The sequence below is a fragment of the Cetorhinus maximus genome, chromosome 22 (assembly GCF_964194155.1).
Source record: "Cetorhinus maximus chromosome 22, sCetMax3.hap1.1, whole genome shotgun sequence".
NCBI lineage: Eukaryota > Metazoa > Chordata > Chondrichthyes > Lamniformes > Cetorhinidae > Cetorhinus > Cetorhinus maximus.
Window position 1 is genome coordinate 32,175,925 of NC_135900.1, and position 144,179 is coordinate 32,320,103.

At 45.4% G+C, this 144,179-nt stretch overlaps 2 protein-coding genes and 2 long non-coding RNA genes across 4 annotated transcripts in view; 1 reads left to right on the plus strand and 3 right to left on the minus strand.

The window, feature by feature from the left end:
* cav1 (caveolin 1) overlaps nucleotides 1-3,880 on the minus strand; it is a 13,778-nt gene extending 9,898 nt beyond the window's left edge. The window contains exons 1-2 of the mRNA XM_078568042.1: nucleotides 3,563-3,880; nucleotides 806-970 (exon numbers count right to left, since the gene is read on the minus strand). Coding sequence (XP_078424168.1) covers nucleotides 806-970; nucleotides 3,563-3,592 — 195 coding nt within the window. The 5' untranslated portion in view covers nucleotides 3,593-3,880. The remainder of the gene's footprint in view (nucleotides 1-805; nucleotides 971-3,562) is intronic.
* Nucleotides 3,881-15,164: 11,284 nt separating this feature from the next.
* On the minus strand, nucleotides 15,165-22,779 carry LOC144696585 (caveolin-2-like). Its single transcript, XM_078568046.1, has 3 exons — nucleotides 22,270-22,779; nucleotides 20,541-20,728; nucleotides 15,165-17,342 (listed from the first exon to the last, which is right to left on the minus strand). The coding sequence occupies exons 1-3, from the start codon at nucleotides 22,423-22,425 to the stop codon at nucleotides 17,192-17,194; spliced, it is 495 nt and encodes a 164-aa protein (XP_078424172.1). The 5' UTR covers nucleotides 22,426-22,779; the 3' UTR covers nucleotides 15,165-17,191.
* On the plus strand, nucleotides 20,896-75,222 carry LOC144696588 (uncharacterized). Its single transcript, XR_013580207.1, has 3 exons — nucleotides 20,896-20,938; nucleotides 32,441-32,555; nucleotides 74,961-75,222. It is a non-coding gene; the product is annotated as an uncharacterized LOC144696588 (long non-coding RNA).
* Nucleotides 75,223-93,773: 18,551 nt separating this feature from the next.
* LOC144696586 (uncharacterized) lies at nucleotides 93,774-122,350 on the minus strand. Its single transcript, XR_013580205.1, has 3 exons — nucleotides 122,315-122,350; nucleotides 95,551-95,706; nucleotides 93,774-95,310 (listed from the first exon to the last, which is right to left on the minus strand). It is a non-coding gene; the product is annotated as an uncharacterized LOC144696586 (long non-coding RNA).
* Nucleotides 122,351-144,179: the final 21,829 nt, after the last annotated feature.

Below are 144,179 nucleotides of genomic sequence, written 5' to 3' on the forward strand. Positions count from 1 at the left end.
GTGGGTGCAGTGGGTTGAGGGGAGTGGGTACAGTGGGTTGAGGGGAGTGGGTGCAGTGGGTTGAGGGGAGTGGGTACAGTGGGTTGAGGGGAGTGGGTACAGTGGGTTGAGGGGAGTGGGTACAGTGGGGTTGAGGGGAGTGGGTGCAGTGGGTTGAGGGGAGTGGGTGCAGTGGGTTGGGGGGAGTGGGTACAGTGGGTTGGGGGGAGTGGGTACAGTGGGTTGGGGGAGTGGGTACAGTAGGTTGGGGGAGTGGGTACAGTGGGTTGGGGGGAGTGGGTACAGTGGGTTGGGGGGAGTGGGTACAGTAGGTTGGGGGGAGTGGGTACAGTGGGTTGGGGGGAGTGGGTACAGTGGGGTTGAGGGGTGGCAAATACCTCATCTGAGTTCAGCGATGGCCACACGGGTTTTCTGAACAGACTGGAGGAACCCTGCGTACAAGCGCAAATTCTAGTCGGAATCTGGAATCACTGAGCATTTCACGGCTGATTTGTCATTTAACCAATTCCATGTTTACCTTCCCAGCTCTGTGACGGCTTCTCACTAGGAATCCCTCCCCAGTGCCTGTAAAGCCAAGTTAAACTCAGACCGGCAGGGGGTAAAACACCAAACTCCCACACAGGGGGAACACAACCTGCAGGGAAACAGTAACAATGACACTTGGAGCTGTTTGTCAATAGAGAGTTTGGACTTGTACTAGAAATGACCCTGTCCCTGCAAAGCTGTGACTGCCTTCTGTAGAAATGTTTAACTTGAGTTCCTGCATAAGGTGCAACTTTGACAAACTTTTTCCCCTCTTCCTTACCTTAACCACATCATCATTCAGATGTTTTGGATCTCTGTTGATCAAGTCGATCTCTTTGGTGTGAACATCAGTCACGTATTTCTCGTTCATCTTCTCATCTTCCATTTTATTATTGGGTTTGTAGATATTCCCGTAGTCTCTGATCGGCGATGGGTATAAAAGTCCCTGGGAAGGAAGAAAACAATTTCTTTTCAAAACAACCTTAGAGCCGCCCCGACATAAAACGCCGGAGGTAGCCGCCGCCTGATGCCTAAGAGGAACTTATTGGAGCCTGATCGCATTTAAAGGGAAAAGTCCAGCGGCACCACACCCCTGCAAAACGGAGCTGGCGGCACCGGCGCCAGTGCCAAGTCTGCAGCAGGGGGCGGCAGAGGGAATCGCAGGAACAGAGTGAGGCAGTCCAGCAGAGCACTGAGCCATCTGCTGGGAAATCTCTCACTCAGAGACACAGTGAGGCAGTCCAGCAGAGCACTGAGCCATCTGCTGGGAAATCTCTCACTCAGAGACACAGTGAGGCAGTCCAGCAGAGCACTGAGCCATCTGCTGGGAAATATCTCACTCAGAGACACAGTGAGGCAGTCCAGCAGAGCACTGAGCCATCTGCTGGGAAATCTCTCACTCAGAGACACAGTGAGGCAGTCCAGCAGAGCACTGAGCCATCTGCTGGGAAATCTCTCACTCAAAGACACAGTGAGGCAGTCCAGCAGAGCACTGAGCCATCTGCTGGGAAATCTCTCACTCAGAGACACAGTGAGGCAGTCCAGCAGAGCCCTGAGCCATCTGCTGGGAAATCTCTCACTCAGAGGCACAGTGAGGCAGTCCAGCAGAGCACTGAGCCATCTGCTGGGAAATCTCTCACTCAGAGACACAGTGAGGCAGTCCAGCAGAACACTGAGCCATCTGCTGGGAAATCTCTCACTCAGAGGCACAGTGAGGCAGTCCAGCAGAGCACTGAGCCATCTGCTGGGAAATCTCTCACTCAGAGGCACAGTGAGGCAGTCCAGCAGAGCACTGAGCCATCTGCTGGGAAATCTCTCACTCAGAGACACAGTGAGGCAGTCCAGCAGAGCACTGAGCCATCTGCTGGGAAATCTCTCACTGCAGGGATACAGTGAGGCAGTCCAGCAGAGCACTGAGCCATCTGCTGGGAAATCTCTCACTGCAGGGATACAGTGAGGCAGTCCAGCAGATCACTGAGCCATCTGCTGGGAAATCTCTCACTGCAGGGATACAGTGAGGCAGTCCAGCAGAGCACTGCAACTATCTACTAGGAAATCTCTCACTGCAGGCATACAGTGAGGGACTCCAACACAGCACTGCAACCATGTACTGGAAAAACTCTCGCTGAGGGATACAGTGAGTCAGTCCAGCACAGCACAGGCAACAATCTGCTGGGAAGTTCTCCACCAAAAGGTCCAAGGAGCGAATCCAGGCTTCCCATTCCCAGTAAAACACCGGAATAATCTACTGGGTAATCTTCCACTACGGGAAAGCAAATGAGTCCAGGAGCCGCACTCTAAACACAGCACTGGAACGATCTGCCGGGGATTCTCCCAGTACAGTCTCACTCCCCCTGGCACAACTGCCGTCACAGGCTGGTAGGCAGAGTTGGCTCCAACATGCCAACGTCCAGCCTTACACCGGCATCTCGCATTCCCTTCCTCCCAAAAGTTCTTAAAAAAAACAGAAAACGCAGGATGAATAAATCAGAAGGAGCCTGGGAACACAAGGAGTGAGAGCGGGAATCAGATGTTAACAGGAAAGGATTGTTTGGGGAGCTTCCAGTCGCAGGGACCGCTTAGCTTCGCTAGCCAGTGCAATGCAGGATGGCTTCAACGGCCTGAGTTCAATCCCTGTGCCGGCTGAGGTAGTTCATGGAGAGTCCCATGCTTGATGCAGACTGGTGCTTTATATAACCACTTGTCTGTCTGAGAGATGCTGTGAATCTCTGATTTTAACGGGTAGATGGATAGGTAAAGTCAACTTAATTAATGCCATAAAATAGTGAAATACAAAATTCTTGAGAAGTTAGACTTTTCCCAAGAGGAGGGATGATCTAGAACACAGGGTCACAGTGCTAGTCTCACAGGAGAAAGGGGTCCGCAAGTTAGGACTGAGGTGAGGAGACATTTCTGCATTCAAAGTATTGTGAACTTTAGGAATTTTCTGCCCTGAATGCTCAGTCTTTGAGTCTATTCGAGAGACATGGGTGTAATTTGTATACCAAGGGATATGGGGACAAATTGGGGATGTTGAGGGTGGAGCTGAGGTAACATGATCATAATGACTGAATCATATTGAAGGGCCGAATGGCCAACTCCCATTTCTTAAGTTCTCATGTCCTGATAAAAGTTGGTATTCTCTCCCAGATGTCATTCCTGCTCACTAACTTCCAAGCAGTTTGGTGTTCCATTGATTTGCAAGATTTTTTTAAAGTATTTGTATTTTTAAAAAAAAAACCCTCTCGTGTATTTTTGAAATGTTTTTTTATTAGCACGTGCCAGAATATTTTGCTTCTAACCACCATGGGGTTGAGTTATTCTGCAGCGTCTGCCCGTTATCACTACACCACCTTGCCTGCATTTTTCCCCAGTGGATAAGAGGCGCAATTCGCACAACCAACCAACTCCCCGCCTGCGCTGACCCGTCGCTGTTATTCTGGGCGCGTTCACTACAGTCTGAAATCTTCCGAAGTTGCAAATCCAGTTTGATAACCCTTCTAAATATGCGTTACCAGGCGGCTGCACCCTTCCTTACCTCAAAGTCCCCGCTCTTGTCACCAGACATAGTTCCCCAAAGAACCGGAAGGTTTCAATAAGTCCGCTGCAGCTTTCCTGCGATGTATTAGTACCCTGCGGAAGGTAGGTAGTGATCGCTGGGCTTTGTGGCAGATGGCCAGTTCCCCAGGGCTGCGTTGGGATTTTGAAGAGCACACTGCTCCTTAATGCAAAAAAACACCAAGTTCCGAGTGACAGCTGGAAGTGGGGAATGCATACATATGCAGTGAATCATAGCAAATCTAGGGCTGCAGGACCGGGCACAGGCTAATGACACAGTGGAGAAAAATCTGCGTCAGGGCAGGAGAGCAACACATGGAATAGGAGGAGAGAGATGGGAATGTGCGAGAGGAGCCTGAGGGCGTGTATACACAAACAGGAGGGGGTGTAGAAAGGGCAGGAATAATTCCCACAAAGTAGGGACGGAAGTTCGAAGGATGCTCGCATGTAAATGGAAGTGCAGTTGGGAAAAGGCTTAGCCAGACTTGGTAACAGTGAGCGGTGAAATCTGTTTCACAGCAAAGAGGAACAACCCTGTGGGAGAAAGGGACAGGGAGGCGGAATTTGTTTACAATGTATTTACCAAGGATACGTTCACACGGAGTAAACAAACAAGCGAACCTCGCGCTGTTTTAATTGTATTATTAATAATAGGGCTCCATAAAAGTCTCCTCTAACTGCACCTCATTTGTCGTGGTTTGTCCTGTTTTGTACTAAAGAGGCAAAGCTAAGGGGACCAAAATAAAGTCAAAACACGTCTCTGTGCCTAATTCAAGAACCGCTCTACCAATCCAATCAAAGCTCCCCTACAAGCTTACATTCCTCCCAAAATCACTGATTTCTGGCACGCTCTCTGTGATTGTGAATCACTGTGTTGGTGCTCCTCAACATCTACAGCCTTTGACATAGTGGAAAACACCATCTTCAGCAGTGTCTCTTGACACCATCGTGCACAAACATGGGGTCACCGTCCGCAGTACACGGAAACACCCAATACTCTTAACCCCTCCACTGCCACTAACATTCTCCAACATTCAGTCTTAACTTCCTGCACCTACATACTGGCAAGGCTACAGCCGTTTTCATTATACCACCCCGCCCCCATCTCAAATGCTATGATTCCATCCACTTCCCCAGCCAGTGATCTAGACTGTTCGCAACTTTAGTGTCCCATTCAATCCCATTGGCATTGCTAAGACATGACATCATTCACCCATCCCCATTTGCAGCTGAAATCTTCATCCAAACCTTTGCAACCTCTGGATCTGACTAGCCTCATGTTCCACTGGTCAACCTCCCATCCTGCCCCAGCTCTGGAATCTTGTGTATCCATTTCGCTGTTGGAGCTGCCGTCATTCAGATGACATGTTAAACCAAGACCTTGTCCTCTCTTTCTCTCAAATGTAATTCAAAGACCCTGTGACATGATTCAATGAGAAGCAGGGGAACTCTCCTTGGTGTCCTAGCCAATATAGTTCCTCAGGGTAATGTCCTCGGCCCCACCATCTTCAGCTGCTTCATCAATGAGCCCCCTTCCGTCATAAGGTCAAAAGTGGGGATGATTGCACAATGTTCAGCACCGTTCGTGACTCCTCAGATACTGAAGCAGTCCATGTCCAAATGCAGCAAGGCCTGGACAATATCCAGGCTTGGACTGACAAGTGGCAAGTAACAATCATGCCACGTAAGTGCCAGGCAATGACCATCTCCAACAAGAGAGAATCTAACCATCGCCCCTTGAAATATAATGGCATCACCATTGCTGAATCCCCCACTATCAACATCCTGGGGTTGCCATTGACTAGAAACTGAACTGGACGAGCCATATAAGTACTGTGGCTACAAGAGCAGGTCAGGGGCTAGGAATCCGGCGGCGAGGGGCTAGGAATCTGGCGGCGAGTAACTCACCTCCTGACTCCCCAAAGCCTGTCCACCATCCACAAGGCTCAAGTCAGGAGTGTGATGGAATGCTCCCCACTTGCCTGGATGAGTGCAGCTCCCACAACACTCAAGAAGCTGGACACCATCCAGGACAAAGCAGCCCGCTTGATTGGCATCCCATCCACAAACATTCATTCCCTCCACCACCAACACACAGTGGCAGCTGTGTGTACCATCTACAAAATGTTGGACTGCAAGTGTGGCAGGAACTCACCTAGCCTCTTTAGACAGCACCTTCCACAAACACGACCACTACCATCTCGAGGACAAGGGCAGCAAACATATGGGAACATCATCACCTGGAATTTCCCCACCAAGTCATTCACCGCCCTGACTTGGAAATATATTGCCATTCCTTCACTGTCACTGGGTCAAAATCCTGGAACTCGCTAACATCACTGTAGGTGTACCTACATCACATGGACAGCAGTGGTTCAAGAAGGCAGCTCACCACCACCTTCTCAAAGGCAATTAGTGATGGGCAATAAATGCTGGTCCAGGTAGTGACTCTCACATCCCATGAATCAATAATAAAAAAAATCTTCCTCACACATCACTAAGCAGATCATCTGGCCATTATCACTTTGCTGTTTTTAGGTACTTGCAGTCCGACATTTTTTTTTGCATTGTAACAGTGACTATATGAAGTACTTAATTGTTTGTGAAGTATTTTGGGATGTCCTGAGGTAATGAAAGGTGCTATATACATTCAGTTTTGGGCTGTATGAATAGAGGATTAGAGTCCGAAAGCCAGGAAGTTATGCTAAACCAAATGAAATCCCAATTTGACCCCAGATGGAGTATTGCGCCAAATTCTGGGCATCACACTTTAGGAGGTTTGTAAAGTCTTTGGACAGCATGCAAAGAGATTTACTAGAATATAACTCTGGTGTTGAGGGATTGCAGTTATTTAGACAGACTAGAGAAGCTGGAGATGCTTTCCTTAGAGCAGAGAAGGCGAAGAAGAGATTTGATAGAGACGTTTTAAATCATGGAAGTGCTCAGAATGAGTAAATCAAGAAAAAGAACACTTCCAGTGGCTGAAGAGTCAACAACCAGGGGGCACAGATTTCAGGTGATTGATATAATACTAGAGGTGATATGAGGAAAAGCTTTTATACACAACGTGCGGTAATGATTTGGAATAAGGTGCTGGATACAGATTCAGTAGTGGTCTTCAAATGGAAATTGGATAAACAATTGAAGCAGAAAAATTGCAGGCCAATGAGGGAAGAATGGGTGAGTGGTACTAACTGGATTGCTTTTCAAAAGAGCTGTTGAAGACTCAATGTGTCAAAAGGCCATCTTCTGTGCTGTACTATTCTATAAGTCCTTTGCACATGTAACCTAGCTCATATCTATGATATGTTTCTAAGGTTTATAATGAAAGCTCCGAGGAATACTCTGGTACAAAATTTCAACACTCGGAGTCCAGATGCAATATTCAAGTGGTTCCTTTATTACGCATGCGGGAGTAAACACTGGGCACTCCAGGTGCTTCTCCACCGAGGTTTCAAATGAGCAGAGTTTATATATCTTTTACTATCAGTTACAACTTAATGGTATTCGTTAGACAAAGGCCACAGCACAATGACACCCCCCCCACCCCCCCCCCCCCCCCACCCCCCCAACACCCAGTGGGCTGATAATTGTGTTCCTGTACAGTAATTGCAGTGCAGAGACTGGGCAATGTCTTTTTTGAAGATAGCTATCAGACGGGGCGAAATGGCTTTCCCCATCTCTTGATTGAGTTATTCCGTGTCCCCACCCGTGTGTATCCCATTTCTTAATTGCAAATTTACAGCTGAGCCCTTTGTACAAGTTTTTAGCTTTCAAGTAAGGCTGCAACTGTTTGTGTATGCTTTGGTGCCTTAGCTGCTGGTCCTGGCTAGTACTTTAAAATAAATCCAAATTTTCTGCATCTTCAGTCCCCCCTTTTGGGTGCGTAACCGTTAGGTTAAGCTAACCAATTAATCTGCGTCCGATGATCTTCCTAATGTCTGAGACTCCTGTCTTTCCGGTGGTGCGCGGCCACCAAGATGGGAGGCTGGAGTACATTAATATTGTGTCCTGTCCCAGCAGCCATTGTTGCTCTTTTAACATTATTTTTACCTTATGTCTAAGGGCTTTCTTCTTACAAGTGCGACATGCTGCAATTCCCCACGCCAATGCTAACACTAGCTGCACAGCGACGTGTATATGAGAGATTATTCTTATCCAGGGGTGTATATCCACATTCAGCCCCCAGTCCCACACTTGCTCCCACCACGTCGGATCTCTCAATTGTTCTTCCGTATCATTGATTCGCCTTTTAAACACTGCCTGTAACACGTAATACTGTTTCGTCACCTTTCGTAAGTCACCTTTAATCTTTGTCAAACTTTCGGGAAGGTGGGGAATTTGGGCCTGCTTATGTTCCTCATACTGTTCCAGGGGATTATGGAGTGTGTCAGAGGCGTTGACTGAGACCTGACCCCTTTGTTGGACATACACCATTTGCGTGTGTCCGATAGTAACTGGGAGTCGGGGTTTACAGCAGAAGTTGGTGGTGGTGATGTTGCAATGTAGGCTCCCGTACATGTATGACTGCTCAGTAGTTGTCACACAGTATTCCCCCTTTCCCTTGTATCCTGAGCGGGTATGATGGTTTTCTCTGTGGGTAATTTCTAACATACAACCCTCCGTTCGGTTGTACCCGCATTTGTCCAGCCCCCTCAGTTCTGACTGGATGGGGGAGAATCGTGAGGCTACCTTTCCTCCTGCACCCACTCAGTGATACCCCATGTATGCCCTCATTCTTGTGTATGGCATGCATGTCTATGGGGTAGTTCCGGAGGGAGTCGTTGTTTTGGATTAACCCAATGTTGGTACTGAGGGTGCGGGCCTGTGTCTGCTGTGACTGAGGGGATTGCCCATACCATGCCTATCATGTTCATTTGGTTTGTGGTGCACTTCTGAATCACCGGATACACCCTGGTCATTCCTTTCAATGTACAGGTATCAATGACGCTTGGGTTCTTGGCCATGCCCTGCAACCGGGCACTGTTGATCCAGCCCGGTACCTCCCCACTTTGGATCTGGGCCAGATTATGTCTTAATTGCCCAATCATCCACTGGCCGTAAGCGTGGCACAGCTGGCTTTTTTGGGTGCTCTCCTCTTGTCTTTCCTCCATTTCTATTAATTGATTGGTGGTTTTGGCATGGGTCTCTATAACGTGTACGCTTTCCAATAGAGATGCCACACTCTTGCCCCCTAGGGCTGCTGCTGTTTCTCCGCCCTTCGCTGCTCTTATGAGCAGCTGCCACATGATCCCTTTAAGATTCATGACCTTGGAGTTGATTCCTTGAATGTCGAGAGAGTTTACCTGTGTTCACCCCTGTCGGTACATTGTTAACTAACCCTCTCTTCTGGCGGTGGAAAGCAGCATGTCCCCTGAATCTATTGGCGCCCGTGGCATCGGCCGTCTGATTAATCACAGCCTTACTCAGTCATTTGTATAGTTTTCATAGGGGCGCTTGGTTACTGCAATACTCAGGCAGCTGTATACCTGCCAGGTTCACAAATACTGGTACAATTTCATGTTTAACGTTATCATACAATAGTTCACTGTCCGCATACAGTACCAGTCTATTCTGTGGCCCAGGGGTCATGTCTGGGCAAGATAGTCTCTGTGGTGTCATCGTGTCCTGTGATAGCGGGGTGATGTCGGTCCGGGGTCCGCCGTTTTAGTCAACTCTGCGTGTTTGGGCCTCAAGATCCAATGCCAGGTATCTGTCATTCCCAAGTCGTCCTCCCTGGGACAGTGACCCCACTTGTTGTTGTCCCAGGGTGTGAAGGTAAATTGCGAAAAATCTCTCACACATTGTATCTGGACCTGTGCCCCCTTCGCACATGTCCAGGGTCTGTCCGAACCATCGCTGATCTGGAAGCATACTGGGCCCTCATTTTTCCATCGGAGTTCCATTCCCATATGCGAGCTCTGCCCTAGGCTCTCTCCATCGCTCATTCCAACGGATAGTTGCATAAGCCCCGGTGCCACACTTGAAGAGCATTGACCTTTCCGTTGTGACATTCACATCTCCTTTCACGCAATATCCGTTGCTGACATTCTTGTACTTTAAGCCCATACCGGCTGCTGCTTCACGGTTTACGATTTGTATGCTGGTGGCTGTGATAGCCAGGGCCCTGGTAATGATCATCGACACCCAGCTTTTTTTCATCTTGGCGTGAAGGTTACCCGGTTATTGTTATTTCTGTAATGAAGCATGCTGCTGGTGATCACCAGTGGTTAGGTCGTATATAAGAGGCAGCTTTCTCCTTTTCACCCCTCCTTGTGCACAGCCCACGGTGACCCTCCCTGTATTTGAGGATTCCCCCTTTGTCTTTCGGATGGCCAGTCCTCCAGATTGGGAATGAATCCTAAACCACTTGGCTAACACAGTATGGACTGCTCGTTGCCCGTTTTCCCCCCACTGCCCGGTAATTCAGTCTTTCTTACTTGCATCATGCCTTTTCAGTTGCGACCAGTGTTTCCACCTACCTTTTCCCTTCATATCGACGCAGGCACAAGAATCGCTGGTCAAAATAATTTCGTACGGTCCAGTCCATTTAGGGGCAAAACCTGGTTGGCTAGGGGTGATTTGAACAAACACCGTGTCTCCAACCTCAGCCTGTGGTGACAGGGGCCCCCCTTTTGTCCTCTCTGCTAAATCCCTGATAGCCTGTTGGTCCTTCATTTCCTGTTGTAATTCCTTTAGCTGTCCATCCAATTGCTTAATATAGTTTTTAATTTTATCTCTGATGGGTCCCATATCCTCGCTTCTGGTGGCTATGTCCTCTGGCAAGCGCATAGCCCTCCCGGTCATCAACTCATAAGGGGTTACCCCAGTTGTCCTGTTAGGGGTAGCCCTCAGTCACATCAATATGCAGGGTAGCACAACCACCCTTCCCCTACCAGTTGCTGCGATTGCCTTTCCAATAGCGTTTTTTAATGTGCGGTTCATACGTTCTACCACTCCTGAGCTTTGTGGATGTTAAGGTACATGAAATTTGTTTTACCCCTAGCAGCTCACACGTCCTTTTCATAATACTGCCCGTAAAATGCGTTCCTTGATCCAAATCTATCTGTAAAGGGATTCCCCACCTTGGTACTACTTCAAAAGCAAGGGTCTTTGCGACCATGGTGGTGCTGCAGCCCCTGGTGGGGAAAGCCCCCACCCACCTAGTGAACTGGTCGGTTATGACCAGGCAGTATTTCTTTCCCCTGCTGTCGGGAAGGGGTCCCGTAAAATCTATCTGTAGGTTTTCCCATGGGCCCTTGGGGCGCGGCTGGTGTGATAGATAGCCTTACTTTGCTCGGTTTGCCAGGGTTGTGCTGGGCGCAAATGATGCATCTCTGACAATACTTGGCTATATCCCTGCCAATGCCAGTCCACCACCAGTTCTGAAGCAGTCTACTAAGCATACTGCCCCGTCCGCTGTGGTCTGGTTTGTGATACAGTTTCAACAGGGTGTATTGTATACAATTCGGGGCCATTGCTAACAACCCTTACCTCCAAATTCTGTCTTTTCCCCTGGTGGCCCCTGCCCTTCCCCATTTTTCCTTCTCCTCGGGATCTGTATCTGCCTGTAATTTCTGCACATTCATCTCCTCTGGGCTATATGCAGCCAACCGGACTATGCGCGGTTCCTCTTCCTCGTCTGCCTCTTTGGCCGCTGCGTCTGCCAGCATTACCCCTTTGTTGCTGGTTTTCCACCTTCCTATGCGCCTGTATTTGAATAACTGCCGCTTCTGCGGGCGCCCGAGCTGCTTCCACTAACTCTCGTACTACATTCTCGTGCCTTATGTGCCCCCCTGCTGAGGTAATGAATCTCCTCCTATTCCATGCTACCATGTAGTCGTGGACTACCCCAAATGCATACCAGCTGTCAGTATACACGTTCACCCTCTTGCCTGTAGCTGCTTTGAGGGCCTCCGTAAGGGCAATCAGTTCAGCTACCTGAACTGACAGTGTCCCTTCTAATCCCCCTTTTAGGATAGCCTCTTCATTCTGGTCTACGACTGCCCACCCAGTCCGAAATTGCCCGTTTATTTATCTTCTAGATCCATCCACATAGAAGATCAAATCTGGGTTCCCAAGTGGTTCATCTGAGATGCCCCCCCTCCAGCTCTTGGTCTAATCTCATCTGACACTGGTGCGGTTCCCCTTCGGATATCTGCTGGATTAAGTGTCCCTTATGATCTGTACTGCCTTATCTTTTGGTAGTAACACAGCTTCCCATGCTGCCCGTCTGGAGTCTGACACTGCTTTCAGTTTCTCAGTGTTTAACAACTCCACTAAAGTATGCTGGGTGTGACATGGTGACAGGTCCACACACCCGGACTGCCCACGCGGCACAGTCTAACGCTGCCACGCACCTGGCCAGTCCCTTCACTACAGGGGACTGCTGTGTGGAATAATATGCTACGGATCTCATACTTACTCCTCACTGTTGTGTCACTGCTGCGTTGTAAAAATCCCCATCTATACTGCTGTAAACGTGGAATGGTCGGGACATGTCCGGTAGCTTGAGGGCCGGTGCTGACATGAGACCAGCCTTCAACTCTATAAACGCTGTCTCTTGCTCTGGTCCCCATTTGATCTTTTCTGCCCCGGGCTTTCCTCCCTTTACTAAGCTCTGTCTTGGCGCGGTCGTTGCTGCAAACTGGGGTAGGAAGCTGCGGCCTTGGTTGAACAGCCCCGTGACCTTTCGGACCCCCCTTATTGTGATGGGGCGAGGCATGTCCGTGATGGCCATTTTCCTGTCCTGTGGTAGGATCTTGTTTCCCTGACTGATCTCATGTCCTAAGTACCTAACCAGTGTTTGCCCTACTTACGGCTTTTTGGGATTTATCTTGAATCCAGTATTTTTCAGTGTCCTTAAGACTACGAAGAGGGCTCCGATGTGGCCACTTTCTGATTCTGACGCTATTAGGATATCATCTACATATTGTAAGACTCTACGTCGCACTGACTCAGCTTCTCACTCGTGACCTGATGGAAGATGTTTGGGCTGTTGTGGAATCCCTGTGGGAGCCTCACCCAGGTATACTGTCTCCCTCCCACTGTGAAAGTGAATTTATCTTGGGATTCCTGGTCCAGTGGTATCAACCAAAATCTATTGGCTACATCTAAAACTGTAAATATTTTATGTTCGGGTTTTTACAATTAAAGCACACCTCGGGTTTAGGGACGGGTATCACAGTGGCCACTGTTTCAGTGGGGTCTGTAATCTCCACTGCCGACACCTTTATCCTAGTTTTCCCTATGTGGTTATCTACCCCGGTGGCCCATCTTTCTAGCTCACCATATGTGTTTTTATCCACTAGCCCGGTGTTTAGGATTGCCTGGTGGGCCAGGCTAAGGCCATCTTTGTACAACTGCATAAACTGTACATCGTCTTGGTTCGGTGCAGCACCTACACCCCCGTAGTTACAATATGCCTCAAACTTCCAATTGCCATATTCATGGGCACCCTCGCCCTTTTCTTGTTTTACTCCAGTCACTATATTCCAATTAACTGGGGCTTGCCCTAAGACTTGTGCTATTTCTGCTCGAAAGGCTCAGAAATTGGCTTGTTGCTGTGCCTGGTCTGCCTGGTTGTCCGGGCACCAGGGGCACATACTCTATCTTAATTGGGGCCACGGGATATGGGGGTGCTGATTCCCAACTCGCTTCCCGTTGTTCCTCATATCCTGCTGCCTGTTCCACCAGCCCGTTCTAATCTACATTATCTGCGTATTGTGGAGCTGCTGGTGGCTGTGTTAAAGCTGGTGAAACTGACATGAGATTTTTTTTGGCTGTACTCGCTCTTCATTTTGGGATTTGTTGGCCAACATTCTGTTTACTTGCTTACTTAACTCTACGTGTTGTCTTAACATTAAGATCCATGCTTTATCATCTTTGTCTTTTTTTTAGATTATCCCACCATTTTCTCTGATCAGTGGGTGAGTCAAATGAGTTCCAATTGTTCTTTATCATTTTGCCTATCAATTTCTTATTTTGTCAGCTAAATGCTGCGTCAGGGATCCCTCTAGTCCCTACTCGAGTTTGTCACTACTGGCCTTATCTGGGTAAGACGGACAGGGTGTAGTTGTCGTCAGCGGTACGGTTCTTACCTGGGTCCTTTCTGACCGAACTCGTTACTTGCGACTAATACTGGATGTAATTATAACAATCTATAATACAAGCGTTTCTACCCCACCCTTACCACCCCTTGAACTATTGCCTGGAGCCTTGGTTTCGGATACGCGGGGTGCCTGACACTTCCTGGGTCGGGGTGGAGTCGGGTTTAGTATGAATAAAAATGTACTCACACTGTGACTCGTCCCGGTTCCCATTCGGTGTCCTGCGTCCTTTGTACCCTGCTTGCAGCGCCAATTGAAAGGTCCGAGGAATACTCTGGTACAAAATTTCAACACTCGGAGTCCAGATGCAATATTCAAGTGTTTCCTTTATTACGCATGAGGACTCCAGGTGCTTCTCCACCAAGGTTGCAAATGAGCAGAGTTTATATATCAAAACAAAAAAAAAAATAAAAATACCTGGAAAAACTCAGCAGGTCTGGCAGCATCTGCAGAGAGGAACACAGTTAACGTTTCGAGTCCGTATGACTCTTCAACATTTACTTAATTCTGTTGAAGAGTCATACGGACTCGAAACGTTAACTGTATTCCTCTCCGCAGATGCTGCCAGACCTGCTGAGTTTTTCCAGGTATTTTTATTTTTGTTTTTCCTTTGTACAAGTTTTTAGCTTTCAAGTAAGGCTGCGACTGTTTGTGTACGCTTTGGTGCCTTAGCTGCTGGTCCTAGCTAGTACTTTAAAATAAATCCAAATTTTCTGCATCTTCAATAAGATATTCAATTTAGTTTGCCATAAGGTCAAGAATTGAGATTACATCTGGCATTTAGGTTATGTACTGAGGTTGATAATTTAGTTAGGCTTTGAGATTACAATTGGAATTTAGGTTTAGGTGGTGAGATTATAAATAGTACTTTAATTATGCATTGAAGTTAAAATCAGCATTTGAAACAGTGGCTATTAATCAGCAGAGTATAAATCATTACAGGTTTGAAGACAAGAGTGCAGTATCTCAACCGTAACTGGGTTCTCTTGGTTACAGTACAGTAAGTTCAAAGTCCAAGATTGCCATAGTTTAACAAGGCTACATTTACAGTTTGCACTCAATGTGACAACTTTATAGCAGCTGGCCCTTCCAGAAGGCTGACTTTACAGTTCCGCCTGCAAGCTTCCTCTTGGTACTTTGTGGTGAGCTTTCCATAGCCAAAGAATATTGAATCAGTTTTGGTACTTCAATTGTTGCCCTGGCTGTGGTCAGTTAACTCAGCACAGAACAGAATCTGTTCTGTTTTGGTTTGTAAGATAATACAATTTAGACAATGCTACAGGCCAGGCACAGAAGTCAGAGTGCAATCTTTTTTTAAAAGATAAACCTAAAAGATAAACTGCATTCAGTAATCATACAGTCTACATGATAAACTGACTCTAAATGTAATATTTAAGCTCTTATTAAAATTGATTCTGGTTTCAAGCTAATATTGGACCACATCTTGTAGGGGTAATAAATAGAAAAGCTTGATGCCACTGAACTGTTTTAATTTATAACTTTATAATGGTACCTCAAAATAAATCTTAACTGGGTACAATCTGTGCACAGGGCTCAGCCTTTTTAAACACAGGTGTAGCTATTCCACTGATGTACAAACATTACGCAGTAGATTTATACAAACAGTTGATTACATAAGTGCAGTGCACACAATCTTTTAAAGAACTGCAAAATACAATGTGTAAAAGATGACCAACATTTCACTATTGTACATTGTTACAATAGCATAATTTTGGCCAATGAAGTCACAAAATTCAGCATCATAAAGGTGTGTATACATTTTGAATAATTTTACCATATTAAGTGGACATGAAAAAAGTAAAACCTAATCATTTAAACAGAAACAAATGAGATTGTTCTGAATCTCATATCTCAATTAAAGCATTGGGTACACAACCACACCTGTGATGACTTACATAAGATCATAAGAAACAGAATCGGAAGTAAGTCATTCGTCCTCTCGAGCCTGCTCCATCATTCAATAGGGCCATGGCTGCTTTGATTGTGGCTTTAACTCCACTTTCCTGCCTGTCCCCATCCCCTCCCCGCCCCCCTCCCCCCCATAACCCATGACTCCCTTGTGACTCCAAAAAACTGTCTAACTGAGCCTTGAGTATATTCAATGACCCAGCCACCACTGACCTCTGCGGAAGAAAATTCCAAACACTAATGACCCCCTGAGAAAAGAAATTCATCCTCATCTCCATCTTAAACGTGCGACCCCTTATTTTGAAACTGTGCCCCCTAATTTTAAATTCCCCCACAAGAGGAAACATTCAGCATTTACTGTTGAACCCCTCAGAATTTTGTGCTGTACTTTTCAATAGGATCACCTCTCATTCTTCTAAACTGCAATGAGTATAGGCCCAAACTGCTCAACCTGACTTGCATTTAAATACTGTCCTTAGCATAGAGAACATCGCAATGTGCTTTACAGTGAAAGAGTGGGAAAGAAGAATAGGTAAGTAAATGGATGTCGAGACATGGATGAGGGCATTAGGAGCAGTGACTGAAAGCTTGGATTTTAAGAAGGATTTGAAAGTTATAAAGAGCAGAGGCAGAGGGTTTCAGGGAAGGCTATCCATAAAATAGTGAGACGGTGATTAAAAGCTGCCAATACTGGTCTGGCAAAGGAATGAGGGGATGGAGAAAAAGCCAGAGTTGGAAGAGATAAGATAGGGGGAAGGCAATAGCAGGATTTAAAGATGAAGGTAAGAATTTTAAACTTAATGTACCACAGAACTGGAAGCCAATGTAGTTCAGTAAAGAAAACTGATGGATGAGCATTTTGGACCAGCTGGAAATTAGGGTGGATGAAGTCATAAGGCCAGTGAGGAAGACATAAGAGAATATGTTAATAAGAGCAACACAAGTCCCTAGCCATAAAAATTAAGTCTATGGGAGTTGGAGATCATATTTTGAAAATGTGCTATGTACTACAAATTGTTTTGTTTGAGTATTATTTATATCGTTACTTTTGCAAATACACCCTCTGCATGGTTGCTGCTTATTGATCAGCCTGAAGCAGGTGAAATGAATTCTATTTCTTCAGCTTTGCCTTCTAACATTTCCAAATAACAGAATAATTACTAAAACTAATCTATTTCCAACTCTCAAAACTTAAAAAAAATTATAGCTGTTTCTTCTCAAATGATTGGATTTTGCTTTAACCATATGGTATTAAGTGGATATGAGCATTTCTTGACATATAATACAAGATTTAATTATTGCATGGCAATATCTTTGTAAAATCTTCCTTAATTACCAGACAGTGTGCATCCTGGCTTATAATAGAAAATATCAATTATAAGCGTACATACTTAAATGAACTTTATGCAAAAGTGCGTATATACTTAAAAAGATGTCAGATACTTTCTGAAAGTGCATTTGGAATGAAAAATATAAGAAAGATAATGTTAGTCTTTTGTCATAAGATCTGGAAAAAAATCCTTTTAGGTACTGGTTGTCCTCGGATCACCAACCATCTTTTTCTTGCTTCTTTAAGTTCGAGTGAAGCGGAAATTGACTGCAGAGCAGCAGTGTCCTATACTCTGACACAGAGGAGAAATGAAATTGTCCATAATAGTTTTCCAGATGATTTTAACAGAGGGCAGCATCATCAAAAAGGACTTCACAATGGGCATAAGAAACCTGAAGTTAAGACATGGACTCAGTTATTCACAATCATCTTACAGATTCATAATGATATAAGTCAACATATGGAAAACTCAGCATTTCAATCTGTGCATTATCAATCCACTAAGAGCTGCATCAACATCCTACCTTAAATCAATTCCCTACTGTCACTGGTATATGCCTGGAACAGATTGATTGTGTGTGTGCTGGTATGATAGCGAATATCCCATAAAATGAATTTGTTTAACATCCACAGTAATAAGCTTATTTGAACTCTGGACATCTACCTGTTGCTTTCCCCTCCCCCTTTAATCTCTGTAAAAGGGACTTCTCCTACATCATCATGCCTATTCTGATGAGGAATTCCACCCGAAATATTAAACTTCCTCTTTCAGAAGCTAACTGTCCTGTGTACCTTCAGTATTTTCTCATTTCAATTTTCCACACTTTTCCATTTTGTAACGTTCAAATGTCCTATCAAACTGAAAATATCCTAATAGCCAAATATAATGTTTTATTCTATTTTAATGTTTTAAACATTAAGAACGTGAGTATATTTTAATTATCTTTAAAAGTTAGAAAGATTTGGAATCAACATACAATAATTCATTAATACAACATTGATTTTACATTGCATTTGTTGCCAAAATATACAGTCCTTGCGCTAGAATTTCCTGCATATTTGCAGCCAGTAACAAGTGCTTTCTGGCTATCAAATACATGGCCTAAAGGATCAAGGAACTATGGGCTTAAATGAGTTATGAGCACAATAAGAATATGTCCAAATCTCTGATCTTTTATGCTGTTTATTAATCTCTCCACCCAAGCACATCTCTTCCCATTAAACAGGCTACATCCCCAAGTAATAAAGCCTTATACATGAATTCTCTGCAACTGTGCTTGCTCAGAGGTTCTCTGAAAATTACAACCAAATTTTCAGGTGTTGCAGCAAATGAAACCATGTTTATATTTTCGGTTACAATGTTTTCAGCATTTTTTCCACCCTCATTAAGACATGCTCTGTATCTTCTGTCTGCTTTAACGCATTTTTATGGAATTAGCATAAGTCACATTAAAAGTTTAAAGACTTCCCTGATTTCAGGTACTTAACCATTTGTGATTAATGAAACAAAATTTACAATGTGGAAACAGATAGTTCAGCCCAAATGGCCTGTGCTGGTGTTTATGCTCCACTCGCGCCTCCTCCTACCATACATTGTCTAAACCCTAACAGCATACCCTTCTATTCATTTCTCCCTCGTATGTTTATCTAGCTTCTCCTTAAAAGCATCTATGCTGTTCAACTCAACTACTCCACGTAACAGCAAGTTCCAATCTCTGGGTAAAGAAGTTTCTCCTGAATTCCTTTTGGATTGATGAGTGACTATCCTATACTTGAGAAAAAGAGCTTTCTCTCTCTTTTTGCTCAGCCTTTTTGGTTCACTCTGTCATCTTCTGTCGCTTTCTTTCTAGATTTCCTCTTCTGATTCTATCTTCCTTCGCTAACAGTAAGTGGCCTCTAATTTTGCTCAGAAATATATGAACATAGGGTCAGGCATAGGCCCTTTGAGCCTGTTCCGCTATTCAATTAGATCATACCTGATTTGCATCTCAACTCCATCTACCTGCCAATCTGCATGAATGATGGTTGAATAATGAAAACAAGTTTCAATTCAGAAATATTAGTCCAGAAGTTGCTGCCAAAATAATTTAATTTAATGGTGTTGCTGCTATTAATGTGCAAGTATTAAATGTGGTGAGGAAGAAATACTTTACTTCTCGCCTCATGGAAATGACTTCTCTCTCTCAGCCATCCTTTAAGTGTCATGAATTTGCTGCATTTGCACATTAAATGACCATTAACCTCACCACAAGAAGTTAGGGCGCAAGTACTTTCTTCCCCCCGCCAAAATGAGATTTATATTGCTATAATATCTCTGCAACCCGGAAAAGGCACAATTTAAACTGTAGAGTCTCAATCCTACAGGTAGTAAATTGTTGAGGCAGTCTTGTGGCACAGTGGGATGTGTCCTAAAGTGAGGAGCATAACGCCTGAAGCTCAGGGTTTGAACCCCATTCCAGCAAAGGAAAATATGTTCATAATGCGGCCAAACAGGTTGTACGTCCGCTTGTAAATCCTTTCAACATATCCCTCTGGGGAGGCGGTGGCACAGTGGTATTGTCACAGACTGGTAATCCAGAGACCCACGGTAATGCTCCCACCACAGCAGATGATGAAATTTTAATTCATTTAAAAAACCTGGAATTAAAAGCCTGATGATGACCATGAAACCATTGCTGATTGTCGTAAAAACCCATCTTGTTCATTAATGCCCTTTAGGGAAGGAAATCTGTTGTCCTTACATGTGACTCCAGCTCCATAGCAATGTGGTTGACTCTTAAATGCCTCCGAACGAGGGCAATTAGGGATGGGCAATAAATGCTGGCCCAGCACATCCCTTGAATGAATAAAATAATATGGCGGTAAGAGCAGCAGAGATTGCTGGTCAGCCATGTGATTGAAAGAAAATTGGAGCCTCTACCATCACTATCCACTGCTCTGGACTACAAAAATCCCATTTTTCCTTCCTGCATTTTATTCCTTGCTTTCTCTTAATTTAGTCTTGCTTTCTCTCTCCCTATATTTCATTTGACTACAATTCTTCCTGTGTAGTTCTTATTTCTTTTTCAATCCTTCACTCTCACTGGTTAAGGAAATAGACTGATGGTTCTGTTGTTCATTTAGTTGCCAGTTATCTGGTCACACTTCCAGCAACTTACAGGGGAAAACAGTTTTGGGCTGAAGGATGAGGGGAGAAGTCAAACTAACTAATCACACCATGAGATGCTCCACTCTGACAAGCAGCTCAAAGCTTTCCTTAGGCTCTGATTGTTTATTCTGATTTACACTCATTTTTATATGCAGGCTATTAGATTGACAGGGAATTTTGAGATTGGGAGAATGGGTGTGGGAATGACATCCATGCAGGAATTTCAAGACCATGCAAAGCTGAATGTTTAGTTTGTGTTGGCAAACTGAGCCTCTTATTAGCAGGGAAGACATTTCCATATTAGCACAATAAGACTTCATCTCTAAGATGAAATAAATGTTGCCTTATCCATTACAAATAATTTATAACTGCCTATCAATTGGAGCAGGAAAGCTGCAAAACAGAACACCGCTCCCTGGATTTAGGGAAGAGGCACGCTTACCAAATGTGGATATAACTTAAGACGGCAAAGAGAATGCCAATGATGAAGGCCAGGGGAATGGCGAGGATCAGAGTGAACACTTTATACAGCAAAAATTTACTGAACTCAAACGAGACGTGGCTGCAAATCCAGATTCCGTCGAAACTTTGCGTACCAGCAGGTTCTGCAAGCACATCTTCGAAAGAGACCTGGAGGGAGGGAGGGAGGGAGAGACAGAGTGTAGGGTACATCAGTCAGCACAGGCACCATGTCCAGCACGCCTTTTAAAACATCGAATAAGCTGAGCGACTTCACCAGAATAGCTGAGTTGATGATCGTGTACAAATTTACACGTTTTAATCTTTTCTACATTATCTCTACTTCGTGACTGATGCGCCTCTGCGCAATACGAAAAGGGGGTCTGGGTGACACTAACCTTGCACACAGCAGGACACAAACTTCTTGCCTCTCGTCCTTCAGAGTCTAGGGTCGTGTCTGTTTGAACTCAACCCCGCTGCCGGTCACAATCACATTATAGGGTGGGTGGGCACTTACAATAAATCTGTACCTGCCGCCTCCCACAAGCTGCTATTCGACCAAGTGAGGAGCACATACGGTTTAAGGTCGGTCGGGGGTAGAGGACTGGCAGTTCCCGGGGTAGAGGACTGGCAGTTTCCCGGGGTAGAGGGCTGGCAGTTCCCGGGGGTAGAGGACTGGCAGTTTCCCGGGGTAGAGGACTGGCAGTTTCCCGGGGGTAGAGGACTGGCAGTTCCCGGGGGTAGAGAACTGGCAGTTCCCGGGGGTAGAGGACTGGCAGTTCCCGGGGGTAGAGAACTGGCAGTTCCCGGGGGTAGAGGGCTGGCAGTTCCCAGGGTAGAGGGCTGGCAGTTCCCCAGGGTAGAGGGCTGGCAGTTCCCGGGGTAGAGGACTGGCAGTTCCCGGGGTAGAGGGCTGGCAGTTCCCGGGGTAAGAGGGCTGGCAGTTCCCGGGGTAAGAGGGCTGGCAGTTCCCGGGGTAAGAGGGCTGGCAGTTCCCAGGGTAGAGGGCTGGCAGTTCCCGAGGGTAGAGGACTGGCAGTTCCCAGGGTAGAGGGCTGGCAGTTCCCAGGGTAGAGGGCTGGCAGTTCCCGAGGGTAGAGGGCTGGCAGTTCCCAGGGTAGAGGGCTGGCAGTTCCCAGGGTAGAGGGCTGGCAGTTCCCAGGGTAGAGGGCTGGCAGTTCCCAGGGTAGAGGGCTGGCAGTTCCCGAGGGTAGAGGACTGGCAGTTCCCAGGGTAGAGGACTGGCAGTTCCCAGGGTAGAGGGCTGGCAGTTCCCGAGGGTAGAGGGCTGGCAGTTCCCAGGGTAGAGGGCTGGCAGTTCCCAGGGTAGAGGGCTGGCAGTTCCCAGGGTAGAGGGCTGGCAGTTCCCAGGGTAGAGGGCTGGCAGTTCCCGAGGGTAGAGGGCTGGCAGTTCCCAGGGTAGAGGGCTGGCAGTTCCCAGGGTAGAGGGCTGGCAGTTCCCAGGGTAGAGGGCTGGCAGTTCCCAGGGTAAGAGGGCTGGCAGTTCCCAGGGTAGAAGGCTGGCAGTTCCCGGGGGTAGAGGGCTGGCAGTTCCCGGGGTAGAGGACTGGCAGTTCCCGGGGGTAGAGGGCTGGCAGTTCCCGGGGTAGAGGGCTGGCAGTTCCCGGGGTAGAGGGCTGGCAGTTCCGGGGGTAGAGGACTGGCAGTTCCCGGGGTAGAGGACTGGCAGTTCCCCGGGTCCGAGCTCTCACCTTGACATGGGTGTTTATTCCGTGAGGGTCTCGCTTGTGATGCTCTGTCTCTTCTGGCGGCGTTTCCTCTCGGTGAGAAAGCAATCTGCTCGATTTTAAAAACTCCTCATCTTCAAACTTCACCCCGCTCTCCATTGTACCCGTTTCCTTTCCCATTTCTCTCTCTCTCTCTCTCCACCAACCCCCCTCCTCTTCTGGTTCAATTTCCTTTCCCTGGTTCAGGCTCTCCCTGCAGTCAGTCTCCCCCGATCCAGCAGCAACTCCTCGGCGAATGTGGGTCAGAGCCACGCCCTTGGGGCGCTGTCAGCTGCAAACCAGCCGAGCCTCAGGGCCGGCAGCAACAGGCAGGCAGCTAGCTACCCCCGCCGAACACACATGCCCATACACACACCGTCCCTTCACTGGGGAGGTCCGGCTGGCCGGAGGGACAGTAACGGGGTGTGCAAATTCACTGGCAAAACGGGCACGCTTCATCTTTTAGTGTCTGCCTGTTTCTACTAATAGCGAATTAAAATCTGTAGCTTTAGTCAGCCGATTGTGAAGTTAGCGTGGAACAGATCAAAACAAATCGTTTCCCACTGGTTATGCATTCCTTCTGCCTTCCCAGATCCTAATGCAGCTCGCTTTAAAGCAAATGCAAACTCTTACACTTTTTTTCTCGGGGGTGGGATGCGGTGTAAACTACAAATGACATTGATACTTCACTGGTGCTATTTTCAAACAAATTGATTTTTTTTTGTTATTCATTCATGAGTGGTGGGCGTCACTGGCATGGCTGGCATTTGTTGCCCTTGTGGAGGTGGAGGTCAGCTGCGGTCTTGAACCATTGCAGTCTTTTAGGTGAAGGTAGTCTCACAGTGCTGTTAGGGAGTTCCGGTAATATTGACCCCGTGACATTGAAGGAATGTCTATATTATTCTAAGTCATGTGTGACTTGGAGGATAGCTTGCAAGTGGTGGTGTTCCCATGTGCCTGTTGCCTTTGTCCTTCTAGGTGGTAGAGGTGGTGGGTTTGAGGGATGCTATTGAGGAAGCCTTTGCAACTTTCTACAGTGCATCTTGTAGATGGTACACACTGTGGAAACTGTGTACTAGTGGTGGAAGGGGTGAATGTTGAAGGTGCCAACCAAGCAGGCTACTTTGTCCTGGATGGTGTTAAGCTTCTTGAGTATTTTTGGAGCTGCAGTCATTCAGGTGAGTGGAGAGTATTCCATCACACTCCTGACCTGTGCCTTGTAGATGATGGACAGGCTTTGGGAGATCAGGAGGTGGGTTACTCACTGCAAAACTCCCACCATAAGATCTGCCCTTGTAGCCACAGTAGTTATATGGCTAGTCCAGTTTAGTTCCTGGTCAGTGGTGATCCCCAGAATGTTGCTGATAGGAATTTGATTTCTCTTGTTGGAGATGATCATGGCCTGGCACTTGTACGGCACAAATGTTACTTGCCACTTATTAACCCAAGCCTGAATGTTTTCCAGACCTTGCTGCATTTAGGTATGGGTTGTTTTAGTATTTGAAGAGTTGCAAATAAAACTCAACATTGTGCAATCACCAGTGAACATCCTGCTTCTGACCTTATGATGGAGGAAAAGTCATCAATTCAGCAGCTGATAATGGCTGGGCCTAAGACTGTGCCGTGAGGAATTCCTGCAGTGATATACTGGGCTAGATGATTGACCTCCAACAAGCACAGTCAATGTTCACTTTAGTTATTTTGTTGTGGGAAATCTGTTCATTTCAATGTGTGGAACCTTTAGTTTTTTGTGTGACAGCTGTGCACATGTGTTATCCTAAATGGGACAACTTTTGATTGGCCCTTGCAGTACTTTCTGGGTTACTGCGCGTCCATGCACTTATGCATCACCTGGCCATAGTCATCTTCTTTTATGCTAGTATTGACTGCAACCTGTGGAGAGAGGTTCCCTCTGATTCCTATTGACTTTAATTTTACTAGGCCTTTTACTTTGATGCCATACTTAGTCAAATGTCACCTTGATGTCACTGTCTTCTCCCCTCTGGAATTCCACTCTTTTGTCCATGTTTGGACCAAGGCTGTAATTAAGCCTGGAGCTGAGTGAAGCTGGTGGAACCCAAACTGAGCATCAGTGAGCAGGTTTTCGCTGTGTAAGTGCCTGTTGCTTAGCACTGTTGACGACACCTTCCATCACTTTGCTGATGCTTGAGAGTAGACTGGTGGGGTGGTAATTGCCACATTGAACTTGTTCTTCCTACTTGGGGCAAATTTCCACTTTGTCGGGTAGATGCCAGTGGTGTTGTAGCTGTGCTGGAACAGCTTTTTACAAGAGGCACTGTTAATCCTGGAGTACAAGTCTTCAGCACTTCAGCTGGAATATTATTGGGGTGTATAGCCTTTACTGTATATAGTGTGCTCAGCAAATTCTTGGTATCTTCCAGAGCAAATCAAATTAGCTGAAGGCTGGTTTCTGTTAAGAATGACTCAGGAGGAGGCCAAGATGGATCATTCACTTGGCACTTTGGTTGAAGATGATGGCAGACACTTCAAGTTCCATCTGAAAGATCTCCTCCAAGCCATGCACCATCCTGACTTGTAACTATATTGCTATTCCTTCACTGTCAACCAAAGCTGGAACTCCCTTCCAAACAGCACTGTGGGTGTACCTACACCACATGGACTGCAGCAGTTCAAGAAGGTGACTCACCATCACCTTCTCAAGGGCAATTAGGGTTGGGCAATTAATGCTGGCCTAGCCAGCGATGCCCACACTCCATGAAAGAATATTTAAAAAAAACTCCAGCCTTGTCTTTTGCACTCACATGCTGTGCTGCCCCATCATTGAGGATGGGGATGTTCCTCTTTTAAAAGAGTTTGTTGGTTCGGCCAGTTATCAAGAGCAGCTATTTCAACCCAGCCATGATGGCTGCAAATGCAAAAGTGGGTGTTGGTTTTGACTGGCACCTTTTAAAAAGGCTAAAGTATTCAGAACTCCCATACCTGGGGCACTTGCCAAGTGAGAAGAGAAAGCAGGATACGTTAATATTTAAACTAAACTAAATTCTGTGAAAAATATATGGAATGTCTTAGTTTCAGGGTGAATGCTCATCTACTCAAGCAATATTTTTTAGCCACAGATGTGAAAGAGTTATACTGAAAAACTCCATATTAATATCAGCATTCCCTGACTGAGGTATGACAAAAATGAAATGCTTTTTCTTGCTTTGGCTTGATGGCAGACGCTTTAAGTCAGTTGCAATATATAAGGGATGTGAAATTCAATTGTGTAGTGCTGCCTTTAATGGTGCTACAGGGGCCTAGGGCTGCTTTTGTGAGGTGCCCTTCACCCTCAGCTACTTCTTGTATGGTCCTTACGCTGTGAGGAGAAGGACATAAGTGGGGGACACCCCTGCGTGCATGAGAAGTCCTTGGCACTATCCTTATGCCAGGATACCAAATTTGGCAACTAATTCTTGGATTACTATGCAAGTAATAAGCGTTCTGCTATGAAGTAGGTCCTGCATTTCTGTTATTTAAAGGGCCAAGCAACCAAATTGCGGGTAGTGTAAAGTGATTTTTGAGAAAATTTTCTATTGCAATTTTTCAATTGGAAGTAGCCTGGAGTGTTTTTGGAGGTACTTGGGTGAGGCTTGGCCAGGTGTAGGGGGAAGAGTAGGTGGCCTGTATACACAAAGGTTACACTGGTGTGAGGCAGCAGTGACAGTGATTCTGGATCAGCAACATGCCAGGGAGATGAAGCGGATGTTGCAGAGAAGGCAAGATCTGTGCCATGCCTTCTGTCAACTTGGAGCTGGATTCCTCCAGGAGGCTGCACAGCAGGCCAGCCCATGCACCCAGAACCTTGGTGTTCAATGCCCATCAGTGCTCTCCTGTATGCTGCCACATGGATGTCCTCACCTGAGTCATTTGCAGCAGCACATATCTGTGACCTTGACCTCCAGTGAGCTGGCAAATAAACCATCCTTTACTCTTGAACAGGTTGCAGGTCTCTCATGCCAGCATAACGAACCACATGCTGATCCCAACTCTCTATTCTAGCTTCCAAGTAAGTGTAGTGTCAGTATCTGTGCTGGTGGCTGCAAGTACCGATAAAGTCCAGGGGAGCCCAGCACATCAGTGCAAAAAATAAGGCTGAAGTATTTGAAACCATCTTCAGCCAGAAGTGCTGAGTGGACGATCCATCTCAGCCTCCTCCAGAGGTCCCCACCATCACAGATGCCAGTCTTCAGCCAATTTGATTCACTCCACGTGATATCAAGAAACAGCTGAAAGCACTGGGTACTGCAAAAGCTATGGGCCCTGACAATATTCCAGCAATAGTACTGAAGATTTGTGCTGCAGAACTTGCTGTGCCCCTAGCCAAGCTGTTCCAGTACAACTACGACTCTAGCATTTACCCAGAAATGTGGAAAATTGCCCAGGTATGTCCTCTACACAAAAAGTAGGACAAATCCAACTTGGCCAATTACCACCTCATCAGTCTACTCTCGATCATCAGTGAAGTGATGGAAGGAGTCATCAATAGTACTATCAAGTGGCACTTGCTTAGCAATAACCTGCTCACTGACACTCAGCTTGGGTTTCGCCAGGGTCACTCACCTCCTGATCTCATTACAACCTTTGTTGGACAAAAGAGCTGAACTCCAGAGGTGAGGTGAGAGTGACTGGCCTTGACTTCAAGGCAGCAATTGACCAAGTGTGGCATCAAGGAGCCCTGGCAAAACTGGAGTAAATGGGAATCAGGGGGAAAATTCTCTGCTGGTTGGAGCCATACCTAGCACAAGGGGATATGATTGTGGTTGTTGGAGGTCAATCATCTCAGTTCAAGGACATCACTGCAGGAGTTCCTCAGGGTAGTGTCCTAGGCCCAACCATCTTCAGCTGCTTCATCAGTGACCTTCCTTCCATCATAAGGTCAGAAGTGGGGATATTTGGGGATTGCACAATGTTCAGCACCATTCCCGACTCCTCAGATACTGAAGCAGTCCATGTCCAAATGCAGTATGACCTGGACAATATCCAGGCTTGGGCTGACAAATGGCAAGTAACATTTGTGCTACACGAGCTCCAGGCAATGACCATCTCCAACAAGAGAGAATCTAACCACCTCCCCATGACACTCAATGGCAGTACTATTGCTGAATTCCCCACTATCAACATCATGGGGGGGTTACCATTGACCAGAAATTGAACTGGACTAGCTATATAAATACTGTGGCTGCAAGAGTAGGTCAGAGGTTAGGAATCCTGCAGCAAGTAACTCACTTCTGACTCCCAAAGCCTGTCCACCATCTACAAGGCACAAGTCAGGAGTGTGATGGAATACTCTCCACTGGCTTGGATCAGTGCAGCTCCAAAAACACTCAAGGAGGTTATACCACCCAGGACAAAGCAGCCTGTTTGATTGGCAACCCATCTACAAACATTCACTCCCTCCACCACTGACGCACAGTAGCAGCAGTGTGTACCATATACAAGATGCACTGCAGGAACTCACCAAGGCTCCTTAGACAGCACCTTCCAAACCCATGACCCTACCATCTAGAAGGACAAGGACAGCAGACAATTGGGAACACCACCACCTTGAAGTTCCCCTCCAAGCCACTAACCATCTTGACTTGGAACCATAATGCTGTTCCTTCACTATTGCTGGAACTCCCTCCCTAACAACACTATGGGAATACCTACACCACATGGGCTGCAGCGGTTCAAGAAGGCAGTTCCTTCTCAAGGGGGCAATTAGGGATGTGCATTAAACCTTGGCCCAGCCAGCGACGCCCACATCCCATGAATGAATAAAAGAAAAGCTCCTTGTCCCTGCTCTGCTGCTGCTCTCTCCTTTTCTCCTTCGGCTGCTGTGACTGCGGAGGCAGCAGTTCTTGGGTATCTAAAACCAAGAACTTAGAAGAGGAAGGTTGGTGTGGGAAGCAAGAGGTCCATGGTCACACCATCAGCAGCTTACTTATCATGCCAAATAGCAGGATGAAAGTGAGCTGGGAGTTGAGGGGCATAAGGTAGGAATATACTGTCATCTTTAATGTTCTTAGTGACACTGGATGCCACAAGCCCTGTCACAGTCAAGTCCATGGCATGGAGCACCATCTCCTCCAAAGAGCTTAGGAGATACCAGGGACATCCTTGTCCCTGGCTGGTTCTGTTATTCTTTCTCCTATTGTGTGCCACCTTGTCCTACATGAGAGAGAGGCAGAATGTCATTGATTGTATTTGTGTGATGTGCCTGCCACAGCTGAATAGCTGGAGGTATGTGGAGGCGGTGAGAGGTGGGTGTGAGGCTGGCAGCACTGGAAGGTGTGTGAGAGGTGTGGTGGAGTGTCTGGATGTTAGGCGTGCATCGTGAGTGTTAGGGAGTGGTGCTGTGTAAGGTGTGGTGCATTGAGCAGCATGAGAAGCTGGTATTGTGGTATGTATGAGATGTCATGCGAAGGTGCGTTTACTGACCTTGAACATTGCATGAGGCCATTAGACTTTCCGTGGCACTGCTGCCAGGTCCTCAGGCCCAGACTCAGGGAGTTGACTTCCCTGGCCACCTGCTCCCCATCCCTTCTGAGGGTGTTCCTTCAGGGCCTCTTGGCAACCCCCCCACCAACCACACCCCACCCTCTTGCCATGGAACCAAGGCATCTCTCCTACTTCTCACCTCCAGCAATAAGTGCCACATTCTTCACCCTGGAATCCTCTGTCTGCCATCATTTAAATTGCACGATATTCTTCAATGCTACTTCCCTTTAAGAGGGACATCCTGTTTTTAAGATGAGCAGGTTGCACCGTATGGTTTCAGAGCAATGCTACTGGGCTCCCTTGTTGAGCGCAGAGGCAGCCGACAATGTAATGAGGATAGTGGTGTAGGTCCACTTGGTCAGATGCTACAATCACGCTGATGATTTGGGTGCACCATACGTCTGTGCTGCCCAGCTTGATGTAAAAGGGCAGGGTCAGGTTGTGAAATGCGACCCCGCAAAATCAGGGTAGCTCAATTTCTAGCCCAAAGAACTTTAAAGCCGCCTGCAGTTAATTTCCAAGTGCTCAGCAAAGAATGATATGAATATTGTGAAATTTGGTTATTTATTTTTATATGATGTTACATAATTAAAACACAGACTGTGCTGTGATTGAATGATAGCTCCTTTTTCAATTGAGTTGTGATTCAATTATTTTAAGTATTTAAGTAAGTTGAATGGTTCAAGCACAAGAAATCTGTTGGGAACTTTCAAAAGCTAGGACAGACTTGTGTCGCTTTCATTATCTAAATTAAATAAAAGAAATACAGTGTAAAGAAAATGTTAATTTGAACGAAACAGTAATTTAGTGTAGAGGTCATAATGGTATGTTGTTTCTCTTCCAAGCAGTTAGATTCTATAATTTCTATTGTAGATGTAACAAGTTGATCTCTGTGGAATTGCACATATGGAATTAAGACAGAGCCACATACAGAAATATTAGGACCAGTGACTAAAAACATGGTCAAATGTTAGGTTTTAAGGAACGTCTTAAAGGAGGAAAGGTTTAGGGAGGGAATTCCAGAACTTGGGGCCTAGGTGGCTGAAGGAAATTGGAGATCATAAGAAGCCAGAGTTGGTGGAGCATAGGGATATTGGAAGGTTGTAGGCATATAGGAAGACTACAGAGAGGCTATAGAGGGAATTGAACATAAGAATGAAAATTTTAAAATTGTGGCATTGCTGGATCAGGAGCACGTGGGGTTCGACAACATGAAATCAATTAGACCAAGATCATAAGATCATAACAAATGGAAATAGGAGAAAAAGAATGCAAACATAAATCAATCCTTATTTTAATATAATATTTGTTGTTCTTATCTGCAACAATCTACAATGTTGTGTTCTACATCACACCAATTTTGACATATGGAAGCGAGTGTTGGATGATCAGTGAAGCAATGCAGCAAAGAATTGAGGCTGCAGATTAGTGGTTTTTGAGGTGAATAATGAAGATATCTTGGAGAAGTCACACTACCAATGAAGAGGTGCTAGTAAGATCTGAGACCAAAAGAACTCTGCTGATCAAGATCAGGAAGACGCAGTTTGATTTTCTTGGGCATGTAATAAGAAATCATGGTTTAGAAAGTCTGATATTGATGGGAAAGATCAATGGTAAAAGAGATCGAGATGGACAAAGCACAATCTTTTTAAAGAGCCTTGCAAACTGGATGAACGAAATACCAACGAAGATGATCCACATCTCTAGAGCAAGGTTAACATGGAAGTCCATGATTGCCAACACCCTCTTAGGGCATGGTATCTGAAGAGAGAGAGAGTGTTTTTATTTGTTTATAATACTTTGATATTTTTGTGGAGTATAGATTGAGCAGCTGGGAGTTGCAAAATTGAGGGGCTGCAGTGAAAAACTGGAAGAATATAATTACAGCATGACAATCACATGCACTTTCTCCTATTCCTTTTGTTCTCCTCCCTCAATGACCCTTTGATGCACCATTTTGACCTTTTTCAAAAAAAAATACCATCATTCTCTTTTGTTCTTGCTAAGCCCCACTCTGCGTTTCTCACCAAGATATCCTCCCTCAGCCTTTGCACTGAACAACTCCTTAAAAAGTGCAAAGTGCTGGTGTTCATTTCTGGAGGAATAGAATACAAAAGCAGGGAGGTAATATAGCACCTTGATTAGACCATACCTGGAGTACTGTGTGCAGTGCTGATCATCATAGTACAAATATATAGCAGCATTGAAGAAAATGCAGAGTAGATTTACATGGAGATTATCAGAATTGATAGCGGAAACTACCATCTCTTATTCGTATTTGAATTCCAACCCCCTTAAAATAAGGGCTAACATAGCCTCTCCTCCTTTGCCTAAACATTTGGGTAGGATTAGTATACTGTATCACACCTAGTCCACTCACTCATTGGCTGTCTGGACAGTAAAATCACTGAATACAATTGGCAAATGGTGTACTGCCATGCCACATGCCTCTTATTTTGCCAAAGCCAGTGAGACTCCTGCACAGAATTATACTGGTTCTCTGTTCAAAGGGTGGGGGCAGGGGAGGGTGGGGGTTAGAGAGAAGCTCAAAACTATGCCATGTTGTTTGTGACATCTATAGGTGACAGTATTGAATTAATGAAATCTAGCCTCATTTTAAATACTGGTTTGACCATAACCCCTTCTACCTCACTGCCCATCAAAGCTTGAATGATGTAGTTGACAATACCCCCACAATCTTCCCAGCCCTGTGTCATGACATGATGCCCATTTAATTTCCAAAATATGATTTTCAAACTTTCAACTGACTGGAAATTTTTCAATTTGAAATGAGACAGAACAAACTACTTAAAAATGCACGGCTCCTTCCAAGGTGAAGGTGAAAAACAAACGGGTCACCCCCAGGGGAGTGTGAAGAGAGAGACATTTCCTGAAATTCAGAGACTCATCAAAATTCATCACTGTCTAAGGAAAAGGCATTAAAATGCATAGTGCTGGATATTGAAGCAATGGCTGCCACAGGCAGAACCACCCAAAACCCCTTGGAAATACAAATGGATGAAGTAGAATAGGCAAGGCTATAGCCACTGAGGAGAGATTGTAAGAAAGTTTTAAGCAAAGGAAACAGGCTGAAAGCTGAGCCCTCTCTCTCTCTCCATTTTAGAACAAATGGGTTACCCAATTCAGAAGTCAACTTTACTAGAGATCTACCAGTGAAATGAGATCTTGTAATAATTGCAACATCTTCTACATCTATCTGCATCCAAGAAACCAGTTAGCCCAAATTGGTTGCGACATTTAAAAATCTACACCTCAAGGACAAGCAAAGACACAACTGTATATTCTTTTAACTTTTTTTATTGGGCTCTAACATCCCATATTTTTGATACCTGTGTGTGTGTGTAACATTGCATTTTTATTATTTTTTTTCTCGGGTTAATAAACTTTCTCTTTCTTTGACTCAAAAAAACCCTGTTTGATTGGATTCTAATTGCTCACAGCTTAAATAGTTAAATGCTCTTGGATTTGGAAAAGGCATATCCTTGTGAAAAAAAACATTTAAACCTTTGTTGTGACCAACCATGGAGGCTAAATAGAAGGGAGCCCATTCATTCCTTCTCGCCTGGTCATAACACTTATATAAGTGAGATGTTTGATCCAAACTCTGACCACATGCTTCTCTGTTGTTCCCCAGAATTCCCAAATGCTAGCAGCTCTGCCCTTCTCAAGCTGATAATCCTATACCAGATGTGGATGTGGGATTGTGAAGGAATGCCCTTTTGTCTGTGTACTATTCACACTGAATGGAAGTAAGTAATGAGAGGTCCTGTCTTCAGCTCTGGTCACCACACAACTAACATTCTCACATATTACTGCTTCATCATCCTGTTGTAAAGTCAGGTGTGGTTTGTTCACTGATGGTTCAGTTCCATTCAGTTTCTTACAAGGAAGCAGTCCATGCCATCCTACAACAGAATCTGGACAACTGGCAGGCAACCTTTGTGGTAAATAAGTGCCATGCACTAATTATATTCAACAAAAGGTGAAACCAACTTCTTCTGACCTGTCACAGCACAACTATCACTGAGTTATTAACCATCAACACCCTGAGGTCACTATTGACCCAAAGTTTATCTGGACCAGGCATTTCAACACAATGGAGATAAAAGCAGAGCAGAGGATGATTCACCCCTCAATGCCTCTCCACCATTTATAAGGCTAAAGACAAGAATGTGATGAAATATTCCTATTTCTTCTGGTGAAAGAATAAACTTGTTATTGTCACCAATTAGCCGCATTTGAATTGGTCAGTGACTGTACATCATCAGCCCAACTAACATGACTTACCATTTCGACCTTTGTTGAAGACTGAACACCTTCTTGTTTTAAACATGGAATCCCTTGCATAGATAGTACAGCCTATGTCTCAACAGGACAGGAAGTCAATCGACAATGTGAGTAAGGGTCATTGCGGATAATTTTGGATATCTGGCAAATAATTTTTACAATGAGAATAGTTATTGTAAACTATTGAAGCAATTCTTCTGATAGCAATCCTGTAGATATGTATATTAGGCCATCTGTATGACCTAACATTGCGACTTCTTGGCTTTCAAATAAATGAAAAAGATTTATTTTGCAGTTAGTTACTTACTCAAATGACCTTTTAATTTGTCCGTCCTTGGCTTGCTGCATTGTTCCAGCGAAGCTCAACGCAAACTGGAGAAACAGCACCTCATCTTCCGACTAGGCACTTTACAGCCTTCCGGACTGAATATTGAGTTCAACAATTTTAGATCATGAACTCTCTCCTCCATCCCCACCCCCTTTCCAAATTTCCCCCTCCTTTTTGTTTTTTCCAATAATTTATATAGATTTTTCTTTTCCCACCTATTTCCATTATTTTTAAATGTATTTCCATCCATTGTTTTATCTCTACCTTTTAGCCTTTTTCGATTCCTTCACCCCACCCCACCCCCACTAGGGCTATCTGTACCTTGCTCATCCTGCTTTCTACCCTTAATTAGCACATTCCTTTAGATAATATCACCACCTTCAACACCTCTTTGTCCTTTTGTCTGTGACATCTTTTGGTTATCTCCACCTTTCACTGGCCCTTTACCTAGCTCTCCATGTCCCAACTCCCCCCTTAAACCAGCTTATATTTCACCCCTTTTCTATTTTTCCTTAGTTCTGTTGTGGACTCGAAACATTAACTGTGCTCCACTCCGCAGATGCTGCCAGACCTGCTGAGTTTTTCCAGGTATTTTTGTTTTTGTTTTGGATTTCCAGCATCCGCAGTTTTTTGCTTTTATCTTAGCGTTTAATTGACTGCCACTTCTCTTCAGGAATGCCTACCTTGAAGAAGTATTGCTCTTCTCTCCGTCAGGATTTCTGCCTGTCTCTTTTGCCTTGTTCACCTTCATTGCTTTCCATTTCTCTCTTGGTGTTTGACAAGGTGTTTACTAAAACCCGCTTTCACAGCCATATTTCCTTCTTCAGTGACTGTCTCCGTCTCCGACTTACCCCTCGTGGATTTCAACTGAAGTTCCATCCCTCATGTTTCGAACCCACCCAGGATTACAGGTATCTCCGGGACATAAAACATTTCTCGGACTGCTGTTCCCGTCGCATTCTGAGATCCACACTCTGTGCCATGCGCCGCCATATGAACACACTCGACCTCTCCCTCCAGCAGCACTGCCGCACCCTTTTTCAAAGCTGCGCGTGCCCCCAGTTGCATTTTATTCTTCGTCTCATCTGACACCTCAACAAGAAACTTTGTCTCTTTATTTCAGGTGCAAAGGAACGCAAGCTCCAACAACTCATCGACACCAATGCCCATCCAGGACCCTCCACCCCTGCCTGTTCCTCCGTCCCCACCTCATCTTCCAATCCCAGCCCCGGCCATGTATTCACTATGCCCCCTGACCTTCCCCTCTCCGACGATGAACGTTCAGTGCTCAGCAAAGGACTTAGTTTCATACCCTTACGCCCTCATCTCAATGAATTTTGGGCTCGGCACGATGCTGAACTTTTCTTCCGCCGTCTTCGTCTCTGTGCTCACTTCTTTGGGCAGGAGTCCTCTCCCCGTTCAACGGATCCTTTTACCCACCTCCAATATTCTCCCTCCACCTGGACCCCTCCCTCTGGATTCTTATCTTCTCTTGATCTTTTCATTGAGAACTGTCGGTGTGACATTAGTCGTCTCAATTTCTCTGCTCCTCTCACCCATTCTAATCTGTCTCTCTCTGAACTTGCTGCACTCCATTCTCTCAGGTCTAACCCTGACATTGTCATCAAACCCGCTGACAAGGGTGGTGCTGTTGTTGTCTGGCGCACTGACCTCCACCTCGCAGAGGCTGAGCGTCAACTCGCAGACACTTCCTCCTACCTCTCCCTGGACCATGACCCCACCACTGAACATCAAGCTATTGTTTCCAGGACTGTTACTGACCTCATCTCCTCTGGAGATCTTCTTCCCACAGCTTCCAACCTGATAGTCTCCCAAACTTGGACGGCCCGCTTCTACCTCCTACCCAAAATCCACAAACAGGACTGTCCCGGCAGACCGATCGTGTCAGCCTGTTCCTGCCCCACGGAACTAATTTCTTCCTATCTTGACTCCATTCTCTCTCCCTTTGTCCAGTCTCTTCCCACCTACATCCGTGATTCCTTTGACATCCTACGTCATATCAACAATTTCCAGTTCCCTGGCCCCAACTGCCTCCTCTTCACCATGGACGTCCAATCCCTCTACACCTCCATCCCCCACTGGGATGGTCTGATGGCTCTCCGCTTCTTCCTCAAACAGAGGCCTGAACAATCCCCATCCACCACTACTCTCCTGCGTCTGGCTGAACTTGTTCTCACACTGAACAATTTCTCCTTAAACTCCTCTCACTTCCTCCAAATAAAAGGTGTGGCTATGGGTACCCACATGGGCCCCAGCTATGCCTGTCTCTTTATGGGGCATGTGGAACATTCCTTGTTCCAGTCCTACACCGGCCCCCTCCCACAACTCTTTCTCCGGCACATCGATGATTACTTCGGTGCTGCTTCTTGCTCTCATCTGGACCTGGAAAAATTTATTAATTTTGCTTTCAATTTCCACCCCTCCATCATTTTCACATGGTCCATCTCTGACACTTCCCTTCCCTTCCTTGACCTCTCTGTCTCAATTTCTGGAGATAGACTGTCCACCAATATCCATTACAAGCCTACCGACTCCCACAGCTACCTCGACTACAGCTCCTCACACCCCACTTCCTGTAAGGACTCCATCCCATTCTCTCAGTTCCTTCGCCTCCGTCGCATCTGTTCTGATGATGCCATTTTCAAAAACAGTTCCTCTGACATGTCCTCCTTCTTCCTTAACCGAGGTTTTCCACCCACGGTGGTTGACAGGGCCCTCAACCGTGTCCGGCCCATCTCCCGCGCATCCGCCCTCACACCTTCTTCTTCCTCCCAGAAACATGATAGGGTCCCCCTTGTCCTCACTTATCACCCCACTAGCCTCTGCATTCAAAGGATCATCCTCCGCCATTTCCGCCAACTCCAGCATGATGCCACCACCAAACACATCTTCCCTTCACCCCTCCTGGCAGCATTCCATAGGGATTGTTCCCTCCGTGACACCCTGGTCCACTCCTCCATCACCCCCTACACCTCAACCCCCTCCCACGGCACCTTCCCATGCAACCACAGAAGATGCAACACCTGCCCCTTTACTTCCCTTCTTCTCACCGTCCAAGGGCCCAAACACTCCTTTCAAGTGAAGCAGCATTTCACTTGCACTTCCCTCAACTTAGTCAACTGCATTCGTTGCTCCCAATGCGGTTTCCTCTACATTGGAGAGACCAAACGCAGACTAGGTGACCGCTTTGCAGAACACCTGCGGTTTGTCCGCAAGCATTACCCAGACATCCCTGTCGCTTGCCATTTCAACACTCCACCCTGCTCTCATGCCCACATGTCCATCCTTGGCTTGTTGCATTGTTCCAGTGTAGCTCAACGCAAACTGGAGGAACTGCATCTCAACTTCCGACTAGGCACTTTACAGCCTTCCGGACTGAATATTGAGTTCAACAATTTTAGATCATGAACTCTCTCCTCCATCCCCACCCCCTTTCCGAATTTCCCCCTCCTTTTTGTTTTTTCCAATAATTTATATAGATTTTTCTTTTCCCATTATTTTCCATTATTTTAAAATGTATTTCCATCCATTGTTTTATCTCTACCTTTTAGCCTTTTTCGATTCCTTCACCCCACCCCACCCCCACTAGGGCTATCTGTACCTTGCTGGTCCTGCTTTCTACCCTTGTTTAGCACATTCCTTTAGATAATATCACCACCTTCAACACCTCTTTGTCCTTTTGTCTGTGACATCTTTTGGTTATCTCCACCTATCACTAGCCCTCTATCCGGCTCTTCTTGTCCCACCCCCACCCCCTTAAACCAGCTTATATTTCACCCCTTTTCTATTTTTCCTTAGTTCTGTTGAAGAGTCATGCGGACTCGAAACTTTAACTGTGCTCCTCTCCGCAGATGCTGCCAGACCTGCTGAGTTTTTCCAGGTATTTTTGTTTTTGTTTTGGATTTCCAGCATCCACTGTTTTTTGCTTTTAGCTTTGACCTTTTAATATAATTTTAATTCAATTAATGTGTTACTTTCTCCAGATAGACATGGTGCATTTTCCACTCATAGCAAGATAATGAAAGTATGAGAAAAACTTCTGAAGACCACCATTTTCAAAGAAGGATGGTTTTAGAATCACTTAGTGATTGAATATCAGTGAAAATGAACCTTTGAAAGTAATTGGTTACTTGATGGTAACAGCAATTGGTAATCGTTACTTAAAAGGAACTCTAATTGATTATACACACTTAAAAGGTTCCTTACAATTTTTGTTTGTAATCAATTAGACAATGTACTGATGTCAAAATCTGCACGTTAGTTGCTAAGTGTTTTGAAAACTAACTTGTTTCCATTGTACTTTTTGAAGGACAATGATATAATTGAAGCAGGGAGTTCCTATTATAAGCACTTCCTGCGAGAGGTTGAAACCCTTGTTGCACCCATTTTCCTGCAGTTGTTTTCCTAATTAATATGTGTAGTAATGTGTGGAAAAAATTAAAAGTTTCAAAAATTCCACAGTTTTTAACACAGGAAACACTTACAACTAGAATGTCCTGTTGTGTATTGTATTGTGGAAAAATACTTCCATAGTTTATAGCCTCATTTGTTTATTATGCATAGTTAAGATTATAGTCTTTAAAAAATGATAAAGTATGAATTATAATGAATGATTTGGCTGGTTATGATATATAGAAGGTTCCAAAGGCGAACAAATTCTGTATATTGAAAAGCAAACTGTAACCAACTCATCTGGGACAGCTGCAGCTGCAGGCTGTGTGCAAAACCTGGCTGGGTGATGACTTTCTCTTGTCTGAGCAGGAATCAGTAAGGTAGTGAAGGATAAACTGCAGGTAGATCTATATCTTTTCTCAAAATTTTTAAGCAGAAAAATAACTGTCCAGACATGCTTCATTCATACATACCTAACAAGTAAAGCAATCCACAACATTCATCTTTGCACCAGTCACTAATTTGGAATTCTGTACTAAGTGTAGCTTATGTTTGGCTGCAGAAACTGGCCTGTAGTGATGCAAAACATTCCTTATATCCAGAATATAGTTCAAATGGCCATCTCAGTTCCCATGCGATAGAAAGCAATGCAAAATCCATTGAACAGATTCAATTATTATTTGTTTTCTATAGCCCTAAATGTACACATGGAATGGTACGTAATAAAGCATTCAATGAAGGCAGATATAATAATCAGATCTAGTTTTACATTATGATTTCTCAATCATTATGCACTGATTCATCCGCACAAGCTATTTTTTCAAGAATGTACCGAACCACTTTTAAAATGCTTTAAGCAGAAATTCGTTTTTTTTTTATAGCCAGTAAAACACCCATAATTCGGGAGGAGGTTGGGGAGGAGGTAATGGAGATGCAAACAAGTCTTTGAATTGTGAATCATGTCAGATAGTTGGAAATATTATCCCTGTTTAACAAAAATGGCAGAGGTAAGTCAGGGTATTATTAGCTTTACATCCATTGTGCGTAAATTCCTCGCTAAGGATTTTCCTTCTTGTTGTAATGGTGGTAGATCTTGGGTGAAGCAGGAAATCCTCCATGCCTGCACCCCGACCTTGGTCAGTATCCAGTGGCTGGGGTAATTTGAATAACTTGACTATTTTTCTGCCGCTGTCTGCTTCAGGTGGGGGTAAGGAAGTTGCTCTGACTCTTAATACAATGTACCGCTCAGTGGAGCCTACAGAAGGTGTAACATCATTTACAAACCATTTAACTTTAAATTCTGCCCCTTAGCTTACTGCAATAAATCTCTTGATTGATTGATAGGCAAGGTAGGCATTTCATTTTAAATCCTTTTCTTGTGCCCGTTGTAACCCTGGATGTCAGGAATGCATTGGTGTTCTTATTGCCCACATTGCTAAGGTTAGATGATGGGAAGGATATTTTATGACATATTTTTGCCATTTGTCTTATTATAATATACTCACCCATAGGTGGGTGCACATACCAGGATTGGCATTGGGTCGCAGGGAGCTACCATTCTTGGCTCACTTCCATCCCTGCCTTCCCAGGTTTACCAGTGTAATATTGGAGGAAAGTAATTCTGCAATCCATAGTATGGGAAGAAATTAGGGAGCACTTTGAAAGGCATGAGCTAATCAGTGATAATCAATGGGGATTTGTAAAGCTCATACATAAGAAACTATTTGAAAGTTTTAAGAAATCACAGATATTGGAATGAATTATGCACCTCAGTCAGTTTTCATATTTTTAATTCTATTGATTACTTTGGAAATGAAAATTGTTGAGGTGTAAAATGAGAACCTGAAACACATCCATACATTTTCACCTGGTGATGAAATGAAAATTCACCTGGAGGCGATAGATACAGGAGATGCAGTAGGTGTTATATACAGGAGGTGTTGTATATAAGGAATTTCAGAGGACATTTGAGAAGAGACTGGTTGTAAGAAACATGTCAAAGATAAAAATACAATGGTAGAAAGAGCTTAATGATCTCAGCAGCAGAGGGAAAGTAAACAAGAACCTCTATACTGTCATAAAATTGTTTGTGAAACTTATGGCTACACTCTAGTTTTCCTATCACTCTCAAAGGTCATTGTGCAATGATATAACATTTTGTTACTCTGGTAGAGTCTCATGCTCACCTAGTAAACACTCCCAGTTACAACCTATAGAAACTCAACAGAACTCCATGCAAGGGTGCAATGCCGGAAAGAGCAGTAACTTAGCACCACACTTACAACCGCTCATGCAAAGGAAAAAGAATATACAAATATTATGGGATTCTGTAATACGGTAGATAATTTTGAAAGTGCAATATTTTTCTGCAGGAAAATGAAGCATTTTAGAAAAGGCATGACACTGACAAAGACATAGAAGAACAAATCTACAGCGAAATTGCAGAGAGGTGCAAGCATTATAGAGTAGTTATAATGGATAACTTTAATTACCCGAATGTAGACTGGGACAGTGGTAGTGTAAAGGGTGGAGAGGGGCAAAAGTCCCTAAATTGTGCTCAGGAAAATTTTCTACAGCAGTATGTGTCCAATCCAACAGGAAAAGACGCACCGTTGGACCTGGTTCTTGGAAATGAGGTGGGCCAAGTCAACCAAGTGTCAGTAGGGGATCATTTAGGAGACATTGATCATTGTATTGTATGTTTTAGGATGATGATAGAAAAGGACGATAGGCAATCCAGAGTAAGAATAATTAACTGGACGAGAGCCGACTTCGATGGGGCAAGAACGGAACTGGGCCAAATAGACTGGAATGAAAGATTGGCGGGAAAAACTGTAACTGAACAATGGGTTACCTTCAAAAAAGAATTGGTTCGGGCACAGTCAAGGTATATTCCATTGAAAGGGAAAGGTAGTGCAAACAAATCCAGAGCTCCATGGATGAAAAAGGAGATAGAAATTAAGATAATGAAGAAAAAGTGTGCTTATAACAGGCATCAGGTAGAAAATATAATTGAGAACCAAGAGGGATACAGAAGGTTCAGAGGGGAGGTGAAAAAGCATATTAGAGAAGCAAAGAGGAGTTATGAGAAAAGACTGGCAGTCAACATAAGGGGGAAATCCCAAAGTCTTCTATAGGTATATAGATAGTAAAAGGGTGGTAAAAGGAGGAGTAGGGCCGATTAGGGACCTAAAAGGGAATTTACACATGGATGAAGGGGCCACGGCTGAGGTATTAAATGGATACTTTGCATCCGTCTTTACCAAGGAGGAAGATGCTATCCAGGCCATGGTGACAGATGAAGAAACTCTGTCACTAGAAGGGTTCAAAATTGATAAGGTGGAAGTGTTGAATAGACCGTCGGTACTTAAAGTTGACAAGGCACTGGGACCTGACGAGATGCATCCAAGAATATTGAAGGAAGTGAGAATAGAAATTGTAGGGGCACTGACCGTAATTTTTCAGTCCTCCCTAGACTCAGGGAAGGTGCCAGAGGACTGGAGAATTGCAAACATTATGCCCTTGTTCAAAAAAGGTTGTAAGGTTAAGCCCAGCAATTACAGACCAGTCAGTTTAACTTCAGTGGTGTGGAAGCTTCTAGAAACAATTGTTCAGGATAGAATTAGTAGTCACATGGAAAAATACAGGTTGATAAGGAAGAGCCAGCATCGGATTTCCAAAGGGGGAATCGTGTTTAATTAACTTGCTGGGGTCTTTTGAAGAGGTAACAGAAAAGGTCGATGAGGGTAATGCTGTTGATGTGGCATACATGGACTTTCAAAAGGCATTTGATACAGTGCCACACAACAGACTGGTGAGAAAAGTTATTGCTCATAGAATAAAAGGGACAGTAGCAACGTGGATACAAAATTGGCTGAAAAATAAGAAGCAGAGAGTAATGGTCAATGGATATTTTTTGGGCTGGAGGAAGGTTTGTAGTGGAGTTCCCCAGGGATCGATATTGGGACCCTTGCTTTTCCTGATATATATTAATCACAATCACACAGAATCACAGAATCACAGTGCAGAAGAGGCCCTTTGGCTCATTGAGTCTGCACCTTATGATCTAGATCTTGGTGTGCAGAGCACAATTTCAATTTGTGGATGATATGAAGCTTGGGAGTGTTGTAAACTGCGAGGAAGACAGTGTAGAACTTCAAAAGGACATAGACAAGTTGGTGGAGTGGGCAGATAGGAGGCAGATGAAGTTCAATGTGGAGAAGTGTGAGGTGATGCATTTTGATAGGAAGAATATGGACAGTCAATATAAAATAAGGGTTGAAATTTTGAAGGGGGTGCAGGAGCAGAAAGACCTGGGTGTATATGTGCATAGATTATTGAAGGTGGCAGGACAGGTGGAGAGAGCAGTTAATAAGGTATATAGTATCCTTGGCTTTATTAATAGGGGCATAGAGTCCAACAGCAAGGAGGTTATGCTGAATTGATATGATACTCGTTAGACCTCAGCTGGAGTATTGTATACAGTTCTGGGCGCCACATTACAGGAAGGATGTGAACAAGTTGGAGAGAGTGCAGAAGAGGTTTACAAGAATGGTTCCAGGGATGAGAAACTTCAGTTATGAAGATAGATTGGAGAGACTGGGACTGTTCTTCTTGGAGAGAAGATGGCTAAGAGGAGATTTGATAGAGGTGTTCAAAATCATGATGGGGCTGGACAGAGTAAATGGGGAGAAGCTGTTCTGTGCGTAAAAGGATCGAGGATGCGAGGGCACAGGTTTAAAGTGACTTTCAGAAGAAGACGTGAGAAAAAACTTTTTCACACGAGTGGTTCGGGTCTGGAATGCACTGCCTGGAAGTGTGGTGGTGGAAGGTTCAATCGAGGCATTCAAGAGGGTATTAGATGATTATTTGAATAGAAACAATGTGCAGGGGTATGGGGAAAAGGCAGGGCAATGGCACTAGGCCAGAATGCTCAATTGAAGAGCTGGCGCAGGCACAATGGGCCGAATGGCCTACTCTGTGCCATTAAAATTCTGTGATTCTTTGACTCACTGTTATGGCAGAGGACTTATTATAGGTCAGGAAGTAATCCCTGTTGAGGGAAGGGCTCCAGCAAAACAAAATGAAAGAGGTGGCAAAGAAAGTAAAATTGATGAGCATGCCCCATTGAGGTTTCATGTTTCACTTTCCTCCCTCTCAGGCCTGGTTGATGTGTTGGAAAGCTTCAGTCTCCAGGACACTCCCACGTATATAACACACAAAACAAATTAACCTAATTGTTAATGTGAATTATTGTTTGACAACCTCTATGTCTTCAAAGGACTGACAAAGTAAATGACTGGGCTCCCCACACTTGAATAGTAACCTGTCATAATTCAAAGATTTAGTCCTGAGCAGCCCAGTTTAGGAGGCTACAGTTAGAGAGTTGAGGGGAGCACTGGACAGCAGGAACAGAAAGCGTGGGAGGAGGATGATAGGGAAGGCCTAGAGCCTCCTCTACTTTCTGCATCAGAAATGGGCCTAGACCACAGTCACTCTGTCCTCAATATAAGAATGCTTTCAGAGAATGATAGATTTTGTCAATCATTGAGTGGTGTTCTCACCAGTTTCTACACCATAGTAACAAATATGGAGGCATCCACATGCATATGCACAGTATTGAAAGCGTGCAGATATCCTCAATGGCATCTCTGGACAATCTGGAACCCAGCTCATCATAGCTGAGACCTTGGGCAGAATCATCCCAGATTTGCACTAAGTGTGGTAGCAGGTGGGATGAAAGACGTTTTACTTGCCAGCCGCAATGGCGGAAGTGTTCAGTGACCCGTCACTGGAATGCCTTTTGGAGGCCCGCTGAGATGTCCTCCACCCCTGCTCTGGCTGCAGGAGGTCCAGCAATTTCACCACTCTGGCTTGGGAAGCGGTGGCAGTGGTGGTCAGTGCCAATGTTGCACAGAAGAGGTTGGCCATCCAGTGCAGAAAGAGGATGAATGATCTCATCCATGCCACCAGGGTAAGGCAACCATCTCATCACTCTAAACTCACACTCACAAGGCCATCACACATTCACTGGCATCTCACTCACTGCCAGCTCAAGTGACATCACCACTCACTCTCTCACACTCACATTTCCATCTGGCCTTATCTCCTCTGGAGACTGGCTCCTCAGCCCGCACCATCTTCAGGCCACTTGCACATGTGCCCCCACACACACCCTGGGATACACCAAATAAGCCCTAGCCCTGCAACCATTGAAAAGCCGCCCCCGCCTTTTGGCTGGTGTGATAGATAGAGATCTGCCCGCAAGCCCCCCTAAAAGCGATGTGGTGCTGTCTGCAAAGCCTGCCACTGATAACCACGAGTGCTGCCCGAAGCAAGGTAGGGAAACAAACCTCAAAGTCCCAAATGAAGTGCAGTTCGCCAGGTGCATATCACTGACATACGGTTGTGAAACATGTTGTCCAGATGATCCATTGTGGGAGGATGATTCCGGCGGCAGGGCTTATAATGATATGCAGCTGTATGAAAATGAAGTTCCCGATGTCCGGCAACGGGGAACGCGGCCCACCATTGATGGGTGGAGCGGACGATTGCAAACTGGTTTCAAGACGGCATGAAACCAATTTTTCGCCTTCCTGCCATATTGTCTGCTCATGCCCGCCATGATGCCAATGGGCATGGAAAATTCTGCACCTTGTTGCCAGTCATAGGTTCCTTTATGAATGCTCTGGCTGCTGTGGTGCAGGTGCTTGGCCACAGTCTGCATGGACAAACTCACAGGTTACTCAAACAAGGGGAAGTGGTCACCATATTGCATACTGTTATTCCACTTATGGGAATTGAGAACCCTCAGATCTATGGGCAGCGTGATACAGAGGCAGGGGATAGGAAGGTTTGGATCAGACTGGATGATGGTGCTTTCCCCCTTGGGAAAGGCGCCATAAAAATCAAGTTATTTCTTAGATGAAGGACCAGCCTAGTTAGCTCAGTACAAAAGATGGTCACTTTTAGAAGGGGGAAATGTGGGTGGAATTAATTAAATAGATAGCAAGATTCTGAATAGATTACGCACATGATGAAAAAAATCCATAATTCTGACCAGGCTAGTTGCAATCCTTGATCTGATTTCATTTATGAGGACTGCAGCATTCAAACCTGATGGTTGGAGATAAAACCCTGGAGGCTTTTCAAGCTTGTACAAACTTGTTATAATCTCTCCACATTTCATATTTGTGGCTTCACTCTTCTTGATAAAAACAGTAGAAAATAGTTAACTATTTTCCTTCAGTTTCCTGATTCTTCCACATTTTAAGCATTTTTGCCATACTCAGGAACCTCCCAAGTAGGAACATTACCAACCATGTGTCAGAATAACTGATTGTTCTAAAGGCAGTTGCTTGGTTTGTTGATAACGTTACCACAACAACCATTTAATATTGCATTTTGCGTAAACTGACTAAGTCCCATCTCTGAATGACTATACTGTGGAGTTAATGTTTTCTGCTATTTGGATAACATCACTACTTTAACAATTATATTATTGTCATTATTGTGGAAATTCACACAAGTGGCTCAATTGTTATTACATTTTTCTATTGATTCATTTTATCTCTTTCACAATCATTGTAACTATTGTACACCTCATCCAGGAATAGCACAGGTTACAAGCTTGAACATTAGTAAGATCTCTAAATTCAAAGCTGAGAGTGAGCTAACTGTCACTATTATGTCAAGTCTCAGGTGACCGACTTGGTGGAGTGTCTCACATTAATAGAAAATAGCAACTCTCGGAGGGAAAAATTAATTGCTACTGTGGCCAACTGTGGCATCAAGGAGCCCTAGAAACTTGAAGTCAATGGGAATCGGAGCAAACTCTGCATTGGTTGGAGTCATACCTAGCACCGAAGGAAGATGGTTGTGGTTGTTGGAGGCAAATCATTTCAACCCCAGGTCATTGCAACAAGAATTCCTCAGGGTAGAGTACTGGGCCTAACCACCTTTAGCTGCTTCATCAATGATCTTCCCTCCATCATAAGTTCAGAGTGGGGATATTGGCTGATGATTGCACCATTCCTTACTCCTCAGCTGCTGAAGGAGTTTATGCCCGCCTCCAGCAGACCTGGACAACATTCAGGCTTGGGCTGATAAATGGCAAGTAACATTCACGCCTCAAAAGCACCAAGCAATGACCATATCCAACAACAGTGAATCTAACCATCTCCTCTTGATGTTCAATGGCATTACCTTGGCTGAATCCCCATAATAAACATCCTGGGGGTTACCATCGACCAGAAACTTAACTGGACCAACCATATAAATACTGTGGCTATGAGAACAGGTCAGAGGCTGGAAATTCTGCCATTGCTAATTCACCTCTTGACTCCCCAAAGCATGTCCACCATCTACAAGGCACAAGTCAGGAGTATGATGGAATACTCACCACTTGCCTGAATGAGTCTAGCTCCCAGAATACTCAAGAAGCTTGACATCATCCAGGACAAAACAACTTGCTTGACTGGCACCCTATTCACCACCCTAAACATCCATTGCATCCACCATAAACGCACAGTGGCAGCAGTGTATCCCATCTACAAGATGCACTGCAGCAACTCGCCAAATCTCCTTGCAAACTGGCAACCTCTATAACCCATAAGGCCAGATGGGCACCAGACACACCTGCAAGTTCCCCTCCAAGACACACGCCATCCTGACTTGGAACTATATCGCTGTTCCTTCACTGTTGCTGGGTCAAAATCTTGGAACTCCCTCCCTAACAGCACTGTGGGTACACCTATACCACATGGACTGCAGCGGCTTAAGAAGTGGTCACCGCTACCTTCTCAAGGGCAATTAGTGTAGGGCAACAAATGCTGAACTTGCCAGTGACACTCACATCCTATGAAAGAATAAAAAAAATTGAAGAAATAAATAACATTGCCAGCAATAAAGCAAAAATACAACCTTTGTTTGGAAACAAAAACACAAACCTCCGTTGTAGCTCTGTTAATATGCCTTCACTGTAATTAAAATTCTTTGTTGTTGGTTACCCTGAATTTCTAAATGCATAGAAATCCATCACCATGTATACCAATCTCCAAGCCAAGATACTGATAAACCTACACATGTAGAATTTCAGTTTGTCTGATATAGAGTGCATTGTCTCTCCCAGAAAGGACACAGCCTACTTACCAGAGAGTCTGCCAGAGCCAATTGTAAAGGAACACCTAAGTGTACACATGAGTGGAGCTTAACCAGCTTAAGCTGCAGAGTTTAGGAAGCACTGGTTAGCCTCCTGCTGCTTGCTGAGCAAGAACCACCTTACCCGCTAACATTGTAGAGTAACCTGGAGCCAAGAGGGAAGAATTCCAGTACCTGTTGACAAATCCACTTCTCCAGGTTGCATTTGAGTCAGACTGAGCTTGTCAATCATGAACAGTGATATAAAGTACTGTGGATCTGCCTGCTTTAGATACTTACAATTGAGTCTGCCATGTAGGGGCAATTTAGTTTCAACCTTCATTCATGGAGTGAAATAATCCCAAAGAGACACACTACCTCCCTACCAAGAAGAATAGTCACTAGTTGGCCAATAGATAACTAAAACGTCCAGGCTTGAGTCTTCACTAGGTAGATGGCTCAATATACAAAATAATAACAGAAAATGCTGGAAAATCTCAGCAGCCCTGGCACCTTCTGTGGAGAGAGAAACAGTTAATGTTTCGAGTTTGTACGACTCTTCTTCAGAGCTGAAGAAAAGCAGAAATGTGATGGATTTTATACTGTATAAGAGGGGGTGGAGCAGGTGGAGCAAAATAGAAGGTCAGGGATAGGTGGGAGCTCAGGAGAGATTTGACAATATTGTATGACCGTTTAAGAAATGGCTTCACCCCATCTTAAACAGTATAAAATCCATCACATTTCTGCCTCTCTTTAGCTCTGAATAAGAGCCATACAGACTTGAAACGTTAACTCTGTTTCTCTCTCCACGGATGCTGCCAGACCTGCTGTGTTTTTCCAGCATTTTCTGTTATTATGTCAGATTTCAAGCATCTGCAGTATTTTGCATTTAGCTAATTATATAAATGCTTGCAAGCAATCGTTGGCGTCATCCTCAGCATGGAGAGACACACTATGCCATGAAATGGTGGTTTCACCAGTTGGAGATGGAGCGCGTTATATCAGCAGCTGCTTACTTCTCCACAATCCAACAATGGTAGGAGCTGAGTCTTCCTTCACTCATCATTGGAATCCAATCTGGATATTTAAAGAAAGATCCCGCTTCCTTCCTGTCAGGGTGTCCTGTTTACTTGCTCAGAGCAAGTTAACATGGGAAAACAGCAAGAAAGTAGCAGGATGAAATGGGTTAAGTGACTGATTTCACTTTGATTGCCTCCCTTGCCAGGATTCTGCCAGGATTATCAATTAAAATGAAATATTGTATTTAAGTGTTATATTCTAGTTTTCCATGCATAATTTAAAAAAATAATAATTATGAACAGTAGCTTTGTAGTACAGAACTTAAATATTGCTGAAAAGAGAGGCATGGTGCCAAAACTTTTCATTTTGCACTCATCAGGACAAACGCAAGAATGACAAATTTCAAACGATCACAACAATTTATACTTCAGGAGAAAAGGGCACTGATTAGTTGGCAAGTTGATTCTGATTGGCCGAGGTGTTGCCATGGCAAAAAGAATGGGGAAGTATAGGCTCCCCAAGACCCAGGGTAATTCAAAAAAAGTGCAAGGCTTGAACATGTTCCATTTGTTTGCAGAGAACAGGTCCGTGCATGTGAATGTATATCGCATCTAGCAAGCATAAATGAGCTAGTTATGAGCTTGACTGGTTATCTTAAATTGGTTGTTAATGTAGGTATTAGCGCACTCAGGATTGTTCAGCAAGTGCTGCCCAATTGCAGAATCACTTCTAACAGTAGGTGCTTTGTTTTGGGATTTGCAAACATAGGCTGGTTGAGTATGGTCTGTACTCTGCCTAATACGAACAACTGAAAGAGCATGCTGTTTGATTCGATCATCCAGTCGCGGGGACGTATGGCCTATGTACCTGACATTGCACTGGCACTGAAATTTGTATACAACGTTGCTCAATTGTGTGGTAGGCAGTGTCTTTATAAATAATAAATAATACATAATAATAAATAATATGCCTTAGGTGTACAACATGTGGAGCAGAAAAAAAATACACTGCACTACACATATAAAGAAATAATCTACTGTTGAATTTGAACAGGTGCTCTAGTGCTAGAAATACCTCTTTAATTACTAGCATACATCAGTATTCTCACCGGAGTGTGTCATGTCCCAGTTACTCACTAAACCTACATTTTCATTGACTCTCAGATAGATGTTTTAAGTGGAAACTTCCTATTGTTTATTTGTGCAGCCTTGGCTCAGTGGTAGCACTCTTGCCTCTGAATCAGATGATGAATGATCAAGCCCTACTACAGAGTTGAGAATATAATACAGGCTAGCATTTCAATGCAGTACTGAGAAACTGCTGCACTGTTCCAAGCGCTAACTTTCAGGTGAAATATTAAACTGAGGCCCTGTTTGCTGTCTCAGGTGGATGTAAACAATCCCATGACACTATGTGAAAAGCAGGGGAATTCTGTTGGTGATTTGCCCCACATTTTATTCTTCAGCCAACATCACTGGAAAAGATTGTCAGGTCATTTGATTGTTATTTATGTGACCTTGCTGAGCACAAATCAGCCACCGATTTTTCTCATTGCAACAATGATTGCACTTCAGAAATAATTGGCTGTGAAGTGCTCTGGACTGTCCTGAGGACATGAAAGGTGCATTATACAAGCAAGTTCTTTCTTTTGATTACCAAGGATTAGCTTCCCCCTCATTAAAATGTATTCAGAGCAGCTGGCAACCTTGCATGAGTACTCAATTGAATATAGTTATATTGAAAAGTAAGTGTGAAAACCAACTTGCTTTCAAGGGTTCTAATTTTAAAAAAAAGTCTTTTTCCAGTTCCCCTTTCCATCCACACGATTTACTTTCTCTATCATCACTAATTCACTACATAACTTTCTTTGTCTAGCTTTGCATTGATCATCACATGCAGCATGCCTGAGTGCTGAATCAGAAAGCCTGGACACTATAGTTCCAGATGTGAAAAAATAGAAAGACCTGCATTTAAATAGCACTTTTCACAGTCACCTGATGTTATAAAGCACTTTACAGCTGATGAAATATTTTTGAAGCCTAGGAATTGTGGCAACCACACAGCAAACTCCCACAGGCAGCAATGTGATAATAAGCAGTTAATCTGTTTTTGTTGATTGAGGGATAAACACTTACCAGGACACCAGGGATAACTCCCCTGCTCTTCTTTGAAATAATGCCATGGGATCCTTTACATCCACCCAAGCAGGCAGATGGTGCCTTGGTTTAATATCTCATTTGAAAGGCTGCACCTTCAACAGTGCAGAATTAGCTTTGATTTTTATACTCCAAACCCTGAAGTGGGGCTTGAACCTGGAATCTTGCCCCTCAGAGGGTAAAGTGCTACCAACTGAGCCAAGGCTGACACTCTGAGACCATGTTCATCTTCTCAATGTAGCAATTACTACTAATTCCTTGTAACCTTCCCATTCACATCTCAAAATATGCTTAGATAACAAAGACCATTTTCTCCCTTTGTTCCCACAAGGGCTTCCTTGCCTGACACAATAACATGCACCAAACTACTTCTTGCTTTGTACGTGAGTGTATGAAGCATAAATACTAACATTATCAGTGGCTGATCCTGGCTAAGAGTACATGTTGAAGTACAGAGTTGTCTGAGATAGTCACAATGTTAAAAGTTAGATGTGCCAAGGATAGCATACAGTACAATACTTTTTTATTCTCACATTTTAGACGTGTATACATCCTATCACTCAGCAAACATTCCAACATGTGCCTGCAGATCGAGTGCCTGTAACTGCTCAAAGTCATCACTTTTAAAGAATTCTTGTGGAGTACCTGCATTAAGATCAATTTTATTAGGAAGCACCTAGTTGTTGAACCTGAATGGCTGTATTCTTTATAAAGAATTTACCAATTATATTCTTCAGCATTCTTCTCAATTCTTCTAATTTAGTGTAAAGAGTCTTGATCCTCAGCATCATGCTTGAAGCGTGCCTTAAGGAAAAAAATAGTGTGTGGATAATAAAAAGCTTACTCTAGAGTTACTGGAGAATACTGCTATAAAAAAACACCAGTGTGGTAGAGTCTAACAGGAAAAAATGCATGAGTAATCTAATCATAAAATCTAGTAGAAATATATACTTATGTGGAAGATTGTACAGTATGATAAAGTAAAAAGTAGGATGATTTACCTTCTATATCAGTGGTTTCAGAAGTGCCTCTCCCTGCTCTTTGATGAAACATTTCAAATTTACTGGTGAACCTTGGGTGAACTTGCATCTTTGGTACTATGGTGCCATTGAGCTGTTCACAAAAAAACATAAGCACAGTGAGTTATATAACAGATGATGCCTCTATTGTTTGATTAAATAATGCAACGCTTCCCATGATCAGTAAACCAGTGTTCCACAGTGAATCGTGATGTATGAGTTCTATTTTTTTTTTTGTAAAAATATACTTTATTCATAAAATATCTTCAATCACATTCCAAACCATTTCAAAAACAACATTACAAGGGTACAATCCAGGTTAAACTTTTACAAAATGTATCAGCAGGTGCATCAGTACAAACAATATTACAATCATTTACAGCCTTTCATTTTGATCTGTACAGCCCGAGGGGCTCTAAACAGTTCCCAGTCTCTCGGTGCGCTGTGGTAGAAAGGTCTTAGACAGCGACCCTTCCCCATTGCGCCTTTGCGGCAGCTGCCCCAAGCTTTAGTGCGTCCCTCAGCACGTAGTCCTGGACTTTGGATTGTGCCAGTCCGCAACAATCGGTCGGGGACAACTCTTTGTGCTGGAAGACCAACAAGTTTCGGGCAGACCAAAGCGCGTCTTTCACCGAGTTGATGATCCTCCAGCTGCAGTTGATGTTTGTCTCGGTGTGTGTCCCTGGGAACAGCCCGTAGAGCACAGAGTCCTGTGTCACAGAACTGCTCGGGATGAACCTCGACAGCAACCACTGCATCTCTCTCCAGACTTTCTTTGCAAAGGCACAATCCACAAGGAGGTGAACAACGGTCTCTTCCCCACCACAGCCACCTCGAGGGCAACGTGCAGAGGGGGTGAGCCTCCTGGCGTGTAGGAAGGATCTGACGGGGAGGGCCTTTCTCACCACCAGCCAAGCTACGTCTTGGTGCTTGTTGGAAAGTTCTGGCGATGAGGCATTCTGCCAAATGACTTTGACAGTCTGCTCGGGGAACCATCCCACAGGGTCCACCCTCTCCTTTTCCCTCAGGGCCTCTAGGACGTTACGTGCTGACCACTGCCTGATGGACTTGTGGTCAAAGGTGTTTTTCTGCATAAATTTTTCCACCAGGGACAGGTGGTACGGCACGGTCCAACTACTTGGAGCGTTCTGCGGCAGCGTGGCCAGACCCATCCTTCGCAACACCGGGGACAGGTAGAACCTCAGCATGTAGTGACACTTGGTGTTTGCGTACTGAGGGTCTACGCACCGCTTGATGCAGCCACACACAAAGGTGGCCATCAGTATGAGGGCGATGTTGGGCACGTTTTTTCCCCCTTTATCTAGAGGCTTGTACATCGCGTCCCTGCGGACACGATCCATTTTCGACCTCCAGATAAAGCGGAAGATGGCTCGAGTGATCGCCATCGCGCAGGAGTCTGGAATGGGCCAGACCTGCGCCACGTACAGCAACAGCGAGAGTACCTCACACCTGATGACCAGGTTCTTTCCCGCAATGGAGAGGGAGCGTCGCTCCCACATGCCCAGTTTCCTTTTCACCATAGCCACTCGCTCCTTCCAGTTTCTAACGCATGGCCCGGTCCCTCCGAACCATATCCCCAGCACCTTCAGGCCGTCAGCCCTGACAGTGAAGGGGACAAAGGATCGGTCAGCCCAGTTCCCAAAGAACATGGCCTCGCTCTTCCCACGATTTACCTTGGCTCCCGAGGCCAGTTCGAACTGGTCGCAGATGTGCATCAGTCTGCGCACCGACAGCGGATCCGAGCAGAAGACGGCGACGTCGTCCATGTACAGGGAGGCTTTTACCTGAGTGCCTCCACTGCCTGGGATCGTCACTCCTCTTATGCCCGGATCCTTCCTGATGGACTCGGCAAAGTGTTCTATGCAACACACGAAAAGGACAGGCGAGAGAGGACAGCCCTGCCTGACTCCAGATTTAATCGGAAAGCTATCTGTTTCCCACCCATTGATTGAGACTGCGCTACTGATGTTAGTGTAGAGCAGTTGGATCCAATTTCGAATTCCCTCCCCAAACCCCATTTTGGAGAGCACATCCCCCATGTAGGTGTGCGATATTCTGTCAAAGGCCTTCTCCTGATCCAAGCTGATGAGGCAGGTATCCACACCCCTGTCCTGTACATAGGCAATCGTATCCCTGAGCAGCGCCAGGCTGTCAGAGATCTTCCTGCCTGGCACAGAGCAGGTCTGGTCAGGGTGAATCACCAATTCCAGAGCGGATTTGACCCGGTTGGCGATGACCTTGGACAGAATCTTATAGTCCACATTCAACAGTGAAATGGGTCACCAATTTCTAATTTCCTCCCTTTCCCCCTTGTGCTTGTAGATGAGGGTGATGATGCCTTTCCTCATGGATTCTGACATACTACCGGCCAGGAGCATACTCTCGTACACTCCTAGCAGGTCCGGGCCGATCAAGTCCCACAGAGCCCAATACAACTCCGCCGGCAAGCCGTCGCTTCCGGGAGTTTTACTCTTCTCGAAGGACTCGAGGGCCTTAGTCAGTTCATCAGGAGTTAGCGGTTTGTCCAGGCTCTCCCGCGTACTGTGGTCTAAGACCTCCGTGATAGAGGACAGGAAGGACTGGGAGGCCGTGCTGTCCGTGGGCTTCACGTCATACAGTCCGGCATAAAAGGATTTGCTGATCCTCAGAATGTCGGACCGTGATGACTTTACTGAGCCGTCTTCTTCCTTCAGGTTGCTGATCACAGAGCGCTCTCTGTGTACCTTTTGGAAGAAGAAACGTGAGCACGTCTCATCCTGCTCCACGGAGCGGACCCTGGAACGGAAGATGATCTTGGAGGCCTCCGAGGCAAAGTGCGAGGCTTGCTGGCCCTTCACCTCTTGGAGCTCCTCCTTGACATCGACCCCCATCGACTGCAGCCGGAGCAGATTCTGCATCTTTTTCTGGAGTCGGGACATTTCCCTCTGTTCCTTTCTAGCTTTCTGGGTGCCTTTGAGGATGAAAAACCTCTTGATGCTTCCCTTGATCACTTCCCACCAGTGTGTCAGGGACTCAAAGAGGGGTTTCACGGTTCTCCAACCTTTGTAATCCCTCTTGAGCTCCTCAATGTTCTCTGGGGTCAGCAGTTGCACATTTAGCTTCCATGCCCCCCTGCCCACCCTCAGGTCCTTCTCCAAGTGGCAGTCCGCCAGTAGGAGGCAGTGGTCAGAGAAGAACACCGGCTTGACCTCGGTGGATCTGACTGTGAATGCACGGGACACAAACAGGAAGTCTATCCTGGAACGAATGGACCCGTCTGGCCGCGACCAGGTGTATCTACGCTGCGCTCCGTCTGCAGGGTTGCTGAAGACGTCGTGCAGCTTGGCATCCTTAACTGTTTCCATCAGGGATCTGGACGTAGCGTCCAATCTGCTTCCGGCCCTGCCGGATCGTCCAGCCGCATCGATGATGCAGTTGAAGTCCCCGCCCAGAATGACCGGCCTGGAGGTCGCCAGCAGCAGTGGGAGCTGCTGAAAAACCTCCAGCCGCTCAGCCCCTTGTGCCGGGCCATACACGTTAATTAACCGGAGTGGAGCGTTCTTGTACATTACGTCTGCTACGAGGAGTCGCCCGCCCACCACCTCCACCTTGAGTTCTATTTTTTTTTTTGTAAAAATATACTTTATTCATAAAATATCTTCAATCACATTCCAAATCATTTCAAAAACAACATTACAAGGGTACAATCCAGGTTAAACTTTTACAAAATGTATCAGCAGGTGCGTCAGTACAAACAATATTACAATCATTTACAGCCTTTCATTTTGATCTGTACAGCCCGAGGGGCTCTAAACAGTTCCCAGTCTCTCGGTGCGCTGTGGTAGAAAGGTCTTAGACAGCGACCCTTCCCCATTGCGCCTTTGCGGCAGCTGCCCCAAGCTTTAGTGCGTCCCTCAGCACGTAGTCCTGGACTTTGGATTGTGCCAGTCCGCAACAATCGGTCGGGGACAACTCTTTGTGCTGGAAGACCAACAAGTTTCGGGCAGACCAAAGCGCCTCTTTCACCGAGTTGATGATCCTCCAGCTGCAGTCGATGTTTGTCTCGGTGTGTGTCCCTGGGAACAGCCCGTAGAGCACAGAGTCCTGTGTCACAGAACTGCTCGGGATAAACCTCGACAGCAACCACTGCATCTCTCTCCAGACTTTCTTTGCAAAGGCACAATCCACAAGGAGGTGAACAACGGTCTCTTCCCCACCGCAGCCACCTCGAGGGCATCGTGCAGAGGGGGTGAGCCTCCTGGCGTGTAGGAAGGATCTGACGGGGAGGGCCTTTCTCACCACCAGCCAAGCTACGTCTTGGTGCTTGTTGGAAAGTTCTGGCGATGAGGCATTCTGCCAAATGACTTTGACAGTCTGCTCGGGGAACCATCCCACAGGGTCCACCCTCTCCTTATCCCTCAGGGCCTCTAGGACGTTACGTGCTGACCACTGCCTGATGGACTTGTGGTCAAAGGTGTTTTTCTGCATAAATTTTTCCACCAGGGACAGGTGGTACGGCACGGTCCAACTACTTGGAGCGTTCCGCGGCAGCGTGGCCAGACCCATCCTTCGCAACACCGGGGACAGGTAGAACCTCAGCACGTAGTGACACTTGGTGTTTGCGTACTGAGGGTCTACGCACCGCTTGATGCAGCCACACACAAAGGTGGCCATCAGTATGAGGGCGATGTTGGGCACGTTTTTTCCCCCTTTATCTAGAGGCTTGTACATCGCGTCCCTGTGGACACGATCCATTTTCGACCTCCAGATAAAGCGGAAGATGGCTCGAGTGATCGCCATCGCGCAGGAGTGTGGAATGGGCCAGACCTGCGCCACGTACAGCAACAGCGAGAGTACCTCACACCTGATGACCAGGTTCTTACCCGCAATGGAGAGGGAGCGTCGCTCCCACATGCCCAGTTTCCTTTTCACCATAGCCACTCGCTCCTTCCAGTTTCTAACGCATGGCCCGGTCCCTCCGAACCATATCCCCAGCACCTTCAGGCCGTCAGCCCTGACAGTGAAGGGGACAAAGGATCGGTCAGCCCAGTTCCCAAAGAACATGGCCTCGCTCTTCCCACGATTTACCTTGGCTCCCGAGGCCAGTTCGAACTGGTCGCAGATGTGCATCAGTCTGCGCACCGACAGCGGATCCGAGCAGAAGACGGCGACGTCGTCCATGTACAGGGAGGCTTTTACCTGAGTGCCTCCACTGCCTGGGATCGTCACTCCTCTTATGCCCGGATCCTTCCTGATGGACTCGGCAAAGGGTTCTATGCAGCACACGAAAAGGACAGGCGAGAGAGGACAGCCCTGCCTGACTCCAGATTTAATCGGAAAGCTATCTGTTTCCCACCCATTGATTGAGACTGCGCTACTGATGTTAGTGTAGAGCAGTTGGATCCAATTTCGAATTCCCTCCCCAAACCCCATTTTGGAGAGCACATCCCCCATGTAGGTGTGCGATATTCTGTCAAAGGCCTTCTCCTGATCCAAGCTGATGAGGCAGGTATCCACACCCCTGTCCTGTACATAGGCAATCGTATCCCTGAGCAGCGCCAGGCTGTCAGAGATCTTCCTGCCTGGCACAGAGCAGGTCTGGTCAGGGTGAATCACCAATTCCAGAGCGGATTTGACCCGATTGGCGATGACCTTGGACAGAATCTTATAGTCCATATTCAACAGTGAAATGGGTCGCCAATTTCTAATTTCCTCCCTTTCCCCCTTGTGCTTGTAGATGAGGGTGATGATGCCTTTCCTCATGGATTCTGACATACTACCGGCCAGGAGCATACTCTCGTACACTCCTAGCAGGTCTGGGCCGATCAAGTCCCACAGAGCCGAATACAACTCCGCCGGCAAGCCGTCGCTTCCGGGAGTTTTACTCTTCTCGAAGGACTCAAGGGCCTTAGTCAGTTCATCAGGAGTTAGCGGTTTGTCTAGGCTCTCCCGCGTACTGTGGTCTAAGACCTCCGTGATAGAGGACAGGAAGGACTGGGAGGCCGTGCTGTCCGTGGGCTTCACGTCATACAGTCCGGCATAAAAGGATTTGCTGATCCTCAGAATGTCGGACCGTGATGACTTTACTGAGCCGTCTTCTTCCTTCAGGCTGCTGATCACAGAGCGCTCTCTGTGTACCTTTTGGAAGAAGAAACGTGAGCACGTCTCATCCTGCTCCACGGAGCGGACCCTGGAACGGAAGATGATCTTGGAGGCCTCCGAGGCAAAGTGCGAGGCTTGCTGGCCCTTCACCTCTTGGAGCTCCTCCTTGACATCGACCCCCATCGACTGCAGCCGGAGCAGATTCTGCATCTTTTTCTGGAGTCAGGACATTTCCCTCTGTTCCTTTCTAGCTTTCTGGGTGCCTTTGCGGATGAAAAACCTCTTGATGCTTCCCTTGATCACTTCCCACCAGTGTGTCAGGGACTCAAAGAGGGGTTTCACAGTTCTCCAACCTTTGTAATCCCTCTTGAGCTCCTCAATGTTCTCTGGGGTCAGCAGTTGCACATTTAGCTTCCATGCCCCCCTGCCCACCCTCAGGTCCTTCTCCAAGTGGCAGTCCGCCAGTAGGAGGCAGTGGTCAGAGAAGAACACCGGCTTGACCTCGGTGGATCTGACTGTGAATGCACGGGACACAAACAGGAAGTCTATCCTGGAACGAATGGACCCGTCTGGCCGCGACCAGGTGTATCTACGCTGCGCTCCGTCTGCAGGGTTGCTGAAGACGTCGTGCAGCTTGGCATCCTTAACTGTTTCCATCAGGGATCTGGACGTAGCGTCCAATCTGCTTCCGGCCCTGCCGGATCGTCCAGCCGCATCGATGATGCAGTTGAAGTCCCCGCCCAGAATGACCGGCCTGGAGGTCGCCAGCAGCAGTGGGAGCTGCTGAAAAACCTCCAGCCGCTCAGCCCCTTGTGCCGGGCCATACACGTTAATTAACCGGAGTGGAGCGTTCTTGTACATTACGTCTGCTACGAGGAGTCGCCCGCCCACCACCTCCTTGACCTCGGAGACGGTGAAGTTGCCTCCCCGCAGCAGAATACCCAGGCCGGAGGAACGAGAGTCGTTTCCGCCCGACCAGATCGATGGCCCGTGGGACCACCATCGTGACCATTGCCTGTAGGAGCTGAGGTGCGGTATCGCACACTCCTGCAGAAACAACAGGTCAGCTTTGACCTTGGCTAGGTAGTCCAAGGTCGCAACACATCGCGTAGTAGATTTAATGCTACGCACATTTATGGATACAATCTTTAAACCCATTTTAAAGCATTTATTCTCCTACCAAACCCACTGTCTCTGAGAGTCCCAGACCTTTAGTCTGCTCCTTCATACCCGTAGTGAGCTCAAATTCCTTCACTTTGGATGGGCTGAGGTAGATCTCCTTGGCCGTGTTCTGCTCCGGTGGCATCTGGAGGTTCACGTAGAGAGCGGGTTTTGAGATGACCTTTGCTGGAGAAGCTTCTCCAAAACTCACCCCCTCTGGGGTGTTGCTGTTCCCGGCTTCCTGGAGCTGGGGTGCGATGATTTCCTCACTGCTCCCAGATTCCAGGGGCTGTGGTGCACTGGCCTCCTCAGGTTGCAGGCAAAGTTGGGGTGCGCTGGTCTCCTTGTTGTCTCCAATTTTCTGGAGCTCGGGTGTCTCGTCCTCCAACGCCCTGGAGCTTTGCCGCCTCTTCTGTCGGTGCCGCTCTGGCACTTCATCATCCGAAGAGCTGCTGCCCTTGTCATCCGTGTCGGATGGGAGACGCCTCTTGCCGCTTCTCTGGGAAACGCCTTTGCTTCTTCTTCGCTCCTTCTTACTTTTCTTGTTCTTCACCGTCCGCCACTCCCCCTGCTGCTTTTCCACTGCTGCCTCCTCCTCCATTGATTCGCTGTCCTGAGGACTGGGAGGTTCAGGGGGTAGTGCTGTTGATTGGCTCTCTGTTGCCTCAATCTCTTTCTCCACCTTGTCTCTCTCTGTGTCCTCCTTTGTCCCGTTGAGCTCCCTGGGGGCCTTGGTGGTTGGAGTGACACGAAACATTTCTTCTGCTTCCCCCTGGTCGGCTTTGGCTGCCTGTGCGTAAGTACGGCAGCGTTTGGGGCAGGTCCTGTAGAGGTGACTTGCCTCGCCACACAGGTTGCAGCACTTGGCCTGTTTGCAGTCTTTTGTCTGGTGCCCTTCCTGTTTGCAGATCATGCAGAGGGAGGCGCTGCAGTTGGCCGCCACATGACCAGCCTTGCCGCATGAGCGACAATTCTTGGGTTGCCCAGCGTAGACCAGGTAGCCCCGGTTTCCCCCGATAGCGAAACTGGAGGGAGGGTGGAAAATGGCTCCCTTACCATCGGTCTTTAGCGTGACCTTAAACAGGCGTTTGCCTGTCCAGATCCCCAAGTCGTCTCGAATCTCGGTGCCGCTCCCCACCTTATCGAAGTACCTGGTGAGGAAGGTGACCACGTCGGCGACAGGGACGAAGGGGTTGTACACAGTTCTATTTTTTTTTTTTTTTTGTAAAAATATACTTTATTCATAAAAATCTTCAATCACATTCAAAACCATTTCAAAAACAACATTACAAGGGTACAATCCAGGTTAAACTTTTACAAAATGTATCACCAGGTGCATCAGTACAAACAATATTACAATCATTTACACCCTTTCATTTTGATCTGTACAGCCCGAGGGGCTCTAAACAGTTCCCAGTCTCTCGGTGCGCTGTGGTAGAAAGGTCTTAGACAGCGACCCTTCCCCATTGCGCCTTTGCGGCAGCTGCCCCAAGCTTTAGTGCGTCCCTCAGCACGTAGTCCTGGACTTTGGATTGTGCCAGTCCGCAACAATCGGTCGGGGACAACTCTTTGTGCTGGAAGACCAACAAGTTTCGGGCAGACCAAAGCGCCTCTTTCACCGAGTTGATGATCCTCCAGCTGCAGTTGATGTTTGTCTCGGTGTGTGTCCCTGGGAACAGCCCGTAGAGCACAGAGTCCTGTGTCACAGAACTGCTCGGGATGAACCTCGACAGCAACCACTGCATCTCTCTCCAGACTTTCTTTGCAAAGGCACAATCCACAAGGAGGTGAACAACGGTCTCTTCCCCACCACAGCCACCTCGAGGGCATCGTGCAGAGGGGGTGAGACTCCTGGCGTGTAGGAAGGATCTGACGGGGAGGGCCTTTCTCACCACCAGCCAAGCTACGTCTTGGTGCTTGTTGGAAAGTTCTGGCGATGAGGCATTCTGCCAAATGACTTTGACAGTCTGCTCGGGGAACCATCCCACAGGGTCCACCCTCTCCTTATCCCTCAGGGCCTCTAGGACGTTACGTGCTGACCACTGCCTGATGGACTTGTGGTCAAAGGTGTTTTTCTGCATAAATTTTTCCACCAGGGACAGGTGGTACGGCACGGTCCAACTACTTGGAGCGTTCCGCGGCAGCGTGGCCAGACCCATCCTTCGCAACACCGGGGACAGGTAGAACCTCAGCACGTAGTGACACTTGGTGTTTGCGTACTGAGGGTCTACGCACCGCTTGATGCAGCCGCACACAAAGGTGGCCATCAGTATGAGGGCGATGTTGGGCACGTTTTTTCCCCCTTTATCTAGAGGCTTGTACATCGCGTCCCTGCAGACACGATCCATTTTCGACCTCCAGATAAAGCGGAAGATGGCTCGAGTGATCGCCATCGCGCAGGAGTGTGGAATGGGCCAGACCTGCGCCACGTACAGCAACAGCGAGAGTACCTCACACCTGATGACCAGGTTCTTACCCGCAATGGAGAGGGAGCGTCGCTCCCACATGCCCAGTTTCCTTTTCACCATAGCCACTCGCTCCTTCCAGTTTCTAACGCATGCCCCGGTTGTACACAGTTCTATTCAATAAGTGACTGTGACCTTACTGGTTGGATGCTGGATCCAGTGCCCTTGGTTTGTTGGAGCTAACGGATTCGGGTTGCACGCTTTGTTCAGGGTGACTGAGTCGGTACAAAGACAGGGAACATCAGGAGGTCCTTGTTAGAATAAACTCATGCTGTTTATTTACAAACTACACTCTACTTGTGTGCTCACAACATAAAACTCTGTCTTTACTCATCTGTGACTAACTCAAGACTCTCTCGCATTGAGGTAGCCCACGCTACTCTGCTATTGGACAATAAGGTCAGGTGACCTTACATTACAATACTTGCCTTAAAGGTATGTTACATCTCAGATTACTACATTGGGTTAATAATTCTAGCAAAGAGGAAGATGCAGGTTTCTCCATAGACCTTGTGGAAGTCCATTCCACTCTTCACATTTACAGAGTTTATCTTCGCCTTACATCTAGCAAAAAAAGCACAATGCAATTAAATTAAGCATTCATTCCCAAAAGCTGCTTATAGACAGGAATGAGTTTAGTTTTTAAGGCCCTGCTGCTGTGTTCAGCTGCCTCCTAATATTCACCGTTTCCACTCACACAAGGAGAATGGCCATTTAGGTTTCAGAGGCTGCTGTTACTCATGGAACATGGCACAGTCTGAGTTAATGAGAGCAAGGGGAGAAGAATAAAAGCTACACTAGACACATTACTTATAGAACAGTAAGAGCACTATTCATAATTTTCAAAAATAGCTGAGTGTGAAGGGGAATTGAATTCATATAACGTCATTAAAAACAATAGTGTCATCACCCTGATTATAGTGTTGGGTGTTCCTGCCTGATTGGGCACCCTGTGCCCCAGAAGAAGCCCCATGGACAGCCCCCACTCCCTGGTACAAAGGCTGCCCCTGCTTAAAGACCCTGCCTGGCCTCTCGATTGATACTACATTCCTTGCCAGAGACTGACTGACTGTTCTTGCTGAGCCTACCTCACTTACCTCTCTTCCGGCCCGTAAGCGACTTTTCTGGTCCGGGGCCTCCTGCAGTCCCAGCAGTGGCCACTGCTCCCAGTGGTGCTGCTGGGACTGAAGAGCTGCCAGCCCTTTGATTGGTCAAGAGGCAGGACATTCTGCCTCAGAAGGATGGAAGACACATTTTCAAGCAACTAATTGCCTGAGTCATGTAAAATTCAGCTATGGCTTCCAAGGCCGACAGACGCGAGCTTGTCTCTGACTTTCTACCGGTGGTCAGAGTCACCGTCTCCGCATTCAGTCAAAGCCACCGTGTGCAGATCTGACACTATACTGCCCTCTAAGATACATGCAGTGTCAGTACCTGAGCTGGTGTCTGCGAGCAGGTCAGACTAAGTGACAATGCTTCTTCATCAGACATCAGCTGTAGCTATGCTCTTCCTCATGAGGCTGCATTGGCTGGCCAGGCCAAAATTCACAGGTATCTTGGCCAACATGCAGAAGGGAGGGTTTGGGAGGGAGAGACAAGGGGCTGGGGTGTAAAGCAAGAGGTGCATGGTCACATCATCTGCAACTTGTACTTCATGCTAGAGAGCAGGATGAGTGTGAGGTGGGATTTGAGAAGGGGCGTAAGGGAGGAAGGTACCATCATCATGAATGTTCTCATGATGTTGGATGCTAAAGCCTCAGTTACAGCCATCCCCATGAGAACACTGTCTTCTCCAGAAAGCTCAGGTGATGCAGGCATGTCTGCACCCCTCTGGTCCGCTCTGATCCTTTTTGTTATTGGCCAACTTGTCTTGCAAGAGAGATGGAAGAGTATCAGTATTTGTGTTGCCTTGATGTGCCTGCTGTGTAGCTGGAGGAATGTGAAAACAATTGGAGATGAGTATGAGGGAGAGGTGGAGTATCTGAATGTGAGGCATAAGTATTGATTAATTGGACCTGATGGATATTAAAGGAAATAACTAGAGAGATAGTGGATGCACTGGTAGTAATCTTCCAAGAATTCTTAGATTCGGGAAAAGTCTCAGAGGATTGGAAAACTGTCAATGTAACACCCTTATTCAAAAAGGGAGCAAGACAAAAAACAGGTAACTCTAGGCCAGTTAGCTTAACATCTATCATTGAGAAAATGTTAAGAGTCTATTATAAAGGATGTAATAGCAGAGCATTTAGAAATACATAATATAATCAAGCAGAGTCAGCATGGCTTCATGAAAGGGAAATCATGCCTGACAAATTTATTAGAACTCTTTGAGGGGGTAACAAGCAGGATAGATAAAGAAGAACCAGTAGATGTAACATATTTGGATTTTGAAAAGATGTTCGATAATGCAGCGCACATAAGGCTACTTAATAAGATAATAGCCCATGATATTGGGGGTAGTATATTAGGGATAGAGGATTGGCTAACTAATAGAAGACAGAGAGTTGGGACAAGGGGGGAGCATTTTCAGGATGGCAACCTGTAACTAGTAGAGTGTCACAGGGATCAGTGCTGGGGCCACAATTATTTACAATATATATCAGTGACTTGGATGAGGGGAGTGAATGTACTGTTGCCAAGTTTGCAGATGACACAAAAATAGGTGGGAAGGCAAGTAGTGAGGATGACACAAAGAGTCTACAGAGGGACATAGATAGGTTAAGTGAATGGGTAAAAACTTGGCAAATGGAATATAATGTGGGAAAATTTGAAATTATGCACTATGGCAGGAAGAATAGAGGAGCTGAATATTATTTAAATGGAAAAAGGCTGCAGAAAGCTGCAGCACAGATTTGGGGGTCCTTGTGCATGAATCACAAAAAGCTAGCATACAAGTTCAGCAGGTATAGGGAAGGCAAATGGAATGTTGGTCTTTATTTCAAAGGGAATGGAGTATAAAAATAGAGAAGTCTTGCTAAAACTATACAAGGCGCTAGTTAGACCATACCTAGAATACCGTGAACAGTTTTAGTCCCCTTATCTAAGGAAAGATGTACTGGCATTGAAGGCAGTCCAGAGAAGGTTCACTAGGTTGATCCTGGGTATAGAGGGATTTTCTTATGAGGAGAGGTTGATTAAGTTGGGCCTGTACTCATTGGAGTTTAGAAGAATGAGAGGCGACCTTATTGAAATTTATAAGATTCCTAGGGGGCTTGACAGGGCAGATACTGAGAGGTTGTTTCCCCTTGTGGGAGAGTCTAGGACCAGACGGCATAATCTCAGAGTAAGGGGTCACCCATTTAAGACAGAGATGAGGAGGAATTTCTTTTCTCAGAGGCTAGTGAATCTGTGGAATTCTTTACCGCCGAGGGCTGTAGAGGCTGGGCCGTTAAATATATTCAAGGCTGAGATAGACAGATTTTTTAATCAGTAAAGGAACCAAGGGATACGGGGAAAAGGTAGGGAAGTGGATTTGAGGATTATCACATCAGCCATGAGCTCATTGAATGGTGGAGCAGCCTCGATGGGCTGAATGGCCTACTTCTACTCCTACACTTTATGGTCTTATGGAGAATGCTGATGGCGAGTGATGGTGCATTGAGCAGCGTGAGAGCTTGGTGATGCAATGGGTATTAGATGTCATGTGAAGATGCATTCAGTGGTTTTGACCACTTGTTTAAGGTCATTGAAGTTCTCCCAGAACTGTTGCAAGGTCTCTGGGTATTGACCTCCTTGGCCACCTGTTCCCACTTCCTTCTCAGATTTGCTTATTTTGAGGGCCTCGTTGGTCCCTGAAGAAACATTGCTTTTCATGTCCTGGACTTATGCCTCCAGCAGATCAGATCAGGAAATCTCGGTGGCCTCTGTCCTGACTGTTGCACTAGGTTCTGTGCTGTGCCTTCTAAATCTTCCAATAGACAGTCTGCCACAGGTTCTGTACAATGAGTCCAGCTCCCCTTTACGAGGGGCCGATTGCCTTTCGGACGTGCAAGCAGCTGAAACATGCACACTGCTGGGCCTTCTGTCAAGCATGCAGTCAGTCAGCAGCACATTCCATGCTGGGCTCTGCACTTAAATAATTTACTGTAAATTGAAACGATTTCAGATTATCACTGTAGACCCAGAGGCTGCTTTCTCATTAGGGAGAGACAACTGGTGCTGAGTTTACCCTGAGGGTCACCACACTGCAATAATACAGTCAGAAGGCAATAATAAGCCTTCAGGGCGAGATTCACAACAGGTAGGAAATCTGTGTTTTTAAGAGCAAGCTTGTTTGGGCAGGTTTTAAAACTGCAGCTGAGACCAGAGTATCATCTTTGCAGTTCAAACTCCATTGGCTGCAGGGACTGCTCATGTGAATGAGCAGAGGAACCTTTTGGATATTTTTTCATGAGGAGGACTCTCCTCTGATTCAGAGGGCTCTTTTGATTGAATATTTTCCTGTCCATCACCGAGGGGTGAGGGGTGAAATGTGTCTGAGACAGATGGGGATTGTTGTCTCATTTGCAGACACAATCTCCAGCGAGGAGGAGGAGGAGGAGAAGGGTGAGAGTAAGAAGGGAACAAAGGGAGGCTCAGGATGCTGTGGTTCCTCAGGAAGGGGACAGAGCAGTGCTGGACCCTGAGGGCCAAGAGGAACCCAGGAACTCTCAGAGGAGGTGCAGATTCTGCCCCAAGGGGCAGGCAGAGATTTAGCTAACTGCAACTGACCTCATGAGGTCCTTGAGCCTTTTGTGGCACTGGGACCTGGTTCTCCTCACACATTAACACTATTGACCTCATCAGTCACCTCCTCCTATGCAGCACGAATCTGCCTGGTCTTCCTCTTTTGCCCAGCGCTCTGCATGAGCTGATCACATCTACCATGTACTGCATGCAGGAGGGGACCAAAGGCAGTCTCACTGAACCTGGAGGCAGCTTCACCCCTTCTAAAATGTTTCTCTCCTCCCTCCAATGGCACAGCCATCTATGCATGGCAATACGTAATACATGTACAACACCTCAATTCCGAAAGGTGGGAGACCTGCTGAATTTTAAACATTGAGCCACCAATGAAGATTGACATGGTTGGCAGAGATTAGCTCGATTTTAAAATGACTTACCTGGCTAGACTGGAAAATTCACAGATCTTCACTGTGTATAGTTTCTGCTCTCCAGTGATCATCTGATTGGTTGCCTGACACTGTCCCGTGCCAGAGGGCCCTTTAATGTGCTGGCCGTGACCTTGTTCCAGGTCATGCCCTGTAGCCTCTGAAACCAGACACCCCGCCCTCCAGCACTCGTTGGGTGGGATGACAGTCTGTAACCCGCCCTTGCCGCTAATTGGAGGCAATTAGCATATTATTGGGCGCGCAGCGACAGTGGGTCCAGAAGTTGGAATCTCACCGACTGTTTGATGCGGAACTCACCAGCAGGGCATGAGCGTATTATTCAGCCCCCTGACACTGTGAAAGATGCTAAAGGGGATAGGCAAAGTAGACATGGAGCAGATGTTTCCCCTTGTGGGACATTCTAGAATGAGAGGCCATAGTTTTAGGCTAAGGGGTGGTAGATTTAAATCAGAGATGAGGAGGAATTACTTTTCTCAAAGGGCCGTGAATCTGTGGAATTCACTACCTCAGAGTGCAGTGGATGCCGGGACGCTGAATAAATTTAAGAAGGAGATAGACAGATTTTTAATTAGTAATGGGTTGAAAGGTTATGGAGAGAGGGCAGGAAATTGGAATTGAGGCCAAAATGAGATCAGCCATGATCGTAATGAATGGCGGGGCAGGCTCGAGGGGCTGAATTGCCTACTCCTGCTCCTAGATCTTATGTTTTTATATTATAAGAATGCAAGTTTGTTCTTCTTAAACCTCTGAAATTACTGAAACTCTTTTTTCACCAGAAGCACACATTCGAACAAATGGAAATTCTCCCAAACCCTTCCAGAAGTCACGCAGGGCAGTAAAGGATTTTTGTATTGTATGCGTTACCAAAAACAATTGCAGAATTTCCAGATATTGTGTCAATAGGATGCAAAGTCTTTCCCCTCACGCATTCTTGGCAAACGATGCCTGAGTCTTGCTGCTACAGTAGCAAATGGTCACTGTTCGGGATTTGTTTTGCTGTTCATGTTAGACAGCATTAAAATTAATTTGCATTGTCAGCAGCAGCATTGTCAACTCTTTGATGACTGGTCATCACAACAGCTTTCAACCTCTGAATGTCCCAGCATATCCTGTATTCAGAATTATATTCTAAATGTTTCTCAAACTGAGTTGGAGATGTTAGTGGAATCACAAAAATGTAATGTTAATGTACCTTATAAATTGGTGTACAGGCTACACCCTCATTTGAGCTTTTAATAGCCTATAAAACTGAGGTTGATCTTTACACTGGGTTTATTTATGATTTATTCTGGTTGGGCAACATAGCAAAGTAACAATTGTGTTTGCAAATCACCTTGTTCTGCCTCGAGCAGGAATATTATTGTTGAGATCCAGTTCCTCCACTTCTGCTGCTCTCTCCAGTTTTGTTAATATTAATTACACAAAATTCTTCAAAGGTTGGCCTCAACAGTCAAGTTAGAGGACTTGGAAGCCAGCCAATCCTGTCGCCTTTTACATTTGTCTCACTCACAATCTTTCAGCAAATTCGGCATTCGTGTCCTGGGAACAGGGTCTGCATTGAATTAGTGAACTGGGTTAGCACGTTCCTACCTGTCATAACCACTTCACACTGCTGGAATGGAAATTTTCTATCTACCAGCTATGATGGTTAAATGCGTTTGATCAGTAATTGGGATAAAATGAGCTCAATTATGTAATGGGCTGTGCTGTACCTGTGTGTGACATTGACAATGCAGGCTGACAATGGATAAATGTTCAATTTTACAGCACAGGTGAGAACAGAAATTCACAAGTGATGTAAATACTGTAGTAAAATACCATCAGTTTTAAAGTTGCTTTCAGATCACAAATATCATAACCTGATTATAACAAATAGTTAAAAAGATGTAAACAGATGCCAAAAATGGGTAGAATTTTCCGCTTGGCGTATAGGCGCACGCCCGACCTGCTCGAGCGTACAATGGCGCGCGATGATGTTGGGCGAGCGCGTCCGACAGCATCGCGCACTTGCGCGCTGTTTCAGTCGGCTGGTGCGCGCAAGAGTCGGCAGCGTGCCCGCCGACCATTAAGAGGCCTATTAAGGCCATTAAAGTAGTAATTGACGGCCATTTTGTTTTTCCACGGCCAACGTTATGGTTGGCGGGCGGGCGAATTGGCCAGGCGGCCTTTGCCTTTGTGAGGAAACCTCATCTAAAGGTGGGATGAGGTCTCTGTGATTAACTAAAAAAAAGATTTAAATGATTTGAAAACATTTTCATCATCTGTATGTTGAGGTGTCTCATTCTGCCGTGTGGACAGTTTTTCCCGATCTTACACCCTGGTTATATTGATTTTAAACTCCTTAGCTCCCTGAGGCAGCTCCCTGCCTTCAGAGAGCTTTCCTCTCCTGCTGCACCGTGCCCACACTGACTTTGGCGCTCGCCCTCCTCCCACCCCAACCCCGGCAGCGCTGAGCCTTCCAGCGCGCCTTTCATGCTACGGCCAGCCAGCGTGAAATTGCGGCTGGGGGCTGATCGTTGTCGATAGCCTGTTCCCCGGTCGATCCCGGGCCCACCAATCGTGGCCGCCCGCCCACCCGAAAATTCTACCCTATGTTTCAGCACTGCAAGTGTTGCTTTGCCACTCTTTGCCCAGGATCTTATGGCCCCTCCCGCCCGATTTGGATGTTGTGGTCCCGCCGAACTTAATGAAGATTTAAATGGCTTGCTGCATCCGGCGGAGGGGAGACAGGCTGAGTCAGGGCCGTAAAAGCCTGACCCATATTTTTTGAAGTAATGTTCTTTAAACCTGATCTTTTAGCTGTGTCTTTTTCGCCTTTGTTGAGTGCCTCTGTGATAGACAATGAATGGTCACCTCCTCTAATGCAGTTCTTGAACTAGTCATGGTTAGGTGCTGGAAACAGACAGATCTGGAAAGGTTTGTCTGACCAATTTTTCTCAGAGAGGGTAGAATGATAGGGCAGGATTTTTCGCTGAACGGGTGGGCACACGCCCGACCCACTCGAGCGTAAAATGACGCGCAATGATGTCGGGTGAGTGTCCCGACGCCATTGCACACTCTTGAGATATTTTGGTTGGCGCATGCACACAGGAATTGGCGCATGCCTGTGTGCATGCGCGAACTTGCGCTCTTGCCCTCTTCCCCACCCCCCCCCTCCCCCCTCCACACAGGCAGCGCTGAGCGCTGAAGCATGCGTTTCTCACAGGGCAGGCCTTAACTGGCCCGTCAGTGTGAAATCGCGGGCCGGCCCTGACTGCGGGCGGCAACCGACTTCCCGACCACTTCCGCCTGCCCCCGCCGAGCCCGCTGACGAGGGAGAGGCCCTGGCCATGATGTACACTTGATGTGGGGTATATGGACTTTCAAAATGTATTTGATAAAGTGCCACATATAGCACAATGACAAAATTGAACCCGTAGCATTAAGGGAGCCATAGCAGCACGGATACAAAATTGGCAAAGGAATAGAAAACAGAGTTATGGTGAATGGCTGTTTTTCACATTGGTGGGAGTTTTACATTGGTGTTCACTGTACTGGGACCACTGCTGTTTTTGATATACATCAGTGACTTGGGCTCTGGAGTGCAGGATGCAATTTCAAAGTCTGCAGGAGACACAAATCTTGGAAATGTAGTAAACACTGAGGAAGGTGGTCATAGACTTCAAGAGGACTGCTGGAATGGGCATGCACATGGCAGATGAAATTCAATGCAGAAAAGTGTGAGCTGATACATTTTGATAGGAGGAATGAGGAGAGACAAAACAAGCTAAAAGGTACAATTTTAAAGGACAAAGATGAGATGGTGGCGTAGTGGTAATATCACTGGATTAGTAATCCAGAGGCCTAGCTCTAGAGGCATGGGTTCAAATCCCATCATGGCAGCTAGTAGGATTTAATTCAATTAGTAACAAAAAACAATCTAGAATTGATAGCTAGGGTGGAATTGTCCCTGCCCACTGGCGTTGGGTGTGTTCGGTAGCGAGAGTGGACAATATGACAAGAAGGCCAAAAATTGGTTTCATGATGTTGTGAAAACAGTTTGCGATTGTCTGCTCAGCCTGTTGATGGTGGGCTGTGTTCCCTGCCATCTCAGACATTGGGATCCTCATTGTAATACATCACCCCCCATGCTGGATCATCTGCTCAAGCCGGTGTAGAGCATGTCTTGACAAGTGTGACATGCAGAAGTTGGGACTTACCGCCAGTGCCTTGTGGACATCCGAGGAGCAGAAGATGCTGGAGCCCGAAAGCAACGGCACACTGGGGAAACATCTATGGCATGCTGGGTGGATTCTCATGGACATGGCTTTGCTGCGAAGCAGCTCACAGAAGCTGGGTGGAGGAAGGAGTTGGGAAGGAGAAATGTTTCTAATAAATGAAGAACCAGAAGCACAGATTTAATGTAATTGGCAAAAAAATCATGTGACAAGAGGAAGAACTTCTCTGGGCAATGAGCAGTTAGTGTTACTGCTTGGTTGGTTATGTTGTTAAAGGCACAGGTGATGGGCATCGTTTGATTAATGACTGAGAGCGCTTATAAAGAGAGTCTCTGGAGTGCCTCATTACCATTCAAAACAGTGTTTTAATTTGTTTAAAACAAAAATAAAAATACCTGGAAAAATTCAGCAGGTCTGGCAGCATCTGCGGAGAGGAACACAGTTAACGTTTCGAGTCCGTATGACTCTTCAACAGAACTAAGTAGAAATAGAAAAGAGGTGAAATATAAGCTGGTTTAAGGGTGGGGGGGTGGGACAAGTAGAGCTAGATAAAGGGCCAGTGATAGGTGGAGATATCCAAAAGATGTCATAGATAAAAGGACAAAGAGGTGTTGAAGGTGGTGATATTATCTAAGGAATGTGCTAATTAAGGGTAGAAAACAGGACAAGCAAGGTACAGATAGCCCTAGTGGGGGTGGGGTGGGGTGAAGGGAAGGGATCAAAATAGGCTAAAAGGTAGAGATAAAACAATGGATGGAAATACATTTAAAAATAATGGAAGTAGGTGGGAAAAGAAAAATCTATATAAATTATTGGGGAAAAAAAAGGGGGGGATCGGAAAGGGGGTAAGGATGGAGGAGAGAGTTCATGATCTAAAATTGTTGAACTCAATATTCAGTCCGGAAGGCTGTAAAGTGCCTAGTCGGAAGATGAGGTGCTGTTCCTCCAGTTTGCGTTGAGCTTCACTGGAACAATGCAGCAGGCCAAGGACAGACATGTGGGCATGAGGGCAGGGTGGAGTGTTGAAATGGCAAGTGAAAGGGAGGTGTGGATCATGCTTGTGGACAGACCGAAGTTCCGCAAAGTGGTCACCCAGTCTGCGTTTGGTCTCTCCAATGTAGAGGAAACCGCATTGGGAGCAGCGAATGCAGTAGACTAAATTAAGGGAAGTGCAAGTGAAATGCCACTTCACTTGAAAGGAGTGTTTGGGCTCTTGGATGGTGAGGAGGGGGGAAGTAAAGGGGCAGGTGTTGCACCTTCTGCGGTTGCATGGGAAGGTTCCGTGGGAGGGGGTTGAGGTGTAGGGGGTGATGGAGGAGTGGATCAGGGTGTCCCGGAGGGAATGATCCCTGTGGAATGCTGCCGGGGTGGGTGAAGGGAAGATGTGTTTGGTGGTAGCATCATGCTGGAGTTGGCGGAAATGGCAGAGGATGATCCTTTGAATGCGGAGGCTGGTGGGGTGATAAGTGGGGACAAGGGGGACCCTATCATGTTTCTGGGAGGGAGAGGAAGGTGTGAGGGCGGATGCACGGGAAATGGGCCGGACACGGTTGAGGGCCCTGTCAACCACTGTGGGTGGAAAACCTCGGTCAAGGAAGAAGGAAGACATGTCAGAGGAACTGTTTTTGAAGGTAGCATCATCAGAACAGATGCAACGGAAGCGAAGAAACTGAGAGAATAGGATGGACTCCTTACAGGAAGCAGGGTGTGAGGAGCTGTAGTCGAGGTAGCTGTGGGAGTCGGTAGGCTTGTTATATTGGTTGTCAGTCTATCATCAGAAATTGAGACAGAGAGGTCAAGGAAGGGAAGGGAAGTGTCAGAGATGGACCATGTGAAAATGATGGAGGGGTGGAAATTGGAAGCAAAATTAATAAATTTTTCCAGGTCCAGATGAGAGCATGAAGCAGCACCGAAGCAATCATCGATGTACCGGAGAAAGAGTTGTGGGAGGGGGCCGCAATAGGACTGGAAGAAGGAATGTTCCACATACCCCATAAAGAGACAGGCATAACTGGGGCCCATGTGTGTACCCATAGCCACACCTTTTATTTGGAGGAAGTGAGAGGAGTTTAAGGAGAAATTGTTCAGTGTGAGAACAAGTTCAGCCAGACGGAGGAGAGTAGTGGTGGATGAGGATTGTTTGGGCCTCTGTTCGAGGAAGAAGCGGAGAGCCATCAGACCATCCTGGTGGGGGATGGAGGTGTAGAGGATTGGACATCCATGGTGAAGAGGAGGTGGTTGAGGTCAGGAAACTGGAAATTGTTGATATGATGTAGGGTGTCAGAGGAATCACGGATGTCGGTGGGAAGGGACTGGACAAGGGGAGAGAGGATGGAGTCAAGATAGCAAGAAATGAGTTCTGTGGGGCAGGAACAGGCTGACACGATTGGTCTGCCGGGACAGTACTGTTTGTGGTAGGAGGTAGAAGCGGGCTGTCCGAGTTTGGGAGACTATGAGGTTGGAAGCTGTGGAAGGAAGATCTCCAGAGGAGATGAGGTCAGTAACAGTCCTGGAAACAATTTTTAATTTGTTTAGTTCAGTATCCTTTAAAGTTTTGTCTTTTGTTACAGTGCTCCTTTGAGGCTCTTTCAATTTAATTAGCTCATTGTTTATTAGTTTATTTTTGTTCTGTTGGTTTACTCAAGAGTATAAAAGGGGCTGTTAGTTTGTTCATTAGTTTATTTGTTATTTATTTTTATTGGTACGCAAAAGAGAGTCAGCTGGTGCATTGGGTTTGACAGGAGGCAGAGATCTGTGATGCTGCATCCTATGAATAAACATGCTATCAAAGAAAAGTACTGTCTTGTTTCGTACCTCACCAGCTGGCTTGGATCTATATAACAGTCAGGATTTGGAATGTACTATCTGAAGGGTGGTGGTTGCAGATTCAGTATTACTTTCAAAAGGAAATTGGATAAATACTTGAAGGGGAAAAAATTGCAGGGTTATGGGGAAAGAGCCGTGGAGTGGGACTAACTTGATTGCTCTTTGAATGAGTTAGCAATACACAATTGCCTCCTTCTGTGCTGCACTATTTGATGGTTCTATGTTTCTATGATGCCTTGTCACAATTATTTGGCTGTACTGACGATGGGCTAATATAATGACTGGGAATCCATAATCCTGCACTGCTGTATATTATATAAATTGCTATCACATTGAACTGCTGTGTTCCTAAATAGAAATGGAGATGGATTTGAGATATCTTGCTGATATGCACATTATATTGAAAAATGTATTTTACCGCTAGTACAACTTAGTATCCTTGTGTTATCCAATATTTTGTGTAAGTAGATTTTTCTTGTGAGGTCCTTTAGACCTTAAGATATTGTTGTAATGTAATGTGAGAAGAATTGGTGGCCTTAAAAGGGACAAGCCATCTTGTGCACAGAACCCTTTCGGAATAAGATATTGTGCAGAACCTAATACAATGTTTCCGTACAAAATGCATAGCCCCACTTACCTAGAGCTCACTTACCTCTGATTTACTTTTCTAAGAAATAGACATCAAATCAATTTACTTAATTTTTTTATTGCTTTTGGGAGAATCAGTTCCATTTGCTTTTCAACATCCCCATCCCAATAGGGGTTGGAGTTTAAAAATAGGGAAGCCTTGTTACAACTGTACAGGGTGTTGCTGAGGCCACACCTAGAGTACTGTGTATAGTTTTGGTCCCCGTATTTAAGATAGGATATACTGGCATTGGAGGCAGTTCAAAAGCAATTCACTAGGCTGATTCCTGGGATGAAGGGGTTGACTTATCAAGAATGGCTAAACAGGTTAAGCCATTATTCATTAGAGTTTAGAAGAATGAGGGGTGATCTTATTGAAACGTACAAGATTCTGAGGGGGCTTGACAGGGTGGATGTTGAGAAGATGTTTCCACTAGTGGGGGAATCTCAACCGAGGGGACATAGTTGCAGAATAAAGGGACATTCATTTAAAGCTGAGATGCAAAGGAATTTCTTCTCTCAGAGGGTAGTCCTATTCTGGAATTCTCTAGTTCAGAGAGTTGTGGAGGCTAGATTACTGAAAATATTTAAAGAGGAGGTAGATAGATTTTTGAAATATCGGGGAGTTGAGGGCTATGAGGAGCTGGCACGAAAGAGGAGTTGAGGCCTGGGGCAGATCATCCATGATCTTATTGAATGGCGGGGCAGGCTTGAAGGACCGAATGGCCTACTCCTGCTCCTATTTCTTATGTTGTTATGTTTTTAATTGACATAAACAATCACTCATTAAGACCATTCTCAAATAAATATGAACTTAAAAACTTATCTGGAATCTTTTAAATCTTTCCCACTTGAAGAAAAAACCTCTGCAATTTCCAGACCCTCCACACACACTCCAAAACAGGACCTTGTTGCCAGCTATTGTTTCTCATTATCATTTTTACATGTAAGGGATGCTTTCAGGAAGAACACAAAGGTTAGGGAAAACAGTTAAGAAGTAAGTACAATAATGGAAAGGAAGCTTATGACCAATCTATTTTTTTTTAAAGTTGTTAATAATTACCCGTAATGATAGGCTTGTCCACTATAAAACTATATTATTATTCTTGTATATGATGGAAACATTACCACAGTGTGCTTTCTGGAGTTTTAAATGCCGGGCAGTATTAATAAAAGCTAACTGTTACACATCCCATTACGTATGTTACGAGGCTATGCCCCTTTATTTTGGAAAATATGATTTTTCAAACTTAAAGCTGACTGGAAATTTTGTAATTTGAACAGAGACAGAGCAAGTGGCTGAGAAATGCAAGGCTACATTCCAAGGGGAAGGTGAGAAACCAACAAATCACCCTCAGTGGACTGTGAAGAGAGAGACATTTCCTAAAAGCCAGACACCCATCAAAACTCATAACTGTCTATGGAAGATACATTAAAATACAAAGAATTAGCTATTGAAAGAATGGCTGCCATAGACAGACACACACAAAACCTCTTGGAAATACACAAGGGGTGAAGTATTTCAAGGCAAGGCTGCCAGCCACCAGAGAGAGTTGGAAGTGACACAGGCAGTGTCAAGAAAGTCTTCAGCAGAGGAAACAAGCCGAGGGTTGTTCCCTCTCCCTCTTTCTCTTTTGGAATAAGTGTGTCACCTGGTTCAAGAAGCTCACTCTGTCAGAAACCCAGAAACCTACCAATGAACTGAGATCTTATAATAATTGCAAATCTTCTACACCTGACCACATCTGAGAAACCAGGTAAGCCAAATTGATTGAAGCATTTTAAAATCTACGTCTCAAGGACAGTCAAAGGACACTTAACTGAAAATTCTTTTACCTTTTTGCTTTATTGGACTCTAACTCCCCTTATTTCTGGTGTGTGCATGTGTGTGTGTGTGTGTGTGTGCATGCGTGTGTATGTCAGGATGACTGCATGAGGGCCGAATGCTTGACTTTGTGTTTTTTTTTTCTTGGGTTTAGTGATTACTAAATTTCTCTTTCTTTGGCTCAAGAAAACCTCACTTGATTGGCTCCTTATTGTTCACAGCTTAAATAGGTAAATACATTCTGATTTGGAAAAGGCATATCCTCGTGAAAAAGGAACTTAAAGCTTTGTAGTGACCAACCAAGGAGGTTGAATAAAGGGGAGCCAGTTCACCCCTTCTCACCTGGTCAGAAGAGTTACTAAGAATTATACCAAAAGTGGCCCTCCAGCCACAGTGCTAGTGAAGGGAGGAAAAACACATTATTAGGATGTCCCAAGGAGCATAAAAAACAGTGAAATATTTTGGAAATGCAGTCACTTATAAAGTAGTCAATCTGTATATAGCAAGGTTGCACTTTTGACAACGAGGTACCTGACCAGATAATTTACCTTTTAGTAGTGTCAGTAACTGTTGTCCAGGTCACCAGAGCACTGCCTTGCTTTTCTTTAAATAATGTACTGAACTTCTGTGTTCTGGACTGAAAATATGTTGTAAATTTTATTTGTTTCTTTTGAGGAACATCGCCACATTGCTGGTGGAGGGAAACTTAAATATTAACAACATGAAGTCCATCAAGTCTCTATTTGCATTTCATCAAAATAAAATAAACTGTAGTAAGAGTGTTGGTTCCATGTCTCATTTAGAATGACAGTTTGGTATGATAGTAACTACAGTGCAAGTCATAGGAACATTAGAACTGTAAAATTACACAATTAAAGGTGTTCATCCAGTTAGCAGAGAAGGTAGTAATTTTCAAATTAATGGGGCAATATCTCTGTTAAAATATGAGGGAGTGGGATTTCAGATGAATACATTAAGGCCAGGATTTTTCAGACAGCGTGCGGGGTGGGGCCCGACACGCCAGCGGGTAAAATGACGCGCGATGATGTCGGGTATGCGTCCTGACATCATTGCACTGTCTCGCGATGTTTCGTTCGGCGGGCGCACGCTGGAGTTGGCTGCGCACCCGCCGATAATTACAAGGCCTAATAAGGCCATTAAGGAACTAATCAATTTCAAATTTATGCTGCCCATCCAACCTAACGGTTGGCGGGCAGGTGAAAAGGCCAAGTGGCCTTTACATTTTTTTAGGAAACCTCATCCACGAGCGGGATGAGGATTCCTAAAGCTTTAACAAATTGAATTCAATTTTTTTCTGAAATATAAAAACATGTCCCATCTCATGTGACTGTGTCGCATGAGGGGACATGTTTCTTTAAATCTTTATTCCATTTATTTATTTATTTCAAAAGCGCTTCAATCTCCCTGGAGGCAGCTCCGTGCGTGTTTTGTATTACATGTCTTACGCTGGGCGGGCCTTAATTGTCCCGCCCGCATAAAATGGTGAAGTGGAGCTGATCGTGGGCAGCGGTTGGCTCGGCGACCACCCCCACCCCCGCCCATTTCCATCGAGCATGTCCGACGTGGGAAAAATTCAGGCCTAAGTGTCCACCCAATTATATGACAAGGAATAATTTTACGAACAGCGCTGGACACTTCCTCTAGAAACTTTGCGCTTTTTGATTGATCTTCATCCACTCCACTTGCTTTTCCTTTCGCCAGATTGCTTAAGCTGTTCCCTTTGGAAACACATTTGATCGAATCTTTTACTGTCTGCTTCAAAGCCCTTCTCTGGTGCCTTATTCTACCAATCAAAGATAAGCTACGAGGGTGATCTATTTTCTTTTTTAAATGGAGTGAAGATTTGTTAGAATATCAGCTTTATTAAAAATTCTAACTACGTATATTAACACATAATATGGTTTCCTGAGTTACTTCCCTCAATTTTGACAGGATACTCCTTTGTTCCTTGCAATGCTATAACATGGAACATAATCTCAAAACGGCACCAAGCAGAGGCCAGAACCTCCAATTGCTGTTACTAAATCCCGTTACTTCTGTGAATATCTGCCAGGTTATTCCTTGCTCTGTGATTCCATTCTCCCTTCTCTTTACAGCATATAAAGTACAGTAACCATTTATGGACAGTTCTGTAAATGTGCGTCTTTAGATATTTTCAAAAAATAGCTTTGGTTTATTTTTAAACTTGCAGTGTTTTGTTGGTTATATTACTATGAGATTTGCAATGCTCCATTGAATTGGCAAAGAAACGCATAACAATGTTGAAAAAGTGGTTGTATATTTAAAAGAATGCAGTGAAATAAAAACACTGTCCTTGTAGGAACCAATAATGTCCATAAAGCTCCACTATTTAAATATTAACACATAGAGTTGTACATAATCATACTTAAGTATGTGAAAAATAGACCTTGAGGTTTTAAGACTGTAACTGGAATTAATAACAGTTATCAAATATTCAAACATTTCTATATGTTTGCTTACATTAAGAAGATATGTTTATCAATATAACTAAATGCCCTCCATCATTCTGTAAGAGGCAAGTGGGATAAGCAGCCTCTAAAATTTCCCTTTTCTCCAGGAAATATTTCATTACTGTTTAGCAACCCTCGAAAGAAACAAATTAAATTAATATCAAATTTGTAGAAAAGGGTTTGAGGGGGCATATTTCTGGTAACCTGGACAACAGTCACTGACACTGCCAGAAGGCAAATTATTTGGTCGAGTTTCTTGTTGTAAGTGGGACCTTGCTATATCCAAATTGGCTAGCTTTTAAGCAATTGCATTCCCAAAGTATTTCATTGGTTGTAAAACTTCTTGGGACATCCCAATAATGTGAAAGGTTCTATATAATTGCCATTGTTTTTCCTTCTTTCACTAGCACTATGTGTTGACAAGCCACTTTCAGTGTAATCCTTAATAACATAATAGGATATGCAACAGTTAACTTTTATCAATTGTTAGAATCATATCTCTTTAAACTAGATTTTACATTTTAAAATATGGAAAGGCATTGCATTATTTGGACATTAGAGGTTGCCTGAGAGTTTTTTAAAAAGGGCCATAAGTTCACCTTGGAACTGTCAACAATCAGGCCTCTTCCAAGCAATCACCTGAACTATATGGTACTTGAGAAGGAGTTGTTTGTTTGTTTTGAACTGCAAAGCCCTTTAATTAATGAAAAGCTGGAAGAACAAAAAGGCAATCACATGGCAGAGGCAAACCTTAAGTTTGAACCTGTGGTTTTGTTTTCAGTCTTGTTGGGGATAGATTGAGAACAGAAGGTTACCCTGACTAGCTTGCTCTCCCCCTCTGCTTTGTGAAACCGTGGGTGGTTCTTGACCTGTAGCCAGCTAATCCTCATCTGAGGGTAGTTTGTCTGCATAATTTTGGACTTGCTAGCTGAGACAGGAAGAATTGGTCCAGCTATACTCTCCAACATGCTGAAGCATTGCTGGTGAACTTACCAACATTTACTGTGCCCAGCGGCATGTCTTCACCCAAGGGAGCTTCCGACTGACAGCATCGAACCTCCTTGAACTTTAATTTTCTTTTCCTTTCTAAGAAAGTTTTATTTCCATCCACCCGACTCTGCAGAGACTATCTATGTGTCTTTTGTTTGTTTGTGTATGTGCTGGGGAAGTTTAAAAGGGTTAGTTAGTTATACTTCCGGATTTCAATTGTATGTCAGCCAATTCTTGAAACTTGTTTTAAAAGAGTTTTGTTTTATAATAAATTAATCATTCTGAATTTTTTGAAAGAAGCCTGGTCAGAGTCTCTTTTCTTCTGGGTACTAGAAGTATAGGTAAACAATTGACCAGGTGAGAGAATTAAACGCTTAAATTAATGGTAGGACCTGCAGAGAAGTGGGGTTTGATCATTTGCACACTCCTCCCATCCCAGTAGTAACACAATACTGCCCAACCATTTAAAACTTCAGAAAACACACCACTGTGGAAATGTTTCCGTCATATATTAGAAGAATGTTATAGTTTTATAGTGGACAAGTCCTGTCATTACAAGTAATTAATAACACAAACTTTCTTGAAATAGATTGGTTGTAAGTTTTCTTACCATTTTTGTACTTCTTAACTGTTTTACTTAACCTCTGTGTTCTTACTGAAAGCATCTCTTACAAGTAAGAATGATAATGAAAAATAATAGCTGGCAACAATGTGCTATTTTGGAGTGTATGCGTACGGTACTGGTCACCTTATTTAAGGAAGAAAGTAAATGCATTGGAAGCAGCTCAGAGAAGGTTTACCAGACTAATACCTGGAATGGGCCGTTTGTCGTATGAGGAAAGGTTGGACAGGTAAGGCTTGTGTCCGCGGGAGTTTAGAAGAGTAACAGGCGACTTGATTGAAACATATAAGATCCTGAGTGATCTTGACAGGATGGATATGGAGAGGATATTTCCTCTTGTGGGAGAACTTAGAACCAGGGGTCACTGTTTAAAAATAAGAGGTCAACTATTTAAAATGCAAATGAGGCAAATCTTTTTCTCTCAGAAGGTGGTGAGTCTTTGGAACTCTTTTCCTGAAAAGATGGTGGAAGCAGAGTCTTTGAATATTTTTAAGGCAGAGGTGGATAGATTCTTGGTAAGCAAGAGGGTGATAGCTTTTGGAGGCAGGTGGGATGCAGATCTGAGGTTGCTATCAGATCAGCCATGATCTTATTAAATGGTGCAGCAGGCTTGTGGGGCAGAATGGCCTACTCCTTGTTCGTATGTGGAAGACCTGGAAACTGCAGAGGTTTTCTGTTCAGTTGGGGAAGATTGAAAAGATTCCAGCTAAGTTATTAACTTTTTAAAATTCATTCATGGGATGTGGTCTTCGCTGGCTGGGCCAGCATTTATTGCTCATCCCTAATTGCTCTTGAGAAGGTGGTGCTGAGCTGCTTTCTTGAACTGCTGCAGTCCATGTGATGTAGGTACATCCACAGTGCTGTTAGGAAGGGAGTTCCCGGGTTTTGACCCAGTGACAGTGAAGGAATGGCGATATATTCCCAAGTCAGGAAGATGAGTGACTTGGAGGTGGGCTTCCAGGTGGTGGTGTTCCCATCTATCTGCTGCCCTTGTGCTTCTAGATGGTGGTGGTCGTGGGTTTGGAAGGTGCTGTCGAAGTAGCCTTGGTGAATTCCTGCAGTGCATCTTGTAGATGGTGCACACTGCTGCTGCTGTGCATCGGTGGTGGAGGGAGTGAATGTTGGCAGTGGTGGATAGAATGCCAATCAAGTGGGCTGCTTTGTCCTGGATGGTGTCAAGGTTCTTGAGTGTTGTGGGAGCTGCACTCATCCAGGCAAGTGGAGAGTATTCCATCACACTCCTGACCCGTGCCTTGGAGATGGTGGACAGGCTTTGGGAAGTCAGGAGGTGGGTTACTCGTCATATGATTCCTAGCCTCTGACATGCTCTTGTAGCCACAGTATTTATATGGCTAGTCCAGTTCAGTTTCTGACCAATGGTAACCCCCAGGTTGTTGATAGTGGGGGATTCAGTGATGGTAATGCCATTGAATGTCAAGGGGTGATGGTTGGATTCTCTCTTGTTGGAGATGGTCATTGCCTGATGGTTGTGTGGCGTGAATGTTACTTGCCACTTGTCAGCCCAAGCCTGGATATTGTCCAGGTCTTGCTACATTTGGACATGAACTGCTTCAGTATCTGAGGAGTCACGAATGGTTCTGAACATTGTTCAATTATCAGGAAACATCCCCACTTCTGACCTTATGATGGAAGGAAAGTCATTGATGAAGCAGCTGAAGATGGTTGGGCCGAGGACACTACCCTGAGGAACTCCTGCAGTAATGTCCTGGAGCTGAGATGACTGACCTCCAACAACCACAACCATCTTCCTTTGTGCTAGATTTGACTCCAACCAGGGGAGAGTTTTCCCCCTGATTCCCATTGACTCCAGTTTTACTAGGGCTCCTTGATGCCACACTCAGTCAAATGCAGCCTTGACGTCAAGCATAGTCACTCTCACCTGACCTGGGGAGATCAGCTGTTTTGTCCATGTTTGAAGCAAGGCTGTAATTAGTTCAGGAGCTGAGTGACCCTGGCGGAACACAAACCGGGCATCAGAGAGCAGATTATTGGTAAGCAAGTGTCGCTTGATAGCACTGTTGATGACCCCTTCCATTACATTACTGATGATGGAGAGTAGACTGATGGGCGGTAATTGGCCAGGTTGGATTTGTCCTGCTTTTTATGTACAGGACATACCTGGGAATTTTCCACATTGCTGGGTAGATGCCAGTGTTGTAGCTGTACTGGAACAGCTTGGCTAGGGGCACAGCAAGTTCTGGAGCACAAGCCTTCAGTACTATTGCCAGAATGTTGTCAGGGCCCATAGCCTTTGCCTTCAGCCGTTTCTTGGTATTATGTGGAGTGAACCTGGCATCTGTGATGCTGGTGATCTCCGAAGGAGGCCGAGATGGATCATCTACTTGGCACTTTTGGCTGAAGATTGTAGAAGATGCTTCAGCCTTATCTTTTGCACTGATGTTCTGGACTCCTCCATCACTGAGGATGGAGATATTTGTGGAGCCTCCTACTCCTGTGAGTTGTTTAATTGTCCACCGCCATTCACGACTAGATGTGGCAGGACTGCAGAGCTTAGATCTGATCGTTGGTTGTGGGATCGCTTAGCTGTGTCTATCACTTGCTGCTTATGCTGTTTGGCACGCATGTAGTCCTGTGTTATAGCTTTAGCAGGTTGACACCTCATTTTTAGGTATGCCTGGTGCTGCTCCTGGCATGCTCTCCTGCAAATTTCATTGAACCAGTGTTGATCCCCTGGCTTGATGGTAATGGTAGAGTGGGGGATATGCCAGACCATGAGGATACAGATTGTGTTCGAGGACAATCCTGCTGCTGCTGATGGCCCACAGCACCTCATGGATGCCCAGCCTTGAGTTGCTAGATCTGTTCGAAATGGTGGTAGTGCCACACAACACGATGGAGGGTATCCTCAATGTGAAGGCGGAACTTCGTCTGCACAATGACTGTGCGGTGGTCACTCCTACCGACACTGTCATGGACCAATGTATCTGTGGCAGGCAGGTTGGTGAGGATGAGATCTAGTATGTTTTTCCCTCTTGTTGGTTCCCTCACCACCTGCCACAGACCCAGCCTAGCAGCTATGTCATTTAGGACTGGCCAGCTCAGTCAGTAATGGTGCTACCAAGCCACTCTTTGTGATGGACATTGAAGTCCCCCATCCAGAGTACATTCTGTGCCCTTGCCACCCTCAGTGCTTCCTCCAAGTTGTATTCAATAAGGAGGAATACTGATTCATCAGCTGAGGGAGGGCGGTATGTGGTAATCAGCAGGCGGTTTCCTTGCCTATGTTTGAGCTGATGCCCTGAGACTTCATGGGGCTAGGAGTCGATGTTGAGGATTCCCAGGGCAACCCTCTCCCGACCATATACCACTGTGCTGCCACCTCTGCTGTGCCTGTCCTCCCGGTGGGACAGGACATACCCATGGATGGTAATGCTGGTGTCTGGGACATGATCTGTAAAATATGATTCCATAAGAATGACTATGCCAGGCTGTTGCTTGAATAGTCTGTGAGACAGCTCTCCTAGTTTTGGCACTAGTCCCCAGTGAGGACTTTGCAGGGTTGACACGGCTGAGATTGCTGTTGTTGTTTCTGGTGCCTAGGTCGATGCCAGGTGGATCGTGCGGTTTTATTCCTTTTCTGTGACTTTGTAGCGGTTTTTTACAACTGAGTAGCTTGCTGGGCCATTTCAGAGGTACCCCACAACCCCCATGGGATGCCCGATTGCCCTCCCCACCCCCAGACTGCCCCCCCCGCCCCCCTGACTACAGCCTGCTACCCCCCAACTACATCCAGCATGGACTACCCCCCGACTACCGTCCTGAAGCCCCCTACTGACCACTCCCCTGACTATCAACTCTCCACTGACCACCCTCCACTAACCACGTGACCTCTTCACGCTGACCACCCCACACTGACCACCCCACACTAATGGCAGCGCGCCCTAAGGTGACACCCCTGAGGCGGATTCCTGGCGCTCCTCCTCTGTGTCAGTGTGCGATGGCACCTCCCTGTCTCCAGGAGGAGAAGGGAACCTGGAGGGAGGTTGAGGTGCCTCGTCTTCCTCTTGCCCAGCCAACGTTGTATTGAGTCCACGGCCAGAGTAACAACATGCAGGCTCGAGTGAAAATCTGACAGCCACTGAGTGTTCTGCTAGACCTGGTTCCCCATGGTTGTCACCAGCCTTTCCAAGGAGGAAGCCGTGTATTCACATGCCAGAGCCATGACAGAACTCATGGCTTGGATGGGCTGCTCTGCCGTTTACTCAAGGCTGCACATAACTTCTGACATCTCTGCTAGATGTTCCTCTGCTTGTCTCTGCAACTCAAGCAGGTTTCTTGTGGTTGTTCCCAGAGGCTCGTCATCAGCAAGGGGCCCAGCATGGGCCTGGCCTCCAACAGTCCTCTGACTGTCAGCATACTCGGTTGTCACATCCTCCGTCAGCTGCTGCGACGTGTCTGTGATGTGTTCACCAGATTATGACCCCAAGCATAACCGCGAAGGCATTCTGCTGAGGCGACTGTCTCTGTGCTGGTGGAGGGTGCCCACCAGGAGCTCTCTAAGCTTTGTACCACCAGAGGACGTCTGCCAAGGTCATCTCAGGCAACGGGGTATGATGTGATGGTGCGCCCTCTGAATGTTCTGTGTCATCATCCTCAGAGATGACGCCTGGTTTACTGCAGACTGTGTGTGATGTGTCTCCTGACTGCAAGGAACTGCAGTGGAGAACACAAAGAATTAGCTTTTCCTATCACTGAAACACGCGTGTCCCCTGTATGTCCTGTTATCAACACCAGTTTGGAGACATCCTCCCTCTGAAACTCCAGCCTCTTCATCTGTAACTGAGTGCTGCCTTTCTCGCTGCAAGTTCCACAGCCCCCTCCTCTGTAGTGGTCAACGTGCGGAGATCAGGACCACTGCCACCCATCTTCAAATGCTCCCTGATGTTATTTTTTTAAAAAATTCATTCACAAGATGTGGGCATTGCTGGCTAGGCCAGCATTTACTGCCCATTCGTAATTGCCCTTGAGAAGATAGTGGTAAACTGCCTTCTTGAACTGCTGCAGTCCATGTGGTGAAGGTACAACGACAGTGCTGTTAGAGGCGGGGTGCCAGGATTTTCACCCAGCGACAGTGAAGGAACAGTGATATAATTCTAAGTCAGGATGGTGTGTGACTTGGAGGGGAACTTGCAGGTGGTGGTGTTCCCATGCATCTGCTGCCCTTGACCTTCTAGGTGATAGAGGTCATGGGTTTGAAAGGTTCTGTCGAAGGAGCCTTGCTGAGCTGCTGCAGTGCATCATGTTGATGGTACACACTGCTACCACTGTGCATTGGTGGTGGAGGGACTGGATGCTGAAGGTGGTGGATGGAGTGCCAAACAAGTGGGATGCTTCTGTTCTGGATGGTATTGAGCTTCTTGAATGTTGTTGGAGTTGCACTCATCCAGGCAAGTGGAGAGTATTCCATCACACTCCTGACTTGTAGATGGTGGACAGGCTTTAAGGAGTCAGTTACTGTCTGCAGAATTCCAAGACTCTACCTGCTCTTGTAGCCACAGTATTTATGTGGTTGGTCGAGTTCAGTTTCTGGTCAATGGTTACCCCCAGGATGTTGATAGTGGGGGATTCAGCGATGGTAATACCATTGAATGCCAAGGGGAGATAGTTAGATTCTCTCTTGTTGGAGACAGTCCGTGCCTATGTTACGACTGGAATGGGCAGAGTGCAGCTTATCTAGCCCCACTACTCCACAGGTCGCACCATTAGTGTAAATGTTTAATTCACTCACCAAAATGGCCAATTGTTTACTTTTGCTGTTGTTAGACCCAGAATAAAAGAAACTTTAACCAGGTTTCTTTCAATAAATTTAGAATGATTGTATTATTTTGAAATGAAACTTATTTTTAAAAAAGCAAGTTGCAGAATTTGGTTAACATACAATTTGTAATCCGGAAGTGTAACTATATACCTCTTTATATTTCAACACACACACACACACACACACACACACACATAAAACAAAACAAAGAGGGCCTCTGCAGAGGTTGGCACTTAAGGGAAAAACACCTTTTGGCCAATGGGAAAACTTTATGAAAAAAGATAAAGTTTGAAGGGTTTTGACGCTGTTGATCTGGTCTTCCTGTGTGTGAAATGGATCACTGGTCACATCAGTTGTCTGGAAGATCTTTCCAAAGTAGCTTGGTGTGGAGGAGAACAGAACAGGATGAATGCCCTTGGGATCTCCCACTCTCATCTCAGCTTCTCAAGTTTCCAAATACGGACAAGTTATACTGAGATGAGGATTTTTCGCTGGAAACTGATAACCTACACTAAATTTCAGTCAAAGCAGGGAGAGAGAAAGTTGGGCCACTTCCACCTTTTTGGTTTATTCCCAAACCGAGTCCAAAAAATAAATTCAAAACAGATACTCATCCCAGTCAGATGGTTTCCAGAAAATCACCAGGGCCTCACAGCCTGCGATTAAAGTTCAAGTAAACAAATAGTTATTATCTTCTCAAGTGCCTTGCTGGGTCATTTAGTAGAAGTCATGTGACTACTTAGAAAAGGTTTGCTCACAGGCCAAAGTGAACTTACAATCTTTTGAAAAAAAAACAGGTCAGTTCCCAAGAAAGTATCCAAATAATTCAATGTCCTTCCAATTTTGAAAGGACATAGAGTTCTTGGAGATACGTGTTCATAACACCTGGTACCCATGTGGCATGAATGTTATTTGCTACTTATCAGCCCAAGCCTGAATATTGTTCAGGTCTTGCTGCATATTGACACAGATTCCTTCAGTATCTGAGGAGTCTCGAATCTACAAACATCCCCATTCTGACCTTATGATGGAGGGAAGATCATTGTTGAAGCAACTGAAGATGGTTGGGCCTAGGACATTACCCTGAGGAACTCCTGCAGCAAGACTGAGATAATTGGCCTCTAACAGCTACAACCATTTTCCTTTTAGCCAGGTATGACTCCAATCAGTGGAGAGGTTCCCCCCTGACCACTCAATGTTTTCAACAAAGTTTCAAAGAAGGATTGAGAATCATTTTATGGAGAGCAAACCCCTTTAAGAGCATGCAGGCCTACAACAGCTGGTGTCAGCTCCCTGGTAATTGTTACACACAATACTCTCCTGCAACCGGTATAACTTTCACAGCATGAACGGTCTCCCATACATCGTTCAGTCCATATGTTCCATCTAATGCTGAAGCCCAGAACCCAAACTCCTGCCTGCATACCTCTCCATTCACACATTTACGTTGTTTGATGCCACCATGAGTGCCACCTTGCAGTGACTACATCGTGCCACTTACCCTTGCAGAGTGCACAAAGTGCGGCATTGGACCCAGTTTCGCTTGCGGACACATAGTTGAAAACCTCCATTGCAATCTCCGTTCAGGCTGCCTTGGTCAGGCGGGAGAGTCTCCTGATGCCATCACTGGGAAACAGGACCTTACGCTGTTCCCGGATGGCCTGGAGGAAAACCTGCAGGGAAGCATCGCTTAACCATGGGGCCGCACATTCTCTGCACTGAGACCTTACCCAAAACCTGCAGGTGGTTGCAGCAGCAGTTACAGATTTCCAGGGGAGTCAGATTGGCAGTTTGCAGGAGCAGTTTTAATTTCAAAGCCTCCACTCACACAGCCAGACTGGTGTTCCTGGATTGTAGGGAGTGTATGCCTGTCTGGGTGCCATTTAAATATGGTGCCCAAACCTCTGACATCGGCATGGGGTAACGGCGATGTCGTTGATCTCCTGCCTGCCCTTGCCACACGATTGACTGGGAGCCTCCACAATGAATATTTAATTGGCTGGCCGCCACATAAACGTGTGTTGCCCGCTGCCTGACCTCCGAGCTGAAGTCCAGCACACTTCCAGTCCCACCGTCAGGATATTTGATGCAACGACACAATTCCACCCAAGGTGTGGCAACTACCTCACTGTCTCCACTGTGTCTATAATAGCAAATGATATAAGCCTGCAGGTTTTCGTGCAAGACTCATGTGGCTGGATTTAATGTTCCTGCATGGGTCTCACCCACTGGTTGGCGAACCGATGGGAAGACTACATCACTTCCATGGGGGAGGTCCTTGACTGGCCAGCATTTGGCTTTCCTTGAGCATATTTGCTGTAAAAGACACAAGGCACCAATCACACATAAGGGATCGGGTAAACACATTGTGGGTTCGTTTATTAAGACTAGGCACATGAGAACATTTATACACAGGTATAAAGCTTGAAGGCATCACAGCTGCATGTGTGTGCTCCACTCTAAACAAAAGTGAAACTAAGACTGGATCACATGACACATTTCCCTTCTAATGATGCTATGCTCATATCCCTTAAAGGCATATTACAACATCCCCCTTTCTTTTTAAAGATACTTTCCCCCTCTTCCAAAGAAGTATAACTTTACAATACATGTGCATGTTTAGTTACCATTACTTAAGTGCATAGAACTGATGAATCTATAAGTCACTAAAACGTAAAGGTAGTTGCTGGCTAGCCAGACCTTGTAATGGTAACCTTGTCTGGAGGTTTCTTTAATTGCTCACAGTGAATTGTGGGATTGTCATTCTTGGATGCTGTTCCTGGTTGGATTTGGGATCTTGTCCTCGATGCAATAGGGCTGCACAGTGGCTGAGGAGCTGGAATGGATCTGATTTGTCCTCGGTTGCACCTCACTGTTGCACCTTTGTGTGTAATGATTTCATAGGACCTTGGTTCCGAGCCAAACCTTGTCACCTCAACAGGTTGTCATGTACCTTCTGTGGGATCCTGGATGTAAACTTGCTGGCCCAACTGTAAACTTGGTAATTCTGTACCTGTGTTTTTATCTTGCACTTTGGTCATTTTCTCTTGTAGTTTTAAAAGCTGCTCTCTAACTGCTGAGAGAATAGAATGGGTAAGAATAGGTAAATTGGTACACATTGGTCTGCAAACATGAGCTCTGCTGGTGATGGAATAGTTAAACTTAAAGATGTTGCTCTCAGATGTAACATTTCAATGTGTAGATTTTGCTTGGTCTGTCTACATTTGAGAATTAGGGATTTCATTGTATGAATCTTTCGTTCAGGTAGGCCATTAGATCTAGGGTAATGAGGAGAAGTACTTCCACTTCTCACACATATCTTGAAATGGCTTAACAATAAATAGTGGATCATTATCCATAATGATCTCTCTAGGCACACCAAATAAACTGAAAATAGCACTTTAAAAAAATTATTTCATGGGATGTTGGCATCGCTGGCTAAGCCAGCATTTTTATTGCCTTAATTACCCTTGAGAAGGTTGTGGTGAGCTGCCTTCTTGAACCAGTTCAGTCCATGTGGTATAGGTACACCCACAGTGCTGTTAGGGAGGAAATTGTTGGACTTTGACCCACCGATAGTGAAGGAACAGCGATATATTTCCAAGTCAGGAATGTGTGTGCCTTGGAGGGGAACTTGTAGGTGGTGGTGTTCCTTTGTATCTGCTGCCATTGTCCTTCTAAGTGGTAGAGGTCATGCGTTTGGAAGATGTTGTCAAAGGAGCCTTGGTGAGTTGCTGCAGTGCATCTTGTAGATGGTACACACTGCTGCCATCATGCGTTGGTGGTGGAGGGAGTGGATGTTGGCGGTGGTGGATGGAATGCCAATCAAGTGGGCTGCTTTGTTCTGGATGGTGCCCAGTTGGTACACTTAGAGTATATGAGACAATTGTGCTGGACGTATTGTGCAATTGTCAAATAACGGGGTACTTGGTAAAGTAATCGATGATGATGAAGTCAGTGCTGGACATGAAAGAGGTCAGGTGCGATTCTGCACCAAGGATGGCTGGGAACTTAATATGGAATTAATGGTGCTTTGTGCTCTTGCCACACCTCGCACTTCTTGATGATGACTTCAATGTCATTGTTCATACCCGGCCAGCAGACTGTCTCTCTTGCCAGTCTTCTTGTTTTATCTATGCCTATGTGGGAGTGACGAAGTTGTTGAAGAACACCAGGTCGCAAAGATTCCGGTATGATGACATGCCTGTCTTTAAAAATAACTCCCCCGGGAGATGCCTAGCTCGCCCTGATAGGCCAAAATGTTTTCACGTGTTCTTGGACATGTTGAATTGGATTAAGCCATCCTTCAGTGATGGTTTTCCACAGTTTCTGTAGTGTTGAATCTTTTGCCATTTCTTCTTGTAGCTGCTGGCATTTGCATTGTGCAAAATGTACCAGATCAATTTGGAGAACACCTTCAAGTTCAATGTCAATAAAGTCAACTTGTAGATCTAAGGGTATATCTTCTGTTTTTGCTGGGTTAGGCAATCTGCTAAGTGATCATCAAGTTATTTGGCTTGTACCTAACCTGACAGATTAGAATCTTTATCAAGAGATGTTGCAATCTTGGCGGTGCACTGGTCAATGGTTTTTGCTAAACCATCTCCAGAGGCTTGTGGTCAATCACTACCACAAATCTTGCCAAATCGATAGGTATGAAAACGCATGATTCCAAACACTAAAATTAATGTTTCCTGCATGATGTTGGAGTGTTTGGGTTGCATTTTGGACAGAGATTTTGAAGCAAATGCAATCGGTTTTGCCTTTTTGTAGTGTGCATGTTCCAAGATTTTCTGTGAGGCATCTGTCTTCAGGATAGTTGTCTCCATAGGATCGTAAAATTGCAATGTCGTTGCTCCTGATAATGATGTTTCAGTGTTTCGGAGAGGTATTAGTGGTCTTCGTGTCACAGGAAAGGCACATCCTTTCTCAGCAATTCCCTTAGCAATGAAGAATTTTGAGTGAAATTGGAAACATATGGAGACAAGAAATGAAAGACACCTAGAGATCTTAGAAGATCATCTTTATCTTGAGGAGTTGGCATGGCCTTAATATCCTCTAATTTACTTGTATCAGGACATGTGCCAGCACTGGAATAAATGGAACCAAAGAAATGGGTCTGATCCATGTGTTCAGACAGTTGAACACTAATCCTTCATTATGAGCTGCTATGCAGATTGTTGTCATGTTCTTCCTTTGTTCTTCCCACAACAGCTATGTCATCTGCAACACGGATGCATCCTGGCACAATGCATATAATGCGGTCCATGTAAGCTTGAAAGAGATCCTGGCCAACAGATAGCCTGAAAGGAAGCCATTAAAACAGTACCATCCAAATGGGATACAAAATGTAGTAAGCTCTTGGGACATCTGCACGAGATGTACTGACTAGTAACCATGCTTGGCATCAAGCTTTGAGAAGATTTTTGCACCAGCAAATCTCAAATTTAACTCTTCTAATGTGAGCTTTTTGTAAGGACAACATTTCAAAGCTACGTTTAAACATCATGGATTGAGGCATACTCTCAATGATTTGTCCTTCTTTATGACACATGTAACTGAACTACACTAATCTGTGAGCTATTGTATTTTTCTAATACTTCTGTCTTTCTCCCTTTTGTCCATTTTGACCTTCAATTTGTCTTGTATTTGGATGCTGCACTTACGTGGTGGATCAATTGGCAGACTTGCAACCTTGGAAACCACTTTGGACATCTATGTTTTCCACGAGACTGACGGTGTGAAACATGTATTCACCACTCTTCATCCCATCATGCACATCATTGTCATTTTCTGGTTTGTTGATCACCTCATGTATATGTTCCTGATGGGATATTGGATAGTCATTCTTATTGCTTGAAGGCACCCATTATGTACGGCCTGGTAGGATCAGTGCACAGCTCTTTGTAGTTGCATCAGCCTTTGCTCTAGTGCACTGCCACTGCCAATGGCCCTTTCTGCCACATACCTTGCAGAATTGATGAAAAGCTGGGCATTTCTTTGGTGCATGTAGAAGGCCACACCTTCCACATGTCTTGCTAGGTTTAGGTGTTCTGGTAAGTGCGTCAACAATTGGGGTTGTACTTAGGACCTGTAAGCTTTTTCGACCTGTGAGGATCACTTTGTACTTACCTCCATCCTTGAATAACTCTCCGATGCTATACGTTTTGGGCTTGTCTAACAGATCTTTCTAGAATGCTTCCATGGGAGCTGATGTGTTCGCCAACTCAACAATTCTATCCAGTAGCTATGCATCTGAAAAAAATCACAGTACGTAACATACCCTTTTCTCTGCATTTGCTGGTGAAATGATCTATGGATTCTGTAGGATGTTGTCAAAATGACATGAACTGTAGCCGATGAATACAGAAAATTTAACCTGATTCTGAACCGGTATTCAATGTAGTCCATATCTTTTGGGGATCCTTTAACTCTTCTGCTGTTAATCCTGACATGTTCAGCCTGTGTAGACATTCATTCCCAATTGCTAGGTGAATTTTTATGGCTTGCTTGTCTGGTTCAGACACAACTGAATCAGGTAACCATAGCTCTGTACGCCATTTAAACATTTTGAATTCGGATAGTAGGTCAGCTGCATCCCAATTGAAACTGGGGAATTTTGTGAACGTTCTCATTATATCCCTTTGACATTCCTTCTTCTGTAGTATCTGGGATGATTGTCACTATAGCTGCTTTTGTGCGCTGTTCTGAAGCTCTGCCCATGAAGATCGATTGTGGTGAGCACGCATCATGGAGTAATGGCGTCTTTGATTTTTAGTCAGTTTATTGTTTAGCACCTCACGAAACTGCACATTAAAATTGCAACCGGGCCTGATTTTTATGACGTATTTTGTTCTTTGTTTCTCTTTTGTTGGACTCTCCCTTGCTCATTATCGATCTGGCCCACACACAGGTCACTCGTCTTTCCCGACTGAGCTAATCCAGTGCTGGACCTCTCGATACGCTGTCCCATTCACTCAGCTGACAGGCTACGCGCTGCAATCTCACCACAAGGGATCAGTCTGTTTGTCAGCTTTTTATTTCAGAACTAGCTTGTGCTGTGTCTTCAAAGCTTTTCTTTGCAGTCAGCACACTGATTCTCAACAATCTCCGATGCTGTGATTTCATTGCTATCGGACCAAAAACGTCAAGGGTCATCTCATCTCATGTAGCATGATCTAAGGCTGATTGCCATGTCGTTCGTACCTGTACTTAATCTTGCTGCCACCTGCCTGGCCATTGCTGATCACCATGTCATGTTCTAACAATTATATAAGTCGTTGACCTTATTTACTGTATAAGACACAGGGCACCAATCACTCATAAGGGATCAGGTAAACTCATTGTGGGTTCATTTATTAAGCTTAGGCACATGAGAACATAGGTATAAAGCTTGAAGGCATCAGAACTGTGTGTGTGTGTGTGCGCCCTGCTCTAAGCAAAAGTGAAATTAAGACTGGATCACAGGACACATTTCCCTTCTCCCAATGTCATGCTGATATCCCTTAAAGGCATATTAAAACAGGGAATCAAAGTTAAGAGCAGGGGCTGTATTTCAGCAGCTGCTCCCTTCCTGATGCTGGGTCTCTCGATCAGGCACACAGTGCCTGACAGTGAGGGACCCTTCTGCCCCTGTTAGGCTGCTGGCCTTCAGGAGGCTCGGAAAGGTCTTGCGGCTCCTATTTAATCCCTGAGCCACCACTAAATTCCTTTGGGCTCTGTGCTAATTGGTGTGAATTGACTCATTAATCAGCCTAATTTAAATACCTCCATAAACTGGCATGACTCCATTCCCTCCTCTGATGTAATCATGGAAGGCTTTGCCTCCTCCGGGAGACTGATATGCGGCCTCTCCCGGGATTAAGTGGGCCTGGCCACAATGTTTCCCACTGCAAGGGCCTGGGTTATCTTCTGCCCATGGTTGTAGTTTATGAACTCCAATTAGTAAATTCGCAAATTCTTTTTCATGCATTTTTCTCACAAAATGTAAGAATACCATGATATAACAGTGTTCAGTGAGTATTTCAGGTACCTGCAAGTACAGTATGTACATTTTTCATCCTGATTGTCACTGATAAAAAAATGAAGCAGGCTTACTAAGTATGTACATGCTGGTATTTTGCTACTGTTGGACAAAACAGGAGTTCATCTTTTATTAGGTTTCTACCTCCTTCTGCTGCCAGTCTGTTTGGATTTGAACTGTCAGCAGATAGGGAGGAGCTATATCTGAGGCATTAGACATCCATAAAAACTCTTAGTTAAAATTGCTGCTTTTGTTACTTGACAAAGTAATCATGCAGAGACAGGCTGATTAACTCTGAGTCTCTTTATTTGTAAATTCATGAAACCACAACCCTGTTTCCCAAAACACACATGATAAAACTTTACTTGAACTCCAAATGAAGTTCAGACAAGTTGTAAAATAGCAGTACAACTAAACCTACTTTTCACAAAAAAGCTATAGTTAGTTCCAAAACAACCTCTTGGAGTTTAGATTGAGTGTTACTAGAAATAATAAAAGGCATATTATCAAGTGTGGCATGATAAAATTTCCCAAAAATGGGTAAAATTAATTTCAGCAATTCTAGAAGTGCTGGTTGCTCCTTAGACGTGTATGGAATTTCTGGGAGCAGGAGAGTTCTGCTGGGGATGCAAAGTGGAGGGTCACAAGAGGCCCAGGGTTTCAGATGAGGCGCAGGGAAGCACGCCTCCTCCTATTCCCACAACAATACAAAAAGAAGGAAAATGAACTAATTTTTCTGGGCCAGTTTTGGTCTCAGATTCCCCCGCTGCTAGGCTTTGCTGCTACTGATAGGTCCAACATTTGGTGGGGCTGTTATGATTCTTAGTTAAAATTGTGTCGGGTTCCTAATTGTGTCTGATCCTGATTTTAATGCAGCCACGAGACCACACTTTGCCTTTGTCAGATGCCAGGATCACTCCTAAAGAGTGCAAAGTTCAAATAGTGGTGGCAGACCACATCAGGATAGAGCTGGAAATACTCTACCACTATGGATTAGGTGAGCCCTGAGGTTTAACAGAGTGTGGAATTGCAACGATCCAAGATCAAGCAGCTTTCTACTGTCAAGGCAAAGAATAGCCATTCAGTTGAGATCCTAGAGGGCTGTTGGCAACCATGGACCAATTTTGTTTTGCCACAATGCTACAGTCTCCCCACAAGCCTTGCCGGATAGGACTGTAGGATGGCGATTGGTGCTACAGTGTTGATGCCATATCTCCAATGTGAATGACCACCTAGCAAGGCTCCATGCTGGGGGTACAGGATTGCTACATTTCCCCTCATTTTTGACATGAGTTAATGCCTCAGGAGAGGAGAAGAGAGTATTAGGAAAAATTAACACTGAATGAATGAAAAAGGAAGTCTACGCCACCCAACCAATTTCAAAACAGGATGCTGGAATGGCGTTGTCTAATTGCATCTTGAGGTTGGTTTTAATTAGGAATGGTATACATGCAAGAGCCTCCATGCACTAAATATCTATTTGTGTCTACTGTACTGCTAATTAACATACAGAATTCAGTTTTCAAACTCAAATATGCATAGCTTTATTTATTCTATTTGGGATAACCTTGTCATAAATCTTGTTTAAAAACAGATGTTTGCTATTAGAAAGCAATTACTTTATGTGGCATATTTGCATGCTTACATATCCAAAACAACATTCCTGTGACCAAGGACAAAATGCACGTTTAAGTCGTACAAATATTTTGACTGGCTGTTTTCTTGATCCGTTGAAACAAGCGCTTGCAGAAAAATGCTTCCATTTTATGAGGATTTGATTTTACCCTAGAAGGTTGCCGTTAACTTGAGTCGTCTTTTAAAACGCAGAGCTATGGAAACAATTTCAAACATCACGGAATCTCCCCAAACTGCCTCGGTCGATCTGCCAACAAAACAATGAAAACCTATTTTTAAAGCTTCACACTTCACTACTTTAGTTACCTTTTGCTTTAAGCTATAGACAGTTACATCACTGGAATAAAATGTAATCTTTTGCAATGTTATTAAAACAAATTAAAAATAACATTGTAACCATGGTAACTCCATAGTGCAGCAAGCACTTTCCAAAATGCTTTGATTATTGTTTTATTCTGTTGATCTGATGCTGGACAAAGAGAATCACTCCAACTTTCCAGCCTTAGTAATCAATACTTCCCTTCTCTAATTCTCTTTTGGTTACTTTGGTGTCTGAAGTGTGGAAACATGTGAATAGCATTCTTTAAATCCACCTAGATGGAAACCTGCAAGTTCCAGTTGCTTCATGTGGAGTTCATGCGCTCTGCAAATAAAAAACATTCCATTAATCTCAGTCCAGAAAACTTACTGGCAGCAACCAAGACCAGGGAACCCCCAACTCAGTGCTTAAGATGTAGAACAGCAATCAACAAAGCACAACAAAGTGTAGCAGTTTAGTACAAGCCAAAGGAAATCAGGCTCAAACTGTATAGTATATTATTTAAACTACACCTTATGTACTATGCCCAGTTCTTGTAACTTAGTCACAAGGAGACCTTGGGAATTGATTGAGGTTGGCGTGGTGGAGGATTGGTACCAGGTTGGGCCAGGGTGCTAATTCTTGGGAGAAATTGTTATGGGGAAGGCTTACAATTATAGGAAACTGGCTAAATATTATTGAAAACCAAACAGTTAACAAGGGAGAGCCCAATGGACAGCAGGGAGGGCTTTGGCTTTCTGACCTCAAGAGCTAATTTAGGTTAAAATCGGAGCTGGTAAACCTTTGATCAGTCTTGGTGGCCCATCTAATCTCAGGGGAAAAATATAATCAAAATGATATTTAAAAATTATTTGTAATACATTAAAATCAAAATGTGTATGAATTGAATTAATTCTTTCATGGGATGTGGGCGTCACTGGTAAGGTCAGCATTTGTTGCCCATCTCTAATTGCCCTTGAGAAGGTGGTGGTGAGCTGCCTTCTTGAACCGCTGCAGTCCATGTGGTGTAGAAACACCCACAGTGCTGTTAGGAAAGGAGTTCCAGGATTTTGACTCAGCGACAGTGAAGGAATAGTGACATAGTTCCAAGAAAGGGTGGAGTTGGTTTGGAGGGTAACTTGCAGTTGGTGGTGTTCCCATGTGTCTGCTGCCCTTGTTCTTTTAGGTGGTAGAGGTCGTAGATTTGGAAGGTGCTGTCAATGGAGCATTGGCAATTTGCTGCAGTGCATCTTGTATAGAGTACACATTGCTGCCAAAGTGCATTGGTGATGGGGGGAGTGAACATTTAAGTTGGGGAATGGGGTGTCAATTAAGCAGTCTGCTTTGTCCTGGATGGTGTTGAGTTTCTTGAGTGTTGTTGGAGCTGCACTCATCCAGGCAAGTGGAGAGTATTCCATCACACCCCTGACTTGTGCTTTGTGGTTGGTGGGCAGGCTTTGGGGAGTCAGCAGGTGAGTTACTCCCCTCAAAATTCCCAACCTCTGACCTGCATTTGTAGCCACAGTATTTATATGGTGGGTCCAGATCAGTTTCTGGTCAATGTAACCTCCAGGATGTTTATAACGGGGAATTCAGCAATGGCAATGCCACTGAATGTGAGGGGAAGATAGTTAGATTCTCTTTAAAGGAGATGGTCATTGCCTGGCACTTGTGTGGAACATATGTTACCTGGCACTTGTCAGCCCAAGCCTGTATGTTCTTGCTGCATATTAGCACAGATTGCTATGTTTACTTGACCTTCTCTCAGGCTTTGCCAGTAACTTATTTTGCTGCATGCAGACTGTGTCAAAATTGAAATAATTATTTTCCCCCTATAAGTCACAACATCCCTTTATTGCTGCAGCCCTTCAAGGCTTTATTGGCATGTGCAATTTCCTGCCCTATATTTGCCAGGCCTAATATCATCCTGAAACTTGGCATAAGTAAGTGATAAGATTTTACCTTGGGAGATCCCACAAGGCTGGCCTGCCATGATATCACTGCTTTGTGCAATGCTCTGTTTCAATTAAGGGATTTTCCCAAAAACTCTATTGTGCTAAGAGTGTCAGTGTAAGCTTAAGGGATTTCCTTTTAAGAATCTCAAGTTGAGTATAATGGGAGTTTGACCTGAGCAATCTGTGTTTTGTTCTTGAATGATCCTTGCTGGAAACTCACCTGTCTCTATGTCTGACAGGGGTAGGAATGGGCTCAGCTGCCATTCCCTTTGCAGTCGAAGAGCCTTGCAGTCTCACTGCCAAAATAGACAAAATGCAAAGGGGCTAACTGGGTGTTTGTGGAAGTGTGACTCAGCAATGGGCCAATAATGTCATAGGAGAGGAAAGGGAGAAAATTGGCAGAAAAAGAAGAAAATATTATTAGTTGGAAGATAAATGATGCTCCTGTATCAACGTAGATAGAAGTTAATTTGTGCTAGTGTTAATTTATTTTCAAATTTTCCCCTTCTCCAATTAGAGAATTATGAAAGATCTAAAACATCATCAATCAATGTCCATCATAACTGGGATGCGGTAATTTGGTTCAGAAATGAACGTCCCCGCTTTGTAGATTTTCAAGTGAGTATATCCACATTGCAGGGTGTAAAATGAGTTGAAAATCAAACATAGTTTGGACATGTTGTAAACATATCCGCATCCTGGAAAAGTACAGGCCAAGCATAATGATACATTCGAACAATTTGTGATTGCAAAGAAAACGGAGCCGTTGGTATTGTTTCTAGAATAGCTTGGTCACGAGAGCGGAACTGAAGTTGCAAGACTAAAATATAACCATGACTTTAGCTTATAAAGGCCTTCGTCTGCTTCATCTTAACTGGATGCTGCTTAGTCTTAATTGGAGTTAAATCAAGCTTCAGGTGGAAAATGTCACTAATGCTACATCTGAGAGAAATGTGGTTTTTTTCTTTATTCTTTCAGGGTATGTGGGTGTCACTGGCAAGGCCAGCATTTGTTGCCCATCCCAAATTGCCCTTGAACTGAATGGCTTGCTAAGCAAAGTTAAGAGTCAGCCACATTACTGTGGGTCTGGATTCACATGTAGGCCAGACCAGGTAAGGATGGCAGATTTCCTTCCCAAAAGGACATTAGTTAACCAGATGGGCTCTGACAACAATTGATGATATTTTCATGGTCACCATCACTAAACCTAGCTTTATATCCCAGATTTATTAACTGAATTCAAATTCCACCAACTGCCATGGTGGGATTTGAACCCATATCCCCAGAGAATTAGCCTGGGCCGCTGGATCACTAGTCCAATAACATTACCATTACACCACTGTCTCCCCAAATGAAGGCAGGGCATGATTAATAATGGAAATTAAAATGTTTTTGAAAAGGATGCAAAGCTGGACACCTCCACCCAACAATGAAATTTGTTATAAGGGTCAACTTGCTCACAGTACGATTGGACTTTTATATAGCTTTGCAGCACAGAGTGAAAACTAAAATGAGAAACTCAATTTGCTCCAGGAAGAACAACTGTGTTCCTATAGCAGCTGCAAGCTCAAAGTAAAGCCTTCACTACCTAAAGAAATAATAATCAGCTACTGGCCACAACCCCCATTCTTCTTCAAATACTATTTACCAGACCCACAGCAACTCCAGTCTTCGCCATTCTGAAGCCACCTCCAGTTTTCTTAATGTCATGCTACGCATTGAGCTAGGGTTTCTTCAAAATTGTTGAATGATTTCCTCTTGCTGTGAAATGGTTAACCTACTAATTGAAATATATATATCCAAGAAAGTCAGCTCATATATTTAAAGTTGACGTGAAAATTTGCACTATGTGAGTGAAGCATTCATTCTTTCAAAGTTTAATGATGCTGTCAGACATACACTATGTGGGATGGGAGGGTATCAGGTGTAGTTCCTGGTTTGGAGCAGGGCAGAGAGGAGGACTTAACCTATGGGTCCAAAAACTGTGGGGGGGCAGTGTAATACAACCTCTATTCTTGCCACTGATTGTGGCTATGGTGTGGAATGCAAGAATGAGGGAATAAGCTGAACTTCACTTGTGGAGGCTCAGTGTTGTAATCCAAGTTTAGTATTGAGATCTGTGGGGTGGGTTAGAGCGACAACACAGAGGGTTGAGATAGGTGGGAGAGAGGTAGAGCCATGTGCCGTCAGCATATATGTGGAAACGGTTCCCATATGAGTGGATGATGTTGCTAAGAGGGACCATATGGGCAGCGAAGAGGATGGGATCCAGGGTAGATCTTTAGGAGACTCAGGAGGTAACAGTTTAATGAGTTGCAGACATAGACATTTAAGAAGAAAGGATTTACAGGGAAGTATTTATAAGTTCAGGCATATGTTCAGGTATGGAATTTCACCCAGCCAGAAATGAACATCGGGCGTTTAGTTACATCCCAGTGAGCAAGCACAGTCCCAGAAGGACAAATTTGCAAAGCTACCCCTAAGGGAGGAAGTCTGTACATCAGTGTAAGGTGCTTGGAAAAAACTAATCATGAAAGAACTTTAAGATTTCCTTAACACTACGCAGAAAAAGGCAAATGAGCTAATCAGTGATTCCATTGTTGGCTGTACAGCCTTCCTTTGTGTAATATAACATCTGTGACTGCTCGTAAAAGGGAATTAATTGCTGGCAAAAAGACTTGGCCATATGATATAAATGCAAGGGCATTCTTCTCTGCATGCTATGGCAGTGGCAGTGGCAGTGTTGTGAACAAGCTTTTGAAGATTTCCTCCAGTTGCAGTAACAACACTGTAAGAAATTACCTGGGTGCTGCAGTGTAAGCTCAGTTTGCTCACATGCAAGCTCTCATGCAATGGACACCAGTGTTTAGGGATGCCCTCAATGCACCCCAGGAGCGGTCAAACATCCCCTCTGACTCCCGGGGCTTGTGTACGTCAAAAATTGAGGTTTATTCAGGAAGGGACCGAACACAGGATCATGCAGAGGCAAAGTCGAGGTGTCAGAGAGAGCGCACAAACGTCCTAACAACTCATCTACCTGACCCTTGAAACACCACCCTGCATGTGGCAGAGTCTGCAGATCATGCATTGAACTTATCAGCCATTGCAAATCCATCGTATCGGAGTGGAAGCAAGTCATCCTTGATCTCGAGGGACTGCCTAAGAGAGTCAAATGGCCTTACAGGGTGACCTCCAACACATTACTAGGATTACCGAGGCACCACCGCAGGGGGAGTTGCAGTCGCTCCTTGAGCACAAGCCTGTTGTCCTCTCTGATGATGACAGCATTCACAACCCCATCTTTGTCACTCTGCCTGTGACCTTCAGGCAGCCAGCCCAGTCTGTTGCTGCACTTGCTGAGATAGTGCAGCATGTAGCCGGGCCTACTAAAGTTAGAGTTTTGCGAGATCATCCTGTACCATCTGCAGTTGTCCCTTGTGAAAGTCAGCAGTCTACCACAGGCTAAGCTGTATCCACTGGGGTTAGCACTGCACTGGAGCATTGGACCAGGCAAAGGCACACAAAGGACAAGCACTAGGGAATGCATAAGTGTAATTAGTTTATGTCTGCATGTTATATGGCATGGTTTGATTGATAAATTTGGTAGTGGCTTTTTTTAATTGCAGCTAAATGGATGCTGTGATGATTAGTAAAAGCGGAAGTAAGATGTGGAACTGTGGGTGAATGGGTATTTGGGGCCAAGTTTACTGATATTATCTTTGGATGAATCGATCATGGACAGCCTGGTGAGAAAGGGGCTGTGTTTTTTGCCTTCTCCTTTCCTTTTCCTCCAGGTCACACTGACTGCCCGTTAATTGGCCAGCCAGCATGAAATTGCAGTCAGGGCCCAATCGCAGGCGGTGGACCATTGTGTGGCCGCTCCCCGGCCTGCCCGCCACGCCTGCCCGATGAGGGGAAACCACCCCCATGATTCTCTTAAGTGGCATCTTAACAAAAACCAGCTGTAAGTCAAAGTAATGGGTATTTGGAACCTTCATACTTTAAGACAGCCTCTTCTACTGGAACAAGCAGCCACCACAATTATTTGATTGTACCTTCAGGAAAACATCCAGCAATTTGGGATAAAAAGAATAGATAACATTTAAATGATGTGTGAGTGCTTCAGGTGTTGTATTCACAATCTAATGACAATGTTATGCTGAGACTTCTACCTGCTTAGAGCAATACAGAGTGGAAGCGTTGCATTGCACTATTGGTTCTGCCTTGTTTTCTGTAAGGTCACAGGAGTTTCACATAAGCATATTTACAAAGGTGTGCAGATCTCCACTCATCACTGCCTGAACCGACATTTATCTGTAATATATTAAGTCTTTTGTCTGTGCACACATCCTATCTGTACAACTTGACTTACTGTAGTCATGCCTTCTTACATTTTTTGTGTCAACTTTAACTCATTATAAATTCCTACAGCTCTATTTAAAGTGGGTTTTGCGGTCATCATCTTGTGGTTGTACAAGTTCATCACCAGGTTGCTACAAATCACTCAAAACGCTCTCTGCACTTTGATCCAGCTACTATTTTATTCTCAGTAATTGAAATTTGTCCTTTCAAAATAAGGCAAGAAACAAAATTTAAAATTCAAAGATGACATATTTCACAATAATGAGTAATTTGGTCCATTGATAGGCCTTTTTTGTTTGATTTTCAGTGCCTTCAATAAAGGTTTTTTACCTAAAATCTTCAGCTTTTCCTGAAAGCTGGGGTTTGGGTTAATTAGCCGGGTGGGCGCTGCCTCCATGTGATAGTGTAAAACTGGTGATGGCAAACCAGCAGCTTCATGTACATCTCTCCTGATTTTTATTTCCATTGGTTTCGCTTTGCCATGGACTGACCTTGGTGAATTTCCGGGGTCACTCCCACTTTAATTATTTTGGCAAATTGCTGGCAGGAATCCAGTCTGTACCAAGAAGCCCACCCAGGGGCAGGAGGTGGAAAATCGCTGCTGCAAGTCTTGGGCTCTCCAGAAACTCTGTCGATGAGTCTTGACGTGGCTGCAGTAACCTCCTTTCCAAACTTAGAAGAGGCCAGTGCTCGTTTCAGGCAGCTGCAAGGGCCTTCCGTGCCAAATTTGTTATTGTTGTGCCTGTTTTACAACCATTAAATGAACGTCACTATGTTGAATTTTTATTCTGCAGCGTTTTCGGAGAACAGCAATAAAACTTCTCTGCCCCAATTTTTACATATGTTATTCAACGTTGAGAAGCCAGCTAAGGAAAAGTACAAAGTAACATCACAGCAGTGAGAACCGCTAAGAACTTTGGGCCTGAAACTACTGGGAATCTGAACTAAATGGTACACAGAAAATTGGTCACTTTTCAATAGTTCTTGAGTATTAACCTGTTAAGAAGATAGCTGCAGAGTTCCTTAATGCCCATGTTTTTGGCACAACTACCATTTCTGGTGCAAGCCACACAGCATGCCATTTTGGCATGGGCGTTAGTGCACATGCAGGAAGTATCTGCTGGAAGTATGCAGAGTAGACAAATACGCATAACACAAATTTAACGGCAGTGCTGCCAGTTCAGTGCTCAACAATCCAACCAGCAGGTCTCTTAAACACACACAGCTCAATATGCACTTAGGAGCAGGAAGGCATTACACCCACCCACCCCCACCGCACCCCCCATTCCACCCCCCTACCCGTCCACCAGCATTATTTAAAATGATCATCAACTACTGCCCGGTTTATTGTTAATTGATTTCTACTGGCTGTTGGCTATGGTTATAAAAGTGTTTGGTGGTTTCTAGACTTCTTTAAAGTTGGGAAAGAGTGTTGTGGCAGATGCTGAAGAACATTGTCCTGATTTCAAGGATCCTGCACAAGCCAGTTGCTTCCAGACATGGTGCAGTAGTATGCATTCCCGGACAACAGCCTGTCAAAGAGAATGGAAGAGATGATAAAGAGTAGAAGAAGGTCCAAGAAGAGTGGAGAGGGTGGGGTGGCTCCCAGAGGAGGCCATATACACCTGGCGTGCACAGGGAGCAATTATCCTACCTAGAACTCACTTAATTGTCGGTGGGCGCGCTGCTGACTGCTGGCGTGCCCATCGACTGAAATATCGCGTGAGTGTGTGATCACGTTGGATGCTCGCCCGATGTCAATGCGTGCTATTTCACGCTTGTGCATGCCGGGCGTGAGGTGAAAATTCAGCCCATGGGAATGTGTGGAATCATGGGCCAGGGAGCAAAATTGGTTGGAAGATGACTGAGTAGGTTAAGGGGCTAAGAAATCTAGGAATGCAAATAAATAAATCATTAAATGTAGCAATGCATGTTGATAAAGTGTACAGATACTGGGAATCATTTCTAGAGCAACAGAATGCAGTACAAAAATAATAAGGTAATGTTAAATTTCCATAGAGCCTTGGTTAGACCACAACTTGAATATTGTGAACAAATTTTGGCTCCACACTACAGCAGATAACTTCAATTCATATCCAGAGAAGCAGATGGGGGAGCATGAGGATTTACTAGGTTTGCCCATGGAGCAGGGGTGACATTGACTGTATGGACATCGCTTTGTGGGTGCCACATGCCAACTCTGCCATGTACCGGAACTGAAAGGGATTCCACTCCCTCAATATGCAGCCCGTATGTGACCATAGGCAGCAAACCAGGCAGCTCAATGCTGGGTTTCCCGGTATCAGTCATGATCCTTCATTCTGTGGCAACTGTATTTCCGCCACACAGCAAACCAGAGGGCATGTACTGGACGACAAGAGCTGTCTGCTGATGACATGACTCCAGCTCGTAACCAATGCATTCATGTGCAGCGTGCATACAATGAGGGCCATGCTGCCACCAAAATGTGACCGATCACGCCACTGACACACGGAAGCAATGATTCTGCTGTTGGAAGTGCTCTGGAGGAGCCCAGCAGTTCTCGGCTGAGCAGGTTTGAGTGTATCTGCATGCTGAAGAACCTTGCCATCAGGAGGGCACAGCCCTTGCCACACCTATTGGGTGAGAAGCCAAGGAGTAAGAGCACGAGGAGGAGGAGGAAGAAGATAAAGAGGAAGGGATTCTGCCTCTTTCTGCCTGGGTACGTGAAGAACTGCAATTCCAAGAATCTCAACCCCAATTCCCCATTCTTCAACAATGGTCCTACACTCCATACCTTCCCTCTGTCATTGACAATTACATCACCCTTTTGGCCACAATGCACAAATAAAACACAAAATACACATTTCAAACCAAATTTACGGATTAAAACATGCCATATTGCCATGTGCCTTTGCCTGACCCAGTGCTCCTCCACAGTGCTTCTTCAGTGCAGTGCTGCAGCATAGCTGGTGGAAGGCTCCGATATTCTTTGGAGGAGCTTACAGATGGCCTCGGGTGAACTCAAGCAGCTCTGAGCCTTGAACGCCCTGTTTCAGGCAGCACATCTTGGCATGGGCAGCAACAGTCAAGGTTGGCGGAGTGGCAGCGATGGGATCATGAATGATGTTATCCTGAGACAGGACACTATGTTCTTGTTCCATGGAGCCACTTCCACTCCCTTCAGGGTGGCACCTCAGCAAGCTGATTAATTTGTTGGAGGAGCGATTGCTGGATATCCTGCAAGCCTATTTGAATACTGGTATGCACAGTTGTGATGGTAGCAGTCTGAGACAGCAAGATGAGATTGCATTACAACAGTCTGAGCTCTCTTGGCAAAAAGCTGGCCTCACGTGACTTCCGTTTGAACTTCCACTGCAACATTCAGACCTTCGGTTGGAAGCTGAGGCATCAGACACGAGACGCTGCGTCATAAATGGATCCACAAGTGTGTTGATGGAGTTGGTCGGCAGTTCTGTGCTGGATAGAATGGGCTCTAAACTCTGCACAAGACGTGTGCCCGGTTGGCGCCGGACTCCTTCATGCTCCTTGACATTGACCACAGGCTTTCTGATTGGTTTCTCAATGCACCAAGCATCTCGTTGTGTGCATTCATCAGCCTTTTCTGTAGGGCTGCCCCACTGAAGTCCTCATCTAAGTCCGCTGCACCAGCACTCATGTGCAACCTTGCCCTTTGGGGAACTAACACTATCGCTATCCTAGCTCCTTGTCCTAGCTGCAGCGCACTTGTGCCTGGCATCTCACCAAGTGCAGAATGCACCTTGCTAGTTTTTTAGGACTATCCAATTTAATCCTCCTATATTCAGGTTACACAGCCTAATCTACATCAGTGAAAGTCATTTCCTCATTTTCAATACAGCACATTCTGGTTTCATGCAGATATATTAAAAAAATGTCCCAGGACCCGCCAATCCGAGAATGCCTCAGATTGACTGAATAGTATCAGAGCTGGGTCTTTGAGATTTGAGAGTTTGATCTTGGAATTTATGATAATATTAAATTAAATGGTGAATCAGAACTAAAGTATGCACACAGCTGCACACAGCTAAATTAAACCAAATCATGCTGGGCTGAATGTAACTATGCTAAAGAGGGTTAAACGCAGATAAGTTAAATGTGATCCAGGACATCAATAACTTGTTCATAGCACCAAATAGGAGCAGTATTATTGAGAAAAAGAATGATTCAGCTCCTGCTCTGACTATAGACATCAAGAATTTAGGTTATTTGGAATAAGTGAAACTTAGAGTTCGTTTAGCTTATTCCAAATCCTCTTAAATGCTGTCCTTCTGCCAGTAGTAGTGCTGGCAGGCTTTACTTGCCAATTTAAGGCTTTTAAGAAATGTTGCTGCCACTAGCCTTTCCCTCTCCAGCCCTTTTGCAATGTTCTTACCATTCCCACATGCCAGTTTCAAATGCAAAGTGAAGGGAAAAATATTTGTGAGAAGCAAAATTGCAAAAAAAGCAATTAGAAATCGTTGGGGAATAGTTCCTTTTTTTTCCTCTTTGATTTTAATGTGATCAGGAGAAAAGACTGGTTTCAGGCAAAGCCAGCGAAGCCTGTGGAGACAGGAGGCAGGCAGGTTGTGGCAGGTATTTGTTTCTCTCCAGCAACTGGAAGTCCCACAGTGAAAGACTGGAGGAGTTTCACCCACATGAATGTTTGACTCTGATTCTGGCTTCAGATCGTAGTATATTTGAGCCTGAGGTGGAATGAAAAGTAGATGATTCATGATAATAAAGTAATTAGACATAGTCCTTTTTCACAACTTCAGGATTTCTCACTAGGGAATTGTGCTTGAAGGGCACATGAGTGCTTCGGCAAATAAGTGCTGATTCTCTAACGTGAATTGCTTTGAAGTGTGCAGCTGGCTGTTGGCATCACCACATTGTGGAATTTGCACTCTATATATGCTTCTTTCAAGCAGTTCTCAGTTCAATTACAAACTTGCATTCCTGGAAACGGAATACATTTGGTAATTACTAAAAAAATGTCTTCAAAACTGTAAATTAACATTTCTGACTTTGACATTGTTGTGGTAAACAGGGTGCTTTTTACCATTTTAAGCCATTTTAAGCACAAGGACAAGTTTAGCACCACTATGGACAAAGTACAAGAAACCCTGGGAGAAGGGAGCATGAGTAAAGATATTTATTTTTATGTTTCCTGTATGATGAATTTTAAGAGGGTCAGACAATTATAACTGCGTGAGGAGCATCATTTCCCAAGAGGTTACTTAGCATTTAAACAATGTTTGTATCCAAAAGTTCAATTCAAAATTTGAACCATCGATCACAAGCAAAGTGCAGGCAAACCAAAGTGTATGTGCATGCTAGAACTTTTTAAAAATGGACTATATGCTGAAGTTATGTGTTTAGCCATGCTAAGACTAAGAGATCTTTCTTGACAAGACAAGTTCTTTCATAATGTAAAATAAAAACAAAATACTGTGGATGCTGGAAATCTGAAACAAAAACAAAAATTGCTGCAAAAACTCAGCAGGTCTGACAGCATCTGTGAAGAGAAAGACAGAGTTAGTGTTTTGCGTCCATATGACTCTTCTTCAGAACTAAAGAGAAGTACTTCTACTTCTACTTCTCTTTAGTTCTGAAGAAGAGTCATCTGGACTCGAACATTAATTTTGAGGTCCTTTCATAATGTTAATTAAAATACTCTTGTGAGTTGGGTCACTTTGGGGGTGATTTTCCACACAGGTGGGATTTTCCGGCCCTGACACCGACAGGCATCGTTGCAGATGGGACGGGAAAATTTGGAGAGCTGTTGCGGCCTGTGATGATGCTTGCTGGTGTCGGGGCCAGAAAATCCTACCCATGGTTTTTCCCACTTGGCCACCATTACTTCAGTGGAAGAGCAGTGGACTCCCATGTAAAAAAGTGTAAGTCCTCTAGAAATAGTCTGCAGCTGGGCCCTCTTAGGCATGAGCTCCAAGAGGTTGTCAACTACAAGAGTTTCAGGCCTCATCTGAGCAGTAGTGACCTTTGACCACCCATTCTAGGCGTTAACAAATGACAGCCTGAGATTTCCCATCTCACTAGTGTTGCTGCTCCTTTTGGGCTCATCGCACAGGCAAAACGGGCAGGCGGGCAGCCCATTATTAATGAATTGTCATCCAATGGGTGGCATAAAAAGGGTCTGGAGCATTGTCACTGTGAGTAGTGAGGAGTTTAGGAGATAGTTTGCTGCTGGTTGCTTAGTGAAACTTGACAGCTTTATTTCTGTTTTGAGCTTCAGTCTTTGCATTGCTTGCCTTTATTTCAGGGCTCATTGGTGTCTCCAAGGTCCCTGGAGGATTTATACAGTGTGGACCCGTCCAGTCACCAGATAGCCTTCTATTTCTCAGGTAATGGGGATTGTCTGCTCCACTGGTGGCACCTTTCTGAGGAGGAAGAGAGGGACAGAAGGGAGAGGAGGCCAGGTGTCCGTAGGCAGCGTCCAGGGGAGGGACCTGTGGGAGAAGAGGCGCAGGCACACGGGGCGCAGGGCCAGCAGGGTGTCCAAGGCGGAAAGGGCCACTGAAGGTGCCACTATCCTACTGCCAGAGTGTACAGGTAGCGATGCAGCTACCTCAACATGTCAGAGGTGCAGTGCCAAAGGAGGCTCCGCCTCTCCAGGGAGACCCTGACCACCATACGTCAGATGATTGGGTCTGAGATCACCCCCTACTGTGTGGGTGGCCACCCTGTGCCAGTGGCTCTGAAGGTCCACAGTGGCCATCAACTTCTATGCGTCCAGCTCTTTCCGGGGTCAGTGGGGTATCTTTGTGGAGTGTCTCAATCAGCTGTCCACAATTGTGTGAAGCTGGTGACTGACGCCCTTTTCAGACAGGTCATGACGTTTATTCATTTCCAGCCAGATGAAGCCAGTCAGGCTGAGCGAGCCAGAGGCTTCGGTGTAATTGCTGGGTTCCCCCACATCCAGGGTGCCATTGACTGCACACATGTGGCCATCAAGGCGCCAGCGGGTCAGCCGGGTGCCTTCATCAACAGGGATTCCACTCGATGAACATCCAGATAGTTTGTGACCACAGGACGCAGATTCTGCAAGTCTATGCAAGGTACCCTGGCAGCTCCCATGATGCTTATATCCTGAGACACTTACAGGTGCCAAGGCTGCTCATGGCTCCAGCCTGACTGGATGGATGGCTGCTGGGTGACAAGGGCTATCTGTTCAAAAGGTGGCTTATGATGCCTTAGGGGCACCCAAGAACAGAACCAGAGCAGAGTTATATAATAGGAGTCATGTCTCCGCAAGTGTGGTGATAGGTGAGGACCATAGATCTGCTGAAGATGCGTTTCTGATGCCTGGACCGTTCAGGGGCACAATGCAATACCCCTCAGAGTGGGTGTCACTGATGGTGGTTGCATGCTGCGCTCTCCACAATCTGGCACTGGCAAGGGGCACCCACTGGAGGAACAGGATCTTGAGGCAGCTCCACAGGCCACAGATGACTTCAGTGGTGGATCAGAAGAGGAGCCCGGGGAAGGACATGGTGAGGGTGTGGAGGCAGGCCCTTGGAGCCTTCAGGGAGGCAGGGACACCAGGGAGGCCTTGATTCAATGCTCCTCCACCTAGGCTGCCAAGGCACTGCTTCCACCTCAAGCCAGGAGTGCTGCCTCCTTACCGGATGCTGAAATGACCCGTTCCATTGAACCCAAAGTCCACTCAGTGCCTGTGCAATAAAGTTTAGAACCACACGTCCAGCGTGAGATACTGGCGTGCCCTACACCTACAAAACAAGTGAAGCATACTCAGGCCATTAACACAAAAGCAAAATTTATATCATGCTGGCACTCACAGAAAATTAACATAACAATATAAGGTGTTAATGGCCACACCTGTAAACAAATTAACAGAACATGGCAGAACAGAAGATCACCCGTGAAAAGTATTTCTTGCTCACGGTGCCTTAAATTTACGTTTGGGAGTGCTGCATCTTGGTGACCCTCGCGCTCCCCCACTCCCCCACCTCCGCTGGCAGCAGCATTGGAGACAGCCTGCTGACTGTGCTCTTCTGTTGGCCTTGATGACCTTGGCAGTCGTCCTCTGGCCAGTAGAGCCTGGGCTGGCCCCACCTGGCAGGAAGCGGCCAGTGCCATGGCTGGCATCTCCCCAGTCGCCACAGTCTCATCAGATGCCACAGTCATTGGCAGAGGGGCAGACAAGCTGCTGTCATCATCAAGAATGCCCTTAGAGGAGCCCCCAGAGATGACAGGCAGCTCGTAGGCTAATGTGAGGTCGCTCTGGACCTCCTTACTCACCATTGATGGATGGGCACCTAGCAGGGATACTGGGTGCCTCATCCATCTCCTACACTGGCAGTGACCACCTGAGGTAATTGCCTGTGTGAGGGCCTGCAGCGCCATTGCATCCTGGCCAACCCCATCTGAGGAACACCTTGCAGGGCACATCCGAGTCGTGGCCCTTAACCTGCAAAGCAATCAGTCCAAGCAGCCAGAGCTCACCTCCTTGGCCCTGATTCTGTCCCTGGAGCTGCCTCTTCATGAGAGTCGCCACTCTCTCAATGGAGGAGACAGTGCGCTCGGCCATGAGGGTCAACGCAGTGCTCATGCTCCACATGGGTAATTTTTCCACCACTCCATGACATAGACCATGGCACACAGGCCCTCAGGAATTCCTGCTGGATTCCCCTGTGCATCTCGCTGGACATGCAGCATCTGCAGCCTAATAGACAACTCCAGAGGCTCTTCATCTGCCTCGGACTCAGTCCTCCGACTGCCACCGCCCTGGACACTCTCTGCCTCCTCCTGCTTCTCATGTGAGTGTGCCGTGCCCTCGCTGCTGTGCACTGACCTTGTAGCCAATGGTTTAATGCACAATGAGGTGCTGGTATCTGCTCTGGTGCCTGGTGCAGAGAGATGTATGACACAGGTGCACCTGATGGGCACTGGTCTTCTGGCGCCAAGGGTGGCTCATCGGGGTCCTGCACTCGTTTGCTGGATGGTGATTCTAGGGGAGAAAAACGACAATTCATTAGTATTAGTCATTGCACTGTCACTGTGTGTGCTAGGTGGGCTGGTGAGACAATGGAGATCTGCATCATGGTGCCATTGTCTTTCAATGAATAATGGGGACTCAGGTTTGAGATTTCCATTACAGATGATAGAAGACAGCAATGTTTACACACTCCAACACTGCCACATCTGTACACTGCACTCTTACCTTCCTCAGTGACCCCTGCCTCTCCACGACTGGTGGACTGAGCTGGGCGCTGGCACTCCATCTCCCGGGCATCCATGTTGTTCCTCATCAATATGAGCACCTTGGGGGGGCCTCCACCTGTCCTTGACCTCTCAATGTTGTTACGGCTCCTCTTCTCCTGAAAGGACAGAGGATCATTGATTAATCCACTCTCTACCTGCAGCGCCATTGCATCCTGGCCAACCCCATCTGAGGAACACCTTGCAGGGCACATCCGAGTCGTGGCCCTTAACCTGCAAAGCAATCAGTCCAAGCAGCCAGAGCTCACCTCCTTGGCCAGTGCCAATGTCATTGACAGTTGGCACTCAGGCTCTTACAGCCCTGAGCACCACAGGGGGACAGCCAGCCATTAACACGTCTCCAAACAGATCCATGCCAACTTGGTACTCGCCCTTTCCAAGCACAGCAGATCGTTGAACCTTTTGCGGCTCTGCGCCCATGTGCGCCACACAACATCATGGCTGCTGACCTGGGCTGCCACCTCTACCCATGCATTCTTGGTCAGGTGTGGTGGCCTCCCCTTGTCATCCCTGGGGATGAGGATGCCCCGCCTGGCACTGACCTCCTCCGCGAGGATTCCCAGGCACTCATCTGAGAATCAGGGAGGCCGAGTGCCCACAAGACAATCCCCCCTGCCTGGTGTGCCCAGCAGGTGCAGATGCCATTGCAGCTCAAAAAAAATGTTTCCCAAACAAATCCAAAGCTACAACATGTCCCCTGGCCGCCTCCAAGGAGCTGCCTCTGCTGCTTTTAAATCCCCCAGTGGGTCACCATTGGAGCCGGCGCCCGAGAGGGTCCCGCCCCCATCCAGCCCTTCCGACCATTGAGAAAACACGTTTTACGTTTGGCAGCCGTTAATTGACCACCCAGCGCGAAATCGCATAGGAAATGTGATCTCACCTGGGAGCGGATTATACATCCACTTCCGGGCCCACCCACTTGGCGTGCACGCCAGCGAGAAATTCAGACCCATGAGTATAAAGAGACTTTGGGTGGAATTTTCTGTGCCGGCTGGTGTCGGGTGTGATTGGTGGCGTGAGCAGACAATATGGCGCAATCAGTTTCACCATGGCGTGAAACCAGTTCACAATCATGCTCTCAGACTGTCGCATTTTCCGCTATTGGATATTGGGAACCTCGTTGTCATACATCAGCATATCATTATCAGCCAGCCCGTCGGAATTGGCCCCCGCCCCACCGCTGGAACATCTGTCCACGTCGGCTGGAAAGCACGGCGACGTGTTTCACAACAGCACATTAGCGACTTGTACTTGGCAGCCTGCACTTTGAGGGGGACTCTGAGGTGAGTGCACAGTAACGTTATGCAGCACTCACCAGGGTCGCCTGTTGCTCTTCAAGCTTGAGAGGTGCGGGGGGATCAGGGTTAAGGGCAGCATTGCCATTGAGGTGACTTGTGAGCAATAGGGGGACAATCACAGCCCTGCAGTTGAGGTGACTTCTGAGGGTGGGCTGCAAGCGCAGCCTACCTTTGAGGAGACTTGTGAGGGGTGAGGGGAGGAGGGGGGGCAAGCGTAGCCCTGCAGTTGAGGCGACTTGTGAAGGGGGGTACCAAGGTCTTGCCACTGAATATAGTGCACAAGCATTCGGGGTATGGGATAGGGTGGGCGAGGGAAGTGGCCACGCATTAGGGAAATCTGTATAAGGTGACCATTCTTCTGCAACCCAAACAGTTCAGGCGCAGCCACATTGATATAATTGTAGTGGGACTTCTAGCTTATCTGCCTACTCAAGCAATGCAGAGGCATCAAAGTGCCACCTCTTCACCTTCCCTGGCCCCCAACCCGCGGCACACTCTGCAAAGCCATGAGCATTTTAGTGGACGGCAGAACAGTTGAATGACTGCACATGTTGTACAATCCCCTCACTAAAGCTGGCCATGGAGTGTTCACTGCTGGAGGTGCTCAGAGCCCCTTGCAATGTCAGCATCCCGGTTTGGACCAGTGTCTCCCATGGGTTGGGTGAAAGTGGTGGGGTTTCGGGCAGCCATGCAGCGCACTAACCTCTGGCCATCCGAGTGGTGGCCAGCGCTCTTGGGAATCATTAAGGGGCCTTCACACTTAACCAGGACAGGTTCTTAGTACACCCATGCTAACCATGTGTCTCTCTCTTTCATCCTGCAGGAGTACAACATCGGTATCATGGAGACTGCTGAACTAGCAGTATGGCCTACAGGGCGTGAGGAAGATGGAGGAGACAGTGACTGAGACTCCTGGCTGCTCAGAGGCAGGAGCAGCCAACTCAGGAAGAAGGGGTGGCTGGGGCTCCCGCACATACTGCCCAAGAGCCACAGCGAGCCATCGCAGGCCGACTGCCTAGCGACACCTAGGATCTGTAGATGCCACCTTGCAATCTGTGGATGACTGAGAACCAGTGTCACCGGAGACTTCACATGTCTAGGGAACTGGTTGGTCACATCAGCCAGCTGCTGCAGGATTTGGCGCCACAGGGACATGGAGGGCATCCACTGCCGTTGGCTGTAAAAGTGACTGCAGTGCTCAATTTCCACATCAGTGGCTCCTTTCAGGGCTCCACAGGTGACCTCTATGGGATTTCACAAGCCTCCACCCACAAATGCATCCATGAGGTCATGGATGCCAACTTCGCGAGGGCACACAACTTTGTGCATTTCGCCCGGGACCAGGACAGCCAGGATGCAAGAGCGATTGGATTCACCCAGGTCTTGAGTTTCCCACAGGTTCAGGATGCAATCGACTGCACTCATGTGGCGCTCAGATCTCCGTCACAACGCACGGTGGACATCATCATCCGCAAGGGCTTCCAGTCGCTGAACGTGCAGCTGGTGTGCGACCACCAGAAACGCATCCTGCAGGTGTGTGCACAGTTTCCAGGGAGTGTCCACGACACCTACCTCCTCAATTGGTTGCAGACCCTTGGAGTTTTCCACAGGTCCACAGAGACTGCAGGGATGGCTCCTTGGGGACAAGAGCTACCCGCAGAGGCATGACACCCATGCAGTGGCCTCAGACTGCAGCAGAGCGACGCTATAATGAGGCTCATGCAGCATCTCGCAACTTGGTGGAGCAGATCATCAGGATGCTGGAGATGAAGTTCGGGTGCCTGGACCAGTCTGGTGGAGCCCTGCAATATAGTCCACAGAGGGTGCCACGCATCGTCATCACCTGCTGCGCCATTTACAACCTGGCACTGCAACGGGGAGAGGAGCGGGCTGAGGAGGAGATGGAGGAGCTGCAGGTCTCCTCCGATGAGGAAGACACTGATGGGGATGAGAGTGAAGACGTTCTCAGAGGCAACGATGACGTGGATGAGGCCCTCGCACTGGCTAGAAGAGACAGGCACATGGGAGGCCCTCATAGCTGCCAGATTTGTGGAGGATGATGATGACATGCAGTGAGGTGACCCCATAGATCCTCACATTGCATCTGTGAACGTTTGACTCCAGTCTGGCTTATGGCAGCGCGAATACCCTCTGTGATAATGCTCCTGTCATAGAGAGGCGGTGGAGGCCCTAATAGTTGCTCGAGCACAGGAGGATGATGGCGATATGCAGTGAGGACACTCCATATATCTTCATATAGCCTCTGAGAATGTCTGACTCCTGTCTGGCCGGGGGAAGCTCGCTTGCGCTTTGTGATAAGAGTCTTATCATGGAGACACAGCCATGAAACTTTGGAAGCATCTGATCCTTTGTCTACCTTCAGCACCTGAGCCCTTCAGGAGAACAGCATCTGCGGTCACAGATGCTGAGGAAATCGGGGCCAGCTCCACCTTAAAGGTGCTGAGAGCACACAGAGAGAATGACGGAACTCTGTGGTGCGTGCCCACTACATTCTGGCAGCAATGACCAGCACCGCCAAGGTGCAGGCATCAGTAATGTTTCCAGGGAGTGTGAGGCCGGACCATCACACTTTGGTCCGAAGGCTGCACAAAGCACAGGGAAGAGGCCCTGGACTGAGGCACCTACCTTTATCTTGTGCAGAAAGTTTCACATCTGAGTGACAAGAACACTGCTCATCAGAAAAAGGAGCCATAGGCAGGGAGACATTCTTGGAAGTTTATTGACAATAATTAACAGTATGTACAAATGATTAACACCCGTGCCCAGGCTGTGCAACTAATTCTCCGTAACTTTTTTAACCCTGCCGCTATGTCTTGGTGCTCCTTGCACATCCACAGCGGAGGTGGAGGCAGCCTGCTACACCCTGTCTGTGATGGCCTTGGCAGGTGCCCTCTGGAGGGCCGAGACTTGGAGGGCCCCAGCCTGCTTTCGGGGTCCTGTTGTGTGGCAGTCGCCTCCTCGGCCTATGGACCTGGAGCTGCTGAGGTCACAGGAAGAAGGGAGTTGGATGGGCCGGATACTGCCGGATGGGTCCGGAGTGTGCACCTGCTGATCCTCCACCCTATGGGTACCCGGGGGCCCCAGGCTGACTCCTTGAGGAGCAGGGGTAGCTGGCGTGAGATCAAGCTGCACTGCACTCCTCTCATGTACACACTATTGGAGGCCAACTATGGCATCAGTGATGGATTTGAGCCTGCGCAGCAGTGCAGGAGCGAAGTCCTGGACCAAGGTCTCCATGGCGGCCACCATTCTACCAGTGTTGATATCAGTGCGTTGGCATGCTGGCGTTATCACCTCAGAGTGAAGACGGACGGAATCCTCCATTGTGCCTTGCAATCCAAGGAGTGCAGGGACATCGCTTCCTGATGTTCCCGAGCTTGCCTTTGCAGCTCCAGCAACTGTGACATGACCGAGTCCAGAGGCTCATCATCTGACTCGGACTCAGCAAATCCCCGGCCTCCAGCAACCCTCCGAGTGCCAGACACCAGGGAAATCCCTGCCGCCGCCTGCTGTGGATCAGGCAGTGCAATGTGCTCACCAGATTGTGATCCCAAGGCTATTCTCAAGCTAGGTCCCATCAAGGTGTGTGTCTCTGTGCTAGTGGAGTGTATGGGTGAGCGCTGTGATGGGACTTCAGGGAGGGTGCCTCCAGATCCCTCTTCAGAGGTTTCTTCGGGGCTTGATTGGAGGCCCAGGGTCATGGAGTCCAGCGGCTGTTTCCCAGATGTGCCTGCAGAAGCAAGGGGAGATAATTAGTGCATGGCAGTGGCCTGTGAAACAGGACACATCACTCACAGCATGGTTGTCTGACAGATGTTGCACTGCTGGACCCTCACTTGGTAGAGCATTGCCGACCTCACCGTCAGCACAGGACCGGTCCAGATCCTTGCCAACCAGCTGGATGGCTCTGTTTTCAAAGTCCGTGAGGACCTTGGTCTCAGGCATTCCGCCACTGGTCTGCGACCTCTCCCTGTTGTTGTGTGCCAGCTTGTCCTACATGAATAGAAATGGAGAATGTGTAAACAGGACGCCTGCCAGGCCAGATGATAAGTATGTGGTCTGTATGGGTGCTGAGTGGTCCCATAGACAACTTGGGGACAATGAAGGTGTGTGTGAGAGAACGAATGGTGACGTCCCTTGAACTGGCAGTGAGTGAGATCACTGTGGATGTGTGATGGGCTTGTGAGTGGGTAAGTTGAGGGCGATGAGAAGAGTGACTTACCCTGGTGGAACTGAAGAGACCATTCATCCTCTTGTGGAACCGGGTGGCTGTCCTGTTTTGAAGGGCGTTGACACTGACCATCGCTACCACCACCTCCCAAGCTGAGTTTGTGCTATTGCTGCCCATCCTGCGGCCAGAGCAGAGTAGAGGACATCCCGGTGGGCTTCACCGCATCTAAAAGGCACTCGAGGGACGTGTCGCTGAACTTGGGGGCCGCAGTCTTCTTCAGTTTCAGGGCCATGTCTTCCGTGCAGCAGAGGTGGTCTGGAAGCACTGAGATGTGTGCTTGTGGCTGGACTTTAAACATGATGCCCGGCGTGATGCAGCGACGGGATGATGCAGCGGCAGGTGGGTGAATGAGATCCTGTTCACCATGGAAATGGCGTGTTTCCTGAGAGTGCATAAATAATGTGGCGGGATTGGGGTGATACAGCGTGAAAACCCACCATCGCGGCCGGCAGGTAAAACATCATTTTATCCGTCCACTACCGCACTTAGTGCAAATCTGGGAAAATTCCACGCTTGAGTTTGCCAGGCACAATCTAAACAGTAGAGGTTTTCCAGCAAAGATAATTAGTGAAGGAAACCAACAACGACCTATTAAAAATGGATAAGTCCAATTCTGTGTAGTGAAGTTATAAGCTTGATGGTAAACTAAGGCATGCCACTTATGCAACAAAAGGAACGGTTTGATTTACGTCACATTGTTTAATAATGTATAGAATAAAACGACTGCAACGGAACTCAAGAGCAGGCATTGCATATGAAAGGTAGTTGATTTGATATCACTCATTTTGCACTACTGCCCAAGGGAAATTTCTACGCCAAAGTGTCCTATAACAGGCCTGATTATGTCCTACATCATATAAGGGCTGATATATAGCATTGCTTGTGACCGTACTGAGTAATGGCCTTTCTTCTATGGAGGTGAATCTTTCAAGGATGTCTGTCAACAAGGGAGGCATAAATAATATGCATTCAATCAAAGCTAAAAGGAAAATACTATAGAGCTAGTATTCTGCAGCTGAACATGACTCAAAAGGTGTCTTGAACTGTATACCAACTGGCATGATCCTCAGCTGTCGTTAGCACATCTCCCAGGTCTGTGTGACTTAATTTAATACATCCTCTTCCTTCAACTGTGATATAGAATTCGTATCTCGACTCTTAAAATTAGAAAATCAAAGAGGTAGTCGAAATTGGACCTTGTTACACCTGTATTATTGGCGCAATGAAGTCCTATATCCAGGATTAAACACTCTGGACCTGCAGCAATCAGTATATAATACATAGGCCAAGGGGACTTCTTCTATAAATACACGCTGAAGGATGTGTGCTCAAATTCTTACTTCATAAGTTAATATATCTCTCTCCATGCTTGAACCTCACTGATGTGAGTATGATGGAAAAGTAAAATAATTGTCTTGCGAGGCCAACAAAAACAGTTATCTGGAGAAAGGCAAGCTTATTCATCATTTTGTATTCACTTAACTAAACATTTTGTTATGATGTGAAGAAAAGCTGCATCCTGACCTTAAAATGCGTCAGCTTGGAAAAATGTAGGCACAACTAACATTCTCACACCTGATCAAGCTCTTTCTGCCAATCTTTGCTTTCATATTTAGTATGAGCTTGTGCTGTGGTGATTCTTTTTAAAAGCATCAATACTCCAGTATAATTTTATAGGAGAGAATTTGAATCTTCAGGATGGGTAGCATTGGGTATGGGTGGGGCTATATTCTTAAAAATTTGAAACCCAAACCAACCGCTGTGAACATGTTAATTTCCTGTTTAACTGGGGCAATTTTTGGGTTTGGACAACTAATGCGCTCTGCAGTGGTGAGTTGGTAATTATAATATTCCAGTGAGGCTGCGTGACTCAGGCTTTATGACCTATTGGGGATTTAGTGTCTGAGGAAATGTGGCAGCTAAAGGGAGGCGGGGGCTAACAGCTGCAGCAGCTGGGTGCTTTCCCAGCACTGCTTGTGGATCAGGAGCAGTAGCAATGCTTCCTTCCTATGATTGGCAGAGCCAGCCTCTCGCAATTGCTCAACCCCCTCCAGTGATCTGAGCCTATCCCCACCCTTGCCCGCTGACCTCCAATTTCTTCAATTTCCAGGGACCATCTCCAGTGGTCTATGGTTGTTGCTTTGCAGCACAGCCCTTCCCATCCAATAGCCAACCAGCCTTCAATCCGGCAACAAAATGGAGTGAAAGAATTCAAAGGTGATCCAACTGTTAAACTCAGCAGGACCTCTGCATTTCTGGGTTTCCTGACTGCAGACAGGTACCCCTGTTCTCTCCCTGTAAATATTGGATCCATTAGGTTAGACTTTTATCTTCGATGTACCCTGGAGCTTTCTCAGTTCCCTGGCACAGTGAAGAGGAAAAATGGGCAGATGTCACTGGGCATGCACCCAGACTTGGTAAGTTCCGAGCATTGTTCTAATAGTGAGGTGGATCATGGTAGGAGGAGGAGCATTCTTGTCCACCTTTTTCACTTTCCTCCTTGGTCAACTGTTGGAGGCATTTGAAAACTGGTGGTAGGACTGGCACCAGGACCCAGCAGCTCAAAAATCAACACCAAGCCAAAGAATAAGACAATAGGAGAGGTTTGGAGGTAGATTTTAATGCGGGTCTTAAAGTAGGAGGGAGACATGGAAAGTTGTAGAAGTTCACAGAGGGAATTCCAGAGTTATAAACCTGTATAGCTGAAGACATGGTCAATAGGGGAACCAGGAGAATTGGGATGCAATAGAGGATGCAGTGGAAGAGTACAGAATTATGTGTGCAAGGAGGTTACAGTGATAGTGAGGGGTAGGGTCATGATGAGATTTAAATATAAGGATGAGTAACTAAATTTGAGGCATTGGGAAACCAATATAGGTCAGTGTGCATGGGTGAACGGGGCTTGGTGTGGGATGAGCAGCAGAGTTTTGAACGAGCTGAAGCTTGTGGAGGTGGAGAAGAAGAGGCTGGCCAGAGGCGCATTGGGATAGTTGAGTCTAAATGCAGTATTTTCTCCCTCTTAGCTTGAAAATTTCCTTAAAGGGCAAGGGAGGAATTTTAAATCTCCCAGCTGGGTGGGAATGGACCGGGCCAACAGTTAAAATGGAGCTGTTCCATTTCCTGCCTATTTAACATTTTAGCGCTGCTAGTTTTGGGAGTAGTTGAGGTTCTTGTTGGACTCGGAATTCATGCATAAATGCTAATCAGGGTCTTAATCAGGACATTAAGAGCCTTTGGCATTTTAACCAAAGATTAGTGCAGGGACCAGTTTTGTTCACAATTTAACGATTTAGACTTTGGAATCGAAAACACAACTCCTATGTTTGAGATGACACCAAATTGGGAGGGATAGTCAAAACTGAGAAGGACTGCAACAAATTACAAGAAGACACGAGGAAATTGCAGAATGGGGATATAGTTGACAAATGAATTTCAACACAGATAAGTGCGGGGTATTACATTTTGGTGAGTAAAATGAAGGTGTCACAAATGACTTGGGAAATAAGAATCTAAATGGGGTAGAGGGGCAATGAAATTTGGAAGGATAAGTACTCAAATTAGCAAAAATTGCAACATAGGTTAATAAGTCCATAAAAAAGGAAATCAAGCCCTCAACTTTACTGCTAGAGGGATAGGATTGAGAGTAGAGAAACAAAACTTATATTGAACCTTGGTTAGATCACACATGGAGTGCTGTGCAGTGTTCTGGTCACCATATTATAAAAAGGATATAAACACATTGGAGAGAGTGCAAAGACGACTTACAAGGATGTTACAAAACTGTAAGTTTATACCTGCTGGGAAAGAATGAACATGCTGGGCCTCTTATCTCTTGAAAAGAGATGGCTGAAGGGTGACCTAATGGAGACCTATAAAATTATGAATTTTGATATAGTCAGAGAAAATGTTTCCACTAGTGGGGAAGAGCAAAACTAGAGGCTATCAATATAAGATAGTCACCAAGAAATCAAATATGGAATTCAGAAGAAACTTCTTTAGCAAGGGATTGGAGAAAATGTGAAACTTGCTTTTGAATGGAGTATTTAACAAGTTGTATAGATGCTTTTAAGAGGAGCTAGTTAAGCATATGGGGGAGAAAGGAATAGAGGGTTATATGAGAAATGATGGGAGGAGGCTCAAGTGGAGCATAAATGCTGGCATGGACTTGATGGGCTGAATGGCCTGTTTCTGTGCTGTGTATTCTATGCAATTCAATGTAACTGAGACATAAGAGACGAAACAGCTGTAGCATTCTCATCAGTGTGAAACAGGTCGGCAGTTAGCCTGCAGAGACAAGAGGTCCTCTCCCTTAGACAGGCCCTCGTGGTCGAGGATGACTTGCTTTCACTCCAGTTAGATAGATTCTGAGATGGCTGATAAGTCTAATGTGCGATCTGCAGACTCTGCCACATGCTGGGGAGGTGGTGATGAGTTTGGTAGATGAGTTGTTTGGAGGTTTGTGCGCTCTCTCTGACTCCTCGACTTGGTCTCTGCGTGATTCTGTCGAAGACTTTTGACATGTTCAATATCTTCCTGAATGAACCTTTTCCATTTTGGCCAATGCAGGGACTGCCATGAGTCGGTGGGATGTTTGACCTCTTCAGAGATTCAGAGACATTCCTAATGCACTTCCACTGTCCTCTTGAGAGTCTCCTGCCATGATCAAGTTCCAAGTAGTCTCTACTGGTGTCAGGCATATAAATGATATGTTCAGCCGAGAGCGGATCTGGTTTTGATTAATTAGCACCTCATTGCTGGGCATGTTGGCTTGGCAGAGGATGCTGCTGCTGGGCCATCTTTCTTGCCACTGAATTTGGAAGATTTTGGATGGAAGCTATGGTGTTAATTCTCCAGTGTTTTGAGGGATGCCATAGGCTGTCCAAGTCTCCGAAGCATATGGGAGCATGGGAATCCCTTTAAGAAAAGGATAATACTTTCCTTTGTGGGGCCAGGAGGAGCAGTAGTGCTCCTTATACACGCATTAGGAAAGTGGTATCCTCTCCTACCATGGTCTCTGTCCCTTTCCTGAAATAAAAATTTATACAACTTCCTCACTACTTAATTCCATGCTCACAAGCCTTCCCATAATGGCGGTTGGTGGTCTACCAGCCACACAAAATTCCTTTCCTGCCTGCTAGCCACCTGCTGCTACCCACCCTTTTTAAATGAATTAAAGTAACTGGGAACTGAGATTTCCGGCAACAGGTGTGTTTTGCACTTGCCCACGTGCCCTGTCCATCCAAAACCTGCTGAGGGTTAAAATCCAGCTCCAGATATCACTACAGGTGAAAAATGGGCCAGCACCTTCTAGTATTCATCACATATCTATGTTTAAAGTTTAACTTAGTCTGCAGTAGGGGATCTTGTCCAGATGAACATTTACAACGCATTCCAGTCGAGGAACTCAGATGAAAAAGATAAGGACAATTTTTTTTTTGTTTTACTTCTGAGCACATTTTGTACGAAAAACTTAATTGGACACTAAATTTGAGGAAATTGGTTGGATTTTCTTTTTGTAGTCAAACATAAACGAAGAGCTTTATCTTAAAATGTCAGGCATCACTATAAGGAGCCAGATTCAATGGCAAGAGACCAACAAAGCACTTTGTAATCAGAGAAGCAACACCCAGATAAAACGAACCCTGGGTAATTGCTTAAACAGCCGAAAAATAGAACTGTAACAATGCCAAAAGCCTGCTATTTAATTCTAACAATATGCTGTTTAATAGCGTTCTCGGATTGAAATCCATCAGTGTTACCTAGATTACTGTTGCTGCAATTGAAAAAAACTGTTTTTGAGATGCACAGTTATATAAAGTTTGTACCTCAAGAATTGGTCAGCTGCAAAGCGAGGCTTCCCACCATTCTTGTGCCAAGGCTGCAAAAATTTTCCTGGCTCCATTTCAGGAAAGAACAGCTATGGCTGCAGGATGGAAAGTTAAATGGACTTGCCTGGATACGATAAAATACAAACACTGCTTTGATATATGTTAAAGTCTTAGCAGGGCTGACAGGCTCAGCCTCATCTTTAACAGCAGGTTGATGTCTTATTTCGATTGAAAAAGTTTTGCATTTTAACTTTGAAGTGGTGACAAATCTCGCGGTGAACAAAATCTTTTGTCATTGTCATTAAAGCAAGCTGATTGAGTTGTAGGTAATTTATTCAATACAACACTGCTCTCATTGCAGCAACTTTAAAAAAGAACACAATGGAGAAGAGCCAAAATTATTGAGTTTCAAATAACAGTCATTGCATAAGAATCTCTTTGAACACATGGGGCACCATTTGTGCCTCTTCAACCCCTACTTAAAATGGTTTGTCCGCCCCCGCCTTTCTAGGTTGCTCAAACTGCTGTCCGATCCTTAACTGATATTAAGGGCTGGCAACTTTCACTTTGATTTCTGTTCAATAGGTTCAATATTCTGCAACTGTCCACTATGCACAGGAATTGCCCAGAGTGACTTGTGTACTAATATTCCTGCCATGTAGAGAAAAGTCTGAACACGGCTCTGCGCCAAACTTTGACATTACGGTTAAGGTTGGAATTTCTGTGGGCTGCAAGCCAGTTTATCTATTGGTGATGCACCATTCTTGAGCTACAGCCTGAGTCTCCAAATGATTTTTTTTTGTATAAATACAGAAAGTGCTGGAAAAAACTCAGCAGGTTGTGTAGCCTCTGTGGATAGAGAAACAGAGTTCACGTTTTGAGTCCAAAATGACTCTTCTTCAGGAGTTGCCTGCACAGCATGAGCAGCAAAGGCAGCCTGCAGTCATGATAGCGCCTGTCACTGCCTTGCAGAAGAGAGGAGGCAGCATGTTGAAGGGGCAGCAGACTCACTAGGCATATAAGTGGCCAAATGGTCAAATGAGAGGGATACACAAGATCCGGCACAAAATCCCTTAGTGCTAACAACTGAAAGGCCTTGATAGAATGGACGTGGGGAAGATGTTTCCATTAGTAGGAGAGACGAGGACCAGAGGGCACAGCCTCAGAGTAAAGGGAAGACCTTTTAGAACAGAGTTGAGGAGAAACTTCTTTAGCCAGAGAGTGGTGAATCTATGGAATTCATTGCCACAGAAGGCTGTGGAGGCCAGGTCATCAAGTGTATTTAAGACCAAGATAGATAGGTTCTTGATTGGTAAGGGGATCAAAGGTTACGGGGAGAAGGTGGGAGAATGGGGTTGAGAAACTTATCAGCCATGATTGAATGGCGGAGCAGACTCGCTGGGCCGAATGGCCTAATTTCTGCTCCTATGTCTTATGGTCTTATCATAAAAAAAGCACTTAATTGCTCTCCGCATTGAACTCGGTAGCTGTGTACTAACATGGGCCAGACCATTCGGGTTTTGTGATTTATGAATTGAAAATCGCCCTCTGGCCCACCCCTGCTCGTTAACAAACTCCTTAAGAAGCTTAACAGCCTCCTAATTGAAGATGATTGGGTTCCAGGGTCCCGGTCACCACCGCTCCCCCCACCCCGCCACCCACACTTTGAAATTCCAGCATGTCTCAGAGGTGTTACGACAGTGACATGTCATCCGGCCATGTTATTTTCAAAATTCATCCCCTTCTGTTTTTACCCACATAGGCATTTGAAAATCCCAGACCTCATGTCAAAAAAATGTACTTACCTTTTTTGGTGGCAGCTTCCAGTGATTCCTTTCAGGTTGCTTTGTGTTCAATAGGTCATAATTCAATTTGGCAAAGGGTTCTTGAAGGAGACATTAGGATTCCAATTTGCATTGGTAATGGACCTAATGCCTGTTTCAGGTGGATGCCCTGGACAACTACAGGGCGTTCTAACTAACATGGGGTACAAGGCACTTCTGGCATGGACTGAGGGAGCAACATGTACAGCACACGCCATATTGGATTCTTCAGCACCCATTTCTTGCCTGAGAAATGGTGATGCAAAATCAAATATCCTGGCTCCACACCCTGCAAGCATGTCAAGCCCAAGCGTCCACCCAATACATGCCACTTTGCTCCAAAACCAGCTCCTCTCCATTGTCCAATGATAGGCCCACCTATATCCTGAGTTATAAATTCTTACACTGCAGATCCAGGGGTTGCTATCTAAGGTCGGATACATTCCTGGGAGAGTAATAATTTGACATTTGATCATCTAACATTGTGAACATGGGAAACTCAGTCATGTGACATTTATTCACAGAACATTTGCTCACTGTTATTCAATGTTATTGTAGTTGAGTGCCTCAGTACTCTAGTAACCCTAAGGTAATGTAAGATATTGTGTCATACTCATTATGATCCTTGGCCAGACCCCAGGATGTTGGTGTGGCGGGGGGTCTGGTTAAGTACTAGTAACGCTTTGCAAAGGTTGAGGTTCAATACGTCTGCTTTTGGAATAAAGTCACAAGATTCCATGGGCAGAATCTTACGGCCCCGTTTTGGTGGGGGCGGGGCTGTAAAATGCAGCGAGACATTATAAATCCCATTGACTTCAGCGGGAATGTAAAATCCCGCGGCCGTAAAATTCTGCCCCATGGGTTTTGAACAAACAAAAACAAAATTTACTGTACAAGTTTAGAAAGATAATACAATTTACAATACGTATCTTACACTCTCACATTCAGGGTAAGTATGAGGCACATGTGAATTAACAGATGAACTATGGTTGGACACACCACAGTAAAGAGTAAATTACAGTTCCAATCAAGACAGAGTCCATAGATTTCTCATGAAATCACCCAGATGTTAGTCCCACTGTGAGTCAACCAATCTCACTGAAACTTCACCTTTCTCATGGGGGTTTCCAATCTCCACCTTTGAAGATCCTGCCTTGGAATTCTCTCCAAATATCTCTCCCTCTCAGATGGCTTTAATAATGGCCCATCTCGCAAGATTTCAATCTCGCCTTCTGAGAGTCTCCCTGGATTGCCGAGTGACTCAACACTAGCTCACAAGCACACTTTCAGCCCTATGGCCGTGCCAAGCAGAACACCATTGCTCCAATGGGGTATCTTTGCCCCAGCGGCCGAGTCAGTCTGCTAACTGCAACTCTTTCTTTAATTTAGAGCTTATTTATTTGCTCCCTTCTATGAACTTACTTATCAGAGCCTATTTCTGTCTCTGTATCTGTGACATTTCTTGGCTAGCAGACTACCTCAAACTGACTCACTGAGGAGACTTGTTCACTGACCCTTGAACTGACCTGAGCAACCTATCAAAACACTCCCAGAGGGGCCCGCCCTTGTTACTAGGCAGGAACCAATGTAACCTATGACCAATGTATCTTTGAATGTTACAATCTCCACAGATCAATGGGTTTCATGACATACTACACAATAATTTGCTTTAACTAAGCACATAATTTGGAAGGAAATCATCTTCAATCATCTTATCCCCAGAATTGGAATGACCAAAGGACAAAATCTGTCCCAAATTGCCCATACAGAGCAGCAACTTTATATAGAATACAGAGAGCTCCATTGTTCCAACTGGCTGGTTTACAATTATGTCATATGCTATAATATAAACTTATCTTAAAATATGAAATGTGAGAGAAAGGGGCTTTATTGCAAAGTCTCTGCTACCTTAAACAAAGCTGAGCAAATGAATCTTCATTGGTTTTTCTTTCCAGTTAATGCAAGTTCATGGAGGTAACTTTTATTTGTTTCATAATCAGTTTCTTTCCTTCAAATATTTAGAGTAAATAGACCAGAAATCACATATCTCTTGTTGGACATTCAAAACTGGCACAACACAAGTGTGTTTGCTAGGCATGCTGACCAATTTGAAGCACAGGCTTTTTGGCACAGGCACTCATAGACAGGCCAGACTGCATAAAAAAAGGCCGTTTCTTTCACATTTTTACGGTCAGAATAACAACTTTGCTCGCTATTTGTAAACTTGAAGGTTATAACAGTTGAAGCATACGTCTGGAATTTCCTTGTGATTGGATTCAGAACCACACTCTTGGCAAAGTTACGACAGTGACGCAGGCCCAACTATTAGGCAATTCCTATCCATTTTTTGAGATGGGGGAGCAGGGAATGGCTAGGAGCCTGTCGACAGAAGACAAACAGCAGTATTTGCGGAACCTCAGTGCCAAAAAGACAGGCATGATGGTGGGGGCTAGGGCCATAGAAACAGGAGTAGGCCATTCAACCCCTTGAGCCTGTTCTGCAAATCAATGAGATAATGAAAGATCTATACCTGAACTTCATTTATCCAACTTTGCTATAAATCCATTGATACCTTTACCTAATAAAAATCTAATGGTCTCAACATTGAAAATTTATTTTAATCCAGCATCCAAAGGCTTTTTGGGGAGTGAAGTCCAAACTTTCACTACTCATTGTGCGAGAAAGTGCTTTCTAATTTCCCTTCTAAATTACATAGCTCTAGTTTTAATGTTGTGCCACTTTGGCCTGGATTTCCCCACCAGAGGAAATAACTTTTCCGTATATACCCAATCGAATCCCCTAGTCATTTTATGATCCTCAGTTAGATCACCCCTTCAAATCTGAAGGGAATATAAATCAAGTTTATACAACCTGTCCTCAATTTAACCCTCTAGATCTTGCTCCCATTGCGGTGAATCTGTGTGATATCTTGTCCAAGGCTAATGTATTTTTCCTGAAGTTTTGTGCCCAATACTGAAGACAATATTCCTGATGGGGTCAATAGCGTTTGATGGTAAAGAGCCTTTCATAGATAAAGTGAACTGCTCTGAAATTAGCCACTGAGTTATGTTCATCCTTGACCCCAGTGCTGATAAAGCTAATGTGTGACCCTGAAACTGGTGAGGAGATTTCTCCCATAAAATATGAAAAGGTGGAGGAATACTGAACTGAATTTTATCCCAACGATGTGGCTCACGGCAGCAGCAGCGGTTGCTGTTTCCGTTTGGGAGTTACAGGGACAGGTGGGGGGGCGGTTGGTCAATCCCAGGCTCGGGTCGGCAAGGAGGGTAGCAAGCTCAGCGTCATGAGACACTTTGCTACAGCTGCCTTGAGTTGTTGCTGCTATTGCTGCCCTGGGTTTTCTGTTACTGCTGCCTTCAACCATCCTGCTGCTGCTCCTTTCATTGGAGACACAGACCAGCCAAGCAGCTTATCAGAAGGCTACAGCAACAATGGCAGAAGGAAGGCTCAGCCATGTTAATGCGAGAGGTTTCGTTTGGTGCTGAGGGAGTGATTACCCAGTTGTTGGCGAGGTGGGGCCAGACAGCAGTATATCCTGTCAGACGCATGCTTGCATCTATGTGAGGCACCCCTCTGTGTTCGCTGAACCCAAAAGTTTCCTCGAGGGTACCTGTAAGCACGAGGCATACCTGTACTCCCATTATGGGCCAATGGACATCCACTAACATTGGGCATTGTGCTTGTCTGCATGGGGAAACTAACAATTTTCCATTTTGTGCTTGCAGGAAAAATGGCATGCAACATTAAAGAGAGGGCCAAGGCTGGCTTTTAAAAAATTCATTCAAGCAATATGGCCGTCGCTGTCTAGACGAGCATTCGTTGCCCATCCCTGGTTGCCCTTGAGAAGGTGGTGGTGAGCTGCCTTCTTGAACTGCTGCAGTCCATGTGGTGTAGGTACATCCACAGTGCTGTTAGGGAGGGAGTTCCAGGATTTTGACCCAGTGACAGTGAAGGAACAGCAATATATTCCCCAGTCAGGATGGTGTGTGGCTTGGAGGGGATCTTTCAGGTAATGCTGTTCCCATGTATCTGCAGCTCTTGTCCTTCTAGGTGGTAGCGATCACAGGTTTGGAAGGTGTTGCCGAAAGAGACTTCGTGAATTGCTGCAGTGCATCTTGTAAGTGTTACACACTGCTGCCAGTGTGTGTCGGTGGTAGAGGGAGTGAAAGTTGAATGTGGTGGATGGGGTGCCAATCAAGCGAGCTGCTTTGTCCTGGATGGCATCGAGCTTCTTGAGTGTTGTTGGAGCTGCACTCATCCAGGCAACTGGAGATTTTTCCATCACACTCCTGACTTGTGCCTTGTAGATGATAGATAGGCTTTGGGGAGTCAGGAGATGCGTTACTCTCCACAAAATTCCCAGCCTCTGACCTGCTGTTGTAGCTACAGCTTTTATATGGCTGGTCCAGTTCAGTTTCTGGTCAATGATAACCCCCAAGATGTTGATAGTGGGGGAATCAGCAATGGTAATGTCATTGAATATCAAGGGGCGATGGATAAATTCTCGCTTGTTGGAGATGGTCATTGCCTGACACTTGTGTGACGTGAATATTACTTGCTGAGAGTGCTGTACCCCTACACCCTCACCCCCATGGACAAGGAGGCTCTGGAGTTGGTGGGCCATCGGTATGGCTGTGCTGATGGAAAAATGGGGGTGCCAATCCAAGAAGGTGAGTTTATGACTGCAGGTGCACAGGTTGCATCTGGTACACAGAGGCCATGGTGCCCATATGGCCAACGTTGGATGCCTAGAGCTCCTCAGGAAGCATAGTTGGAATGAGGAAATGGCAAGTCCAAACCCCTAAATATTTATGTGTTCTCATGAAGCTCAGAGTTAAGGTAAGGCATGAGGATCTCAGGAGGCCAGGAGCCTGACATCTCTGAGGGGGGAGGGGGTGCAGTTCTTAGAGGGTACAATATCACATTATTCTCCTTGCAACCTCCAAAAAAATAAGTTGCTTATCATTTGTAAATCGTCTGTCAGATCAACTGGTGCAGCCATTTGTTGTCACAATCTGCCCAGTTAGCAGACTTCCACCACATTCACAGCACATCTGTGTGAGCCCCCTTCCTGGTTTAGGGTGCAGCAAAAGCCACACAGAAGCAGCTGGAGGTGTCACAAACCTCACTCCACTCCAGCTTAAGGGAGTGCTATACATCCGAATTTTACACCCTAGGCTGAGTTGCACTGCTGCAGCTGGATCCCAGCAATGGACTAGAAAGGTGGGTGGGGTTGGGGGCTGCAAGCCCAGTTTGAAGGACCATCGGCTTTATCTTACAGGAGTCAGGCAATCAGCTTGTTATCTTTGGGGCCGCCATCCCTTTGAAGGACTGCTGCCCACCCCAGCTGGCCAATTGGAGGGCCAGCAGCTCAGCAATCTCAGCAGTGCCACCTGGAAAAATGGTCACTGCTGGGACTGCACTTGGAAGGCAAGGGTGCCATGGAAAGACACTATCCTCTCTACCAGGTAAGTGCGGTGTAGGGGTGCTGGGGCCAGTGAAGGCAGGCCCTGGTGAGGGTGGTCGGTGAGGACAGGTGGCATCATTGCATTGTGATTGGCCATTGCTGCCAAAGGCCTCTTTGAGGCCAAAGAAGAGGTGAATTAGAGCGTCCATCCCCAAGGCTGCAGGAAGGCCGGCAGTGTTCACCTGACAGTCGCTACATGGCTGAGGGTCCATCCAATGCTGGTAAAATGTCACTGGTGGCGGGAAGAGGTCCTTATTTGGACACTTAAGTGGCACAATTAGCCTCTGGGTGGGAGGGACATCCTCCACCTTCCCACCGCTGATAAAATAACACTTCACCTCTCCCCATCCATCTCTCAGCCCGTTCCCAGATGGCTGGTCAAACCTTGCCCCTCTATTTCTCATTAAATATGTTTGGAGTGGAATACTATGCCTCCTCCTTGACGTGCAACCACATTTAGGGCCGTATTTTATGTGCCCCTACCGGTTGTGTTTTGGGTGGGGTGGCACTTGAAATAGGGCTATAAAACACTTGGTGTGGTCAGACGGGCAGGAGCCTTTTTTTTTGAAAGAGTTCTTCAAAGGGTAGGAAGAAAGGTGGTGTTTGGTGTTTGGTCTTTGGAGGCTGCCCTTTGCCAATTGCAGGGCGGTCCCCCCCTAAGATCGAAACCCCCTCTTCCTTCTTACCCATCCACAGCCTTAAACCCAAACCCTCCCCCCAACCCTGTCCCCCTCCCTGACCTATCCAAACCCTACATGCCCACGACCCTGGACTTACCTACTCCGGGGATCCACGGGTCTTCTTAACTTCTTCTCCTGCAGTTCCGGCTGCTGCCACTGATATGTTCTTGGCGCTGCTGGGACTGATGAAGCTGCCACCTAATCCGATTGGCCGGCAGCTCCAGAGGGCTGGATGTCCTCCATGGTGAGGGGTGGAAGTCCCACCTGGCCCTAGTTTAACCACCCCTCATGCGTTACTGCTGCGGGGCGGGTCCACGTGGAGTGTGTCAGCTCCACGCGAGCCATCCATCTCCCTTGTATTATGCAGCCTTTAATGTGGAAAAGCTGAGCAGACATCAGCCACATAACATATGTGTGACCAATACATTGACATAATCCATTTTTCCGATAATCTGAAGAAAAGTGGAGCTAATCAGGCTACAAGTGCATTAGTTTTTTTTTAAAATCAATGTTATACAATAGTATAACCCAGAAGGATAATGGCATATCACATTCATTGATCCAAATAGATCAATGGATCAATTAATCTGCTTGAATAATAAGCTGTGCAAAATTCTTTTAGTCATTGAAGCAATAGATTGATAGAGAACAGAGGCAACTTTCCATTTAAATCAGAGATCAGTGTCCTGACTAATAATGTGTTGATTTCATATTGAATGAACACCAGCTGTTGTGGATTGTATTATTCATCCAATTTACAGTAAGTGTGAGTTGCCAAGCTATTTGCTAAGACCAAAAATAAATTTCAGAGTTTATTTTCTTATCACAGAAAGGCCAGCTGTCATCTGTAGGATTAGAACTGAATGAGAACGTCAATGCCAAGATATATGTTGTACTGTACCGCACCCACAATTCATGGTTTTACGGCATTTCTTTTGTTTTACATTTTCTGCCATTTTGTTTCCTCTTAATTGCCGGCTGATTTTTCAGTCAGACAATACGGAGCCACATGGGCCATACTAATTCCATGGCAACTATAAGTGTTAGTCCATGAATGGCTAACTCTGCAATACGCTCTTTTCTCTTTCTTGGGGTAAACTGATTTTAAGTATCAAACTTAACTTTTTTTAATAACTAGCAGAACGTGGATCTATTTTTGAATCCATGTGCATTCTTTGGCCCAAACAGAACAATTGGCTCTTATTTAATATTAGTCCCACTGCAGTAACTTGAGCACATAATCTAGGCTGATACTTCATGCTGCAGTGTGGGTGGTGGTGTTTTTTTGAAATGAGACATTTAACCACCTGCATGCTCAGATAGACAGAAAGGATTCTATGTAGGCATTTGAGGAAAAGCAGGGGAGTTTTCCCAATGTCCTGGTCAGCCTTTATCCCTCAAGGACTACCCAAAGCAGATACATTTTTAATGTGTTTTGTTGCTATTTGTGGAACTTTGTTGCAAGCAAATTAACTGTCATGTTCACTTATGTTATGACAGAGGCTAAACTTAAAAAAAGTGCTTCATTGGATCTGATGCTTTGGGGTTTTCTGAGGATGTGGAATGTGCTATATAAATGCACTTTGTTAGAAAGCATTTCCCGTAAGACAGAAAGTAATATTGGTATAATATTGGTGGAAGAGTCAGTTACACCCATTTGTTATTTCCTCTTGGATGGTGTTGAAGCAGCATTCCCTGCTCCACTTGGTAACCCAGCTAAAAACTGGCAAACTTCATCCAATAAGGATGATTGAAATGGAACATCGGTTAATGCTGGTATTCACACCTATCGCCTTCTAGCTGGGCTCCAGGGCCCTTCCCTTTGGGAAGATTCGAGCAACTTTAATTAGAGAAAAACCCACAATTGCTTAATTACAGTGGGATTTGAACAACACAATGCTGAACCACTGCAACATTCAATTTGTTTACGCTATATCAATGTAAGTAACAATACTTTATTCAAATTCAACGGACAGAATCATCCCAGATTTGCACTAAGTGTGGTATCCGTTTTACCCGCCAGCCACAATGGCGGGCTTTCACGCCATATCGTCCCAAACCCGCCGCATTAGTTATGCATTCCCGGGAAACACGCCATTTCCACAGCAGGCGGGCTCCAATTCACCCGCCACGCCATCACCTTGCTGCTTCATCAGGCCGGGCGCCATGTTTTAAGTCCAGCCATGTGCACACAACTCAGTGCTTCCAGCCCACGACTACTGCAAGGAAGATGTCCATGAAAAGGCAAAAAGATTGCAGCCCCCAGGTTTAGTGACGTGTCACTGGAATGCCTTTTGGACGCTGTGGAGGCCTGCCATGATGTCCCCTACCCTTGCTCTGGCTGCAGGATGGGCAGCATTAGGCTTGGGAGGCGATGGCAGTGGTGATCAGTACTAATGCTGCACAGAAGAGGTTGGCCATTCAATGCAGATGGAGGATGAATAATCTCATCCGTGCAGTCAGGGTAAGGCAACCATCTCATCACTCTAAACTCACACACTCAAGCCCATCACACGTTCACTGGCATCTCAGTCACTGCCAGTTCAAGGGACATCACCACCCATTCACTCACACATATACCTTCACATGTCCATCTGGCCTCATCTCCTCTGGAGACTGCCTCCTCAGCCCTCACCATCTTGAAGCCATTTGCACAGATCAACATGTGCCCCCACACACACCCTGGGATACCCTCCTTTCCCAGTACAGCCCTCATCCTGCATCCTCTTCCCTTGCCTGAGGCCACTTCTCCCCCTTTGCCAAGCAAGCCCTAGCCCTGCAGCCATTGAAAAGCCTCCCACATATGGCTGATCTGGTAGGTAGAGACCTGCTGTGAGTCCCCTAAAAGTGACGTCGTGCTGTCTGTGAGGTCTGGCGCTGATGACTGCGAGTGCTGATCAAAGCAAGGTAGGCAAACAAACCTTGAAGTCCTGAGCAAAGTGCAGCCCACCAGGGGAATGTTGCTTATGTGCTGTTGTGAAACACATTGGCATGTTTTCTCACCAACGTGGACGGACGATCTGGCCGTGTGGTGCAGGCCTTATAATGATGTGCTGATGTATTACAATGAGGTTCCCAACGTCCGATGGCGGAAAATGTGGCCTGCCATGGGCGGGCTGAGCGGACGCTTGTGAACTGGTTTCGCGCCATTGTGAAACCGATCATGCCATATTGTCCACTCATGCCACCGAACACATCCAACACTGGCGGGCACGGAAAATCCCAGCCAACGTTTCTGTGTTTTTGGTCCTCAATAACTAGGTCAAAATATTTTCTGCCAAATGTTACTTTTGAATAGATAGTCAGTGATTATCTAACGCAAAGTGCTTGAATGAAAAGCACTACATAAGAAAAAAGATTTTTGGCCTATTCTGATAATCTTTCTTTCCATCTTACATTGATACAATTTCAGAAAGAAATTTTGTTCCATTTTCTACTTATGATTGCCATTCAACTGCATTTTGTTGGAATGCAAATGATGAAATAAACAAATCTAACCTGTCCCTGACCCTCCTACATCATTAAAGCAAGAGAACAATCCTTTTTAATGTACTATCTGAATTTACAATCCTTAATTTGATTTCTTTCAAAGTTGGCAAACATATTGCAACCACCGAAAACACCATACTCTAGACAGGAACAGACCACGAGTGATAAGGTTACATCTTGATCTTTGTTTAAAAGAGAGAGATCCCTCCTTTCTTATTACAGGGAAGAAATGGTTTTGCTGTGCATGCAAGAACATTTCTTCCACGGTAGAATTCCAGTGTTGTGTCACAAAAGAGAGTTGATACGTGCACGGGTGTGGCTATTAATGTGGGAAAACAAAATGGTGTTTATACCACCATGCAGGACAAGCAAAGTGCTTCAAGTCTCGGTGAGGCACATTATTGGGCTGAAGATTACTCCTGGCTTCTGGACCTTGATGTCGGGACAAAAAGGGTGTCCCAAGTCGCACCTGCTGGCAGCGGGACCAGTTCAACCATTTTACTACAGGCGCTCTACTAATTGTCCGATTAAGGGTGATGGGCGGGTTCCAGATGATGCAGACCCAATCAAATGGCCAGCAGCTCTGAAGCCTCAGCAGCGCCACTGGGAGAGGAAGACCCCTCCGGGGTGATCACTGGAGCTGCCTTTCCTGCCCACAACTCCCTCTTTGGACCACGGACCCTTCAGCTCTGAGGATCCCCTGGGCTGCCCCAGGCAGACTGCCTCCTTGAAGCTGGTAGCCTCCCTATGTGGCTAGGGGGCATCCCTGGTATATAGTAAAATGTCCGTGGTCCCTTTAAATGGCCCTTAATAGGACCTTTAACATTGAAAATCTGCTGCCTGCCTCCTTGGTGCGGGCTGATCTATAGCTCACCGCTGGGAAAATTCTCTGGTGGTGGGGCTGTGTCGGTGAGGCATCATGACGTTATTTTACCAGCTTACCCGCCTCCTAGCCTGCCACTAGAGGGCCAGTAAAATTCTGCGTAATATCATGGCGCCCAAGCTAACATGAGTTCAAAATAGAATTCAGCCCAAAAACGGCATAAAATGTAAAAACTCACCAATAAACCACATTACCATTTCCCAAATAGCAGTGTTTTTGATGAAGAATTAGCCTGGACTTGGTAAATAATTCGCATTTCTATGGCAATGTTAGCCAGCAGAACCATTTGAAAGAGCAATTGAACTAGGCTGACAAGTTTATGATAGCCCAGAAATTCCTGTATTTGATCAATAAATGGCATCCACTGTTGGCTGGTCTTGCCTTCTTTCCCTCTTTAATTGCTATAATATTTTGTGCTATAAATTGCTGGAAGTGTGAGATGGAGACTGCGCAGCCATTTCTACAGGAAATGAACAAGGCAAGCAACTGTGTAACTCCTTGACCAATTAGATTTAAGCATTGTGAAATTAACAGCATGAAGTCTGCACAAGGAATTGTAAGTTTTTGAGTGGATGAATTTAATGTCAGGTCAGGTACAGAAAGAGAAATAAAGAGAGAGAAAGAAAGATTGGATTGAGAGAGAAAAAAGGAGACAGGAAAAAATAAGTTTTAACAATTTAATTCTTTTTAAAAATCAGGACATTAGACTGAATGCTTGACTTAACTTTCTGTAGCAAGTTTACTTCATATCTACTGTACAAGTACAAACTTCACTGTACTCAATACATTTGAAGGGGGCAACAGCAAGATGAAGCTAATAGCAGAACGGCACATCTCCAGTAACTTGGCGATTTCTATGTTTAATTACGCATCTGTGCTGTGGCATTTGCAGATCCCAAGCAGTGATTAATCTCACTGACAGCAGTTTTTGGACCAATATTACGTGGAACACAACAGAATATTAAAAACATAAAATGTAAATCAGAACCCTGTAACTGCAATTGGACAACGTTCATGGTTCATATGTTGAACAATTCATAGTTTCTTTTGCTAAATAGTCACTGGAAATAAAATGGACCTTATTTATAAGTTCCCCTGCTCCTCATATGTGAGTTTTCTCTGATTTTTCTCCTTGTTTCATATTTTGGACTCCTATCCTCGGATTTCTATTCAGACTCTCTCTGAATGGCACAGCTATGATTGGTAACTCAACGTGGAGGAATGTGGCCATGACCCAAGTCTTATCATTCAACACAGTGCAGGATGGTGCTCTAATCTGCTATAGCATTGTAAATGCCAGGGTATGTTTATGGAGTTGAATTGTTCCATTTATAGTCAAAATACTTGACTTAAAAAGGGAAATGTAGTTTGGAACACGAGTTAATAACATTCTCAGCTATTTTCCCTGGTTACAATACAGGTCCTTGAAACAGACTGTGGAAAACTTAACCAATTGCAGCATTTGATGGAAAAGATTATTTGAATTGAAAGACTCAACAACTATGTTTCCTCAGTTTAGTATATTGCTGTTTAAAATGTGCCAATGATCACTTTAACGAAACAAATTTAGATCTATACTCATTGCAGTTCAACATAATTTGGTAATGGAATACCAGGCTCTGGTATTAAACTCATCACACATGAGACATGACACCACTGACCATTACAACTAAGTTTTATAAATTAGAACTATTAGCAAATGAACTTTGTCAGCTGCGAGTTTGCAGAGTTATCCCAGTCCCAAACACCAGTACTGCGTACAGTAACTGATTCTACATGCTCGAAGTCAATTCAGGCTGTGATGTCTGGTGAATCACTAGCCTGGAATGTAGCACATGGAAGCTGGGGCTGACAGTGTTAGGGTCAACTGCTTCACAGTGAGGGTTGGAACCAAAACATTAAAAGGTCTACATTTTGTTAGCATCTGTTTTTCTTTAATTGCGTTCTGGGTAAAAATAGCCAGAAGGGAATTCCTACTTAGCAGAGGCATTTAAGTTGCCAAGTAGTGTAATCTCACTGCAACAAAACAACCTATCATGATTAAATGATTCTTCTGCCTGCGGACCCCTTTCATTGTTGGCTTAAGTGCTAGTTTTTGCATGTATTCTATCTAACGTAAAGCTACAATGCCTCATGTATCTTGGTAACATTTCACTGAAGTGCCAGGTTCAGTTACTGTTACTAACTTAAGAACATAAGAATTAGAAGCAGGATGGTCCACCCTGCCCACCGAGTCTGCTCCCCCACTCAATATGATCATGGCTGATCTTGGGCTTCAACTCCGTTTTCCCGCCCGTTCCCCATATCCCTTAATTCCCTGAGAGATTAAAAATCTATCTTTACCAGCCTTAAATTTATTCAGTGATAGAGCATCCACAGCTCTTGGGGTAGAGAATCCCAAAGATTCATAACCCTTTGAGTGAAGTACTTTCTCCGCATCTCAGTCCTAAATGATTGGTCCCTTATCCTGAGACTGTGCTCCTAAATTCCCTAACCAACAGAAACAATTTCTCAGTGTCCACCCTGTTGAGCCCTCTCAGAATTTTGTAGGTTTCAATGAGATCGCCTCTCATTCTTCAATACACCAGAGAATATAAGCCCAATTTACTTAGTCTCTCATCATAGGACAACCCATTCATCCCAGGTACCAGTTTAGTGAACCTTTGTTGTACCACCTCCAATGCAAGTAATGTGGAGACCAAAACTGCACACAGTACTCCATATGTGGTCTCACCAAAACCCTGGGCAACTGTAGCAATAAGTCTTTATTCTTGTACTACAATTCCCCAGCAATAAAGGCCACCATGCCATTTGCCTTCCTAATTGCTTGCTGCTCCTGAATGCTAACTTTTGGCGTTCCTTGTCCAAACACACCCAAGTCTCTTTGAACATCAACATTTATAAGTTTCTCACATTTTAAAAAATATTCTGCTTTTCTATTCTTATGACCAAAGTGAATAACTTCACACTTCTCTATATTATACTCCATCTGCCATCTTGTTACCCACTCACTTAACCTGTCTATATCTCTTTGCAGCCTCTCTGTGTCCTCCCCACAGCTTATCGTTCCACCTAGCTTGGTATCATCAACAAACGTAGATACGTTACTCTCTGGCCAGAATTTTTGGCTGGGTGAGCGGGGGCGGGGCCCGCTCGCTGAGGCGTAAAATGATGCGGGGTGATGTTGGGCGTGCGTCCCGACATCACCGCGCGTCATTTAGAATTTCAGTTTGGCGGGCGCGCAGCCGAGACCTATTAAGGCCATTTAAATATCAATTAAAGTTATTAACTGAGCTGTCCGTCCAACCTTAAGGTTGGAGGGCAGGCGAAGAGCCCAGGCAGCCTTCGCGTTTTTCATGGAACCTCATCGACAGGCAAGATGAGGTTTCATGAAGGGTTTATAAATTAAATAAATTTTTTCATTAATGTTCCTTGACATGGCCCAGCTCACATGACACTGTCACATGAGGGGACATGTCTTAAAATATTTTATTTTCTTTATTTAAATTTTTAAACCTTAAACTAATCATTTCCGCATGCGCAAAGAGCTCAGGCCCCGACTCAGGGAACCGGCCCCCCCACCTGCCCGCTTAGGGAGCGCTCAGCACTTCTGGGCGCACGTCATGTTGGGCGGGTCTTAATTGGCTCGCCCACGTAAAATGGCGGCGGGGACCCGATCGGGGGCACCAATCAGGTTTGCACCCGCTCCCGCCTGCCCCCGCACAACCCCCCTAATGGGGGGAAATTCTCCCCTCTGTCTTTTCATCAAAGTAATCAATATGGATTGTAAGGAGCTGAAGCCCCAGCACTGATCCTTGCAGCACACCACTATTTGCTGTCTGCCAACTTGAAAAAGCCCCATTTATGCCCACTCTCTGTTTTCCATCTGTTAACCAATCCTCTCTCTATGCTAATATATCATCCCCAATTCCCTAAGCCCTTATATTGCCTACTAACCTTGTGTGCAGCACCTTATTGAATTGCAGTTCGGAAATCCAGGTATACTACATCTACTGGTTCCCATTTATCTACCCTGTACTAGTATGAGATACACTCTCAAAAAACTCTAATAAATTTGTCAAACAGGATTTCCATTTAGTAAAGCCATGTTGACCTGTTCTAATCATTCTATGCTTTTCTAAGTGCATTGTTAAGATTTCCCTAATAATAGATTCCAGCATTTTTCCAGCAACTGATGTTAGGCGCTCTGTCCTGTAGTTCACTTTATTCTCTCTCCCTCCTTTATTGAAAAGCGGTGTAACATTTGCCAACTTCCAGTCTAGTGGGACCGTTCCTGAATCTAAGGAATTTTGGAAAATCATAGCTAGCATATCTCTGTATCTATCTCTTTTAGAACCCTAGGATGTAGGCCATCTGGTCTCAGGGATGTCAGATTTTAGTCCCTTAAGTTTCTCCTAAACTTTATCTCTGCTGATATTAATTTTCCTAATTTCTTCGCTCTTAATAGCCCCTAGGTTATTGTCTATTTTTGGTATGGAACTTGTGTCTCCTACTGTGAAGACAGATACAAATTGTTAACCTATTGTTGGTTAATCTCATAATACAGGTGACTCTTAAGTTAGACCTGGCTACCAGACATGTAGCTTTACATTATATAGGATTATGAAATCAACTGATAAAAAACCCCAGCTAAAAGATGAATGAGAAGAGTTATGTACATTTTAAGATTAAAAAGTTTGAGAGGGTTTCAGATTTGATACACCTAGTTGAGAATGAGTCTTAACTTCTAACTAAAGGTCAAAAATACCGAAACCTTTGTATTTGCCTCCTCTACAAACCCCGCTCCCTCACTTCTAACTCGATCTTCCTCCTCAGCTACTATCTCAGCCTGAAGCATAATCTTTGACCCCACCATTCAATTTTATTTTCATGTCCTTTGCATCATATCCACTGATTAATAACATTGGACATTAGCTCAACACGGAAACTGTCACACATGCCTTAGCCACTTTCAAACTCAACTAGTCTAGTCTGCTCCTTTAGCCTCCCATCCTCTATAGCCTCCAAGTTATCCAAATTCTGCTGCTCATATCCCATCTTACATCAAATTCTTTTCACCTATCACCATGTGCTCATTATCTCCTGCACTCCTCTCCTGGTCCCCCGATGCCTCATATTTAAAATTCTTGTCCTGTTTATTTAAATATGGGAACACCACCACCTGCAAGTTCCCCTCCAAACCACATACCAGCCTGACTTGGAACTAGATCGCTGTTCCTTCATGGTCTCTGGGTCAAAATCCTGGAACTCCTTCCCTAACAGCACTGTGGGTATACTTACATCACATGGACTGCAGCGATTCAAGAAGGGGGCTCACCACCACCTTTTCAAGGGCAGTTAGGGATGGGCAGTAAAAATGCTGGCCTAGCCAGTGACGCCCATATTTTGTGAAACAATAAAAATAATTTTAAAAATACGTCCATATCTCCCCCACTCACTTTCTCCAGGCCTACAACCTCTGTACCACCAGCATTCAGTTTCCTCAGATTTGGCTGAAGCGCCTTAGGGCATTTTCCAGTTTTTAAAATTCATATATAAACAAAATTTGCTGTTGAATAAAAACTAACAGCTGCCAAAACTATTCTTCTACTTAGGTCCGGATTTTTACTCCCGGTTTGGCTGAGCAAAGTCGGAACATTTTCTGGCCCCATGAACCCAAACCAGGAAGAAGAGGCTCGGAAGGTCAGATTTTCATTCCTGGAGTCGGGGGTGGGGCGGTGGGGGGAGGTGCGTTGGGCCTCTGTCGGCATTTTCGTACATACAGAGAGGCTCTTCTGTCAACATCAAAATTCAGGCCTTAGTTTCCGCCATGTTTGCTTTCCCTACATTACAGTAGTACCTACATTACTTCAAAAACTACTTAATTGGCTGCATTGGCTTAATTGGATGCTTTGCGACTTCCTCAGATAAGACAAGGTACTATATAACTGCAAGTTATTTCATTCTTTAAAGCTGTACATACAAAACGCTGGACCATAAAACATTTAGATGTCATAGCAGATAGATTTTACTTTTTAAGTCATGTATCATTTTGAAAGTGATTTTCATAAGAATACAACTTAGCCAAAGATGAAAACTATTACATGTTTCCTTTTATGGTAACAAAAGAAAAGCTTGTTATTTCTGATCAAATGGGAATTCTTTCACAGGTATTTGAGCAGAGGAACTTAAATATTTACAATAAGCTATCCAGGATTTATTAAATGCATACTCAATGCCTTCCAGTTACATTGTGCTCCTAACTGTTTTAACCCTTACTGTCCGTGTTGCATGGTGTTCTGAGTTTTGTACAAGAACTACACATTTATTAGCAATACACAACAAAAATTCAATCTGTTAGGCCTGGAGCTGTATTTTGTGAAACATTCTGGACATTGTCTGGCAATTATGTGTCAGACCAGAGGGAATGGTTAGGCCTAGCAAGACCTGAATTTTACTGAAAACTTTGCCCTGGCCAGCATTCCAAACAGAATGTTTGGTCAGCTGGATAGGATCTTCTCCAGATTTATCTGGGTGGTAAACAGCATCTGTACTTTCCCCCCCTTTGAGGCTTTGGGTGGGACAGTGTTATTGAATGTTCAGTAATATTTTTAGGCAATATATATTATATTTATATTTAATTATATCTGGTGACAATGTCAGTGAGCAATAAATTGAAAACTTGCTTCCAATTTGTGGATGAAACTTGCTAACTGTCAAATACCAAGAACTTAGACACAAAACCAATGGCTTAGTTTATTTTGCATTGAGACTATGGGCTGAATTTTGCCGTCGGCAAGCAGGGGGCGGGGCTTGCTCGCCGACACGCAAAATGACGCAGGATGACGTCGGGCAGAACCCCCGACGTCATCCCGCCCCATTTAAATATTCAGGAAGGCGGGCCCATAGCAAAATCAGCTGCGGGCCTGCTGACCTGTCCATAGCCAATTGAGGCCATTGACAGGATCATTAAAACAAATAAAGGACCTGCCCGTCCAACCTTAAGGTTGGCGGGTCGGCCAGGAGCCCCGGCGTCAAATAGAAAAAACATGAAACCTCATCCACCGGCGAGATGAGGTTTCATATAGGGATTTAAGAAGTTTAATAAAGTTTTAGTGTACATTATGAACATGTCCCATATCATGTGACATTGTCACATGAGGGGGACATGTTAAGGATTTTTTTCTTCTATTTTTAATGTTTTTAGAACTGTCAGCAACCTCCCTGAGGCAGCTGTCTTGCTTTTGGGGAACCCCCCCTCCCCCGCCCGCACAGGAAGCGCATAGCGCTTCTTGCCGGACGTCACGCTGGTCGGGCCTTAATTGACCCGCCCACGTAAGCTGGCGACAGGGCCCGCTTCTCTGGCAGGGATCAGCTCCCCGCCCGCCGGAGATTGGGTCGGGCCCGCCTGCCTGGAAGACAGAAAATTCTGCCCTATGAGATTATATAAATTCAAACCTACTTGACTCCATTCACTTCTCATTCTGACTTTTAGTGAGATGTGTTCAATCCCATTTTTCACTCCTAGAAGGACAGTGCTTGAAGTGGTCAGCCTGTTTATTATGCAATACATCAACTGAGTCTTTAGACCAGACTGAGCATGCACTGAAATAGAGTCTTTGATCTCTATAAATAATTCCTTACTGAAGCACCTCAGGTGGAGATTGTTTGCTTTGTATAAAATCGACGATGAAGCTCTATTTCAAATTTCTCTATTACTGATATGGTGAGAAGTGAATTTGAAGAGTCCAAAGATCACAGCAGAGTGTTGACACCATTTTACTGGCCTATGGTTGTCAACTTTAGTTGAAACGTATTCTAGGAGGTTTCAATACGTGGCCACTGAACTCTAATCATCCAGCCCAGTCCCGTTGGTTGCCTAACACATTAATCTTTGTGGCAATGATTAATGACGGCAGTGACAATTTCCACAATCCATTTCATTCCAGAAACTGCTGTATCTGCAACATGATTTTATTGGAGTCAGCATGTATCAGAGGCATATTGCACCCTGGATGCGTTTCAGTCCTGTTGTTTGTAATGGATCTGGCTGGAGTGAAATGAAAGAAGAAAATGCCCTTATAATTTTTATCCCGGATTCTTTTTGGTAGTATTTAGGAGATTGACCTCTTATCCTGGGAGACTCCAGGATAGTCTAGGAGGGTTGACACCTTATGCTGGGCTCACTTCTGTATTTCACATAACGCCTACATTGGATGGATAGAATTCCCTTCATGAATGGGAATTCCTTTTGCAGCAGAGTGGAGAGCTGGCAATACTGGGTACTGCCTCATTTTCTGGTCTTGACATCTGCTACCAGCTGGTCATCTACCTATGGATGCTACGGGCTCAAGAAATGTTGGTGCCGTTACCTGGTCAATCATTCATGCATTTGCTTTTTGTAGGACTTTTCTGATGCATAACAGCAGTGACAGCATTTCAGTAGTAATCCATGGTTTAAAAGCAGGTTTAGGCAATTGAAGACATGTAAAGGTGCTAAATTAATAGGCCTGCTTTCTTATTAAAAGTTTGTGTAACAGATGTCGGAGAGAGCTAACCATTCAATCTGGTATTCAGGCACTGTGACAAAGGATCGAGAGATGATCAATCAGTGCTTCACAGCAGTGTTCCAATCCACATCTTCATCCAGCCTGGTAAATTGAAGATATTCTAAGGTGGCTATTTTTTTTCATTGGTGTATAACATATGTGATATGGCTACAATATAGAGAACACCACCAGGGCAAATCATTTTCACAAACAGAAATGCAAATATTATCAATGCCGTTTAATAAATGCCTGGGATATTTGGCATTTCATGTCACCACTTCTATGTTATGCTTGACTGGTTTTCAATAAAAAAGGTAAATTTTAACACAATAAGTTATAAAAACAAATTAAGAAAGAATTGAAACTCATAAAAATCAGGAAAATGTGCCCAGTGCTCACATTTGCTCTTGCAGCCAGTTAGTCAGACAGATACAAAGAGTCAAACAAACATCTGATATCGTCATGAAGTCTCCAGAACACAAAATAGGACAGAGTGTTTGGAAAGGGCTAGGAATCTAACTTCAAGCACATCAGATAAAGGGACGGCAATGAGAAAGGGGACGGGAAATACAGGACTGAAGGTGTTGTATCTGAATGCACGCAGTATACGAAATAAAGTAAATGAGCTTGTGGCGCAGATTGAAATTGGCAGGTATGATGTGGTGGGCATCACGGAGACATGGCTGAAAGGGGATCAGGACTGGGAGCTAAATATCCAAGGATATACATCCTATCGAAAAGATAGGCAGGTTGGCAGAGGGGGTGGGGTTGCTTTGTTAGTAAGAAATGAAATTAAATCGATAGCAAGAAATGACGTAGGGTCAGATGATGTAGAATCTGTGTGGGTAGAGTTGAGGAACCGCAAAGGGGAAAAAACCATAATGGGAGTTATGTACAGGCCTCCGAACAGTAGTCAGGATGTGGGGCACAAGATACACCAGGAGATAGAA

Coding starts and splice junctions, on each gene's coding strand:
- LOC144696585 (XM_078568046.1), bottom strand. CDS start 22,425: ATGGGAAAGGAAACGGGTACAATGGAGAGCGGGGTGAAGTTTGAAGAT. Junction 20,729..22,269: donor GAATAAACACCCATGTCAAG/GTGAGAGCTCGG, acceptor CCCTCCCTCCAG/GTCTCTTTCGAAGATGTGCT. Junction 17,343..20,540: donor TTAAGTTATATCCACATTTG/GTAAGCGTGCCT, acceptor TCTTAACTTCAG/GTTTCTTATGCCCATTGTGA.